Genomic DNA, 144179 nt, shown 5'->3' with positions numbered 1-144179 from the left:
ATTCAAAATGTCATTTGGATTGTGCGTCATGTTGAATAACTACTTTTTAAAGCCTCAAAGTGACCAAAAGAGCCATTTTTACTGACTTTTTCTCCTATTCAGAAGCTTCTATTTCGACCAATTTCAGGCATTAAAGTGACTCTAAACACACTTATTTTTGTTCCAAAAGTGATAATTCACATGCAATAGTCATTTACAGTAAAAAAATTAAACATTAAAAAATTTCCATTTCTGACCATCTGGAGAAATTTCGACAGGTCACGGGTCATCATTTTTCATCAGAAAATTGATTTTTTGGACTGTAGAAAAATTGATTCCAAATGTCATTTGGATTGTGCCTCATGTTGAATAACTACTTTTAAAGCCTCTATGTGACCAAAATTGCCATTTTTATAGACTTTTTCTCCTATTCATAAGCTTCTATTTCGACCAATTTCAGGCATTAAAGTGACTCTAAACACACTTATTTTTGTTCCAAAAGTGATAATTCACATGCAATAGTCATTTACAGTCAAAAAATTAAACATTAAAAAATTTCAATTTCTGGCCATCTGGAGAAAGATCGACAGGTCACGGGGTCATCGTTTTTCATCAGAAAATTGATTTTTTGGACTGAAGAAAAATTGATTCAAAATGTCATTTGGATTGTGTTTGATGTTGAATAACTACTTTTTAAAGCCTCAATGTAACCAAAATTGCCATTTTTACAGACTATTTCTCCTATTCAGAAGCTTCTATTTCGACCAATTTCAGGCATTAAAGTGGCTCTAAAGACACTTATTTTTGTTCCAAAAGTGATAATTCACATGCAATAGTCATTTACAGTAAAAAAATTAAACATTAAAAAATTTCCATTTCTGACCATCTGGAGAAATTTCGACAGGTCACGCACGGGTCATCGTTTTTCATCAGAAAATTGATTTTTTGGACTGTAGAAAAATAGATTCAAAATGTCATTTGGATTGTGTTTAATGTTGAATAACTACTTTTTAAAGCCACAATGTAACCCAAATTGCCATTTTTACAGACCTTTTCTCCTATTCAGAAGCTTCTATTACGACCAATTTCAGACATTAAAGTGACTCTAAACACACTTATTTTTGTTCCAAAAGTGATAATTCACATGGAATAGTCATTTACAGTAAAAAAATTAAACATTAAAAAATTTCCATTTCAGACCATCTGGAGAAATTTCGGAAGGTCACAGGTCATCGTTTTTCATCTGAAAATTTATTTTTTGGACTGTAGAAAAATGTATTCAAAATGTCTTTTGGACTGTACCTCATGTTGAATAACTACTTTTTAAAGCCTCAATGTGACCAAAATTGCTATTTTTACCGACTTTTTCTCCTATTCAGAAGCTTCTATTTCGACCAATTTCAGGCATTAAAGTGACTCTAAACACACTTATTTTTGTTCCAAAAGTGATAATTAACATGGAATAGTCATTTACAGTAAAAAAATTAAACATTAAAAAATTTCCATTTCAGACCATATGGAGAAATTTCGGAAGGTCACAGGTCATCGTTTTTCATCTGAAAATTTATTTTTTGGACTGTAGAAAAATGTATTCAAAATGTCTTTTGGACTGTACCTTATGTTGAATAACTACTTTTTAAAGCCTCAATGTGACCAAAATTGCTATTTTTACCGACTTTTTCTCCTATTTAGAAGCTTCTTTTTCGACCAATTTCAGGCATTAAAGTGACTCTAAACACACTTATTTTTGTTCCAAAAGTGATAATTCACATGGAATAGTCATTTACAGTAAAAAAAGTAAACATTAAAAAATTTCCATTTCAGACCATATGGAGAAATTTCGGAAGGTCACGGGTCATCGTTTTTCATCTGAAAATTTATTTTTGGGACTGTAGAAAAATGTATTCAAAATGTCTTTTGGACTGTACCTCATGTTGAATAACTACTTTTTAAAGCCTCAATGTGACCAAAATTGCTATTTTTACCGACTTTTTCTCCTATTCAGAAGCTTCTATTTTGACCAATTTCAGGCATTAAAGTGACTCTAAACACACTTATTTTTGTTCCAAAAGTGATAATTCACATGGACTAGTCATTTACAGTCAAAAAATTAAACATTAAGAAATTTCCATTTCTGACCATCTGGAGAAATTTCGACAGGTCACGGGTCATCGTTTTTCATCAGAAAATTGATTTTTTAGTCTGTAGAAAAATTGATTCAAAATGTCATTTGGATTGTGCGTCATGTTGAATAACTACTTTTTAAAGCCTCAATGTGACCAAAATTGCTATTTTTACTGACTTTTTCTCCTATTCAGAAGCTTCTATTTCGACCAATTTCAGGCATTAAAGTGACTCTAAACACACTTATTTTTGTTCCAAAAGTGATAATTCACATGCAATAGTCATTTACAGTAAAATAATTAAACATTAAAACATTTCCATTTCAGACCATCTGGAGAAATTTCGGAAGGTCACGGGTCATCGTTTTTCATCTGAAAATTTATTTTTGGGACTGTAGAAAAATGTATTCAAAATGTCTTTTGGACTGTACCTCATGTTGAATAACTACTTTTTAAAGCCTCAATGTGACCAAAATTGCTATTTTTACTGACTTTTTCTCCTATTCAGAAGCTTCTATTTCGACCAATTTCAGGCATTAAAGTGACTCTAAACACACTTATTTTTGTTCCAAAAGTGATAATTCACATGCAATAGTCATTTACAGTAAAAAAATTAAACATTAAAAAATTTCCATTTCTGACCATCTGGAGAAATTTCGACAGGTCACGGGTCATCGTTTTTCATCACAAAATTTATTTTTTGGACTGTAGAAAAATTGATTCAAAATGTCATTTGGATTGTTCCTCATGTTGAAAACTACTTTTAAAGCCTCAATGTGACCAAAATTGCCATTTTTATAGACTTTTTCTCCTATTCATAAGCTTCTATTTCGACCAATTTCAGGCATTAAAGTGACTCTAAACACACTTATTTTTGTTCCAAAAGTGATAATTCACATGGACTAGTCATTTACAGTCAAAAAATTAAACATTAAGAAATTTCCATTTCTGACCATCTGGAGAAATTTCGACAGCTCACGGGTCATCGTTTTTCATCAGAAAATTGATTTTTTAGTCTGTAGAAAAATTGATTCAAAATGTCATTTGGATTGTGCGTCATGTTGAATAACTACTTTTTAAAGCCTCAAAGTGACCAAAAGAGCCATTTTTACCGACTTTTTCTCCTATTCAGAAGCTTCTATTTCGACCAATTTCAGGCATTAAAGTGACTCTAAACACACTTATTTTTGTTCCAAAACTGATAATTCACATGCAATAGTCATTTACAGTAAAATAATTAAACATTAAAACATTTCCATTTCAGACCATCTGGAGAAATTTCGGAAGGTCACGGGTCATCGTTTTTCATCTGAAAATTTATTTTTGGGACTGTAGAAAAATGTATTCAAAATGTCTTTTGGACTGTACCTCATGTTGAATAACTACTTTTTAAAGCCTCAATGTGACATAAATTGCTATTTTTACCGACTTTTTCTCCTATTCAGAAGCTTCTATTTCGACCAATTTCAGGCATTAAAGTGACTCTAAACACACTTATTTTTGTTCCAAAAGTGATAATTCACATGCAATAGTCATTTACAGTCAAAAAATTAAACATTAAAAAATTTCAATTTCTGGCCATCTGGAGAAATTTCGACAGGTCACGGGTCATCGTTTTTCATCACAAAATTTATTTTTTGGACTGTAGAAAAATTGATTCAAAATGTCATTTGGATTGTTCCTCATGTTGAATAACTACTTTTAAAGCCTCAATGTGACCAAAATTGCCATTTTTATAGACTTTTTCTCCTATTCATAAGCTTCTATTTCGACCAATTTCAGGCATTAAAGTGACTCTAAACACACTTATTTTTGTTCCAAAAGTGATAATTCACATGCAATAGTCATTTACAGTCAAAAAATTAAACATTAACAAATTTCCATTTCAGACCATATGGAGAAATTTCGGAAGGTCACGGGTCATCGTTTTTCATCTGAAAATTTATTTTTGGGACTGTAGAAAAATGTATTCAAAATGTCTTTTGGACTGTACCTCATGTTGAATAACTACTTTTTAAAGCCTCAATGTGACCAAAATTGCTATTTTTACCGACTTTTTCTCCTATTCAGAAGCTTCTATTTTGACCAATTTCAGGCATTAAAGTGACTCTAAACACACTTATTTTTGTTCCAAAAGTGATAATTCACATGGACTAGTCATTTACAGTCAAAAAATTAAACATTAAGAAATTTCCATTTCTGACCATCTGGAGAAATTTCGACAGGTCACGGGTCATCGTTTTTCATCAGAAAATTGATTTTTTAGTCTGTAGAAAAATTGATTCAAAATGTCATTTGGATTGTGCGTCATGTTGAATAACTACTTTTTAAAGCCTCAATGTGACCAAAATTGCTATTTTTACTGACTTTTTCTCCTATTCAGAAGCTTCTATTTCGACCAATTTCAGGCATTAAAGTGACTCTAAACACACTTATTTTTGTTCCAAAAGTGATAATTCACATGCAATAGTCATTTACAGTAAAATAATTAAACATTAAAACATTTCCATTTCAGACCATCTGGAGAAATTTCGGAAGGTCACGGGTCATCGTTTTTCATCTGAAAATTTATTTTTGGGACTGTAGAAAAATGTATTCAAAATGTCTTTTGGACTGTACCTCATGTTGAATAACTACTTTTTAAAGCCTCAATGTGACATAAATTGCTATTTTTACCGACTTTTTCTCCTATTCAGAAGCTTCTATTTCGACCAATTTCAGGCATTAAAGTGACTCTAAACACACTTATTTTTGTTCCAAAAGTGATAATTCACATGCAATAGTCATTTACAGTCAAAAAATTAAACATTAAAAAATTTCAATTTCTGGCCATCTGGAGAAATTTCGACAGGTCACGGGTCATCGTTTTTCATCACAAAATTTATTTTTTGGACTGTAGAAAAATTGATTCAAAATGTCATTTGGATTGTTCCTCATGTTGAATAACTACTTTTAAAGCCTCAATGTGACCAAAATTGCCATTTTTATAGACTTTTTCTCCTATTCATAAGCTTCTATTTCGACCAATTTCAGGCATTAAAGTGACTCTAAACACACTTATTTTTGTTCCAAAAGTGATAATTCACATGCAATAGTCATTTACAGTCAAAAAATTAAACATTAACAAATTTCCATTTCAGACCATATGGAGAAATTTCGGAAGGTCACGGGTCATCGTTTTTCATCTGAAAATTTATTTTTGGGACTGTAGAAAAATGTATTCAAAATGTCTTTTGGACTGTACCTCATGTTGAATAACTACTTTTTAAAGCCTCAATGTGACCAAAATTGCTATTTTTACCGACTTTTTCTCCTATTCAGAAGCTTCTATTTTGACCAATTTCAGGCATTAAAGTGACTCTAAACACACTTATTTTTGTTCCAAAAGTGATAATTCACATGGACTAGTCATTTACAGTCAAAAAATTAAACATTAAGAAATTTCCATTTCTGACCATCTGGAGAAATTTCGACAGGTCACGGGTCATCGTTTTTCATCAGAAAATTGATTTTTTAGTCTGTAGAAAAATTGATTCAAAATGTCATTTGGATTGTGCGTCATGTTGAATAACTACTTTTTAAAGCCTCAATGTGACCAAAATTGCTATTTTTACTGACTTTTTCTCCTATTCAGAAGCTTCTATTTCGACCAATTTCAGGCATTAAAGTGACTCTAAACACACTTATTTTTGTTCCAAAAGTGATAATTCACATGCAATAGTCATTTACAGTAAAATAATTAAACATTAAAACATTTCCATTTCAGACCATCTGGAGAAATTTCGGAAGGTCACGGGTCATCGTTTTTCATCTGAAAATTTATTTTTGGGACTGTAGAAAAATGTATTCAAAATGTCTTTTGGACTGTACCTCATGTTGAATAACTACTTTTTAAAGCCTCAATGTGACCAAAATTGCTATTTTTACTGACTTTTTCTCCTATTCAGAAGCTTCTATTTCGACCAATTTCAGGCATTAAAGTGACTCTAAACACACTTATTTTTGTTCCAAAAGTGATAATTCACATGCAATAGTCATTTACAGTAAAAAAATTAAACATTAAAAAATTTCCATTTCTGACCATCTGGAGAAATTTCGACAGGTCACGGGTCATCGTTTTTCATCACAAAATTTATTTTTTGGACTGTAGAAAAATTGATTCAAAATGTCATTTGGATTGTTCCTCATGTTGAATAACTACTTTTAAAGCCTCAATTTGACCAAAATTGCCATTTTTATAGACTTTTTCTCCTATTCATAAGCTTCTATTTCGACCAATTTCAGGCATTAAAGTGACTCTAAACACACTTATTTTTGTTCCAAAAGTGATAATTCACATGGACTAGTCATTTACAGTCAAAAAATTAAACATTAAGAAATTTCCATTTCTGACCATCTGGAGAAATTTCGACAGCTCACGGGTCATCGTTTTTCATCAGAAAATTGATTTTTTAGTCTGTAGAAAAATTGATTCAAAATGTCATTTGGATTGTGCGTCATGTTGAATAACTACTTTTTAAAGCCTCAAAGTGACCAAAATTGCTATTTTTACCGACTTTTTCTCCTATTCAGAAGCTTCTATTTCGACCAATTTCAGGCATTAAAGTGACTCCAAACACACTTATTTTTGTTCCAAAAGTGATAATTCACATGGACTAGTCATTTACAGTCAAAAAATTAAACATTAAGAAATTTCCATTTCTGACCATCTGGAGAAATTTCGACAGCTCACGGGTCATCGTTTTTCATCAGAAAATTGATTTTTTAGTCTGTAGAAAAATTGATTCAAAATGTCATTTGGATTGTGCGTCATGTTGAATAACTACTTTTTAAAGCCTCAAAGTGACCAAAAGAGCCATTTTTACTGACTTTTTCTCCTATTCAGAAGCTTCTATTTCGACCAATTTCAGGCATTAAAGTGACTCTAAACACACTTATTTTTGTTCCAAAAGTGATAATTCACATGCAATAGTCATTTACAGTAAAAAAATTAAACATTAAAAAATTTCCATTTCTGACCATCTGGAGAAATTTCGACAGGTCACGGGTCATCATTTTTCATCAGAAAATTGATTTTTTGGACTGTAGAAAAATTGATTCCAAATGTCATTTGGATTGTGCCTCATGTTGAATAACTACTTTTAAAGCCTCTATGTGACCAAAATTGCCATTTTTATAGACTTTTTCTCCTATTCATAAGCTTCTATTTCGACCAATTTCAGGCATTAAAGTGACTCTAAACACTCTTATTTTTGTTCCAAAAGTGATAATTCACATGCAATAGTCATTTACAGTCAAAAAATTAAACATTAAAAAATTTCAATTTCTGGCCATCTGGAGAAAGATCGACAGGTCACGGGGTCATCGTTTTTCATCAGAAAATTGATTTTTTGGACTGAAGAAAAATTGATTCAAAATGTCATTTGGATTGTGTTTGATGTTGAATAACTACTTTTTAAAGCCTCAATGTAACCAAAATTGCCATTTTTACAGACTATTTCTCCTATTCAGAAGCTTCTATTTCGACCAATTTCAGGCATTAAAGTGGCTCTACAGACACTTATTTTTGTTCCAAAAGTGATAATTCACATGCAATAGTCATCTACAGTAAAAAAATTAAACATTAAAAAATTTCCATTTCTGACCATCTGGAGAAATTTCGACAGGTCACGGGTCATCGTTTTTCATCACAAAATTTATTTTTTGGACTGTAGAAAAATTGATTCAAAATGTCATTTGGATTGTTCCTCATGTTGAATAACTACTTTTAAAGCCTCAATGTGACCAAAATTGCCATTTTTATAGACTTTTTCTCCTATTCATAAGCTTCTATTTCGACCAATTTCAGGCATTAAAGTGACTCTAAACACACTTATTTTTGTTCCAAAAGTGATAATTCACATGCAATAGTCATTTACAGTCAAAAAATTAAACATTAACAAATTTCCATTTCTGACCATCTGGAGAAATTTCGGAAGGTCACATGTCATCGTTTTTCATCTGAAAATTTATTTTTTGGACTGTAGAAAAATGTATTCAAAATGTCTTTTGGACTGTATCTCATGTTGAATAACTACTTTTTAAAGCCTCAATGTGACCAAAATTGCTATTTTTACCGACTTTTTCTCCTATTTAGAAGCTTCTTTTTCGACCAATTTCAGGCATTAAAGTGACTCTAAACACACTTATTTTTGTTCCAAAAGTGATAATTCACATGGACTAGTCATTTACAGTCAAAAAATTAAACATTAAAAAATTTCCATTTCTGACCATCTGGAGAAATTTCGACAGGTCACGGGTCATCGTTTTTCATCAGAAAATTGATTTTTTAGTCTGTAGAAAAATTGATTCAAAATGTCATTTGGATTGTGCGTCATGTTGAATAACTACTTTTTAAAGCCTCAATGTGACCAAAATTGCTATTTTTACTGACTTTTTCTCCTATTCAGAAGCTTCTATTTCGACCAATTTCAGGCATTAAAGTGACTCTAAACACACTTATTTTTGTTCCAAAAGTGATAATTCACATGCAATAGTCATTTACAGTAAAATAATTAAACATTAAAACATTTCCATTTCAGACCATCTGGAGAAATTTCGGAAGGTCACGGGTCATCGTTTTTCATCTGAAAATTTATTTTTGGGACTGTAGAAAAATGTATTCAAAATGTCTTTTGGACTGTACCTCATGTTGAATAACTACTTTTTAAAGCCTCAATGTGACCAAAATTGCTATTTTTACCGACTTTTTCTCCTATTCAGAAGCTTCTATTTCGACCAATTTCAGGCATTAAAGTGACTCTAAACACACTTATTTTTGTTCCAAAAGTGATAATTCACATGCAATAGTCATTTACAGTAAAAAAATTAAACATTAAAAAATTTCCATTTCTGACCATCTGGAGAAATTTCGACAGGTCACGGGTCATCGTTTTTCATCACAAAATTTATTTTTTGGACTGTAGAAAAATTGATTCAAAATGTCATTTGGATTGTTCCTCATGTTGAAAACTACTTTTAAAGCCTCAATGTGACCAAAATTGCCATTTTTATAGACTTTTTCTCCTATTCATAAGCTTCTATTTCGACCAATTTCAGGCATTAAAGTGACTCTAAACACACTTATTTTTGTTCCAAAAGTGATAATTCACATGGACTAGTCATTTACAGTCAAAAAATTAAACATTAAGAAATTTCCATTTCTGACCATCTGGAGAAATTTCGACAGCTCACGGGTCATCGTTTTTCATCAGAAAATTGATTTTTTAGTCTGTAGAAAAATTGATTCAAAATGTCATTTGGATTGTGCGTCATGTTGAATAACTACTTTTTAAAGCCTCAAAGTGACCAAAAGAGCCATTTTTACCGACTTTTTCTCCTATTCAGAAGCTTCTATTTCGACCAATTTCAGGCATTAAAGTGACTCTAAACACACTTATTTTTGTTCCAAAACTGATAATTCACATGCAATAGTCATTTACAGTAAAATAATTAAACATTAAAACATTTCCATTTCAGACCATCTGGAGAAATTTCGGAAGGTCACGGGTCATCGTTTTTCATCTGAAAATTTATTTTTGGGACTGTAGAAAAATGTATTCAAAATGTCTTTTGGACTGTACCTCATGTTGAATAACTACTTTTTAAAGCCTCAATGTGACATAAATTGCTATTTTTACCGACTTTTTCTCCTATTCAGAAGCTTCTATTTCGACCAATTTCAGGCATTAAAGTGACTCTAAACACACTTATTTTTGTTCCAAAAGTGATAATTCACATGCAATAGTCATTTACAGTAAAAAAATTAAACATTAAAAAATTTCCATTTCTGACCATCTGGAGAAATTTCGACAGGTCACGGGTCATCGTTTTTCATCACAAAATTTATTTTTTGGACTGTAGAAAAATTGATTCAAAATGTCATTTGGATTGTTCCTCATGTTGAATAACTACTTTTAAAGCCTCAATGTGACCAAAATTGCCATTTTTATAGACTTTTTCTCCTATTCATAAGCTTCTATTTCGACCAATTTCAGGCATTAAAGTGACTCTAAACACACTTATTTTTGTTCCAAAAGTGATAATTCACATGGAATAGTCATTTACAGTAAAAAAATTAAACATTAAAAAATTTCCATTTCAGACCATCTGGAGAAATTTCGGAAGGTCACAGGTCATCGTTTTTCATCTGAAAATTTATTTTTTGGACTGTAGAAAAATGTATTCAAAATGTCTTTTGGACTGTACCTCATGTTGAATAACTACTTTTTAAAGCCTCAATGTGACCAAAATTGCTATTTTTACTGACTTTTTCTCCTATTCAGAAGCTTCTATTTCGACCAATTTCAGGCATTAAAGTGACTCTAAACACACTTATTTTTGTTCCAAAAGTGATAATTCACATGGACTAGTCATTTACAGTCAAAAAATTAAACATTAAAAAATTTCCATTTCTGACCATCTGGAGAAATTTCGACAGCTCACGGGTCATCGTTTTTCATCAGAAAATTGATTTTTTAGTCTGTAGAAAAATTGATTCAAAATGTCATTTGGATTGTGCGTCATGTTGAATAACATATTTTTTAAAGCCTCCAAGTGACCAAACGAGCCATTTTTACCGACTTTTTCTCCTATTCAGAAGCTTCTATTTCGACCAATTTCAGGCATTAAAGTGACTCTAAACACACTTATTTTTGTTCCAAAACTGATAATTCACATGCAATAGTCATTTACAGTAAAATAATTAAACATTAAAACATTTCCATTTCAGACCATCTGGAGAAATTTCGGAAGGTCACGGGTCATCGTTTTTCATCTGAAAATTTATTTTTGGGACTGTAGAAAAATGTATTCAAAATGTCTTTTGGACTGTACCTCATGTTGAATAACTACTTTTTAAAGCCTCAATGTGACATAAATTGCTATTTTTACCGACTTTTTCTCCTATTCAGAAGCTTCTATTTCGACCAATTTCAGGCATTAAAGTGACTCTAAACACACTTATTTTTGTTCCAAAAGTGATAATTCACATGCAATAGTCATTTACAGTAAAAAAATTAAACATTAAAAAATTTCCATTTCTGACCATCTGGAGAAATTTCGACAGGTCACGGGTCATCGTTTTTCATCACAAAATTTATTTTTTGGACTGTAGAAAAATTGATTCAAAATGTCATTTGGATTGTTCCTCATGTTGAATAACTACTTTTAAAGCCTCAATGTGACCAAAATTGCCATTTTTATAGACTTTTTCTCCTATTCATAAGCTTCTATTTCGACCAATTTCAGGCATTAAAGTGACTCTAAACACACTTATTTTTGTTCCAAAAGTGATAATTCACATGCAATAGTCATTTACAGTAAAAAAATTAAACATTAAAAAATTTCCATTTCTGACCATCTGGAGAAATTTCGACAGGTCACGGGTCATCGTTTTTCATCACAAAATTTATTTTTTGGACTGTAGAAAAATTGATTCAAAATGTCATTTGGATTGTTCCTCATGTTGAATAACTACTTTTAAAGCCTCAATGTGACCAAAATTGCCATTTTTATAGACTTTTTCTCCTATTCATAAGCTTCTATTTCGACCAATTTCAGGCATTAAAGTGACTCTAAACACACTTATTTTTGTTCCAAAAGTGATAATTCACATGGACTAGTCATTTACAGTCAAAAAATTAAACATTAAGAAATTTCCATTTCTGACCATCTGGAGAAATTTCGACAGCTCACGGGTCATCGTTTTTCATCAGAAAATTGATTTTTTAGTCTGTAGAAAAATTGATTCAAAATGTCATTTGGATTGTGCGTCATGTTGAATAACTACTTTTTAAAGCCTCAAAGTGACCAAAATTGCTATTTTTACCGACTTTTTCTCCTATTCAGAAGCTTCTATTTCGACCAATTTCAGGCATTAAAGTGACTCCAAACACACTTATTTTTGTTCCAAAAGTGATAATTCACATGGACTAGTCATTTACAGTCAAAAAATTAAACATTAAGAAATTTCCATTTCTGACCATCTGGAGAAATTTCGACAGCTCACGGGTCATCGTTTTTCATCAGAAAATTGATTTTTTAGTCTGTAGAAAAATTGATTCAAAATGTCATTTGGATTGTGCGTCATGTTGAATAACTACTTTTTAAAGCCTCAAAGTGACCAAAAGAGCCATTTTTACTGACTTTTTCTCCTATTCAGAAGCTTCTATTTCGACCAATTTCAGGCATTAAAGTGACTCTAAACACACTTATTTTTGTTCCAAAAGTGATAATTCACATGCAATAGTCATTTACAGTAAAAAAAATTAAACATTAAAAAATTTCCATTTCTGACCATCTGGAGAAATTTCGACAGGTCACGGGTCATCATTTTTCATCAGAAAATTGATTTTTTGGACTGTAGAAAAATTGATTCCAAATGTCATTTGGATTGTGCCTCATGTTGAATAACTACTTTTAAAGCCTCTATGTGACCAAAATTGCCATTTTTATAGACTTTTTCTCCTATTCATAAGCTTCTATTTCGACCAATTTCAGGCATTAAAGTGACTCTAAACACACTTATTTTTGTTCCAAAAGTGATAATTCACATGCAATAGTCATTTACAGTCAAAAAATTAAACATTAAAAAATTTCAATTTCTGGCCATCTGGAGAAAGATCGACAGGTCACGGGGTCATCGTTTTTCATCAGAAAATTGATTTTTTGGACTGAAGAAAAATTGATTCAAAATGTCATTTGGATTGTGTTTGATGTTGAATAACTACTTTTTAAAGCCTCAATGTAACCAAAATTGCCATTTTTACAGACTATTTCTCCTATTCAGAAGCTTCTATTTCGACCAATTTCAGGCATTAAAGTGGCTCTACAGACACTTATTTTTGTTCCAAAAGTGATAATTCACATGCAATAGTCATTTACAGTAAAAAAATTAAACATTAAAAAATTTCCATTTCTGACCATCTGGAGAAATTTCGACAGGTCACGGGTCATCGTTTTTCATCACAAAATTTATTTTTTGGACTGTAGAAAAATTGATTCAAAATGTCATTTGGATTGTTCCTCATGTTGAATAACTACTTTTAAAGCCTCAATGTGACCAAAATTGCCATTTTTATAGATTTTTTCTCCTATTCATAAGCTTCTATTTCGACCAATTTCAGGCATTAAAGTGACTCTAAACACACTTATTTTTGTTCCAAAAGTGATAATTCACATGCAATAGTCATTTACAGTCAAAAAATTCAACATTAACAAATTTCCATTTCTGACCATCTGGAGAAATTTCGGAAGGTCACATGTCATCGTTTTTCATCTGAAAATTTATTTTTTGGACTGTAGAAAAATGTATTCAAAATGTCTTTTGGACTGTACCTCATGTTGAATAACTACTTTTTAAAGCCTCAATGTGACCAAAATTGCTATTTTTACCGACTTTTTCTCCTATTTAGAAGCTTCTTTTTCGACCAATTTCAGGCATTAAAGTGACTCTAAACACACTTATTTTTGTTCCAAAAGTGATAATTCACATGGACTAGTCATTTACAGTCAAAAAATTAAACATTAAAAAATTTCCATTTCTGACCATCTGGAGAAATTTCGACAGGTCACGGGTCATCGTTTTTCATCAGAAAATTGATTTTTTAGTCTGTAGAAAAATTGATTCAAAATGTCATTTGGATTGTGCGTCATGTTGAATAACTACTTTTTAAAGCCTCAATGTGACCAAAATTGCTATTTTTACTGACTTTTTCTCCTATTCAGAAGCTTCTATTTCGACCAATTTCAGGCATTAAAGTGACTCTAAACACACTTATTTTTGTTCCAAAAGTGATAATTCACATGCAATAGTCATTTACAGTAAAATAATTAAACATTAAAACATTTCCATTTCAGACCATCTGGAGAAATTTCGGAAGGTCACGGGTCATCGTTTTTCATCTGAAAAATTATTTTTGGGACTGTAGAAAAATGTATTCAAAATGTCTTTTGGACTGTACCTCATGTTGAATAACTACTTTTTAAAGCCTCAATGTGACCAAAATTGCTATTTTTACCGACTTTTTCTCCTATTCAGAAGCTTCTATTTCGACCAATTTCAGGCATTAAAGTGACTCTAAACACACTTATTTTTGTTCCAAAAGTGATAATTCACATGCAATAGTCATTTACAGTAAAAAAATTAAACATTAAAAAATTTCCATTTCTGACCATCTGTAGAAATTTCGACAGGTCACGGGTCATCGTTTTTCATCACAAAATTTATTTTTTGGACTGTAGAAAAATTGATTCAAAATGTCATTTGGATTGTTCCTCATGTTGAAAACTACTTTTAAAGCCTCAATGTGACCAAAATTGCCATTTTTATAGACTTTTTCTCCTATTCATAAGCTTCTATTTCGACCAATTTCAGGCATTAAAGTGACTCTAAACACACTTATTTTTGTTCCAAAAGTGATAATTCACATGGACTAGTCATTTACAGTCAAAAAATTAAACATTAAGAAATTTCCATTTCTGACCATCTGGAGAAATTTCGACAGCTCACGGGTCATCGTTTTTCATCAGAAAATTGATTTTTTAGTCTGTAGAAAAATTGATTCAAAATGTCATTTGGATTGTGCGTCATGTTGAATAACTACTTTTTAAAGCCTCAAAGTGACCAAAAGAGCCATTTTTACCGACTTTTTCTCCTATTCAGAAGCTTCTATTTCGACCAATTTCAGGCATTAAAGTGACTCTAAACACACTTATTTTTGTTCCAAAAGTGATAATTCACATGCAATAGTCATTTACAGTAAAAAAATTAAACATTAAAAAATTTCCATTTCTGACCATCTGGAGAAATTTCGACAGGTCACGGGTCATCGTTTTTCATCACAAAATTTATTTTTTGGACTGTAGAAAAATTGATTCAAAATGTCATTTGGATTGTTCCTCATGTTGAATAACTACTTTTAAAGCCTCAATGTGACCAAAATTGCCATTTTTATAGACTTTTTCTCCTATTCATAAGCTTCTATTTCGACCAATTTCAGGCATTAAAGTGACTCTAAACACACTTATTTTTGTTCCAAAAGTGATAATTCACATGCAATAGTCATTTACAGTCAAAAAATTAAACATTAACAAATTTCCATTTCTGACCATCTGGAGAAATTTCGGAAGGTCACATGTCATCGTTTTTCATCTGAAAATTTATTTTTTGGACTGTAGAAAAATGTATTCAAAATGTCTTTTGGACTGTACCTCATGTTGAATAACTACTTTTTAAAGCCTCAATGTGACCAAAATTTCTATTTTTACCGACTTTTTCTCCTATTTAGAAGCTTCTTTTTCGACCAATTTCAGGCATTAAAGTGACTCTAAACACACTTATTTTTGTTCCAAAAGTGATAATTCACATGGACTAGTCATTTACAGTCAAAAAATTAAACATTAAAAAATTTCCATTTCTGACCATCTGGAGAAATTTCGACAGGTCACGGGTCATCGTTTTTCATCAGAAAATTGATTTTTTAGTCTGTAGAAAAATTGATTCAAAATGTCATTTGGATTGTGCGTCATGTTGAATAACTACTTTTTAAAGCCTCAATGTGACCAAAATTGCTATTTTTACTGACTTTTTCTCCTATTCAGAAGCTTCTATTTCGACCAATTTCAGGCATTAAAGTGACTCTAAACACACTTATTTTTGTTCCAAAAGTGATAATTCACATGCAATAGTCATTTACAGTAAAATAATTAAACATTAAAACATTTCCATTTCAGACCATCTGGAGAAATTTCGGAAGGTCACGGGTCATCGTTTTTCATCTGAAAATTTATTTTTGGGACTGTAGAAAAATGTATTCAAAATGTCTTTTGGACTGTACCTCATGTTGAATAACTACTTTTTAAAGCCTCAATGTGACCAAAATTGCTATTTTTACCGACTTTTTCTCCTATTCAGAAGCTTCTATTTCGACCAATTTCAGGCATTAAAGTGACTCTAAACACACTTATTTTTGTTCCAAAAGTGATAATTCACATGCAATAGTCATTTACAGTAAAAAAATTAAACATTAAAAAATTTCCATTTCTGACCATCTGGAGAAATTTCGACAGGTCACGGGTCATCGTTTTTCATCACAAAATTTATTTTTTGGACTGTAGAAAAATTGATTCAAAATGTCATTTGGATTGTTCCTCATGTTGAAAAGTACTTTTAAAGCCTCAATGTGACCAAAATTGCCATTTTTATAGACTTTTTCTCCTATTCATAAGCTTCTATTTCGACCAATTTCAGGCATTAAAGTGACTCTAAACACACTTATTTTTGTTCCAAAAGTGATAATTCACATGGACTAGTCATTTACAGTCAAAAAATTAAACATTAAGAAATTTCCATTTCTGACCATCTGGAGAAATTTCGACAGCTCACGGGTCATCGTTTTTCATCAGAAAATTGATTTTTTAGTCTGTAGAAAAATTGATTCAAAATGTCATTTGGATTGTGCGTCATGTTGAATAACTACTTTTTAAAGCCTCAAAGTGACCAAAAGAGCCATTTTTACCGACTTTTTCTCCTATTCAGAAGCTTCTATTTCGACCAATTTCAGGCATTAAAGTGACTCTAAACACACTTATTTTTGTTCCAAAACTGATAATTCACATGCAATAGTCATTTACAGTAAAATAATTAAACATTAAAACATTTCCATTTCAGACCATCTGGAGAAATTTCGGAAGGTCACGGGTCATCGTTTTTCATCTGAAAATTTATTTTTGGGACTGTAGAAAAATGTATTCAAAATGTCTTTTGGACTGTACCTCATGTTGAATAACTACTTTTTAAAGCCTCAATGTGACATAAATTGCTATTTTTACCGACTTTTTCTCCTATTCAGAAGCTTCTATTTCGACCAATTTCAGGCATTAAAGTGACTCTAAACACACTTATTTTTGTTCCAAAAGTGATAATTCACATGCAATAGTCATTTACAGTAAAAAAATTAAACATTAAAAAATTTCCATTTCTGACCATCTGGAGAAATTTCGACAGGTCACGGGTCATCGTTTTTCATCACAAAATTTATTTTTTGGACTGTAGAAAAATTGATTCAAAATGTCATTTGGATTGTTCCTCATGTTGAATAACTACTTTTAAAGCCTCAATGTGACCAAAATTGCCATTTTTATAGACTTTTTCTCCTATTCATAAGCTTCTATTTCGACCAATTTCAGGCATTAAAGTGACTCTAAACACACTTATTTTTGTTCCAAAAGTGATAATTCACATGCAATAGTCATTTACAGTCAAAAAATTAAACATTAACAAATTTCCATTTCTGACCATCTGGAGAAATTTCGGAAGGTCACATGTCATCGTTTTTCATCTGAAAATTTATTTTTTGGACTGTAGAAAAATGTATTCAAAATGTCTTTTGGACTGTACCTCATGTTGAATAACTACTTTTTAAAGCCTCAATGTGACCAAAATTTCTATTTTTACCGACTTTTTCTCCTATTTAGAAGCTTCTTTTTCGACCAATTTCAGGCATTAAAGTGACTCTAAACACACTTATTTTTGTTCCAAAAGTGATAATTCACATGGACTAGTCATTTACAGTCAAAAAATTAAACATTAAAAAATTTCCATTTCTGACCATCTGGAGAAATTTCGACAGGTCACGGGTCATCGTTTTTCATCAGAAAATTGATTTTTTAGTCTGTAGAAAAATTGATTCAAAATGTCATTTGGATTGTGCGTCATGTTGAATAACTACTTTTTAAAGCCTCAATGTGACCAAAATTGCTATTTTACTGACTTTTTCTCCTATTCAGAAGCTTCTATTTCGACCAATTTCAGGCATTAAAGTGACTCTAAACACACTTATTTTTGTTCCAAAAGTGATAATTCACATGCAATAGTCATTTACAGTAAAATAATTAAACATTAAAACATTTCCATTTCAGACCATCTGGAGAAATTTCGGAAGGTCACGGGTCATCGTTTTTCATCTGAAAATTTATTTTTGGGACTGTAGAAAAATGTATTCAAAATGTCTTTTGGACTGTACCTCATGTTGAATAACTACTTTTTAAAGCCTCAATGTGACCAAAATTGCTATTTTTACCGACTTTTTCTCCTATTCAGAAGCTTCTATTTCGACCAATTTCAGGCATTAAAGTGACTCTAAACACACTTATTTTTGTTCCAAAAGTGATAATTCACATGCAATAGTCATTTACAGTAAAAAAATTAAACATTAAAAAATTTCCATTTCTGACCATCTGGAGAAATTTCGACAGGTCACGGGTCATCGTTTTTCATCACAAAATTTATTTTTTGGACTGTAGAAAAATTGATTCAAAATGTCATTTGGATTGTTCCTCATGTTGAATAACTACTTTTAAAGCCTCAATGTGACCAAAATTGCCATTTTTATAGACTTTTTCTCCTATTCATAAGCTTCTATTTCGACCAATTTCAGGCATTAAAGTGACTCTAAACACACTTATTTTTGTTCCAAAAGTGATAATTAACATGCAATAGTCATTTACAGTAAAAAAATTAAACATAAAAAAATGTCCATTTCTGACCATCTGGAGAAATTTCGACAGCTCACGGGTCATCGTTTTTCATCAGAAAATTGATTTTTTAGTCTGTAGAAAAATTGATTCAAAATGTCATTTGGATTGTGCGTCATGTTGAATAACTACTTTTTAAAGCCTCAAAGTGACCAAAAGAGCCATTTTTACCGACTTTTTCTCCTATTCAGAAGCTTCTATTTCGACCAATTTCAGGCATTAAAGTGACTCTAAACACACTTATTTTTGTTCCAAAAGTGATAATTAACATGCAATAGTCATTTACAGTAAAAAAATTAAACATAAAAAAATGTCCATTTCTGACCAACTGGAGAAATTTCGACAGGTCACGGGTTATCGTTTTTCATCAGAAAATTGATTTTTTGGACTGTAGAAAAAGGTATTCAAAATGTCATTTGGACTGTACCTCATGTTGAAAAACTACTTTTTAAAGCCTCAATGTGACCAAAATTGCTATTTTTACCGACTTTTTCTCCTATTCAGAAGCTTATATTTCGACCAATTTCAGGCATTAAAGTGACTCTAAACACACTTATTTTTGTTCCAAAAGTGATAATTAACATGCAATAGTCATTTACAGTAAAAAAATTAAACATAAAAAAATGTCCATTTCTGACCATCTGGAGAAATTTCGACAGGTCACGGGTTATCGTTTTTCATCAGAAAATTGATTTTTTGGACTGTAGAAAAAGGTATTCAAAATGTCATTTGGACTGTACCTCATGTTGAAAAACTACTTTTTAAAGCCTCAATGTGACCAAAATTGCTATTTTTACCGACTTTTTCTCCTATTCAGAAGCTTCTATTTCGACCAATTTCAGGCATTTAAGTGACTCTAAACACACTTATTTTTGTTCCAAAAGTGATAATTCACATGGAATAGTCATTTACAGTAAAAAAATTAAACATTAAAAAATTTCCATTTCAGACCATCTGGAGAAATTTTGGAAGGTCACGGGTCATCGTTTTTCATCTGAAAATTTATTTTTGGGACTGTAGAAAAATATATTCAAAATGTCTTTTGGACTGTACCTCATGTTGAATAACTACTTTTTAAAGCCTCAATGTGACCAAAATTGCTATTTTACCGACTTTTTCTCCTATTCAGAAGCTTCTTTTTCGACCAATTTCAGGCATTAAAGTGACTCTAAACACACTTATTTTTGTTCCAAAAGTGATAATTCACATGGACTAGTCATTTACAGTCAAAAAATTAAAATTAAAAAATTTCCATTTCTGACCATCTGGAGAAATTTCGACAGGTCACGGGTCATCGTTTTTCATCAGAAAATTGATTTTTTAGTCTGTAGAAAAATTGATTCAAAATGTCATTTGGATTGTGCGTCATGTTGAATAACTACTTTTTAAAGCCTCAAAGTGACTAAAATTGCTATTTTTACCGACTTTTTCTCCTATTCAGAAGCTTCTATTTCGACCAATTTCAGGCATTAAAGTGACTCTAAACACACTTATTTTTGTTCCAAAAGTGATAATTCACATGGACTAGTCATTTACAGTCAAAAAATTAAACATTAAAAAAATTCCATTTCTGACCATCTGGAGAAATTTTGACAGGTCACGGGTCATCGTTTTTCATCAGAAAATGGATTTTTTAGTCTGTAGAAAAATTGATTCAAAATGTCATTTGGATTGTGCGTCATGTTGAAAAACTACTTTTTAAAGCCTCAATGTGACCAAAATTGCTATTTTTACCGACTTTTTCTCCTATTCAGAAGCTTCTATTTCAACCAATTTCAGGCATTAAAGTGACTCTAAACACACTTATTTGTGTTCCAAAAGTGATAATTCACATGCAATAGTCATTTACAGTCAAAAAATTAAACATTAAAAAATTTCAATATCTGGCCATCTGGAGAAAGATCGACAGGTCACGGGGTCATCGTTTTTCATCAGAAAATTGATTTTTTGGACTGTAGAAAAATTGATTCAAAATGTCATTTGGATTGTGTTTAATGTTGAATAACTACTTTTTAAAGCCTCAATGTAGCCTAAATTGCCATTTTTACAGACTATTTCTCCTATTCAGAAGCTTCTATTTCGACCAATTTCAGGCATTAAAGTGGCTCTAAAGACAATTATTTTTGTTCCAAAAGTGATAATTCACATGCAATAGTCATTTACAGTAAAAAAATTAAACATTAAAAAATTTCCATTTCTGACCATCTGGAGAAATTTCGACAGGTCACGGGTCATCGTTTTTCATCAGAAAATTGATTTTTTGGACTGTAGAAAAATTGATTCAAAATGTCATTTGGATTGTGTTTAATGTTGAATAACTACTTTTTAAAGCCACAATGTAACCAAAATTGCCATTTTTACAGACCTTTTCTCCTATTCAGAAGCTTCTATTTCGACCAATTTCACGCATTAAAGTGACTCTAAACACACTTATTTTTGTTCCAAAAGTGATAATTCACATGGAATAGTCATTTACAGTAAAAAAATTAAACATTAAAAAATTTCCATTTCAGACCATCTGGAGAAATTTCGGAAGGTCACGGGTCATCGTTTTTCATCTGAAAATTTATTTTTGGGACTGTAGAAAAATGTATTCAAAATGTCTTTTGGACTGTACCTCATGTTGAATAACTACTTTTTAAAGCCTCAATGTGACCAAAATTGCTATTTTTACAGACCTTTTCTCCTATTCAGAAGCTTCTATTTCGACCAATTTCAGGCATTAAAGTGACTCTAAACACACTTATTTTTGTTCCAAAAGTGATAATTCACATGGAATAGTCATTTACAGTAAAAAAATTAAACATTAAAAAATTTCCATTTCTGACCATCTGGAGAAATTTCGACAGGTCACGGGTCATCGTTTTTCATCAGAAAATTGATTTTTTAGTCTGTAGAAAAATTGATTCAAAATGTCATTTGGATTGTGTGTCATGTTGAATAACTACTTTTTAAAGCCTCAAAGTGACCAAAATAGCCATTTTTACCGACTTTTTCTCCTATTCAGAAGCTTCTATTTCGACCAATTTCACGCATTAAAGTGACTCTAAACACACTTATTTTTGTTCCAAAAGTGATAATTCACATGGAATAGTCATTTACAGTAAAAAAATTAAACATTAAAAAATTTCCATTTCAGACCATCTGGAGAAATTTCGGAAGGTCACGGGTCATCGTTTTTCATCTGAAAATTTATTTTTGGGACTGTAGAAAAATGTATTCAAAATGTCTTTTGGACTGTACCTCATGTTGAATAACTACTTTTTAAAGCCTCAATGTGACCAAAATTGCTATTTTTACAGACTTTTTCTCCTATTCATAAGCTTCTATTTCGACCAATTTCAGGCATTAAAGTGACTCTAAACACACTTATTTTTGTTCCAAAAGTGATAATTCACATGCAATAGTCATTTACAGTCAAAAAATTAAACATTAAAAAATTTCAATTTCTGGCCATCTGGAGAAAGATCGACAGGTCACGGGGTCATCGTTTTTCATCAGAAAATTGATTTTTTGGACTGAAGAAAAATTGATTCAAAATGTCATTAGGATTGTGTTTGATGTTGAATAACTACTTTTTAAAGCCTCAATGTAACCAAAATTGCCATTTTTAGAGACTATTTCTCCTATTCAGAAGCTTCTATTTCGACCAATTTCAGGCATTAAAGTGGCTCTAAAGACACTTATTTTTGTTCCAAAAGTGATAATTCACATGCAATAGTCATTTACAGTAAAAAAATCAAACATTAAAAAATTTCCATTTCTGACCATCTGGAGAAATTTTGACAGGTCACGCACGGGTCATCGTTTTTCATCAGAAAATTGATTTTTTGGTCGGTAGAAAAATTGATTCAAAATGTCATTTGGATTGTGCCTCATGTTGAATAACTACTTTTAAAGCCTCAATGTGACCAAAATTGCCATTTTTATAGACTTTTTCTCCTATTCATAAGCTTCTATTTCGACCAATTTCAGGCATTAAAGTGACTCTAAACACACTTATTTTTGTTCCAAAACTGATAATTCACATGCAATAGTCATTTACAGTAAAAAAATTAAACATAAAAAAATGTCCATTTCTGACTATCTGGAGAAATTTCGACAGGTCACGGGTTATCGTTTTTCATCAGAAAATTGATTTTTTGGACTGTAGAAAAATGTATTCAAAATGTCATTTGGACTGTACCTCATGTTGAAAAACTACTTTTTAAAGCCTCAATGTGAACAAAATTGCTATTTTTACCGACTTTTTCTCCTATTCAGAAGCTTCTATTTCGACCAATTTCAGGCATTAAAGTGACTCTAAACACACTTATTTTTGTTCCAAAAGTGATAATTCACATGGAATAGTCATTTACAGTAAAAAAATGAAACATTAAAAAATTTCCATTTCTGACCATCTGGAGAAATTTCGACAGGTCACGGGTCATCGTTTTTCATCAGAAAATTGATTTTTTGGACTGTAGAAAAATTGATTCAAAATGTCATTTGGATTGTGTTTAATGTTGAATAACTACTTTTTAAAGCCACAATGTAACCAAAATTGCCATTTTTACAGACATTTTCTCCTATTCAGAAGCTTCTATTTCGACCAATTTCACGCATTAAAGTGACTCTAAACACACTTATTTTTGTTCCAAAAGTGATAATTCACTTGGAATAGTCATTTACAGTAAAAAAATTAAACATTAAAAAATTTCCATTTCAGACCATCTGGAGAAATTTCGGAAGGTCACGGGTCATCGTTTTTCATCTGAAAATTTATTTTTGGGACTGTAGAAAAATGTATTCAAAATGTCTTTTGGACTGTACCTCATGTTGAATAACTACTTTTTAAAGCCTCAATGTGACCAAAATTGCTATTTTTACAGACCTTTTCTCCTATTCAGAAGCTTCTATTTCGACCAATTTCAGGCATTAAAGTGACTCTAAACACACTTATTTTTGTTCCAAAAGTGATAATTCACATGCAATAGTCATTTACAGTCAAAAAATTAAACATTAAAAAATTTCAATTTCTGGCCATCTGGAGAAAGATCGACAGGTCACGGGGTCATCGTTTTTCATCAGAAAATTGATTTTTTGGACTGAAGAAAAATTGATTCAAAATGTCATTAGGATTGTGTTTGATGTTGAATAACTACTTTTTAAAGCCTCAATGTAACCAAAATTGCCATTTTTAGAGACTATTTCTCCTATTCAGAAGCTTCTATTTCGACCAATTTCAGGCATTAAAGTGACTCTAAACACACCTATTTTTGTTCCAAAAGTGATAATTCACATGCAATAGTCATTTACAGTAAAAAAACTTAAACATTAAAAAATTTCCATTTCTGACCATCTGGAGAAATTTCGACAGGTCACGGGTCATCGTTTTTCATCAGAAAATTGATTTTTTGGACTGTAGAAAAATTGATTCAAAATGTCATTTGGATTGTGCCTCATGTTGAATAACTACTTTTAAAGCCTCAATGTGACCAAAATTGCCATTTTTATAGACTTTTTCTCCTATTCATAAGCTTCTATTTCGACCAATTTCAGGCATTAAAGTGACTCTAAACACACTTATTTTTGTTCCAAAAGTGATAATTCACATGCAATAGTCATTTACAGTCAAAAAATTAAACATTAAAAAATTTCAATTTCTGGCCATCTGGAGAAAGATCGACAGGTCACGGGGTCATCGTTTTTCATCAGAAAATTGATTTTTTGGACTGAAGAAAAATTGATTCAAAATGTCATTAGGATTGTGTTTGATGTTGAATAACTACTTTTTAAAGCCTCAATGTAACCAAAATTGCCATTTTTAGAGACTATTTCTCCTATTCAGAAGCTTCTATTTTGACCAATTTCAGGCATTAAAGTGGCTCTAAAGACACTTATTTTTGTTCCAAAAGTGATAATTCACATGCAATAGTCATTTACAGTAAAAAAATTAAACATTAAAAAATTTCCATTTCTGACCATCTGGAGAAATTTCGACAGGTCACGCACGGGTCATCGTTTTTCATCAGAAAATTGATTTTTTGGTCGGTAGAAAAATTGATTCAAAATGTCATTTGGATTGTGCCTCATGTTGAATAACTACTTTTAAAGCCTCAATGTGACCAAAATTGCCATTTTTATAGACTTTTTCTCCTATTCATAAGCTTCTATTTCGACCAATTTCAGGCATTAAAGTGACTCTAAACACACTTATTTTTGTTCCAAAACTGATAATTCACATGCAATAGTCATTTACAGTAAAAAAATTAAACATAAAAAAATGTCCATTTCTGACTATCTGGAGAAATTTCGACAGGTCACGGGTTATCGTTTTTCATCAGAAAATTGATTTTTTGGACTGTAGAAAAATGTATTCAAAATGTCATTTGGACTGTACCTCATGTTGAAAAACTACTTTTTAAAGCCTCAATGTGAACAAAATTGCTATTTTTACCGACTTTTTCTCCTATTCAGAAGCTTCTATTTCGACAAATTTCAGGCATTAAAGTGACTCTAAACACACTTATTTTTGTTCCAAAAGTGATAATTCACATGGAATAGTCATTTACAGTAAAAAAATGAAACATTAAAAAATTTCCATTTCTGACCATCTGGAGAAATTTCGACAGGTCACGGGTCATCGTTTTTCATCAGAAAATTGATTTTTTGGACTGTATAAAAATGTATTCAAAATGTCATTTGGACTGTACCTCATGTTGAAAAACTACTTTTTAAAGCCTCAATGTGACCAAAATTGCTATTTTTACCGACTTTTTCTCCTATTCAGAAGCTTCTATTTCAACCAATTTCCGGCATTAAAGTGACTCTAAACACACTTATTTGTGTTCCAAAAGTGATAATTCACATGCAATAGTCATTTACAGTCAAAAAATTAAACATTAAAAAATTTCAATTTCTGGCCATCTGGAGAAAGATCGACAGGTCACGGGGTCATCGTTTTTCATCAGAAAATTGATTTTTTTGACTGTAGAAAAATTGATTCAAAATGTCATTTGGATTGTGTTTAATGTTGAATAACTACTTTTTAAAGCCTCAATGTAACCAAAATTGCCATTTTTACAGACTATTTCTCCTATTCAGAAGCTTCTATTTCGACCAATTTCAGGCATTAAAGTGACTCTAAACACACTTATTTTTGTTCCAAAAGTGATAATTCACATGGAATAGTCATTTACAGTAAAAAAATTAAACATTAAAAAATTTCCATTTCAGACCATCTGGAGAAATTTCGGAAGGTCACGGGTCATCGTTTTTCATCTGAAAATTTATTTTTGGGACTGTAGAAAAATGTATTCAAAATGTCTTTTGGACTGTACCTCATGTTGAATAACTACTTTTTAAAGCCTCAATGTGACCAAAATTGCTATTTTTACCGACTTTTTCTCCTATTCAGAAGCTTCTATTTCGACCAATTTCAGGCATTAAAGTGACTCTAAACACACTTATTTTTGTTCCAAAAGTGATAATTCACATGGACTAGTCATTTACAGTCAAAAAATTAAACATTAAAAAATTTCCATTTCTGACCATCTGGAGAAATTTCGACAGGTCACGGGTCATCGTTTTTCATCAGAAAATAGATTTTTTGGACTGTAGAAAAATTGATTCAAAATGTCATTTGGATTGTGCCTCATGTTGAATAACTACTTTTAAAGCCTCTATGTGACCAAAATTGCCATTTTTATAGACTTTTTCTCCTATTCATAAGCTTCTATTTTGACAAATTTCAGGCATTAAAGTGACTCTAAACACACTTATTTTTGTTCCAAAAGTGATAATTCACATGCAATAGTCATTTACAGTCAAAAAATTAAACATTAAAAAATTTCAATTTCTGGCCATCTGGAGAAAGATCGACAGGTCACGGGGTCATCGTTTTTCATCAGAAAATTGATTTTTTGGACTGAAGAAAAATTGATTCGAAATGTCATTTGGATTGTGTTTGATGTTGAATAACTACTTTTTAAAGCCTCAATGTAACCAAAATTGCCATTTTTACAGACTATTTCTCCTATTCAGAAGCTTCTATTTCGACCAATTTCAGGCATTAAAGTGGCTCTAAAGACACTTATTTTTGTTCCAAAAGTGATAATTCACATGCAATAGTCATTTACAGTAAAAAAATTCAACATTAAAAAATTTCCATTTCTGACCATCTGGAGAAATTTCGACAGGTCACGCACGGGTCATCGTTTTTCATCAGAAAATTGATTTTTTGGACTGTAGAAAAATAGATTCAAAATGTCATTTGGATTGTGTTTAATGTTGAATAACTACTTTTTAAAGCCACAATGTAACCAAAATTGCCATTTTTACAGACCTTTTCTCCTATTCAGAAGCTTCTATTACGACCAATTTCAGACATATTAAAGTGACTCTAAACACACTTATTTTTGTTCCAAAAGTGATAATTCACATGCAATAGTCATTTACAGTAAAAAAATTAAACATTAAAAAATTTCCATTTCTGACCATCTGGAGAAATTTCGACAGGTCACGGTTCATCGTTTTTCATCAGAAAATTGATTTTTTGGACTGTAGAAAAATTGATTCAAAATGTCATTTGGATTGTGCCTCATGTTGAATAACTACTTTGAAAGCCTCAATGTGACCAAAATTGCCATTTTTATAGACTTTTTCTCCTATTCATAAGCTTCTATTTCGACCAATTTCAGACATTAAAGTGACTCTAAACACACTTATTTTTGTTCCAAAAGTGATAATTCACATGCAATAGTCATTTACAGTAAAAAAATTAAACATAAAAAAATGTCCATTTCTGACCATCTGGAGAAATTTCGACAGGTCACGGGTTATCGTTTTTCATCAGAAAATTGATTTTTTGGACTGTAGAAAAATGTATTCAAAATGTCATTTGGACTGTACCTCATGTTGAAAAACTACTTTTTAAAGCCTCAATGTGAACAAAATTGCTATTTTTACCGACTTTTTCTCCTATTCAGAAGCTTCTATTTCGACCAATTTCAGGCATTAAAGTGACTCTAAACACACTTATTTTTGTTCCAAAAGTGATAATTCACATGGAATAGTCATTTACAGTAAAAAAATTAAACATTAAAAAATTTCCATTTCAGACCATCTGGAGAAATTTTGGAAGGTCACGGGTCATCGTTTTTCATCTGAAAATTTATTTTTGGGACTGTAGAAAAATATATTCAAAATGTCTTTTGGACTGTACCTCATGTTGAATAACTACTTTTTAAAGCCTCAATGTGACCAAAATTGCTATTTTACCGACTTTTTCTCCTATTCAGAAGCTTCTTTTTCGACCAATTTCAGGCATTAAAGTGACTCTAAACACACTTATTTTTGTTCCAAAAGTGATAATTCACATGGACTAGTCATTTACAGTCAAAAAATTAAAATTAAAAAATTTCCATTTCTGACCATCTGGAGAAATTTCGACAGGTCACGGGTCATCGTTTTTCATCAGAAAATTGATTTTTTAGTCTGTAGAAAAATTGATTCAAAATGTCATTTGGATTGTGCGTCATGTTGAATAACTACTTTTTAAAGCCTCAAAGTGACCAAAATAGCCATTTTTACCGACTTTTTCTCCTATTCTGAAGCTTCTATTTCGACCAATTTCAGGCATTAAAGTGACTCTAAACACACTTATTTTTGTTCCAAAAGTGATAATTCACATGGACTAGTCATTTACAGTCAAAAAATTAAACATTAAAAAATTTCCATTTCTGACCATCTGGAGAAATTTCGACAGGTCACGGGTCATCGTTTTTCATCACAAAATTGATTTTTTGGACTGTAGAAAAATTGATTCAAAATGTCATTTGGATTGTGCCTCATGTTGAATAACTACTTTTAAAGCCTCAATGTGACCAAAATTGCCATTTTTATAGACTTTTTCTCCTATTCATAAGCTTCTATTTCGACCAATTTCAGGCATTAAAGTGACTCTAAACACACTTATTTTTGTTCCAAAAGTGATAATTAACATGCAATAGTCATTTACAGTAAAAAAATTAAACATAAAAAAATGTCCATTTCTGACCATCTGGAGAAATTTCGACAGGTCACGGGTTATCGTTTTTCATCAGAAAATTGATTTTTTGGACTGTAGAAAAATGTATTCAAAATGTCATTTGGACTGTACCTCATGTTGAAAAACTACTTTTTAAAGCCTCAATGTGACCAAAATTGCTATTTTTACCGACTTTTTCTCCTATTCAGAAGCTTCTATTTTGACCAATTTCAGGCATTAAAGTGACTCTAAACACACTTATTTTTGTTCCAAAAGTGATAATTCACATGGAATAGTCATTTAAAGTAAAAAAATTAAACATTAAAAAATTTCCATTTCAGACCATATGGAGAAATTTTGGAAGGTCACGGGTCATCGTTTTTCATCTGAAAATTTATTTTTGGGACTGCAGAAAAATGTATTCAAAATGTCTTTTGGACTGTACCTCATGTTGAATAACTACTTTTTAAAGCCTCAATGTGACCAAAATTGCTATTTTTACCGACTTTTTCTCCTATTCAGAAGCTTCTATTTCGACCAATTTCAGGCATTAAAGTGACTCCAAACACACTTATTTTTGTTCCAAAAGTGATAATTCACATGGACTAGTCATTTACAGTCAAAAAATTAAACATTAAGAAATTTCCATTTCTGACCATCTGGAGAAATTTCGACAGCTCACGGGTCATCGTTTTTCATCAGAAAATTGATTTTTTAGTCTGTAGAAAAATTGATTCAAAATGTCATTTGGATTGTGCGTCATGTTGAATAACTACTTTTTAAAGCCTCAAAGTGACCAAAAGAGCCATTTTTACTGACTTTTTCTCCTATTCAGAAGCTTCTATTTCGACCAATTTCAGGCATTAAAGTGACTCTAAACACACTTATTTTTGTTCCAAAAGTGATAATTCACATGCAATAGTCATTTACAGTAAAAAAATTAAACATTAAAAAATTTCCATTTCTGACCATCTGGAGAAATTTCGACAGGTCACGGGTCATCGTTTTTCATCAGAAAATTGATTTTTTGGACTGTAGAAAAATTGATTCCAAATGTCATTTGGATTGTGCCTCATGTTGAATAACTACTTTTAAAGCCTCTATGTGACCAAAATTGCCATTTTTATAGACTTTTTCTCCTATTCATAAGCTTCTATTTCGACCAATTTCAGGCATTAAAGTGACTCTAAACACACTTATTTTTGTTCCAAAAGTGATAATTCACATGCAATAGTCATTTACAGTCAAAAAATTAAACATTAAAAAATTTCAATTTCTGGCCATCTGGAGAAAGATCGACAGGTCACGGGGTCATCGTTTTTCATCAGAAAATTGATTTTTTGGACTGAAGAAAAATTGATTCAAAATGTCATTTGGATTGTGTTTGATGTTGAATAACTACTTTTTAAAGCCTCAATGTAACCAAAATTGCCATTTTTACAGACTATTTCTCCTATTCAGAAGCTTCTATTTCGACCAATTTCAGGCATTAAAGTGGCTCTAAAGACACTTATTTTTGTTCCAAAAGTGATAATTCACATGCAATAGTCATTTACAGTAAAAAAAATTAAACATTAAAAAATTTCCATTTCTGACCATCTGGAGAAATTTCGACAGGTCACGCACGGGTCATCGTTTTTCATCAGAAAATTGATTTTTTGGACTGTAGAAAAATAGATTCAAAATGTCATTTGGATTGTGTTTAATGTTGAATAACTACTTTTTAAAGCCACAATGTAACCAAAATTGCCATTTTTACAGACCTTTTCTCCTATTCAGAAGCTTCTATTACGACCAATTTCAGACATTAAAGTGACTCTAAACACACTTATTTTTGTTCCAAAAGTGATAATTCACATGGAATAGTCATTTACAGTAAGAAAATTAAACATTAAAAAATTTCCATTTCAGACCATCTGGAGAAATTTCGGAAGGTCACAGGTCATCGTTTTTCATCTGAAAATTTATTTTTTGGACTGTAGAAAAATGTATTCAAAATGTCTTTTGGACTGTACCTCATGTTGAATAACTACTTTTTAAAGCCTCAATGTGACCAAAATTGCTATTTTTACCGACTTTTTCTCCTATTCAGAAGCTTCTATTTCGACCAATTTCAGGCATTAAAGTGACTCTAAACACACTTATTTTTGTTCCAAAAGTGATAATTAACATGCAATAGTCATTTACAGTAAAAAAATTAAACATAAAAAAATGTCCATTTCTGACCATCTGGAGAAATTTCGACAGGTCACGGGTTATCGTTTTTCATCAGAAAATTGATTTTTTGGACTGTAGAAAAATGTATTCAAAATGTCATTTGGACTGTACCTCATGTTGAAAAACTACTTTTTAAAGCCTCAATGTGACAAAATTGCTATTTTTACCGACTTTTTCTCCTATTTAGAAGCTTCTTTTTCGACCAATTTCAGGCATTACAGTGACTCTAAACACACTTATTTTTGTTCCAAAAGTGATAATTCACATGGAATAGTCATTTACAGTAAAAAAATTAAACATTAAAAAATTTCCATTTCAGACCATATGGAGAAATTTCGGAAGGTCACGGGTCATCGTTTTTCATCTGAAAATTTATTTTTGGGACTGTAGAAAAATGTATTCAAAATGTCTTTTGGACTGTACCTCATGTTGAATAACTACTTTTTAAAGCCTCAATGTGACCAAAATTGCTATTTTTACCGACTTTTTCTCCTATTCAGAAGCTTCTATTTTGACCAATTTCAGGCATTAAAGTGACTCTAAACACACTTATTTTTGTTCCAAAAGTGATAATTCACATGGACTAGTCATTTACAGTCAAAAAATTAACCATTAAGAAATTTCCATTTCTGACCATCTGGAGAAATTTCGACAGCTCACGGGTCATCGTTTTTCATCAGAAAATAGATTTTTTAGTCTGTAGAAAAATTGATTCAAAATGTCATTTGGATTGTGCGTCATGTTGAATAACTACTTTTTAAAGCCTCAAAGTGACCAAAAGAGCCATTTTTACCGACTTTTTCTCCTATTCAGAAGCTTCTATTTCGACCAATTTCAGGCATTAAAGTGACTCTAAACACACTTATTTTTGTTCCAAAAGTGATAATTAACATGCAATAGTCATTTACAGTAAAAAAATTAAACATAAAAAAATGTCCATTTCTGACCATCTGGAGAAATTTCGACAGGTCATGGGTTATCGTTTTTCATCAGAAAATTGATTTTTTGGACTGTAGAAAAATGTATTCAAAATGTCATTTGGATTGTGCGTCATGTTGAAAAACTACTTTTTAAAGCCTCAATGTTACCAAAATTGCTATTTTTACCGACTTTTTCTCCTATTCAGAAGCTTCTATTTTGACCAATTTCAGGCATTAAAGTGACTCTAAACACACTTATTTTTGTTCCAAAAGTGATAATTCACATGGAATAGTCATTTAAAGTAAAAAAATTAAACATTAAAAAATTTCCATTTCAGACCATATGGAGAAATTTTGGAAGGTCACGGGTCATCGTTTTTCATCTGAAAATTTATTTTTGGGACTGTAGAAAAATGTATTCAAAATGTCTTTTGGACTGTACCTCATGTTGAATAACTACTTTTTAAAGCCTCAATGTGACCAAAATTGCTATATTTACCGACTTTTTCTCCTATTCAGAAGCTTCTATTTCGACCAATTTCAGGCATTAAAGTGACTCTAAACACACTTATTTTTGTTCCAAAAGTGATAATTCACATGGAATAGTCATTTACAGTAAAAAAATTAAACATTAAAAAATTTCCATTTCAGACCATATGGAGAAATTTCGGAAGGTAACGGGTCATCGTTTTTCATCTGAAAATTTATTTTTGGGACTGTAGAAAATGTATTCAAAATGTCTTTTGGACTGTACCTCATGTTGAATAACTACTTTTTAAAGCCTCAATGTGACCAAAATTGCTATTTTTACCGACTTTTTCTCCTATTCAGAAGCTTCTATTTTGACCAATTTCAGGCATTAAAGTGACTCTAAACACACTTATTTTTGTTCCAAAAGTGATAATTCACATGGACTAGTCATTTACAGTCAAAAAATTAAACATTAAGAAATTTCCATTTCTGACCATCTGGAGAAATTTCGACAGCTCACGGGTCATCGTTTTTCATCAGAAAATTGATTTTTTAGTCTGTAGAAAAATTGATTCAAAATGTCATTTGGATTGTGCGTCATGTTGAAAAACTACTTTTTAAAGCCTCAATGTTACCAAAATTGCTATTTTTACCGACTTTTTCTCCTATTCAGAAGCTTCTATTTTGACCAATTTCAGGCATTAAAGTGACTCTAAACACACTTATTTTTGTTCCAAAAGTGATAATTCACATGGAATAGTCATTTAAAGTAAAAAAATTAAACATTAAAAAATTTCCATTTCAGACCATATGGAGAAATTTTGGAAGGTCACGGGTCATCGTTTTTCATCTGAAAATTTATTTTTGGGACTGTAGAAAAATGTATTCAAAATGTCTTTTGGACTGTACCTCATGTTGAATAACTACTTTTTAAAGCCTCAATGTGACCAAAATTGCTATTTTTACCGACTTTTTCTCCTATTCAGAAGCTTCTATTTCGACCAATTTCAGGCATTAAAGTGACTCTAAACACACTTATTTTTGTTCCAAAAGTGATAATTCACATGCAATAGTCATTTACAGTAAAAAAACGTAAACATTAAAAAATTTCCATTTCTGACCATCTGGAGAAATTTCGACAGGTCACGGGTCATCGTTTTTCATCAGAAAATTGATTTTTTGGACTGTAGAATAATTGATTCAAAATGTCATTTGGTTTGTGCCTCATGTTGAATAACTACTTTTAAAGCCTCAATGTGAACAAAATTGCCATTTTTATAGACTTTTTCTCCTATTCATAAGCTTCTATTTCGACCAATTTCAGGCATTAAAGTGACTCTAAACACACTTATTTTTGTTCCAAAAGTGATAATTCACATGCAATAGTAATTTACAGTCAAAAAATTAAACATTAAAAAATTTCAATTTCTGACCATCTGGAGAAATTTCGGAAGGTCACAGGTCATCGTTTTTCATCTGAAAATTTATTTTTTTGGACTGTAGAAAAATGTATTCAAAATGTCTTTTGGACTGGACCTCATGTTGAATAACTACTTTTTAAAGCCTCAATGTGACCAAAATTGCTATTTTTACCGACTTTTTCTCCTATTTAGAAGCTTCTTTTTCGACCAATTTCAGGCATTAAAGTGACTCTAAACACACTTATTTGTGTTCCAAAAGTGATAATTCACATGCAATAGTCATTTACAGTCAAAAAATTAAACATTAAAAAATTTCAATTTCTGACCATCTGGAGAAATTTCGACAGGTCACGGGTCATCGTTTTTCATCAGAAAATTGATTTTTTAGTCTGTAGAAAAATTGATTCAAAATGTCATTTGGATTGTGTGTCATGTTGAATAACTACTTTTTAAAGCCTCAATGTGACCAAAATTGCTATTTTTACCGACTTTTTCTCCTATTCAGAAGCTTCTATTTTGACCAATTTCAGGCATTAAAGTGACTCTAAACACACTTATTTTTGTTCCAAAAGTGATAATTCACATGGAATAGTCATTTACAGTAAAAAAATTAAACATTAAAAAATTTCCATTTCAGACCATATGGAGAAATTTCGGAAGGTCACGGGTCATCGTTTTTCATCTGAAAATTTATTTTTGGGACTGTAGAAAAATGTATTCAAAATGTCTTTTGGACTGTACCTCATGTTGAATAACTACTTTTTAAAGCCTCAATGTGACCAAAATTGCTATTTGTACCGACTTTTTCTCCTATTCAGAAGCTTCTATTTTGACCAATTTCAGGCATTAAAGTGACTCTAAACACACTTATTTGTGTTCCAAAAGTGATAATTCACATGGACTAGTCATTTACAGTCAAAAAATTAAACATTTTAAAAATTTCCATTTCTGACCATCTGGAGAAATTTCGACAGGTCACGGGTCATCGTTTTTCATCAGAAAATTGATTTTTTAGTCTGTAGAAAAATTGATTCAAAATGTCATTTGGATTGTGTGTCATGTTGAATAACTACTTTTAAAGCCTCAATGTGACCAAAATTGCTATTTTTACCGACTTTTTCTCCTATTCAGAAGCTTCTATTTTGACCAATTTCAGGCATTAAAGTGACTCTAAACACACTTATTTTTGTTCCAAAAGTGATAATTCACATGCAATAGTCATTTACAGTAAAAAAATTAAACATTACAAAATTTCCATTTCAGACCATCTGGAGAAATTTCGGAAGGTCACGGGTCATCGTTTTTCATCTGAAAATTTATTTTTGGGACTGTAGAAAAATTGATTCAAAATGTCTTTTGGACTGTACCTCATGTTGAATAACTACTTTTTAAAGCCTCAAAGTGACCAAAATAGCCATTTTTACCGACTTTTTCTCCTATTCAGAAGCTTCTATTTCGACCAATTTCAGGCATTAAAGTGACTCTAAACACACTTATTTTTGTTCCAAAAGTGATAATTCACATGCAATAGTCATTTACAGTAAAAAAATTAAACATTAAAAAATTTCCATTTCTGACCATCTGGAGAAATTTCGACAGGTCACGGGTCATCGTTTTTCATCAGAAAATTGATTTTTTAGTCTGTAGAAAAATTGATTCAAAATGTCATTTGGAGTGTGCCTCATGTTGAATAACTACTTTTAAAACCTCAATGTGACCAAAATTGCCATTTTTACCGACTTTTTCTCCTATTCAGAAGCTTCTATTTCGACCAATTTCAGGCATTAAAGTGACTCTAAACACACTTATTTTTGTTCCAAAAGTGATAATTCACATGCAATAGTCATTTACAGTAAAAAAAATTAAACATTAAAAAATTTCCATTTCTGACCATCTGGAGAAATTTCGACAGGTCACGGGTCATCGTTTTTCATCAGAAAATTGATTTTTTGGACTGTAGAAAAATTGATTCAAAATGTCATTTGGATTGTGCCTCATGTTGAATAACTACTTTTAAAGCCTCTATGTGACCAAAATTGCCATTTTTATAGCTCCTATTCATAAGCTTCTATTTCGACCAATTTCAGGCATTAAAGTGACTCTAAACACACTTATTTTTGTTCCAAAAGTGATAATTCACATGCAATAGTCATTTACAGTCAAAAAATTAAACATTAAAAAATTTCAATTTCTGGCCATCTGGAGAAAGATCGACAGGTCACGGGGTCATCGTTTTTCATCAGAAAATTGATTTTTTGGACTGAAGAAAAATTGATTCAAAATGTCATTTGGATTGTGTTTGATGTTGAATAACTACTTTTTAAAGCCTCAATGTAACCAAAATTCCCATTTTTACAGACTATTTCTCCAATTCAGAAGCTTCTATTTCGACCAATTTCAGGCATTAAAGTGGCTCTAAAGACACTTATTTTTGTTCCAAAAGTGATAATTCACATGCAATAGTCATTTACAGTAAAAAAATTAAACATTAAAAAATTTCCATTTCTGACCATCTGGAGATATTTCGACAGGTCACGCACGGGTCATCGTTTTTCATCAGAAAATTGATTTTTTGGACTGTGGAAAAATAGATTCAAAATGTCATTTGGATTGTGTTTAATGTTGAATAACTACTTTTTAAAGCCACAATGTAACCAAAATTGCCATTTTTACAGACCTTTTCTCCTATTCAGAAGCTTCTATTACGACCAATTTCAGACATTAAAGTGACTCTAAACACACTTATTTTTGTTCCAAAAGTGATAATTCACATGGAATAGTCATTTACAGTAAAAAAATTAAACATTAAAAAATTTCCATTTCAGACCATCTGGAGAAATTTCGGAAGGTCACAGGTCATCGTTTTTCATCAGAAAATTGATTTTTTAGTCTGTAGAAAAATTGATTCAAAATGTCATTTGGATTGTGTGTCATGTTGAATAACTACTTTTTAAAGCCTCAAAGTGACCAAAATAGCCATTTGTACCGACTTTTTCTCCTATTCAGAAGCTTCTATTTCAACCAATTTCAGGCATTAAAGTGACTCTAAACACACTTATTTTTGTTCCAATAGTGATAATTCACATGCAATAGTCATTTACAGTAAAAAATTAAACATTACAAAATTTCCATTTTAGACCATCTGGAGAAATTTCGGAAGGTCACGGGTCATCGTTTTTCATCTGAAAATTTATTTTTGGGACTGTAGAAAAATTGATTCAAAATGTCTTTTGGACTGTACCTCATGTTGAATAACTACTTTTTAAAGCCTCAAAGTGGCCAAAATAGCCATTTTTACCGACTTTTTCTCCTATTCAGAAGCTTCTATTTCGACCAATTTCAGGCATTAAAGTGACTCTAAACACACTTATTTTTGTTCCAAAAGTGATAATTCACATGCAATAGTCATTTACAGTAAAAAAATTAAACATTAAAAAATTTCCATTTCTGACCATCTGGAGAAATTTCAACAGGTCACGGGTCATCGTTTTACATCAGAAAATTGATTTTTTGGACTGAAGAAAAATTGATTCAAAATGTCATTTGGATTGTGCCTCATGTTGAATAACTACTTTTTAAAGCCACAATGTAACCAAAATTGCCATTTTTACAGACCTTTTCTCCTATTCAGAAGCTTCTATTACGACCAATTTCAGACATTAAAGTGACTCTAAACACACTTATTTTTGTTCCAAAAGTGATAATTCACATGGAATAGTCATTTACAGTAAAAAAATTAAACATTAAAAAATTTCCATTTCAGACCATCTGGAGAAATTTCGGAAGGTCACAGGTCATCGTTTTTCATCTGAAAATTTATTTTTTGGACTGTAGAAAAATGTATTCAAAATGTCTTTTGGACTGTACCTCATGTTGAATAACTACTTTTTAAAGCCTCAATGTGACCAAAATTGCTATTTTTACCGATTTTTTCTCCTATTCAGAAGCTTCTATTTCGACCAATTTCAGGCATTAAAGTGACTCTAAACACACTTATTTTTGTTCCAAAAGTGATAATTCACATGGACTAGTCATTTACAGTCACAAAATTAAACCATAAAAAATTTCCATTTCTGACCATCTGGAGAAATTTCGACAGGTCACGGGTCATCGTTTTTTATCAGAAAATGGATTTCTTAGTCTGTTGAAAAATTGATTCAAAATGTCATTTGGATTGTGCGTCATGTTGAATAACTACTTTTTAAAGCCTCAAAGTGACCAAAATAGCCATTTTTACCGACTTTTTCTCCTATTCAGAAGCTTCTATTTCGACCAATTTCAGGCATTAAAGTGACTCTAAACACACTTATTTTTGTTCCAAAAGTGATAATTCACATGCAATAGTCATTTACAGTCAAAAAATTAAACATTAAAAAATTTCCATTTCTGACCATCTGGAGAAATTTCGGAAGGTCACAGGTCATCGTTTTTCATCTGAAAATTTATTTTTTGGACTGTAGAAAAATGTATTCAAAATGTCTTTTGGACTGTACCTCATGTTGAATAACTACTTTTTAAAGCCTCAATGTGACCAAAATTGCTATTTTTACCGACTTTTTCTTCTACTCAGAAGCTTCTTTTTCGACCAATTTCAGGCATTAAAGTGACTCTAAACACACTTATTTTTGTTCCAAAAGTGATAATTCACATGGACTAGTCATTTACAGTCAAAAAATTAAACATTAAAAAATTTCCATTTCTGACCATCTGGAGAAATTTTGACAGGTCACGGGTCATCGTTTTTCATCAGAAAATTGATTTTTTAGTCTGTAGAAAAATTGATTCAAAATGTCATTTGGATTGTGCGTCATGTTGAATAACTACTTTTTAAAGCCTCAATGTGACCAAAATTGCTATTTTTACTGACTTTTTCTCCTATTCAGAAGCTTCTATTTCGACCAATTTCAGGCATTAAAGTGACTCTAAACACACTTATTTTTGTTCCAAAAGTGATAATTCACATGGACTAGTCATTTACAGTCAAAAAATTAAACATTAAAAAATTTCCATTTCTGACCATCTGGAAAAATTTCGACAGGTCACGGGTCATCCTTTTTCATCAGAAAATTGATTTTTTAGTCTGTAGAAAAATTGATTCAAAATGTCATTTGGATTGTGTGTCATGTTGAATAACTACTTTTTAAAGCCTCAAAGTGACCAAAATAGCCATTTGTACCGACTTTTTCTCCTATTCAGAAGCTTCTATTTCGACCAATTTCAGGCATTAAAGTGACTCTAAACACACTTATTTTTGTTCCAAAAGTGATAATTCACATGGACTAGTCATTTACAGTCAAAAAATTAAACATTAAAAAATTTCCATTTCTGACCATCTGGAGAAATTTCGACAGGTCACGGGTCATCGTTTTTCATCAGAAAATTGATTTTTTGGACTGTAGAAAAATTGATTCAAAATGTCATTTGGATTGTGCCTCATGTTGAATAACTACTTTTAAAGCCTCAATGTGACCAAAATTGCCATTTTTATAGACTTTTTCTCCTATTCATAAGCTTCTATTTCGACCAATTTCAGGCATTAAAGTGACTCTAAACACACTTATTTTTGTTCCAAAAGTGATAATTCACATGCAATAGTCATTTACAGTAAAAAAAATTAAACATAAAAAAATGTCCATTTCTGACCATCTGGAGAAATTTCGACAGGTCACGGGTTATCGTTTTTCATCAGAAAATTGATTTTTTGGACTGTAGAAAAATGTATTCAAAATGTCATTTGGACTGTACCTCATGTTGAAAAACTACTTTTTAAAGCCTCAATGTGACCAAAATTGCTATTTTTACCGACTTTTTCTCCTATTCAGAAGCTTCTATTTTGACCAATTTCAGGCATTAAAGTGACTCTAAACACACTTATTTTTGTTCCAAAAGTGATAATTCACATGCAATAGTCATTTACAGTAAAAAAAAGTTAAACATAAAAAAATGTCCATTTCTGACCATCTGGAGAAATTTCGACAGGTCACGGGTTATCGTTTTTCATCAGAAAATTGATTTTTTGGACTGTAGAAAAATGTATTCAAAATGTCATTTGGACTGTACCTCATGTTGAAAAACTACTTTTTAAAGCCTCAATGTGAACAAAATTGCTCTTTTTACCGACTTTTTCTCCTATTTAGAAGCTTCTATTTCGACCAATTTCAGGCATTAAAGTGACTCTAAACACACTTATTTTTGTTCCAAAAGTGATAATTCACATGCAATAGTCATTTACAGTAAAAAAACGTAAACATTAAAAAATTTCCATTTCTGACCATCTGGAGAAATTTCGACAGGTCACGGGTCATCGTTTTTCATCAGAAAATTGATTTTTTGGACTGTAGAAAAATTGATTCAAAATGTCATTTGGTTTGTGCCTCATGTTGAATAACTACTTTTAAAGCCTCAATGTGACCAAAATTGCCATTTTTATAGACTTTTTCTCCTATTCATAAGCTTCTATTTCGACCAATTTCAGGCATTAAAGTGACTCTAAACACACTTATTTTTGTTCCAAAAGTGATAATTCACATGCAATAGTCATTTACAGTCAAAAAATTAAACATTAAAAAATTTCAATTTCTGACCATCTGGAGAAATTTCGGAAGGTCACAGGTCATCGTTTTTCATCTGAAAATTTATTTTTTGGACTGTAGAAAAATGTATTCAAAATGTCTTTTGGACTGGACCTCATGTTGAATAACTACTTTTTAAAGCCTCAATGTGACCAAAATTGCTATTTTTACCGACTTTTTCTCCTATTTAGAAGCTTCTTTTTCGACCAATTTCAGGCATTAAAGTGACTCTAAACACACTTATTTTTGTTCCAAAAGTGATAATTCACATGGACTAGTCATTTACAGTCAAAAAATTAAACATTAAAAAATTTCCATTTCTGACCATCTGGAGAAATTTCGACAGGCACGGGTCATCGTTTTTCATCAGAAAATTGATTTTTTGGACTGTAGAAAAATTGATTCAAAATGTCATTTGGATTGTGCCTCATGTTGAATAACTACTTTTAAAGCCTCAATGTGACCAAAATTGCCATTTTTATAGACTTTTTCTCCTATTCATAAGCTTCTATTTCGACCAATTTCAGGCATTAAAGTGACTCTAAACACACTTATTTTTGTTCCAAAAGTGATAATTCACATGCAATAGTCATTTACAGTAAAAAAAATTAAACATAAAAAAATGTCCATTTCTGACCATCTGTAGAAATTTCGACAGGTCACGGGTTATCGTTTTTCATCAGAAAATTGATTTTTTGGACTGTAGAAAAATGTATTCAAAATGTCATTTGGACTGTACCTCATGTTGAAAAACTACTTTTTAAAGCCTCAATGTGACCAAAATTGCTATTTTTACCGACTTTTTCTCCTATTCAGAAGCTTCTATTTTGACCAATTTCAGGCATTAAAGTGACTCTAAACACACTTATTTTTGTTCCAAAAGTGATAATTCACATGGAATAGTCATTTACAGTAAAATAATTAAACATTAAAAAATTTCCATTTCAGACCATCTGGAGAAATTTCGGAAGGTCACGGGTCATCGTTTTTCATCTGAAAATTTATTTTTGGGACTGTAGAAAAATGTATTCAAAATGTCTTTTGGACTGTACCTCATGTTGAATAACTACTTTTTAAAGCCTCAATGTGACCAAAATTGCTATTTTTACCGACTTTTTCTCCTATTCAGAAGCTTCTATTTCGAACAATTTCAGGCATTAAAGTGACTTTAAACACACTTATTTTTGTTCCAAAAGTGTTAATTCACATGCAATAGTCATTTACAGTAAAAAAACTAAACATTAAAAAATTTCCATTTCTGACCATCTGGAGAAATTTCGACAGGTCACGGGTCATCGTTTTTCATCAGAAAATTGATTTTTTGGACTGTAGAAAAATTGATTCAAAATGTCATTTGGATTGTGCCTCATGTTGAATAACTACTTTGAAAGCCTCAATGTGACCAAAATTGCCATTTTTATAGACTTTTTCTCCTATTCATAAGCTTCTATTTCGACCAATTTCAGACATTAAAGTGACTCTAACACACTTATTTTTGTTCCAAAAGTGATAATTCACATGCAATAGTCATTTACAGTAAAAAAAGTTAAACATAAAAAAATGTCCATTTCTGACCATCTGGAGAAATTTCGACAGGTCACGGGTTATCGTTTTTCATCAGAAAATTGATTTTTTGGACTGTAGAAAAATGTATTCAAAATGTCATTTGGACTGTACCTCATGTTGAAAAACTACTTTTTAAAGCCTCAATGTGAACAAAATTGCTATTTTTACCGACTTTTTCTCCTATTTAGAAGCTTCTATTTCGACCAATTTCAGGCATTAAAGTGACTCTAAACACACTTATTTTTGTTCCAAAAGTGATAATTTACATGCAATAGTCATTTACAGTAAAAAAACGTAAACATTAAAAAATTTCCATTTCTGACCATCTGGAGAAATTTCGACAGGTCACGGGTCATCGTTTTTCATCAGAAAATTGATTTTTTGGACTGTAGAAAAATTGATTCAAAATGTCATTTGGTTTGTGCCTCATGTTGAATAACTACTTTTTAAAGCCTCACAGTGACCAAAATAGCCATTTGTACCGACTTTTTCTCCTATTCAGAAGCTTCTATTTCGACCAATTTCAGGCATTAAAGTGACTCTAAACACACTTATTTTTGTTCCAAAAGTGATAATTCACATGCAATAGTCATTTACAGTAAAAAAATTAAACATTAAAAAATTTCCATTTCAGACCATCTGGAGAAATTTCGGAAGGTCACGGGTCATCGTTTTTCATCTGAAAATTTATTTTTGGGACTGTGTGAAAAATGTATTCAAAATGTCTTTTGGACTGTACCTCATGTTGAATAACTACTTTTTAAAGCCTCAATGTGACCAAAATGGCTATTTTTACCGACTTTTTCTCCTATTCAGAAGCTTCTATTTCGACCAATTTCAGGCATTAAAGTGACTTTAAACACACTTATTTTTGTTCCAAAAGTGTTAATTCACATGCAATAGTCATTTACACTAAAAAAACTTAAACATTAAAAAATTTCCATTTCTGACCATCTGGAGAAATTTCGACAGGTCACGGGTCATCGTTTTTCATCAGAAAATTGATTTTTTGGACTGTAGAAAAATTGATTCAAAATATCATTTGGATTGTGCCTCATGTTGAATAACTCCTTTGAAAGCCTCAATGTGACCAAAATTGCCATTTTTATAGACTTTTTCTCCTATTCATAAGCTTCTATTTCGACCAATTTCAGACATTAAAGTGACTCTAAACACACTTATTTTTGTTCCAAAAGTGATAATTCACATGCAATAGTCATTTACAGTAAAAAAACGTAAACATTAAAAAATTTCCATTTCTGACCATCTGGAGAAATTTCGACAGGTCACGGGTCATCGTTTTTCATCAGAAAATTGATTTTTTGGACTGTAGAAAAATTGATTCAAAATGTCATTTGGTTTGTGCCTCATGTTGAATAACTACTTTTAAAGCCTCAATGTGAACAAAATTGCCATTTTTATAGACTTTTTCTCCTATTCATAAGCTTCTATTTCGACCAATTTCAGGCATTAAAGTGACTCTAAACACACTTATTTTTGTTCCAAAAGTGATAATTCACATGGACTAGTCATTTACAGTCAAAAAATTAAACATTAAAAAATTTCCATTTCTGACCATCTGGAGAAATTTCGACAGGTCACGGGTCATCGTTTTTCATCAGAAAATTGATTTTTTAGTCTGTAGAAAAATTGATTCAAAATGTCATTTGGATTGTGTGTCATGTTGAATAACTACTTTTTAAAGCCTCAAAGTGACCAAAATAGCCATTTGTACCGACTTTTTCTCCTATTCAGAAGCTTCTATTTCAACCAATTTCAGGCATTAAAGTGACTCTAAACACACTTATTTTTGTTCCAAAAGTGATAATTCACATGCAATAGTCATTTACAGTAAATAAATTAAACATTACAAAATTTCCATTTCAGACCATCTGGAGAAATTTCGGAAGGTCACGGGTCATCGTTTTTCATCTGAAAATTTATTTTTGGGACTGTAGAAAAATTGATTCAAAATGTCTTTTGGACTGTACCTCATGTTGAATAACTACTTTTTAAAGCCTCAAAGTGACCAAAATAGCCATTTTTATCGACTTTTTCTCCTATTCAGAAGCTTCTATTTCGACCAATTTCAGGCATTAAAGTGACTCTAAACACACTTATTTTTGTTCCAAAAGTGATAATTCACATGCAATAGTCATTTACAGTAAAAAAATTAAACATTAAAAAATTTCCATTTCTGACCATCTGGAGAAATTTCGACAGGTCACGGGTCATCGTTTTTCATCAGAAAATTGATTTTTTAGTCTGTAGAAAAATTGATTCAAAATGTCATTTGGAGTGTGCCTCATGTTGAATAACTACTTTTAAAACCTCAATGTGACCAAAATTGCCATTTTTACCGACTTTTTCTCCTATTCAGAAGCTTCTATTTCGACCAATTTCAGGCATTAAAGTGACTCTAAACACACTTATTTTTGTTCCAAAAGTGATAATTCACATGCAATAGTCATTTACAGTAAAAAAATTAAACATTAAAAAATTTCAATTCCTGACCATCTGGAGAAATTTCGACAGGTCACGGGTCATCGTTTTTCATCAGAAAATTGATTTTTTGGACTGTAGAAAAATTGATTCAAAATGTCATTTGGATTGTGCCTCATGTTGAATAACTACTTTTAAAGCCTCTATGTGACCAAAATTGCCATTTTTATAGACTTTTTCTCCTATTCATAAGCTTCTATTTCGACCAATTTCAGGCATTAAAGTGACTCTAAACACACTTATTTTTGTTCCAAAAGTGATAATTCACATGCAATAGTCATTTACAGTCAAAAAATTAAACATTAAAAAATTTCAATTTCTGGCCATCTGGAGAAAGATCGACAGGTCACGGGGTCATCGTTTTTCATCAGAAAATTGATTTTTTGGACTGAAGAAAAATTGATTCAAAATGTCATTTGGATTGTGTTTGATGTTGAATAACTACTTTTTAAAGCCTCAATGTAACCAAAATTCCCATTTTTACAGACTATTTCTCCAATTCAGAAGCTTCTATTTCGACCAATTTCAGGCATTAAAGTGGCTCTAAAGACACTTATTTTTGTTCCAAAAGTGATAATTCACATGCAATAGTCATTTACAGTAAAAAAATTAAACATTAAAAAATTTCCATTTCTGACCATCTGGAGAAATTTCGACAGGTCACGCACGGGTCATCGTTTTTCATCAGAAAATTGATTTTTTGGACTGAAGAAAAATAGATTCAAAATGTCATTTGGATTGTGTTTAATGTTGAATAACTACTTTTTAAAGCCACAATGTAACCAAAATTGCCATTTTTACAGACCTTTTCTCCTATTCAGAAGCTTCTATTACGACCAATTTCAGACATTAAAGTGACTCTAAACACACTTATTTTTGTTCCAAAAGTGATAATTCACATGGAATAGTCATTTACAGTAAAAAAATTAAACATTAAAAAATTTCCATTTCAGACCATCTGGAGAAATTTCGGAAGGTCACAGGTCATCGTTTTTCATCAGAAAATTTATTTTTTAGTCTGTAGAAAAATTGATTCAAAATGTCATTTGGATTGTGTGTCATGTTGAATAACTACTTTTTAAAGCCTCAAAGTGACCAAAATAGCCATTTGTACCGACTTTTTCTCCTATTCAGAAGCTTCTATTTCAACCAATTTCAGGCATTAAAGTGACTCTAAACACACTTATTTTTGTTCCAAAAGTGATAATTCACATGCAATAGTCATTTACAGTCAAAAAATTAAACATTAAAAAATTTCCATTTCTGACCATCTGGAGAAATTTCGGAAGGTCACAGGTCATCGTTTTTCATCTGAAAATTTATTTTTTGGACTGTAGAAAAATGTATTCAAAATGTCTTTTGGACTGTACCTCATGTTGAATAACTACTTTTTAAAGCCTCAATGTGACCAAAATTGCTATTTTTACCGACTTTTTCTCCTACTCAGAAGCTTCTTTTTCGACCAATTTCAGGCATTAAAGTGACTCTAAACACACTTATTTTTGTTCCAAAAGTGATAATTCACATGGACTAGTCATTTACAGTCAAAAAATTAAACATTAAAAAATTTCCATTTCTGACCATCTGGAAAAATTTCGACAGGTCACGGGTCATCCTTTTTCATCAGAAAATTGATTTTTTAGTCTGTAGAAAAATTGATTCAAAATGTCATTTGGATTGTGTGTCATGTTGAATAACTACTTTTTAAAGCCTCAAAGTGACCAAAATAGCCATTTGTACCGACTTTTTCTCCTATTCAGAAGCTTCTATTTCGACCAATTTCAGGCATTAAAGTGACTCTAAACACACTTATTTTTGTTCCAAAAGTGATAATTCACATGGACTAGTCATTTACAGTCAAAAAATTAAACATTAAAAAATTTCCATTTCTGACCATCTGGAGAAATTTCGACAGGTCACGGGTCATCGTTTTTCATCAGAAAATTGATTTTTTGGACTGTAGAAAAATTGATTCAAAATGTCATTTGGATTGTGCCTCATGTTGAATAACTACTTTTAAAGCCTCAATGTGACCAAAATTGCCATTTTTATAGACTTTTTCTCCTATTCATAAGCTTCTATTTCGACCAATTTCAGGCATTAAAGTGACTCTAAACACACTTATTTTTGTTCCAAAAGTGATAATTCACATGCAATAGTCATTTACAGTAAAAAAAATTAAACATAAAAAAATGTCCATTTCTGACCATCTGGAGAAATTTCGACAGGTCACGGGTTATCGTTTTTCATCAGAAAATTGATTTTTTGGACTGTAGAAAAATGTATTCAAAATGTCATTTGGACTGTACCTCATGTTGAAAAACTACTTTTTAAAGCCTCAATGTGACCAAAATTGCTATTTTTACCAACTTTTTCTCCTATTCAGAAGCTTCTATTTTGACCAATTTCAGGCATTAAAGTGACTCTAAACACACTTATTTTTGTTCCAAAAGTGATAATTCACATGGAATAGTCATTTACAGTAAAATAATTAAACATTAAAAAATTTCCATTTCAGACCATCTGGAGAAATTTCGGAAGGTCACGGGTCATCGTTTTTCATCTGAAAATTTATTTTTGGGACTGTAGAAAAATGTATTCAAAATGTCTTTTGAACTGTACCTCATGTTGAATAACTACTTTTTAAAGCCTCAATGTGACCAAAATTGCTATTTTTACCGACTTTTTCTCCTATTCAGAAGCTTCTATTTCGACCAATTTCAGGCATTAAAGTGACTTTAAACACACTTATTTTTGTTCCAAAAGTGTTAATTCACATGCAATAGTCATTTACAGTAAAAAAACTAAACATTAAAAAATTTCCATTTCTGACCATCTGGAGAAATTTCGACAGGTCACGGGTCATCGTTTTTCATCAGAAAATTGATTTTTTGGACTGTAGAAAAATTGATTCAAAATGTCATTTGGATTGTGCCTCATGTTGAATAACTACTTTGAAAGCCTCAATGTGACCAAAATTGCCATTTTTATAGACTTTTTCTCCTATTCATAAGCTTCTATTTCGACCAATTTCAGACATTAAAGTGACTCTAAACACACTTATTTTTGTTCCAAAAGTGATAATTCACATGCAATAGTCATTTACAGTAAAAAAAAGTTAAACATAAAAAAATGTCCATTTCTGACCATCTGGAGAAATTTCGACAGGTCACGGGTTATCGTTTTTCATCAGAAAATTGATTTTTTGGACTGTAGAAAAATGTATTCAAAATGTCATTTGGAATGTACCTCATGTTGAAAAACTACTTTTTAAAGCCTCAATGTGAACAAAATTGCTCTTTTTACCGACTTTTTCTCCTATTTAGAAGCTTCTATTTCGACCAATTTCAGGCATTAAAGTGACTCTAAACACACTTATTTTTGTTCCAAAAGTGATAATTCACATGCAATAGTCATTTACAGTAAAAAAACGTAAACATTAAAAAATTTCCATTTCTGACCATCTGGAGAAATTTCGACAGGTCACGGGTCATCATTTTTCATCAGAAAATTGATTTTTTGGACTGTAGAAAAATTGATTCAAAATGTCATTTGGTTTGTGCCTCATGTTGAATAACTACTTTTAAAGCCTCAATGTGACCAAAATTGCCATTTTTATAGACTTTTTCTCCTATTCATAAGCTTCTATTTCGACCAATTTCAGGCATTAAAGTGACTCTAAACACACTTATTTTTGTTCCAAAAGTGATAATTCACATGCAATAGTCATTTACAGTCAAAAAATTAAACATTAAAAAATTCCAATTTCTGACCATCTGGAGAAATTTCGGAAGGTCACAGGTCATCGTTTTTCATCTGAAAATTTATTTTTTGGACTGTAGAAAAATGTATTCAAAATGTCTTTTGGACTGGACCTCATGTTGAATAACTACTTTTTAAAGCCTCAATGTGACCAAAATTGCTATTTTTACCGACTTTTTCTCCTATTTAGAAGCTTCTTTTTCGACCAATTTCAGGCATTAAAGTGACTCTAAACACACTTATTTTTGTTCCAAAAGTGATAATTCACATGGACTAGTCATTTACAGTCAAAAAATTAAACATTAAAAAATTTCCATTTCTGACCATCTGGAGAAATTTCGACAGGCACGGGTCATCGTTTTTCATCAGAAAATTGATTTTTTGGACTGTAGAAAAATTGATTCAAAATGTCATTTGGATTGTGCCTCATGTTGAATAACTACTTTTAAAGCCTCAATGTGACCAAAATTGCCATTTTTATAGACTTTTTCTCCTATTCATAAGCTTCTATTTCGACCAATTTCAGGCAAGTGACTCTAAACACACTTATTTTTGTTCCAAAAGTGATAATTCACATGCAATAGTCATTTACAGTAAAAAAAATTAAACATAAAAAAATGTCCATTTCTGACTATCTGGAGAAATTTCGACAGGTCACGGGTTATCGTTTTTCATCAGAAAATTGATTTTTTGGACTGTAGAAAAATGTATTCAAAATGTCATTTGGACTGTACCTCATGTTGAAAAACTACTTTTTAAAGCCTCAATGTGACCAAAATTGCTATTTTTACCGACTTTTTCTCCTATTCAGAAGCTTCTATTTCAACCAATTTCAGGCATTAAAGTGACTCTAAACACACTTATTTTTGTTCCAAAAGTGATAATTCACATGGAATAGTCATTTACAGTAAAATAATTAAACATTAAAAAATTTCCATTTCAGACCATCTGGAGAAATTTCGGAAGGTCACGGGTCATCGTTTTTCATCTGAAAATTTATTTTTGGGACTGTAGAAAAATGTATTCAAAATGTCTTTTGGACTGTACCTCATGTTGAATAACTACTTTTTAAAGCCTCAATGTGACCAAAATTGCTATTTTTACCGACTTTTTCTCCTATTCAGAAGCTTCTATTTCGAACAATTTCAGGCATTAAAGTGACTTTAAACACACTTATTTTTGTTCCAAAAGTGTTAATTCACATGCAATAGTCATTTACAGTAAAAAAACTAAACATTAAAAAATTTCCATTTCTGACCATCTGGAGAAATTTCGACAGGTCACGGGTCATCGTTTTTCATCAGAAAATTGATTTTTTGGACTGTAGAAAAATTGATTCAAAATGTCATTTGGATTGTGCCTCATGTTGAATAACTACTTTGAAAGCCTCAATGTGACCAAAATTGCCATTTTTATAGACTTTTTCTCCTATTCATAAGCTTCTATTTCGACCAATTTCAGACATTAAAGTGACTCTAACACACTTATTTTTGTTCCAAAAGTGATAATTCACATGCAATAGTCATTTACAGTAAAAAAAGTTAAACATAAAAAAATGTCCATTTCTGACCATCTGGAGAAATTTCGACAGGTCACGGGTCATCGTTTTTCATCAGAAAATTGATTTTTTGGACTGTAGAAAAATTGATTCAAAATGTCATTTGGTTTGTGCCTCATGTTGAATAACTACTTTTAAAGCCTCAATGTGACCAAAATTACCATTTTTATAGACTTTTTCTCCTATTCATAAGCTTCTATTTCGACCAATTTCAGGCATTAAAGTGACTCTAAACACACTTATTTTTGTTCCAAAAGTGATAATTCACATGCAATAGTCATTTACAGTCAAAAAATTAAACATTAAAAAATTTCAATTTCTGACCATCTGGAGAAATTTCGACAGGTCACGGGTTATCGTTTTTCATCAGAAAATTGATTTTTTGGACTGTAGAAAAATGTATTCAAAATGTCATTTGGAATGTACCTCATGTTGAAAAACTACTTTTTAAAGCCTCAATGTGAACAAAATTGCTCTTTTTACCGACTTTTTCTCCTATTTAGAAGCTTCTATTTCGACCAATTTCAGGCATTAAAGTGACTCTAAACACACTTATTTTTGTTCCAAAAGTGATAATTCACATGCAATAGTCATTTACAGTCAAAAAATTAAACATTAAAAAATTTCAATTTCTGACCATCTGGAGAAATTTCGGAAGGTCACAGGTCATCGTTTTTCATCTGAAAATTTATTTTTTGGACTGTAGAAAAATGTATTCAAAATGTCTTTTGGACTGGACCTCATGTTGAATAACTACTTTTTAAAGCCTCAATGTGACCAAAATTGCTATTTTTACCGACTTTTTCTCCTATTTAGAAGCTTCTTTTTCGACCAATTTCAGGCATTAAAGTGACTCTAAACACACTTATTTTTGTTCCAAAAGTGATAATTCACATGGACTAGTCATTTACAGTCAAAAAATTAAACATTAAAAAATTTCCATTTCTGACCATCTGGAGAAATTTCGACAGGCACGGGTCATCGTTTTTCATCAGAAAATTGATTTTTTGGACTGTAGAAAAATTGATTCAAAATGTCATTTGGATTGTGCCTCATGTTGAATAACTACTTTTAAAGCCTCAATGTGACCAAAATTGCCATTTTTATAGACTTTTTCTCCTATTCATAAGCTTCTATTTCGACCAATTTCAGGCATTAAAGTGACTCTAAACACACTTATTTTTGTTCCAAAAGTGATAATTCACATGCAATAGTAATTTACAGTAAAAAAAATTAAACATAAAAAAATGTCCATTCCTGACCATCTGGAGAAATTTCGACAGGTCACGGGTTATCGTTTTTCATCAGAAAATTGATTTTTTGGACTGTAGAAAAATGTATTCAAAATGTCATTTGGACTGTACCTCATGTTGAAAAACTACTTTTTAAAGCCTCAATGTGACCAAAATTGCTATTTTTACCGACTTTTTCTCCTATTCAGAAGCTTCTATTTCAACCAATTTCAGGCATTAAAGTGACTCTAAACACACTTATTTTTGTTCCAAAAGTGATAATTCACATGGAATAGTCATTTACAGTAAAATAATTAAACATTAAAAAATTTCCATTTCAGACCATCTGGAGAAATTTCGGAAGGTCACGGGTCATCGTTTTTCATCTGAAAATTTATTTTTGGGACTGTAGAAAAATGTATTCAAAATGTCTTTTGGACTGTACCTCATGTTGAATAACTACTTTTTAAAGCCTCAATGTGACCAAAATTGCTATTTTTACCGACTTTTTCTCCTATTCAGAAGCTTCTATTTCGAACAATTTCAGGCATTAAAGTGACTTTAAACACACTTATTTTTGTTCCAAAAGTGTTAATTCACATGCAATAGTCATTTACAGTAAAAAAACTAAACATTAAAAAATTTCCATTTCTGACCATCTGGAGAAATTTCGACAGGTCACGGGTCATCGTTTTTCATCAGAAAATTGATTTTTTGGACTGTAGAAAAATTGATTCAAAATGTCATTTGGATTGTGCCTCATGTTGAATAACTACTTTGAAAGCCTCAATGTGACCAAAATTGCCATTTTTATAGACTTTTTCTCCTATTCATAAGCTTCTATTTCGACCAATTTCAGACATTAAAGTGACTCTAACACACTTATTTTTGTTCCAAAAGTGATAATTCACATGCAATAGTCATTTACAGTAAAAAAAGTTAAACATAAAAAAATGTCCATTTCTGACCATCTGGAGAAATTTCGACAGGTCACGGGTCATCGTTTTTCATCAGAAAATTGATTTTTTGGACTGTAGAAAAATAGATTCAAAATGTCATTTGGTTTGTGCCTCATGTTGAATAACTACTTTTAAAGCCTCAATGTGACCAAAATTACCATTTTTATAGACTTTTTCTCCTATTCATAAGCTTCTATTTCGACCAATTTCAGGCATTAAAGTGACTCTAAACACACTTATTTTTGTTCCAAAAGTGATAATTCACATGCAATAGTCATTTACAGTCAAAAAATTAAACATTAAAAAATTTCAATTTCTGACCATCTGGAGAAATTTCGACAGGTCACGGGTTATCGTTTTTCATCAGAAAATTGATTTTTTGGACTGTAGAAAAATGTATTCAAAATGTCATTTGGAATGTACCTCATGTTGAAAAACTACTTTTTAAAGCCTCAATGTGAACAAAATTGCTCTTTTTACCGACTTTTTCTCCTATTTAGAAGCTTCTATTTCGACCAATTTCAGGCATTAAAGTGACTCTAAACACACTTATTTTTGTTCCAAAAGTGATAATTCACATGCAATAGTCATTTACAGTCAAAAAATTAAACATTAAAAAATTTCAATTTCTGACCATCTGGAGAAATTTCGGAAGGTCACAGGTCATCGTTTTTCATCTGAAAATTTATTTTTTGGACTGTAGAAAAATGTATTCAAAATGTCTTTTGGACTGGACCTCATGTTGAATAACTACTTTTTAAAGCCTCAATGTGACCAAAATTGCTATTTTTACCGACTTTTTCTCCTATTTAGAAGCTTCTTTTTCGACCAATTTCAGGCATTAAAGTGACTCTAAACACACTTATTTTTGTTCCAAAAGTGATAATTCACATGGACTAGTCATTTACAGTCAAAAAATTAAACATTAAAAAATTTCCATTTCTGACCATCTGGAGAAATTTCGACAGGCACGGGTCATCGTTTTTCATCAGAAAATTGATTTTTTGGACTGTAGAAAAATTGATTCAAAATGTCATTTGGATTGTGCCTCATGTTGAATAACTACTTTTAAAGCCTCAATGTGACCAAAATTGCCATTTTTATAGACTTTTTCTCCTATTCATAAGCTTCTATTTCGACCAATTTCAGGCATTAAAGTGACTCTAAACACACTTATTTTTGTTCCAAAAGTGATAATTCACATGCAATAGTAATTTACAGTAAAAAAAATTAAACATAAAAAAATGTCCATTTCTGACCATCTGGAGAAATTTCGACAGGTCACGGGTTATCGTTTTTCATCAGAAAATTGATTTTTTGGACTGTAGAAAAATGTATTCAAAATGTCATTTGGACTGTACCTCATGTTGAAAAACTACTTTTTAAAGCCTCAATGTGACCAAAATTGCTATTTTTACCGACTTTTTCTCCTATTCAGAAGCTTCTATTTCAACCAATTTCAGGCATTAAAGTGACTCTAAACACACTTATTTTTGTTCCAAAAGTGATAATTCACATGGAATAGTCATTTACAGTAAAATAATTAAACATTAAAAAATTTCCATTTCAGACCATCTGGAGAAATTTCGGAAGGTCACGGGTCATCGTTTTTCATCTGAAAATTTATTTTTGGGACTGTAGAAAAATGTATTCAAAATGTCTTTTGGACTGTACCTCATGTTGAATAACTACTTTTTAAAGCCTCAATGTGACCAAAATTGCTATTTTTACCGACTTTTTCTCCTATTCAGAAGCTTCTATTTCGAACAATTTCAGGCATTAAAGTGACTTTAAACACACTTATTTTTGTTCCAAAAGTGTTAATTCACATGCAATAGTCATTTACAGTAAAAAAACTAAACATTAAAAAATTTCCATTTCTGACCATCTGGAGAAATTTCGACAGGTCACGGGTCATCGTTTTTCATCAGAAAATTGATTTTTTGGACTGTAGAAAAATTGATTCAAAATGTCATTTGGATTGTGCCTCATGTTGAATAACTACTTTGAAAGCCTCAATGTGACCAAAATTGCCATTTTTATAGACTTTTTCTCCTATTCATAAGCTTCTATTTCGACCAATTTCAGACATTAAAGTGACTCTAACACACTTATTTTTGTTCCAAAAGTGATAATTCACATGCAATAGTCATTTACAGTAAAAAAAGTTAAACATAAAAAAATGTCCATTTCTGACCATCTGGAGAAATTTCGACAGGTCACGGGTCATCGTTTTTCATCAGAAAATTGATTTTTTGGACTGTAGAAAAATTGATTCAAAATGTCATTTGGTTTGTGCCTCATGTTGAATAACTACTTTTAAAGCCTCAATGTGAACAAAATTGCCATTTTTATAGACTTTTTCTCCTATTCATAAGCTTCTATTTCGACCAATTTCAGGCATTAAAGTGACTCTAAACACACTTATTTTTGTTCCAAAAGTGATAATTCACATGCAATAGTCATTTACAGTCAAAAAATTAAACATTAAAAAATTTCAATTTCTGACCATCTGGAGAAATTTCGATAGGTCACGGGTTATCGTTTTTCATCAGAAAATTGATTTTTTGGACTGTAGAAAAATGTATTCAAAATGTCATTTGGAATGTACCTCATGTTGAAAAACTACTTTTTAAAGCCTCAATGTGAACAAAATTGCTCTTTTTACCGACTTTTTCTCCTATTTAGAAGCTTCTATTTCGACCAATTTCAGGCATTAAAGTGACTCTAAACACACTTATTTTTGTTCCAAAAGTGATAATTCACATGCAATAGTCATTTACAGTAAAAAAACGTAAACATTAAAAAATTTCCATTTCTGACCATCTGGAGAAATTTCGACAGGTCACGGGTCATCATTTTTCATCAGAAAATTGATTTTTTGGACTGTAGAAAAATTGATTCAAAATGTCATTTGGTTTGTGCCTCATGTTGAATAACTACTTTTAAAGCCTCAATGTGACCAAAATTGCCATTTTTATAGACTTTTTCTCCTATTCATAAGCTTCTATTTCGACCAATTTCAGGCATTAAAGTGACTCTAAACACACTTATTTTTGTTCCAAAAGTGATAATTCACATGCAATAGTCATTTACAGTCAAAAAATTAAACATTAAAAAATTTCAATTTCTGACCATCTGGAGAAATTTCGGAAGGTCACAGGTCATCGTTTTTCATCTGAAAATTTATTTTTTGGACTGTAGAAAAATGTATTCAAAATGTCTTTTGGACTGGACCTCATGTTGAATAACTACTTTTTAAAGCCTCAATGTGACCAAAATTGCTATTTTTACCGACTTTTTCTCCTATTTAGAAGCTTCTTTTTCGACCAATTTCAGGCATTAAAGTGACTCTAAACACACTTATTTTTGTTCCAAAAGTGATAATTCACATGGACTAGTCATTTACAGTCAAAAAATTAAACATTAAAAAATTTCCATTTCTGACCATCTGGAGAAATTTCGACAGGCACGGGTCATCGTTTTTCATCAGAAAATTGATTTTTTGGACTGTAGAAAAATTGATTCAAAATGTCATTTGGATTGTGCCTCATGTTGAATAACTACTTTTAAAGCCTCAATGTGACCAAAATTGCCATTTTTATAGACTTTTTCTCCTATTCATAAGCTTCTATTTCGACCAATTTCAGGCATTAAAGTGACTCTAAACACACTTATTTTTGTTCCAAAAGTGATAATTCACATGCAATAGTCATTTACAGTAAAAAAAATTAAACATAAAAAAATGTCCATTTCTGACCATCTGGAGAAATTTCGACAGGTCACGGGTTATCGTTTTTCATCAGAAAATTGATTTTTTGGACTGTAGAAAAATGTATTCAAAATGTCATTTGGACTGTACCTCATGTTGAAAAACTACTTTTTAAAGCCTCAATGTGACCAAAATTGCTATTTTTACCGACTTTTTCTCCTATTCAGAAGCTTCTATTTCAACCAATTTCAGTCATTAAAGTGACTCTAAACACACTTATTTTTGTTCCAAAAGTGATAATTCACATGGAATAGTCATTTACAGTAAAATAATTAAACATTAAAAAATTTCCATTTCAGACCATCTGGAGAAATTTCGGAAGGTCACGGGTCATCGTTTTTCATCTGAAAATTTATTTTTGGGACTGTAGAAAAATGTATTCAAAATGTCTTTTGGACTGTACCTCATGTTGAATAACTACTTTTTAAAGCCTCAATGTGACCAAAATTGCTATTTTTACCGACTTTTTCTCCTATTCAGAAGCTTCTATTTCGAACAATTTCAGGCATTAAAGTGACTTTAAACACACTTATTTTTGTTCCAAAAGTGTTAATTCACATGCAATAGTCATTTACAGTAAAAAAACTAAACATTAAAAAATTTCCATTTCTGACCATCTGGAGAAATTTCGACAGGTCACGGGTCATCGTTTTTCATCAGAAAATTGATTTTTTGGACTGTAGAAAAATTGATTCAAAATGTCATTTGGATTGTGCCTCATGCTGAATAACTACTTTGAAAGCCTCAATGTGACCAAAATTGCCATTTTTATAGACTTTTTCTCCTATTCATAAGCTTCTATTTCGACCAATTTCAGACATTAAAGTGACTCTAACACACTTATTTTTGTTCCAAAAGTGATAATTCACATGCAATAGTCATTTACAGTAAAAAAAGTTAAACATAAAAAAATGTCCATTTCTGACCATCTGGAGAAATTTCGACAGGTCACGGGTCATCGTTTTTCATCAGAAAATTGATTTTTTGGACTGTAGAAAAATTGATTCAAAATGTCATTTGGTTTGTGCCTCATGTTGAATAACTACTTTTAAAGCCTCAATGTGACCAAAATTACCATTTTTATAGACTTTTTCTCCTATTCATAAGCTTCTATTTCGACCAATTTCAGGCATTAAAGTGACTCTAAACACACTTATTTTTGTTCCAAAAGTGATAATTCACATGCAATAGTCATTTACAGTCAAAAAATTAAACATTAAAAAATTTCAATTTCTGACCATCTGGAGAAATTTCGGAAGGTCACAGGTCATCGTTTTTCATCTGAAAATTTATTTTTTGGACTGTAGAAAAATGTATTCAAAATGTCTTTTGGACTGGACCTCATGTTGAATAACTACTTTTTAAAGCCTCAATGTGACCAAAATTGCTATTTTTACCGACTTTTTCTCCTATTTAGAAGCTTCTTTTTCGACCAATTTCAGGCATTAAAGTGACTCTAAACACACTTATTTTTGTTCCAAAAGTGATAATTCACATGGACTAGTCATTTACAGTCAAAAAATTAAACATTGAAAAATTTCCATTTCTGACCATCTGGAGAAATTTCGACAGGTCACGGGTCATCGTTTTTCATCAGAAAATTGATTTTTTAGTCTGTAGAAAAATTGATTCAAAATGTCATTTGGATTGTGTGTCATGTTGAATAACTACTTTTTAAAGCCTCACAGTGACCAAAATAGCCATTTGTACCGACTTTTTCTCCTATTCAGAAGCTTCTATTTCGACCAATTTCAGGCATTAAAGTGACTCTAAACACACTTATTTTTGTTCCAAAAGTGATAATTCACATGCAATAGTCATTTACAGTAAAAAAATTAAACATTAAAAAATTTCCATTTCAGACCATCTGGAGAAATTTCGGAAGGTCACGGGTCATCGTTTTTCATCTGAAAATTTATTTTTGGGACTGTAGAAAAATGTATTCAAAATGTCTTTTGGACTGTACCTCATGTTGAATAACTACTTTTTAAAGCCTCAATGTGACCAAAATGGCTATTTTTACCGACTTTTTCTCCTATTCAGAAGCTTCTATTTCGACCAATTTCAGGCATTAAAGTGACTTTAAACACACTTATTTTTGTTCCAAAAGTGTTAATTCACATGCAATAGTCATTTACATTAAAAAAACTTAAACATTAAAAAATTTCCATTTCTGACCATCTGGAGAAATTTCGACAGGTCACGGGTCATCGTTTTTCATCAGAAAATTGATTTTTTGGACTGTAGAAAAATTGATTCAAAATGTCATTTGGATTGTGCCTCATGTTGAATAACTCCTTTGAAAGCCTCAATGTGACCAAAATTGCCATTTTTATAGACTTTTTCTCCTATTCATAAGCTTCTATTTCGACCAATTTCAGACATTAAAGTGACTCTAAACACACTTATTTTTGTTCCAAAAGTGATAATTCACATGCAATAGTCATTTACAGTAAAAAAACGTAAACATTAAAAAATTTCCATTTCTGACCATCTGGAGAAATTTCGACAGGTCACGGGTCATCGTTTTTCATCAGAAAATTGATTTTTTGGACTGTAGAAAAATTGATTCAAAATGTCATTTGGTTTGTGCCTCATGTTGAATAACTACTTTTAAAGCCTCAATGTGAACAAAATTGCCATTTTTATAGACTTTTTCTCCTATTCATAAGCTTCTATTTCGAAAAATTTCAGGCATTAAAGTGACTCTAAACACACTTATTTTTGTTCCAAAAGTGATAATTCACATGGAATAGTCATTTACAGTCAAAAAATTAAACATTAAAAAATTTCCATTTCAGACCATATGGAGAAATTTCGGAAGGTCACGGGTCATCGTTTTTCATCTGAAAATTTATTTTTGGGACTGTAGAAAAATGTATTCAAAATGTCTTTTGGACTGTACCTCATGTTGAATAACTACTTTTTAAAGCCTCAATGTGACCAAAATTGCTATTTTTACCGACTTTTTCTCCTATTCAGAAGCTTCTATTTTGACCAATTTCAGGCATTAAAGTGACTCTAAACACACTTATTTTTGTTCCAAAAGTGATAATTCACATGGACTAGTCATTTACAGTCAAAAAATTAAACATTAAAAAATTTCCATTTCTGACCATCTGGAGAAATTTCGACAGGTCACGGGTCATCGTTTTTCATCAGAAAATTGATTTTTTAGTCTGTAGAAAAATTGATTCAAAATGTCATTTGGATTGTGTGTCATGTTGAATAACTACTTTTTAAAGCCTCAAAGTGACCAAAATAGCCATTTGTACCGACTTTTTCTCCTATTCAGAAGCTTCTATTTCAACCAATTTCAGGCATTAAAGTGACTCTAAACACACTTATTTTTGTTCCAAAAGTGATAATTCACATGCAATAGTCATTTACAGTAAAAAAATTAAACATTACAAAATTTCCATTTCAGACCATCTGGAGAAATTTCGGAAGGTCACGGGTCATCGTTTTTCATCTGAAAATTTATTTTTGGGACTGTAGAAAAATTGATTCAAAATGTCTTTTGGACTGTACCTCATGTTGAATAACTACTTTTTAAAGCCTCAAAGTGACCAAAATAGCCATTTTTATCGACTTTTTCTCCTATTCAGAAGCTTCTATTTCGACCAATTTCAGGCATTAAAGTGACTCTAAACACACTTATTTTTGTTCCAAAAGTGATAATTCACATGCAATAGTCATTTACAGTAAAAAAATTAAACATTAAAAAATTTCCATTTCTGACCATCTGGAGAAATTTCGACAGGTCACGGGTCATCGTTTTTCATCAGAAAATTGATTTTTTAGTCTGTAGAAAAATTGATTCAAAATGTCATTTGGAGTGTGCCTCATGTTGAATAACTACTTTTAAAACCTCAATGTGACCAAAATTGCCATTTTTACCGACTTTTTCTCCTATTCAGAAGCTTCTATTTCGACCAATTTCAGGCATTAAAGTGACTCTAAACACACTTATTTTTGTTCCAAAAGTGATAATTCACATGCAATAGTCATTTACAGTAAAAAAATTAAACATTAAAAAATTTCAATTCCTGACCATCTGGAGAAATTTCGACAGGTCACGGGTCATCCTTTTTCATCAGAAAATTGATTTTTTGGACTGTAGAAAAATTGATTCAAAATGTCATTTGGATTGTGCCTCATGTTGAATAACTACTTTTAAAGCCTCTATGTGACCAAAATTGCCATTTTTATAGACTTTTTCTCCTATTCATAAGCTTCTATTTCGACCAATTTCAGGCATTAAAGTGACTCTAAACACACTTATTTTTGTTCCAAAAGTGATAATTCACATGCAATAGTCATTTACAGTCAAAAAATTAAACATTAAAAAATTTCAATTTCTGGCCATCTGGAGAAAGATCGACAGGTCACGGGGTCATCGTTTTTCATCAGAAAATTGATTTTTTGGACTGAAGAAAAATTGATTCAAAATGTCATTTGGATTGTGTTTGATGTTGAATAACTACTTTTTAAAGCCTCAATGTAACCAAAATTCCCATTTTTACAGACTATTTCTCCAATTCAGAAGCTTCTATTTCGACCAATTTCAGGCATTAAAGTGGCTCTAAAGACACTTATTTTTGTTCCAAAAGTGATAATTCACATGCAATAGTCATTTACAGTAAAAAAATTAAACATTAAAAAATTTCCATTTCTGACCATCTGGAGAAATTTCGACAGGTCACGCACGGGTCATCGTTTTTCATCAGAAAATTGATTTTTTGGACTGAAGAAAAATAGATTCAAAATGTCATTTGGATTGTGTTTAATGTTGAATAACTACTTTTTAAAGCCACAATGTAACCAAAATTGCCATTTTTACAGACCTTTTCTCCTATTCAGAAGCTTCTATTACGACCAATTTCAGACATTAAAGTGACTCTAAACACACTTATTTTTGTTCCAAAAGTGATAATTCACATGGAATAGTCATTTACAGTAAAAAAATTAAACATTAAAAAATTTCCATTTCAGACCATCTGGAGAAATTTCGGAAGGTCACAGGTCATCGTTTTTCATCAGAAAATTGATTTTTTAGTCTGTAGAAAAATTGATTCAAAATGTCATTTGGATTGTGTGTCATGTTGAATAACTACTTTTTAAAGCCTCAAAGTGACCAAAATAGCCATTTGTACCGACTTTTTCTCCTATTCAGAAGCTTCTATTTCAACCAATTTCAGGCATTAAAGTGACTCTAAACACACTTATTTTTGTTCCAAAAGTGATAATTCACATGCAATAGTCATTTACAGTAAAAAATTAAACATTACAAAATTTCCATTTCAGACCATCTGGAGAAATTTCGGAAGGTCACGGGTCATCGTTTTTCATCTGAAAATTTATTTTTGGGACTGTAGAAAAATTGATTCAAAATGTCTTTTGGACTGTACCTCATGTTGAATAACTACTTTTTAAAGCCTCAAAGTGACCAAAATAGCCATTTTTACCGACTTTTTCTCCTATTCAGAAGCTTCTATTTCGACCAATTTCAGGCATTAAAGTGACTCTAAACACACTTATTTTTGTTCCAAAAGTGATAATTCACATGCAATAGTCATTTACAGTAAAAAAATTAAACATTAAAAAATTTCCATTTCTGACCATCTGGAGAAATTTCGACAGGTCACGGGTCATCGTTTTACATCAGAAAATTGATTTTTTGGACTGTAGAAAAATAGATTCAAAATGTCATTTGGATTGTGTTTAATGTTGAATAACTACTTTTTAAAGCCACAATGTAACCAAAATTGCCATTTTTACAGACCTTTTCTCCTATTCAGAAGCTTCTATTACGACCAATTTCAGACATTAAAGTGACTCTAAACACACTTATTTTTGTTCCAAAAGTGATAATTCACATGGAATAGTCATTTACAGTAAAAAAATTAAACATTAAAAAATTTCCATTTCAGACCATCTGGAGAAATTTCGGAAGGTCACAGGTCATCATTTTTCATCTGAAAATTTATTTTTTGGACTGTAGAAAAATGTATTCAAAATGTCTTTTGGACTGTACCTCATGTTGAATAACTACTTTTTAAAGCCTCAATGTGACCAAAATTGCTATTTTTACCGATTTTTTCTCCTATTCAGAAGCTTCTATTTTGACCAATTTCAGGCATTAAAGTGACTCTAAACACACTTATTTTTGTTCCAAAAGTGATAATTCACATGGACTAGTCATTTACAGTCACAAAATTAAACCATAAAAAATTTCCATTTCTGACCATCTGGAGAAATTTCGACAGGTCACAGGTCATCGTTTTTCATCAGAAAATTGATTTTTTGGACTGTAGAAAAATTGATTCAAAATGTCATTTGGATTGTGCCTCATGTTGAATAACTACTTTGAAAGCCTCAATGTGACCAAAATTGCCATTTTTATAGACTTTTTCTCCTATTCATCAGCTTCTATTTTGACCAATTTCAGACATTAAAGTGACTCTAAACACACTTATTTTTGTTCCAAAAGTGATAATTCACATGCAATAGTCATTTACAGTAAAAAAATTAAACATAAAAAAATTTCCATTTCTGACCATCTGGAGAAATTTCGACAGGTCACGGGTTATCGTTTTTCATCAGAAAATTGATTTTTTGGACTGTAGAAAAATGTATTCAAAATGTCATTTGGACGTACCTCATGTTGAAAAACTACTTTTTAAAGCCTCAATGTGAACAAAATTGCTATTTTTACCGACTTTTTCTCCTATTCAGAAGCTTCTATTTCGACCAATTTCAGGCATTAAAGTGACTCTAAACACACTTATTTTTGTTCCAAAAGTGATAATTCACATGCAATAGTCATTTACAGTAAAAAAACTTAAACATTAAAAAATTTCCATTTCTGACCATCTGGAGAAATTTCGACAGGTCACGGGTCATCGTTTTTCATCAGAAAATTGATTTTTTGGACTGTAGAAAAATTGATTCAAAATGTCATTTGGTTTGTGCCTCATGTTGAATAACTACTTTTAAAGCCTCAATGTGACCAAAATTGCCATTTTTATAGACTTTTTCTCCTATTCATAAGCTTCTATTTCGACCAATTTCAGGCATTAAAGTGACTCTAAACACACTTATTTGTGTTCCAAAAGTGATAATTCACATGCAATAGTCATTTACAGTCAAAAAATTAAACATTAAAAAATTTCAATTTCTGACCATCTGGAGAAATTTCGGAAGGTCACAGGTCATCGTTTTTCATCTGAAAATTTATTTTTTGGACTGTAGAAAAATGTATTCAAAATGTCTTTTGGACTGTACCTCATGTTGAATAACTACTTTTTAAAGCCTCAATGTGACCAAAATTGCTATTTTTACCGACTTTTTCTCCTATTTAGAAGCTTCTTTTTCGACCAATTTCAGGCATTAAAGTGACTCTAAACACACTTATTTTTGTTCCAAAAGTGATAATTCACATGGACTAGTCATTTACAGTCAAAAAATTAAACATTAAAAAATTTCCATTTCTGACCATCTGGAGAAATTTCGACAGGTCACGGGTCATCGTTTTTCATCAGAGAATTGATTTTTTAGTCTGTAGAAAAATTGATTCAAAATGTCATTTGGATTGTGTGTCATGTTGAATAACTACTTTTTAAAGCCTCAAAGTGACCAAAATAGCCATTTGTACCGACTTTTTCTCCTATTCAGAAGCTTCTATTTCAACCAATTTCAGGCATTAAAGTGACTCTAAACACACTTATTTTTGTTCCAAAAGTGATAATTCACATGCAATAGTCATTTACAGTAAAAAAATTTAACATTAAAAAATTTCCATTTCAGACCATCTGGAGAAATTTCGGAAGGTCACGGGTCATCGTTTTTCATCAGAAAATTTATTTTTTAGTCTGTAGAAAAATTGATTCAAAATGTCATTTGGATTGTGCGTCATGTTGAATAACTACTTTTTAAAGCCTCAAAGTGACCAAAATAGCCATTTTTACCGACTTTTTCTCCTATTCAGAAGCTTCTATTTCGACCAATTTCAGGCATTAAAGTGACTCTAAACACACTTATTTTTGTTCCAAAAGTGATAATTCACATGCAATAGTCATTTACAGTAAAAAAATTAAACATTAAAAAATTTCCATTTCTGACCATCTGGAGAAATTTCGGAAGGTCACAGGTCATCGTTTTTCATCTGAAAATTTATTTTTTGGACTGTAGAAAAATGTATTCAAAATGTCTTTTGGACTGTACCTCATGTTGAATAACTACTTTTTAAAGCCTCAATGTGACCAAAATTGCTATTTTTACCGATTTTTTCTCCTATTCAGAAGCTTCTATTTCGACCAATTTCAGGCATTAAAGTGACTCTAAACACACTTATTTTTGTTCCAAAAGTGATAATTCACATGGACTAGTCATTTACAGTCACAAAATTAAACCATAAAAAATTTCCATTTCTGACCATCTGGAGAAATTTCGACAGGTCACGGGTCATCGTTTTTTATCAGAAAATGGATTTCTTAGTCTGTTGAAAAATTGATTCAAAATGTCATTTGGATTGTGCGTCATGTTGAATAACTACTTTTTAAAGCCTCAAAGTGACCAAAATAGCCATTTTTACCGACTTTTTCTCCTATTCATAAGCTTCTATTTCGACCAATTTCAGGCATTAAAGTGACTCTAAACACACTTATTTGTGTTCCAAAAGTGATAATTCACATGCAATAGTCATTTACAGTCAAAAAATTAAACATTAAAAAATTTCAATTTCTGACCATCTGGAGAAATTTCGGAAGGTCACAGGTCATCGTTTTTCATCTGAAAATTTATTTTTTGGACTGTAGAAAAATGTATTCAAAATGTCTTTTGGACTGTACCTCATGTTGAATAACTACTTTTTAAAGCCTCAATGTGACCAAAATTGCTATTTTTACCGACTTTTTCTCCTATTTAGAAGCTTCTTTTTCGACCAATTTCAGGCATTAAAGTGACTCTAAACACACTTATTTTTGTTCCAAAAGTGATAATTCACATGGACTAGTCATTTACAGTCAAAAAATTAAACATTAAAAAATTTCCATTTCTGACCATCTGGAGAAATTTAGACAGGTCACGGGTCATCGTTTTTCATCAGAAAATTGATTTTTTAGTCTGTAGAAAAATTGATTCAAAATGTCATTTGGATTGTGTGTCATGTTGAATAACTACTTTTTAAAGCCTCAAAGTGACCAAAATAGCCATTTTTACCGACTTTTTCTCCTATTCAGAAGCTTCTATTTCGACTAATTTCAGGCATTAAGGTGACTCTAAACACACTTATTTTTGTTCCAAAAGTGTTAATTCACATGCAATAGTCATTTACAGTAAAAAAATTAAACATTAAAAAATTTCCATTTCTGACCATCTGGAGAAATTTCGACCGGTCACGGGTCATCGTTTTTCATCAGAAAATTGATTTTTTAGTCTGTAGAAAAATTGATTCAAAATGTCATTTGGATTGTGTGTCATGTTGAATAACTACTTTTTAAAGCCTCAAAGTGACCAAAATAGCCATTTGTACCGACTTTTTCTCCTATTCAGAAGCTTCTATTTCGACCAATTTCAGGCATTAAAGTGACTCTAAACACACTTATTGTTGTTCCAAAAGTGATAATTCACATGCAATAGTCATTTACAGTAAAAAAATTAAACATTAAAAAATTTCCATTTCAGACCATCTGGAGAAATTTCGGAAGGTCACGGGTCATCGTTTTTCATCTGAAAATTGATTTTTTAGTCTGTAGAAAAATTGATTCAAAATGTCATTTGGAGTGTGCCTCATGTTGAATAACTACTTTTAAAACCTCAATGTGACCAAAATTGCCATTTTTACCGACTTTTTCTCCTATTCAGAAGCTTCTATTTCGACCAATTTCAGGCATTAAAGTGACTCTAAACACACTTATTTTTGTTCCAAAAGTGATAATTCACATGGACTAGTCATTTACAGTCAAAAAATTAAAATTAAAAAATTTCCATTTCTGACCATCTGGAGAAATTTCGACAGGTCACGGGTCATCGTTTTTCATCAGAAAATTTTTAGTCTGTAGAAAAATTGATTCAAAATGTCATTTGGATTGTGCGTCATGTTGAATAACTACTTTTTAAAGCCTCAAAGTGACAAAAATAGCCATTTTTACCGACTTTTTCTCCTATTCAGAAGCTTCTATTTCGACCAATTTCAGGCATTAAAGTGACTCTAAACACACTTATTTTTGTTCCAAAAGTGATAATTCACATGCAATAGTCATTTACAGTAAAAAAATTAAACATTAAAAAATTTCCATTTCTGACCATCTGGAGAAATTTCGACAGGTCACGGGTCATCGTTTTTCATCAGAAAATTGATTTTTTAGTCTGTAGAAAAATTGATTCAAAATGTCATTTGGAGTGTGCCTCATGTTGAATAACTACTTTTAAAACCTCAATGTGACCAAAATTGCCATTTTTACCGACTTTTTCTCCTATTCAGAAGCTTCTATTTCGACCAATTTCAGGCATTAAAGTGACTCTAAACACACTTATTTTTGTTCCAAAAGTGATAATTCACATGCAATAGTCATTTACAGTAAAAAAATTAAACATTAAAAAATTTCCATTTCTGACCATCTGGAGAAATTTCGACAGGTCACGGGTCATCGTTTTACATCAGAAAATTGATTTTTTGGACTGTAGAAAAATTGATTCAAAATGTCATTTGGATTGTGCCTCATGTTGAATAACTACTTTTAAAGCCTCTATGTGACCAAAATTGCCATTTTTATAGACTTTTTCTCCTATTCATAAGCTTCTATTTCGACCAATTTCAGGCATTAAAGTGACTCTAAACACACTTATTTTTGTTCCAAAAGTGATAATTCACATGCAATAGTCATTTACAGTCAAAAAATTAAACATTAAAAAATTTCAATTTCTGGCCATCTGGAGAAAGATCGACAGGTCACGGGGTCATCGTTTTTCATCAGAAAATTGATTTTTTGGACTGAAGAAAAATTGATTCAAAATGTCATTTGGATTGTGCCTCATGTTGAATAACTACTTTTAAAGCCTCAATGTGACCAAAATTGCCATTTTTACCGACTTTTTCTCCTATTCAGAAGCTTTTATTTCGACCAATTTCAGGCATTAAAGTGACTCTAAACACACTTATTTTTTGTTCCAAAAGTGATAATTCACATGCAATAGTCATTTACAGTAAAAAATTAAACATTAAAAAATTTCCATTTCTGACCATCTGGAGAAATTTCGACAGGTCAAGGGTCATCGTTTTTCATCAGAAAATTGATTTTTTAGTCTGTAGAAAAATTGATTCAAAATGTCATTTGGATTGTGCGTCATGTTGAATAACTACTTTTTAAAGCCTCAAAGTGACCAAAATAGCCATTTTTACCGACTTTTTCTCCTATTCAGAAGCTTCTATTTCGACCAATTTCGAGCATTAAAGTGACTCTAAACACACTTATTGTTGTTCCAAAAGTGTTAATTCACATGCAATAGTCATTTACAGTAAAACAATTAAACATAAAAAAATGTCCTTTTCTGACCATCTGGAGAAATTTCGACAGGTCACGGGTTATCGTTTTTCATCAGAAAATTGATTTTTTGGACTGTAGAAAAATGTATTCAAAATGTCATTTGGACTGTACCTCATGTTGAAAAACTACTTTTTAAAGCCACAATGTGACCAAAATTGCTATTTTTACCGACTTTTTCTCCTATTCAGAAGCTTCTATTTTGACCAATTTCAGGCATTAAAGTGACTCTAAACACACTTATTTTTGTTCCAAAAGTGATAATTCACATGGAATAGTCATTTACAGTAAAAAAATTAAACATTAAAAAATTTCCATTTCAGACCATATGGAGAAATTTCGGAAGGTCACAGGTCATCGTTTTTCATCTGAAAATTTATTTTTTGGACTGTAGAAAAATGTATTCAAAATGTCTTTTGGACTGTACCTCATGTTGAATAACTACTTTTTAAAGCCTCAATGTGACCAAAATTGCTATTTTTACCGACTTTTTCTCCTATTCAGAAGCTTCTATTTTGACCAATTTCAGGCATTAAAGTGACTCTAAACACACTTATTTTTGTTCCAAAAGTGATAATTCACATGGAATAGTCATTTACAGTCAAAAAATTAAACATTAAAAAATTTCAATTTCTGGCCATCTGGAGAAAGATCGACAGGTCACGGGGTCATCGTTTTTCATCAGAAAATTGATTTTTTGGACTGAAGAAAAATTGATTCAAAATGTCATTTGGATTGTGTTTGATGTTGAATAACTACTTTTTAAAGCCTCAATGTAACCAAAATTGCCATTTTTACAGACTATTTCTCCTATTATGAAGCTTCTATTTCGACCAATTTCAGGCATTAAAGTGGCTCTAAAGACACTTATTTTTGTTCAAAAAGTGATAATTCACATGCAATAGTCATTTACAGTAAAAAAATTAAACATTAAAAAGTTCCATTTCTGACCATCTGGAGAAATTTCGACAGGTCACGCACGGGTCATCGTTTTTCATCAGAAAATTGATTTTTTGGACTGTAGAAAAATTGATTCAAAATGTCATTTGGATTGTGTTTAATGTTGAATAACTACTTTTTAAAGCCACAATGTAACCAAAATTGCCATTTTTACAGACCTTTTCTCCTATTCAGAAGCTTCTATTACGACCAATTTCAGACATTAAAGTGACTCTAAACACACTTATTTTTGTTCCAAAAGTGATAATTCACATGGAATAGTCATTTACAGTAAAAAAATTAAACATTAAAAAATTTCCATTTCAGACCATCTGGAGAAATTTCGGAAGGTCACAGGTCATCGTTTTTCATCTGAAAATTTATTTTTTGGACTGTAGAAAAATGTATTCAAAATGTCTTTTGGACTGTACCTCATGTTGAATAACTACTTTTTAAAGCCTCAATGTGACCAAAATTGCTATTTTTACCGATTTTTTCTCCTATTCAGAAGCTTCTATTTCGACCAATTTCAGGCATTAAAGTGACTCTAAACACACTTATTTTTGTTCCAAAAGTGATAATTCACATGGACTAGTCATTTACAGTCACAAAATTAAACCATAAAAAATTTCCATTTCTGACCATCTGGAGAAATTTCGACAGGTCACGGGTCATCGTTTTTTATCAGAAAATGGATTTCTTAGTCTGTTGAAAAATTGATTCAAAATGTCATTTGGATTGTGCGTCATGTTGAATAACTACTTTTTAAAGCCTCAAAGTGACCAAAATAGCCATTTTTACCGACTTTTTCTCCTATTCAGAAGCTTCTATTTCGACCAATTTCAGGCATTAAAGTGACTCTAAACACACTTATTTTTGTTCCAAAAGTGATAATTCACATGCAATAGTCATTTACAGTAAAAAAATTAAACATTAAAAAATTTCCATTTCTGACCATCTGGAGAAATTTCGACAGGTCACGGGTCATCGTTTTTCATCAGAAAATTGATTTTTTAGTCTGTAGAAAAATTGATTCAAAATGTCATTTGGAGTGTGCCTCATGTTGAATAACTACTTTTAAAACCTCAATGTGACCAAAATTGCCATTTTTACCGACTTTTTCTCCTATTCAGAAGCTTCTATTTCGACCAATTTCAGGCATTAAAGTGACTCTAAACACACTTATTTTTGTTCCAAAAGTGATAATTCACATGCAATAGTCATTTACAGTAAAAAAATTAAACATTAAAAAATTTCAATTCCTGACCATCTGGAGAAATTTCGACAGGTCACGGGTCATCCTTTTTCATCAGAAAATTGATTTTTTGGACTGTAGAAAAATTGATTCAAAATGTCATTTGGATTGTGCCTCATGTTGAATAACTACTTTTAAAGCCTCTATGTGACCAAAATTGCCATTTTTATAGACTTTTTCTCCTATTCATAAGCTTCTATTTCGACCAATTTCAGGCATTAAAGTGACTCTAAACACACTTATTTTTGTTCCAAAAGTGATAATTCACATGCAATAGTCATTTACAGTCAAAAAATTAAACATTAAAAAATTTCAATTTCTGGCCATCTGGAGAAAGATCGACAGGTCACGGGGTCATCGTTTTTCATCAGAAAATTGATTTTTTAGTCTGTAGAAAAATTGATTCAAAATGTCATTTGGATTGTGCGTCATGTTGAATAACTACTTTTTAAAGCCTCAAAGTGACCAAAATAGCCATTTTTACCGACTTTTTCTCCTATTCAGAAGCTTCTATTTCGACCAATTTCAGGCATTAAAGTGACTCTAAACACACTTATTTTTGTTCCAAAAGTGATAATTCACATGCAATAGTCATTTACAGTAAAAAAATTAAACATTAAAAAATTTCCATTTCTGACCATCTGGAGAAATTTCGGAAGGTCACAGGTCATCGTTTTTCATCTGAAAATTTATTTTTTGGACTGTAGAAAAATGTATTCAAAATGTCTTTTGGACTGTACCTCATGTTGAATAACTACTTTTTAAAGCCTCAATGTGACCAAAATTGCTATTTTTACCGATTTTTTCTCCTATTCAGAAGCTTCTATTTCGACCAATTTCAGGCATTAAAGTGACTCTAAACACACTTATTTTTGTTCCAAAAGTGATAATTCACATGGACTAGTCATTTACAGTCACAAAATTAAACCATAAAAAATTTCCATTTCTGACCATCTGGAGAAATTTCGACAGGTCACGGGTCATCGTTTTTTATCAGAAAATGGATTTCTTAGTCTGTTGAAAAATTGATTCAAAATGTCATTTGGATTGTGCGTCATGTTGAATAACTACTTTTTAAAGCCTCAAAGTGACCAAAATAGCCATTTTTACCGACTTTTTCTCCTATTCATAAGCTTCTATTTCGACCAATTTCAGGCATTAAAGTGACTCTAAACACACTTATTTGTGTTCCAAAAGTGATAATTCACATGCAATAGTCATTTACAGTCAAAAAATTAAACATTAAAAAATTTCAATTTCTGACCATCTGGAGAAATTTCGGAAGGTCACAGGTCATCGTTTTTCATCTGAAAATTTATTTTTTGGACTGTAGAAAAATGTATTCAAAATGTCTTTTGGACTGTACCTCATGTTGAATAACTACTTTTTAAAGCCTCAATGTGACCAAAATTGCTATTTTTACCGACTTTTTCTCCTATTTAGAAGCTTCTTTTTCGACCAATTTCAGGCATTAAAGTGACTCTAAACACACTTATTTTTGTTCCAAAAGTGATAATTCACATGGACTAGTCATTTACAGTCAAAAAATTAAACATTAAAAAATTTCCATTTCTGACCATCTGGAGAAATTTAGACAGGTCACGGGTCATCGTTTTTCATCAGAAAATTGATTTTTTAGTCTGTAGAAAAATTGATTCAAAATGTCATTTGGATTGTGTGTCATGTTGAATAACTACTTTTTAAAGCCTCAAAGTGACCAAAATAGCCATTTTTACCGACTTTTTCTCCTATTCAGAAGCTTCTATTTCGACTAATTTCAGGCATTAAGGTGACTCTAAACACACTTATTTTTGTTCCAAAAGTGTTAATTCACATGCAATAGTCATTTACAGTAAAAAAATTAAACATTAAAAAATTTCCATTTCTGACCATCTGGAGAAATTTCGACCGGTCACGGGTCATCGTTTTTCATCAGAAAATTGATTTTTTAGTCTGTAGAAAAATTGATTCAAAATGTCATTTGGATTGTGTGTCATGTTGAATAACTACTTTTTAAAGCCTCAAAGTGACCAAAATAGCCATTTGTACCGACTTTTTCTCCTATTCAGAAGCTTCTATTTCGACCAATTTCAGGCATTAAAGTGACTCTAAACACACTTATTGTTGTTCCAAAAGTGATAATTCACATGCAATAGTCATTTACAGTAAAAAAATTAAACATTAAAAAATTTCCATTTCAGACCATCTGGAGAAATTTCGGAAGGTCACGGGTCATCGTTTTTCATCTGAAAATTGATTTTTTAGTCTGTAGAAAAATTGATTCAAAATGTCATTTGGAGTGTGCCTCATGTTGAATAACTACTTTTAAAACCTCAATGTGACCAAAATTGCCATTTTTACCGACTTTTTCTCCTATTCAGAAGCTTCTATTTCGACCAATTTCAGGCATTAAAGTGACTCTAAACACACTTATTTTTGTTCCAAAAGTGATAATTCACATGGACTAGTCATTTACAGTCAAAAAATTAAAATTAAAAAATTTCCATTTCTGACCATCTGGAGAAATTTCGACAGGTCACGGGTCATCGTTTTTCATCAGAAAATTTTTAGTCTGTAGAAAAATTGATTCAAAATGTCATTTGGATTGTGCGTCATGTTGAATAACTACTTTTTAAAGCCTCAAAGTGACAAAAATAGCCATTTTTACCGACTTTTTCTCCTATTCAGAAGCTTCTATTTCGACCAATTTCAGGCATTAAAGTGACTCTAAACACACTTATTTTTGTTCCAAAAGTGATAATTCACATGCAATAGTCATTTACAGTAAAAAAATTAAACATTAAAAAATTTCCATTTCTGACCATCTGGAGAAATTTCGACAGGTCACGGGTCATCGTTTTTCATCAGAAAATTGATTTTTTAGTCTGTAGAAAAATTGATTCAAAATGTCATTTGGAGTGTGCCTCATGTTGAATAACTACTTTTAAAACCTCAATGTGACCAAAATTGCCATTTTTACCGACTTTTTCTCCTATTCAGAAGCTTCTATTTCGACCAATTTCAGGCATTAAAGTGACTCTAAACACACTTATTTTTGTTCCAAAAGTGATAATTCACATGCAATAGTCATTTACAGTAAAAAAATTAAACATTAAAAAATTTCCATTTCTGACCATCTGGAGAAATTTCGACAGGTCACGGGTCATCGTTTTACATCAGAAAATTGATTTTTTGGACTGTAGAAAAATTGATTCAAAATGTCATTTGGATTGTGCCTCATGTTGAATAACTACTTTTAAAGCCTCTATGTGACCAAAATTGCCATTTTTATAGACTTTTTCTCCTATTCATAAGCTTCTATTTCGACCAATTTCAGGCATTAAAGTGACTCTAAACACACTTATTTTTGTTCCAAAAGTGATAATTCACATGCAATAGTCATTTACAGTCAAAAAATTAAACATTAAAAAATTTCAATTTCTGGCCATCTGGAGAAAGATCGACAGGTCACGGGGTCATCGTTTTTCATCAGAAAATTGATTTTTTGGACTGAAGAAAAATTGATTCAAAATGTCATTTGGATTGTGCCTCATGTTGAATAACTACTTTTAAAGCCTCAATGTGACCAAAATTGCCATTTTTACCGACTTTTTCTCCTATTCAGAAGCTTTTATTTCGACCAATTTCAGGCATTAAAGTGACTCTAAACACACTTATTTTTTGTTCCAAAAGTGATAATTCACATGCAATAGTCATTTACAGTAAAAAATTAAACATTAAAAAATTTCCATTTCTGACCATCTGGAGAAATTTCGACAGGTCAAGGGTCATCGTTTTTCATCAGAAAATTGATTTTTTAGTCTGTAGAAAAATTGATTCAAAATGTCATTTGGATTGTGCGTCATGTTGAATAACTACTTTTTAAAGCCTCAAAGTGACCAAAATAGCCATTTTTACCGACTTTTTCTCCTATTCAGAAGCTTCTATTTCGACCAATTTCGAGCATTAAAGTGACTCTAAACACACTTATTGTTGTTCCAAAAGTGTTAATTCACATGCAATAGTCATTTACAGTAAAACAATTAAACATAAAAAAATGTCCTTTTCTGACCATCTGGAGAAATTTCGACAGGTCACGGGTTATCGTTTTTCATCAGAAAATTGATTTTTTGGACTGTAGAAAAATGTATTCAAAATGTCATTTGGACTGTACCTCATGTTGAAAAACTACTTTTTAAAGCCACAATGTGACCAAAATTGCTATTTTTACCGACTTTTTCTCCTATTCAGAAGCTTCTATTTTGACCAATTTCAGGCATTAAAGTGACTCTAAACACACTTATTTTTGTTCCAAAAGTGATAATTCACATGGAATAGTCATTTACAGTAAAAAAATTAAACATTAAAAAATTTCCATTTCAGACCATATGGAGAAATTTCGGAAGGTCACAGGTCATCGTTTTTCATCTGAAAATTTATTTTTTGGACTGTAGAAAAATGTATTCAAAATGTCTTTTGGACTGTACCTCATGTTGAATAACTACTTTTTAAAGCCTCAATGTGACCAAAATTGCTATTTTTACCGACTTTTTCTCCTATTCAGAAGCTTCTATTTTGACCAATTTCAGGCATTAAAGTGACTCTAAACACACTTATTTTTGTTCCAAAAGTGATAATTCACATGGAATAGTCATTTACAGTCAAAAAATTAAACATTAAAAAATTTCAATTTCTGGCCATCTGGAGAAAGATCGACAGGTCACGGGGTCATCGTTTTTCATCAGAAAATTGATTTTTTGGACTGAAGAAAAATTGATTCAAAATGTCATTTGGATTGTGTTTGATGTTGAATAACTACTTTTTAAAGCCTCAATGTAACCAAAATTGCCATTTTTACAGACTATTTCTCCTATTATGAAGCTTCTATTTCGACCAATTTCAGGCATTAAAGTGGCTCTAAAGACACTTATTTTTGTTCAAAAAGTGATAATTCACATGCAATAGTCATTTACAGTAAAAAAATTAAACATTAAAAAGTTCCATTTCTGACCATCTGGAGAAATTTCGACAGGTCACGCACGGGTCATCGTTTTTCATCAGAAAATTGATTTTTTGGACTGTAGAAAAATTGATTCAAAATGTCATTTGGATTGTGTTTAATGTTGAATAACTACTTTTTAAAGCCACAATGTAACCAAAATTGCCATTTTTACAGACCTTTTCTCCTATTCAGAAGCTTCTATTACGACCAATTTCAGACATTAAAGTGACTCTAAACACACTTATTTTTGTTCCAAAAGTGATAATTCACATGGAATAGTCATTTACAGTAAAAAAATTAAACATTAAAAAATTTCCATTTCAGACCATCTGGAGAAATTTCGGAAGGTCACAGGTCATCGTTTTTCATCTGAAAATTTATTTTTTGGACTGTAGAAAAATGTATTCAAAATGTCTTTTGGACTGTACCTCATGTTGAATAACTACTTTTTAAAGCCTCAATGTGACCAAAATTGCTATTTTTACCGATTTTTTCTCCTATTCAGAAGCTTCTATTTCGACCAATTTCAGGCATTAAAGTGACTCTAAACACACTTATTTTTGTTCCAAAAGTGATAATTCACATGGACTAGTCATTTACAGTCACAAAATTAAACCATAAAAAATTTCCATTTCTGACCATCTGGAGAAATTTCGACAGGTCACGGGTCATCGTTTTTTATCAGAAAATGGATTTCTTAGTCTGTTGAAAAATTGATTCAAAATGTCATTTGGATTGTGCGTCATGTTGAATAACTACTTTTTAAAGCCTCAAAGTGACCAAAATAGCCATTTTTACCGACTTTTTCTCCTATTCAGAAGCTTCTATTTCGACCAATTTCAGGCATTAAAGTGACTCTAAACACACTTATTTTTGTTCCAAAAGTGATAATTCACATGCAATAGTCATTTACAGTAAAAAAACTAAACATTAAAAAATTTCCATTTCTGACCATCTGGAGAAATTTTGACAGGTCACGGGTCATCGTTTTTCATCAGAAAATTGATTTTTTGGACTGTAGAAAAATTGATTCAAAATGTCATTTGGATTGTGCCTCATGTTGAATAACTACTTTGAAAGCCTCAATGTGACCAAAATTGCCATTTTTATAGACTTTTTCTCCTATTCATCAGCTTCTATTTCGACCCATTTCAGACATTAAAGTGACTCTAAACACACTTATTTGTGTTCCAAAAGTGATAATTCACATGCAATAGTCATTTACAGTAAAAAAATTAAACATAAAAAAAAATTCCATTTCTGACCATCTGGAGAAATTTCGACAGGTCACGGGTTATCGTTTTTCATCAGAAAATTGATTTTTTGGACTGTAGAAAAATGTATTCAAAATGTCATTTGGACTGTACCTCATGTTGAAAAACTACTTTTTAAAGCCTCAATGTGAACAAAATTGCTATTTTTACCGACTTTTTCTCCTATTCAGAAGCTTCTATTTCGACCAATTTCAGGCATTAAAGTGACTCTAAACACACTTATTTTTGTTCCAAAAGTGATAATTCACATGCAATAGTCATTTACAGTAAAAAAACTTAAACATTAAAAAATTTCCATTTCTGACCATCTGGAGAAATTTCGGAAGGTCACAGGTCATCGTTTTTCATCTGAAAATTTATTTTTTGGACTGTAGAAAAATGTATTCAAAATGTCTTTTGGACTGTACCTCATGTTGAAAAACTACTTTTTAAAGCCTCAATGTGAACAAAATTGCTATTTTTACCGACTTTTTCTCCTATTCAGAAGCTTCTATTTCGACCAATTTCAGGCATTAAAGTGACTCTAAACACACTTATTTTTGTTCCAAAAGTGATAATTCACATGGAATAGTCATTTACAGTAAAAAAATTAAACATTAAAAAATTTCCATTTCAGACCATCTGGAGAAATTTCGGAAGGTCACGGGTCATCGTTTTTCATCTGAAAATTTATTTTTGGGACTGTAGAAAAATGTATTCAAAATGTCTTTTGGACTGTACCTCATGTTGAATAACTACTTTTTAAAGCCTCAATGTGACCAAAATTGCTATTTTACCGACTTTTTCTCCTATTCAGAAGCTTCTTTTTCGACCAATTTCAGGCATTAAAGTGACTCTAAACACACTTATTTTTGTTCCAAAAGTGATAATTCACATGGACTAGTCATTTACAGTCAAAAAATTAAAATTAAAAAATTTCAATTTCTGACCATCTGGAGAAATTTCGACAGGTCACGGGTCATCGTTTTTCATCAGAAAATTGATTTTTTAGTCTGTAGAAAAATTGATTCAAAATGTCATTTGGATTGTGCCTCATGTTGAATAACTACTTTTAAAGCCTCAATGTGACCAAAATTGCCATTTTTATAGACTTTTTCTCCTATTCATAAGCTTCTATTTCGACCAATTTCAGACATTAAAGTGACTCTAAACACACTTATTTGTGTTCCAAAAGTGATAATTCACATGCAATAGTCATTTACAGTAAAAAAATTAAACATAAAAAAATGTCCATTTCTGACCATCTGGAGAAATTTCGACAGGTCACGGGTTATCGTTTTTCATCAGAAAATTGATTTTTTGGACTGTAGAAAAATGTATTCAAAATGTCATTTGGACTGTACCTCATGTTGAAAAACTACTTTTTAAAGCCTCAATGTGAACAAAATTGCTATTTTACCGACTTTTTCTCCTATTCAGAAGCTTCTTTTTCGACCAATTTCAGGCATTAAAGTGACTCTAAACACACTTATTTTTGTTCCAAAAGTGATAATTCACATGGACTAGTCATTTACAGTCAAAAAATTAAAATTAAAAAATTTCAATTTCTGACCATCTGGAGAAATTTCGACAGGTCACGGGTCATCGTTTTTCATCAGAAAATTGATTTTTTAGTCTGTAGAAAAATTGATTCAAAATGTCATTTGGATTGTGCGTCATGTTGAATAACTACTTTTTAAAGCCTCAAAGTGACCAAAATAGCCATTTTTACCGACTTTTTCTCCTATTCAGAAGCTTCTATTTCGACCAATTTCAGGCATTAAAGTGACTCTAAACACACTTATTTTTGTTCCAAAAGTGATAATTCACATGGACTAGTCATTTACAGTCAAAAAATTAAACATAAAAAAATGTCCATTTCTGACCATCTGGAGAAATTTCGACAGGTATCGGGTTATCGTTTTTCATCAGAAAATAGATTTTTTGGACTATAGAAAAATGTATTCAAAATGTCATTTGGACAGTACCTCATGTTGAAAAACTACTTTTTAAAGCCTCAATGTGACCAAAATTGCTATTTTTACCGACTTTTTCTCCTATTCAGAAGCTTCTATTTTGACCAATTTCAGGCATTAAAGTGACTCTAAACACACTTATTTTTGTTCCAAAAGTGATAATTCACATGGACTAGTCATTTACAGTCAAAAAATTAAACATTAAGAAATTTCCATTTCTGACCATCTGGAGAAATTTCGACAGCTCACGGGTCATCGTTTTTCATCAGAAAATTGATTTTTTAGTCTGTAGAAAAATTGATTCAAAATGTCATTTGGATTGTGCGTCATGTTGAATAACTACTTTTTAAAGCCTCAAAGTGACCAAAAGAGCCATTTTTACTGACTTTTTCTCCTATTCAGAAGCTTCTATTTCGACCAATTTCAGGCATTAAAGTGACTCTAAACACACTTATTTTTGTTCCAAAAGTGATAATTCACATGCAATAGTCATTTACAGTAAAAAAATTAAACATTAAAAAATTTCAATTTCTGGCCATCTGGAGAAAGATCGACAGGTCACGGGGTCATCGTTTTTCATCAGAAAATTGATTTTTTGGACTGTAGAAAAATTGATTCAAAATGTCATTTGGATTGTGTTTGATGTTGAATAACTACTTTTTAAAGCCTCAATGTAACCAAAATTGCCATTTTTACAGACTATTTCTCCTATTCAGAAGCTTCTATTTCGACCAATTTCAGGCATTAAAGTGGCTCTAAAGACACGTATTTTTGTTCCAAAAGTGATAATTCACATGGACTAGTCATTTACAGTCAAAAAATTAAACATAAAAAAATGTCCATTTCTGACCATCTGGAGAAATTTCGACAGGTATCGGGTTATCGTTTTTCATCAGAAAATTGATTTTTTGGACTATAGAAAAATGTATTCAAAATGTCATTTGGACTGTACCTCATGTTGAAAAACTACTTTTTAAAGCCTCAATGTGACCAAAATTGCTATTTTTACCGACTTTTTCTCCTATTCAGAAGCTTCTATTTTGACCAATTTCAGGCATTAAAGTGACTCTAAACACACTTATTTTTGTTCCAAAAGTGATAATTCACATGGACTAGTCATTTACAGTCAAAAAATTAAACATTAAGAAATTTCCATTTCTGACCATCTGGAGAAATTTCGACAGCTCACGGGTCATCGTTTTTCATCAGAAAATTGATTTTTTAGTCTGTAGAAAAATTGATTCAAAATGTCATTTGGATTGTGCGTCATGTTGAATAACTACTTTTTAAAGCCTCAAAGTGACCAAAAGAGCCATTTTTACTGACTTTTTCTCCTATTCAGAAGCTTCTATTTCGACCAATTTCAGGCATTAAAGTGACTCTAAACACACTTATTTTTGTTCCAAAAGTGATAATTCACATGCAATAGTCATTTACAGTAAAAATATTAAACATTAAAAAATTTCAATTTCTGGCCATCTGGAGAAAGATCGACAGGTCACGGGGTCATCGTTTTTCATCAGAAAATTGATTTTTTGGACTGTAGAAAAATTGATTCAAAATGTCATTTGGATTGTGTTTGATGTTGAATAACTACTTTTTAAAGCCTCAATGTAACCAAAATTGCCATTTTTACAGACTATTTCTCCTATTCAGAAGCTTCTATTTCGACCAATTTCAGGCATTAAAGTGGCTCTAAAGACACGTATTTTTGTTCCAAAAGTGATAATTCACATGCAATAGTCATTTACAGTAAAAAAATTAAACATTAAAAAATTTCCATTTCTGACCATCTGGAGAAATTTCGACAGGTCACGCACGGGTCATCGTTTTTTATCAGAAAATTGATTTTTTAGTCTGTTGAAAAATTGATTCAAAATGTCATTTGGATTGTGTGTCATGTTGAATAACTACTTTTTAAAGCCTCAAAGTGACCAAAATAGCCATTTGTACCGACTTTTTCTCCTATTCAGAAGCTTCTATTTCGATCAATTTCAGGCATTAAAGTGACTCTAAACACACTTATTTTTGTTCCAAAAGTGATAATTCACATGCAATAGTCATTTACAGTAAAAAAATTAAACATTAAAAAATTTCCATTTCAGACCATCTGGAGAAATTTCGGAAGGTCACGGGTCATCGTTTTTCATCTGAAAATTTATTTTTTAGTCTGTAGAAAAATTGATTCAAAATGTCATTTGGATTGTGCGTCATGTTGAATAACTACTTTTTAAAGCCTCAATGTGACCAAAATTGCTATTTTTACCGACTTTTTCTCCTATTCAGAAGCTTCTATTTCGACCAATTTCAGGCATTAAAGTGACTCTAAACACACTTATTTGTGTTCCAAAAGTGATAATTCACATGCAATAGTCATTTACAGTCAAAAAATTAAACATTAAAAAATTTCAATTTCTGGCCATCTGGAGAAAGATCGACAGGTCACGGGGTCATCGTTTTTCATCAGAAAATTGATTTTTTGGACTGTAGAAAAATTGATTCAAAATGTCATTTGGATTGTGTTTAATGTTGAATAACTACTTTTAAAGCCTCAATGTGACCAAAATTGCCATTTTTATAGACTTTTTCTCCTATTCATAAGCTTCTATTTTGACCAATTTCAGGCATTAAAGTGACTCTAAACACACTTATTTTTGTTCCAAAAGTTATAATTCACATGCAATAGTCATTTACAGTAAAAAAATTAAACATTAAAAAATTTCCATTTCTGACCATCTGGAGAAATTTCGACAGGTCACGGGTCATCGTTTTTCATCAGAAAATTGATTTTTTAGTCTGTAGAAAAATTGATTCAAAATGTCATTTGGAGTGTGCCTCATGTTGAATAACTACTTTTAAAACCTCAATGTGACCAAAATTGCCATTTTTACCGACTTTTTCTCCTATTCAGAAGCTTCTATTTCGACCAATTTCAGGCATTAAAGTGACTCTAAACACACTTATTTTTGTTCCAAAAGTGATAATTCACATGCAATAGTCATTTACAGTAAAAAAATTAAACATTAAAAAATTTCCATTTCTGACCATCTGGAGAAATTTCGACAGGTCACGGGTCATCGTTTTACATCAGAAAATTGATTTTTTGGACTGTAGAAAAATTGATTCAAAATGTCATTTGGATTGTGCCTCATGTTGAATAACTACTTTTAAAGCCTCTATGTGACCAAAATTGCCATTTTTATAGACTTTTTCTCCTATTCATAAGCTTCTATTTCGACCAATTTCAGGCATTAAAGTGACTCTAAACACACTTATTTTTGTTCCAAAAGTGATAATTCACATGCAATAGTCATTTACAGTCAAAAAATTAAACATTAAAAAATTTCAATTTCTGGCCATCTGGAGAAAGATCGACAGGTCACGGGGTCATCGTTTTTCATCAGAAAATTGATTTTTTGGACTGAAGAAAAATTGATTCAAAATGTCATTTGGATTGTGCCTCATGTTGAATAACTACTTTTAAAGCCTCAATGTGACCAAAATTGCCATTTTTACCGACTTTTTCTCCTATTCAGAAGCTTCTATTTCGACCAATTTCAGGCATTAAAGTGACTCTAAACACACTTATTTTTTGTTCCAAAAGTGATAATTCACATGCAATAGTCATTTACAGTAAAAAATTAAACATTAAAAAATTTCCATTTCTGACCATCTGGAGAAATTTCGACAGGTCAAGGGTCATCGTTTTTCATCAGAAAATTGATTTTTTAGTCTGTAGAAAAATTGATTCAAAATGTCATTTGGATTGTGCGTCATGTTGAATAACTACTTTTTAAAGCCTCAAAGTGACCAAAATAGCCATTTTTACCGACTTTTTCTCCTATTCAGAAGCTTCTATTTCGACCAATTTCGAGCATTAAAGTGACTCTAAACACACTTATTGTTGTTCCAAAAGTGTTAATTCACATGCAATAGTCATTTACAGTAAAACAATTAAACATAAAAAAATGTCCTTTTCTGACCATCTGGAGAAATTTCGACAGGTCACGGGTCATCGTTTTTCATCTGAAAATTTATTTTTGGGACTGTAGAAAAATGTATTCAAAATGTCTTTTGGACTGTACCTCATGTTGAATAACTACTTTTTAAAGCCTCAATGTGACCAAAATTGCTATTTTACCGACTTTTTCTCCTATTCAGAAGCTTCTTTTTCGACCAATTTCAGGCATTAAAGTGACTCTAAACACACTTATTTTTGTTCCAAAAGTGATAATTCACATGGACTAGTCATTTACAGTCAAAAAATTAAAATTAAAAAATTTCAATTTCTGACCATCTGGAGAAATTTCGACAGGTCACGGGTCATCGTTTTTCATCAGAAAATTGATTTTTTAGTCTGTAGAAAAATTGATTCAAAATGTCATTTGGATTGTGCCTCATGTTGAATAACTACTTTTAAAGCCTCAATGTGACCAAAATTGCCATTTTTATAGACTTTTTCTCCTATTCATAAGCTTCTATTTCGACCAATTTCAGACATTAAAGTGACTCTAAACACACTTATTTGTGTTCCAAAAGTGATAATTCACATGCAATAGTCATTTACAGTAAAAAAATTAAACATAAAAAAATGTCCATTTCTGACCATCTGGAGAAATTTCGACAGGTCACGGGTTATCGTTTTTCATCAGAAAATTGATTTTTTGGACTGTAGAAAAATGTATTCAAAATGTCATTTGGACTGTACCTCATGTTGAAAAACTACTTTTTAAAGCCTCAATGTGAACAAAATTGCTATTTTTACCGACTTTTTCTCCTATTCAGAAGCTTCTATTTTGACCAATTTCAGGCATTAAAGTGACTCTAAACACACTTATATTTGTTCCAAAAGTGATAATTCACATGGAATAGTCATTTACAGTAAAAAAAATTAAACATTAAAAAATTTCCATTTCAGACCATCTGGAGAAATTTCGGAAGGTCACGGGTCATCGTTTTTCATCTGAAAATTTATTTTTGGGACTGTAGAAAAATGTATTCAAAATGTCTTTTGGACTGTACCTCATGTTGAATAACTACTTTTTAAAGCCTCAATGTGACCAAAATTGCTATTTTACCGACTTTTTCTCCTATTCAGAAGCTTCTTTTTCGACCAATTTCAGGCATTAAAGTGACTCTAAACACACTTATTTTTGTTCCAAAAGTGATAATTCACATGGACTAGTCATTTATAGTCAAAAAATTAAAATTAAAAAATTTCAATTTCTGACCATCTGGAGAAATTTCGACAGGTCACGGGTCATCGTTTTTCATCAGAAAATTGATTTTTTAGTCTGTAGAAAAATTGATTCAAAATGTCATTTGGATTGTGCGTCATGTTGAATAACTACTTTTTAAAGCCTCAAAGTGACCAAAATAGCCATTTTTACCGACTTTTTCTCCTATTCAGAAGCTTCTATTTCGACCAATTTCAGGCATTAAAGTGACTCTAAACACACTTATTTTTGTTCCAAAAGTGATAATTCACATGGACTAGTCATTTACAGTCAAAAAATTAAACATAAAAAAATGTCCATTTCTGACCATCTGGAGAAATTTCGACAGGTATCGGGTTATCGTTTTTCATCAGAAAATTGATTTTTTGGACTATAGAAAAATGTATTCAAAATGTCATTTGGACTGTACCTCATGTTGAAAAACTACTTTTTAAAGCCTCAATGTGACCAAAATTGCTATTTTTACCGACTTTTTCTCCTATTCAGAAGCTTCTATTTTGACCAATTTCAGGCATTAAAGTGACTCTAAACACACTTATTTTTGTTCCAAAAGTGATAATTCACATGGAATAGTCATTTACAGTAAAAAAATTAAACATTAAAAAAATTCCCATTTCAGACCATATGGAGAAATTTCGGAAGGTCACGGGTCATCGTTTTTCATCTGAAAATTTATTTTTGGGACTGTAGAAAAATGTATTCAAAATGTCTTTTGGACTGTACCTCATGTTGAATAACTACTTTTTAAAGCCTCAATGTGACCAAAATTGCTATTTTTACCGACTTTTTCTCCTATTCAGAAGCTTCTATTTCGACCAATTTCAGGCATTAAAGTGACTCTAAACATACTTATTTTTGTTCCAAAAGTGATAATTTACATGCAATAGTCATTTACAGTAAAAAAACTTAAACATTAAAAAATTTCCATTTCTGACCATCTGGACAAATTTCGACAGGTCACGGGTCATCGTTTTTCATCAGAAAATTGATTTCTTAGTCTGTTGAAAAATTGATTCAAAATGTCATTTGGATGTTGAATTACTACTTTTTAAAGCCTCAAAGTGACCAAAATAGCCATTTTTACCGAATTTTTCTCCTATTCAGAAGCTTCTATTTCAACCAATTTCAGGCATTAAAGTGACTCTAAACATACTTATTTTTGTTCCAAAAGTGATAATTTACATGCAATAGTCATTTACAGTAAAAAAACTTAAACATTAAAAAATTTCCATTTCTGACCATCTGGAGAAATTTCGACAGGTCACGGGTCATCGTTTTTCATCAGAAAATTGATTTTTTAGTCTGTAGAAAAATTGATTCAAAATGTCATTTGGATTGTGTGTCATGTTGAATAACTACTTTTTAAAGCCTCAAAGTGACCAAAATAGCCATTTGTACCGACTTTTTCTCCTATTCAGAAGCTTCTATTTCGATCAATTTCAGGCATTAAAGTGACTCTAAACACACTTATTTTTGTTCCAAAAGTGATAATTCACATGCAATAGTCATTTACAGTAAAAAAATTAAACATTAAAAAATTTCCATTTCAGACCATCTGGAGAAATTTCGGAAGGTCACGGGTCATCGTTTTTCATCTGAAAATTTATTTTTTAGTCTGTAGAAAAATTGATTCAAAATGTCATTTGGATTGTGCGTCATGTTGAATAACTACTTTTTAAAGCCTCAATGTGACCAAAATTGCTATTTTTACCGACTTTTTCTCCTATTCAGAAGCTTCTATTTCGACCAATTTCAGGCATTAAAGTGACTCTAAACACACTTATTTGTGTTCCAAAAGTGATAATTCACATGCAATAGTCATTTACAGTCAAAAAATTAAACATTAAAAAATTTCAATTTCTGGCCATCTGGAGAAAGATCGACAGGTCACGGGGTCATCGTTTTTCATCAGAAAATTGATTTTTTGGACTGTAGAAAAATTGATTCAAAATGTCATTTGGATTGTGTTTAATGTTGAATAACTACTTTTAAAGCCTCAATGTGACCAAAATTGCCATTTTTATAGACTTTTTCTCCTATTCATAAGCTTCTATTTTGACCAATTTCAGGCATTAAAGTGACTCTAAACACACTTATTTTTGTTCCAAAAGTGATAATTCACATGCAATAGTCATTTACAGTAAAAAAATTAAACATAAAAAAATGTCCATTTCTGACCATCTGGAGAAATTTCGACAGGTCACGGGTTATCGTTTTTCATCAGAAAATTGATTTTTTTGGACTGTAGAAAAATGTATTCAAAATGTCATTTGGACTGTACCTCATGTTGAATAACTACTTTTTAAAGCCTCAAAGTGACCAAAATAGCCATTTGTACCGACTTTTTCTCCTATTCAGAAGCTTCTATTTCGATCAATTTCAGGCATTAAAGTGACTCTAAACACACTTATTTTTGTTCCAAAAGTGATAATTCACATGCAATAGTCATTTACAGTAAAAAAATTAAACATTAAAAAATTTCCATTTCAGACCATCTGGAGAAATTTCGGAAGGTCACGGGTCATCGTTTTTCATCTGAAAATTTATTTTTTAGTCTGTAGAAAAATTGATTCAAAATGTCATTTGGATTGTGCGTCATGTTGAATAACTACTTTTTAAAGCCTCAATGTGACCAAAATTGCTATTTTTACCGACTTTTTCTCCTATTCAGAAGCTTCTATTTCGACCAATTTCAGGCATTAAAGTGACTCTAAACACACTTATTTTTTGTTCCAAAAGTGATAATTCACATGCAATAGTCATTTACAGTAAAAAATTAAACATTAAAAAATTTCCATTTCTGACCATCTGGAGAAATTTCGACAGGTCAAGGGTCATCGTTTTTCATCAGAAAATTGATTTTTTAGTCTGTAGAAAAATTGATTCAAAATGTCATTTGGATTGTGTTTAATGTTGAATAACTACTTTTAAAGCCTCAATGTGACCAAAATTGCCATTTTTATAGACTTTTTCTCCTATTCATAAGCTTCTATTTTGACCAATTTCAGGCATTAAAGTGACTCTAAACACACTTATTTTTGTTCCAAAAGTGATAATTCACATGCAATAGTCATTTACAGTAAAAAAATTAAACATTAAAAAATTTCCATTTCTGACCATCTGGAGAAATTTCGACAGGTCACGGGTCATCGTTTTTCATCAGAAAATTGATTTTTTAGTCTGTAGAAAAATTGATTCAAAATGTCATTTGGAGTGTGCCTCATGTTGAATAACTACTTTTAAAACCTCAATGTGACCAAAATTGCCATTTTTACCGACTTTTTCTCCTATTCAGAAGCTTCTATTTCGACCAATTTCAGGCATTAAAGTGACTCTAAACACACTTATTTTTGTTCCAAAAGTGATAATTCACATGCAATAGTCATTTACAGTAAAAAAATTAAACATTAAAAAATTTCCATTTCTGGCCATCTGGAGAAAGATCGACAGGTCACGGGGTCATCGTTTTTCATCAGAAAATTGATTTTTTGGACTGAAGAAAAATTGATTCAAAATGTCATTTGGATTGTGCCTCATGTTGAATAACTACTTTTAAAGCCTCAATGTGACCAAAATTGCCATTTTTACCGACTTTTTCTCCTATTCAGAAGCTTCTATTTCGACCAATTTCAGGCATTAAAGTGACTCTAAACACACTTATTTTTTGTTCCAAAAGTGATAATTCACATGCAATAGTCATTTACAGTAAAAAATTAAACATTAAAAAATTTCCATTTCTGACCATCTGGAGAAATTTCGACAGGTCAAGGGTCATCGTTTTTCATCAGAAAATTGATTTTTTAGTCTGTAGAAAAATTGATTCAAAATGTCATTTGGATTGTGCGTCATGTTGAATAACTACTTTTTAAAGCCTCAAAGTGACCAAAATAGCCATTTTTACCGACTTTTTCTCCTATTCAGAAGCTTCTATTTCGACCAATTTCAGGCATTAAAGTGACTCTAAACACACTTATTTTTGTTCCAAAAGTGATAATTCACATGGACTAGTCATTTACAGTCAAAAAATTAAACATAAAAAAATGTCCATTTCTGACCATCTGGAGAAATTTCGACAGGTATCGGGTTATCGTTTTTCATCAGAAAATAGATTTTTTGGACTATAGAAAAATGTATTCAAAATGTCATTTGGACAGTACCTCATGTTGAAAAACTACTTTTTAAAGCCTCAATGTGACCAAAATTGCTATTTTTACCGACTTTTTCTCCTATTCAGAAGCTTCTATTTTGACCAATTTCAGGCATTAAAGTGACTCTAAACACACTTATTTTTGTTCCAAAAGTGATAATTCACATGGACTAGTCATTTACAGTCAAAAAATTAAACATTAAGAAATTTCCATTTCTGACCATCTGGAGAAATTTCGACAGCTCACGGGTCATCGTTTTTCATCAGAAAATTGATTTTTTAGTCTGTAGAAAAATTGATTCAAAATGTCATTTGGATTGTGCGTCATGTTGAATAACTACTTTTTAAAGCCTCAAAGTGACCAAAAGAGCCATTTTTACTGACTTTTTCTCCTATTCAGAAGCTTCTATTTCGACCAATTTCAGGCATTAAAGTGACTCTAAACACACTTATTTTTGTTCCAAAAGTGATAATTCACATGCAATAGTCATTTACAGTAAAAAAATTAAACATTAAAAAATTTCAATTTCTGGCCATCTGGAGAAAGATCGACAGGTCACGGGGTCATCGTTTTTCATCAGAAAATTGATTTTTTGGACTGTAGAAAAATTGATTCAAAATGTCATTTGGATTGTGTTTGATGTTGAATAACTACTTTTTAAAGCCTCAATGTAACCAAAATTGCCATTTTTACAGACTATTTCTCCTATTCAGAAGCTTCTATTTCGACCAATTTCAGGCATTAAAGTGGCTCTAAAGACACGTATTTTTGTTCCAAAAGTGATAGTTCACATGGACTAGTCATTTACAGTCAAAAAATTAAACATAAAAAAATGTCCATTTCTGACCATCTGGAGAAATTTCGACAGGTATCGGGTTATCGTTTTTCATCAGAAAATTGATTTTTTGGACTATAGAAAAATGTATTCAAAATGTCATTTGGACTGTACCTCATGTTGAAAAACTACTTTTTAAAGCCTCAATGTGACCAAAATTGCTATTTTTACCGACTTTTTCTCCTATTCAGAAGCTTCTATTTTGACCAATTTCAGGCATTAAAGTGACTCTAAACACACTTATTTTTGTTCCAAAAGTGATAATTCACATGGACTAGTCATTTACAGTCAAAAAATTAAACATTAAGAAATTTCCATTTCTGACCATCTGGAGAAATTTCGACAGCTCACGGGTCATCGTTTTTCATCAGAAAATTGATTTTTTAGTCTGTAGAAAAATTGATTCAAAATGTCATTTGGATTGTGCGTCATGTTGAATAACTACTTTTTAAAGCCTCAAAGTGACCAAAAGAGCCATTTTTACTGACTTTTTCTCCTATTCAGAAGCTTCTATTTCGACCAATTTCAGGCATTAAAGTGACTCTAAACACACTTATTTTTGTTCCAAAAGTGATAATTCACATGCAATAGTCATTTACAGTAAAAAAATTAAACATTAAAAAATTTCAATTTCTGGCCATCTGGAGAAAGATCGACAGGTCACGGGGTCATCGTTTTTCATCAGAAAATTGATTTTTTGGACTGTAGAAAAATTGATTCAAAATGTCATTTGGATTGTGTTTGATGTTGAATAACTACTTTTTAAAGCCTCAATGTAACCAAAATTGCCATTTTTACAGACTATTTCTCCTATTCAGAAGCTTCTATTTCGACCAATTTCAGGCATTAAAGTGGCTCTAAAGACACGTATTTTTGTTCCAAAAGTGATAATTCACATGGACTAGTCATTTACAGTCAAAAAATTAAACATAAAAAAATGTCCATTTCTGACCATCTGGAGAAATTTCGACAGGTATCGGGTTATCGTTTTTCATCAGAAAATTGATTTTTTGGACTATAGAAAAATGTATTCAAAATGTCATTTGGACTGTACCTCATGTTGAAAAACTACTTTTTAAAGCCTCAATGTGACCAAAATTGCTATTTTTACCGACTTTTTCTCCTATTCAGAAGCTTCTATTTTGACCAATTTCAGGCATTAAAGTGACTCTAAACACACTTATTTTTGTTCCAAAAGTGATAATTCACATGGACTAGTCATTTACAGTCAAAAAATTAAACATTAAAAAATTTCCATTTCTGACCATCTGGAGAAATTTCGACAGGTCACGGGTCATCGTTTTTCATCAGAGAATTGATTTTTTAGTCTGTAGAAAAATTGATTCAAAATGTCATTTGGATTGTGTGTCATGTTGAATAACTACTTTTTAAAGCCTCAAAGTGACCAAAATAGCCATTTGTACCGACTTTTTCTCCTATTCAGAAGCTTCTATTTCGACCAATTTCAGGCATTAAAGTGACTCTAAACACACTTATTTTTGTTCCAAAAGTGATAATTCACATGGACTAGTCATTTACAGTCAAAAAATTAAACATTAAGAAATTTCCATTTCTGACCATCTGGAGAAATTTCGACAGCTCACGGGTCATCGTTTTTCATCAGAAAATTGATTTTTTAGTCTGTAGAAAAATTGATTCAAAATGTCATTTGGATTGTGCGTCATGTTGAATAACTACTTTTTAAAGCCTCAAAGTGACCAAAAGAGCCATTTTTACTGACTTTTTCTCCTATTCAGAAGCTTCTATTTCGACCAATTTCAGGCATTAAAGTGACTCTAAACACACTTATTTTTGTTCCAAAAGTGATAATTCACATGCAATAGTCATTTACAGTAAAAAAATTAAACATTAAAAAATTTCCATTTCTGACCATCTGGAGAAATTTCGACAGGTCACGGGTCATCGTTTTACATCAGAAAATTGATTTTTTGGACTGTAGAAAAATTGATTCAAAATGTCATTTGGATTGTGCCTCATGTTGAATAACTACTTTTAAAGCCTCTATGTGACCAAAATTGCCATTTTTATCGACTTTTTCTCCTATTCATAAGCTTCTATTTCGACCAATTTCAGGCATTAAAGTGACTCTAAACACACTTATTTTTGTTCCAAAAGTGATAATTCACATGCAATAGTCATTTACAGTCAAAAAATTAAACATTAAAAAATTTCAATTTCTGGCCATCTGGAGAAAGATCGACAGGTCACGGGGTCATCGTTTTTCATCAGAAAATTGATTTTTTGGACTGAAGAAAAATTGATTCAAAATGTCATTTGGATTGTGCCTCATGTTGAATAACTACTTTTAAAGCCTCAATGTGACCAAAATTGCCATTTTTACCGACTTTTTCTCCTATTCAGAAGCTTCTATTTCGGCCAATTTCAGGCATTAAAGTGACTCTAAACACACTTATTTTTTGTTCCAAAAGTGATAATTCACATGCAATAGTCATTTACAGTAAAAAATTAAACATTAAAAAATTTCCATTTCTGACCATCTGGAGAAATTTCGACAGGTCAAGGGTCATCGTTTTTCATCAGAAAATTGATTTTTTAGTCTGTAGAAAAATTGATTCAAAATGTCATTTGGATTGTGCGTCATGTTGAATAACTACTTTTTAAAGCCTCAAAGTGACCAAAATAGCCATTTTTACCGACTTTTTCTCCTATTCAGAAGCTTCTATTTCGACCAATTTCGAGCATTAAAGTGACTCTAAACACACTTATTGTTGTTCCAAAAGTGTTAATTCACATGCAATAGTCATTTACAGTAAAACAATTAAACATAAAAAAATGTCCTTTTCTGACCATCTGGAGAAATTTCGACAGGTCACGGGTCATCGTTTTTCATCTGAAAATTTATTTTTGGGACTGTAGAAAAATGTATTCAAAATGTCTTTTGGACTGTACCTCATGTTGAATAACTACTTTTTAAAGCCTCAATGTGACCAAAATTGCTATTTTACCGACTTTTTCTCCTATTCAGAAGCTTCTTTTTCGACCAATTTCAGGCATTAAAGTGACTCTAAACACACTTATTTTTGTTCCAAAAGTGATAATTCACATGGACTAGTCATTTACAGTCAAAAAATTAAAATTAAAAAATTTCAATTTCTGACCATCTGGAGAAATTTCGACAGGTCACGGGTCATCGTTTTTCATCAGAAAATTGATTTTTTAGTCTGTAGAAAAATTGATTCAAAATGTCATTTGGATTGTGCCTCATGTTGAATAACTACTTTTAAAGCCTCAATGTGACCAAAATTGCCATTTTTATAGACTTTTTCTCCTATTCATAAGCTTCTATTTCGACCAATTTCAGACATTAAAGTGACTCTAAACACACTTATTTGTGTTCCAAAAGTGATAATTCACATGCAATAGTCATTTACAGTAAAAAAATTAAACATAAAAAAATGTCCATTTCTGACCATCTGGAGAAATTTCGACAGGTCACGGGTTATCGTTTTTCATCAGAAAATTGATTTTTTGGACTGTAGAAAAATGTATTCAAAATGTCATTTGGACTGTACCTCATGTTGAAAAACTACTTTTTAAAGCCTCAATGTGAACAAAATTGCTATTTTTACCGACTTTTTCTCCTATTCAGAAGCTTCTATTTTGACCAATTTCAGGCATTAAAGTGACTCTAAACACACTTATATTTGTTCCAAAAGTGATAATTCACATGGAATAGTCATTTACAGTAAAAAAATTAAACATTAAAAAATTTCCATTTCAGACCATCTGGAGAAATTTCGGAAGGTCACGGGTCATCGTTTTTCATCTGAAAATTTATTTTTGGGACTGTAGAAAAATTGATTCAAAATGTCATTTGGATTGTGCGTCATGTTGAATAACTACTTTTTAAAGCCTCAAAGTGACCAAAAGAGCCATTTTTACTGACTTTTTCTCCTATTCAGAAGCTTCTATTTCGACCAATTTCAGGCATTAAAGTGACTCTAAACACACTTATTTTTGTTCCAAAAGTGATAATTCACATGCAATAGTCATTTACAGTAAAAAAATTAAACATTAAAAAATTTCCATTTCTGACCATCTGGAGAAATTTCGACAGGTCACGGGTCATCGTTTTACATCAGAAAATTGATTTTTTGGACTGTAGAAAAATTGATTCAAAATGTCATTTGGATTGTGCCTCATGTTGAATAACTACTTTTAAAGCCTCTATGTGACCAAAATTGCCATTTTTATCGACTTTTTCTCCTATTCATAAGCTTCTATTTCGACCAATTTCAGGCATTAAAGTGACTCTAAACACACTTATTTTTGTTCCAAAAGTGATAATTCACATGCAATAGTCATTTACAGTCAAAAAATTAAACATTAAAAAATTTCAATTTCTGGCCATCTGGAGAAAGATCGACAGGTCACGGGGTCATCGTTTTTCATCAGAAAATTGATTTTTTGGACTGAAGAAAAATTGATTCAAAATGTCATTTGGATTGTGCCTCATGTTGAATAACTACTTTTAAAGCCTCAATGTGACCAAAATTGCCATTTTTACCGACTTTTTCTCCTATTCAGAAGCTTCTATTTCGGCCAATTTCAGGCATTAAAGTGACTCTAAACACACTTATTTTTTGTTCCAAAAGTGATAATTCACATGCAATAGTCATTTACAGTAAAAAATTAAACATTAAAAAATTTCCATTTCTGACCATCTGGAGAAATTTCGACAGGTCAAGGGTCATCGTTTTTCATCAGAAAATTGATTTTTTAGTCTGTAGAAAAATTGATTCAAAATGTCATTTGGATTGTGCGTCATGTTGAATAACTACTTTTTAAAGCCTCAAAGTGACCAAAATAGCCATTTTTACCGACTTTTTCTCCTATTCAGAAGCTTCTATTTCGACCAATTTCGAGCATTAAAGTGACTCTAAACACACTTATTGTTGTTCCAAAAGTGTTAATTCACATGCAATAGTCATTTACAGTAAAACAATTAAACATAAAAAAATGTCCTTTTCTGACCATCTGGAGAAATTTCGACAGGTCACGGGTCATCGTTTTTCATCTGAAAATTTATTTTTGGGACTGTAGAAAAATGTATTCAAAATGTCTTTTGGACTGTACCTCATGTTGAATAACTACTTTTTAAAGCCTCAATGTGACCAAAATTGCTATTTTACCGACTTTTTCTCCTATTCAGAAGCTTCTTTTTCGACCAATTTCAGGCATTAAAGTGACTCTAAACACACTTATTTTTGTTCCAAAAGTGATAATTCACATGGACTAGTCATTTACAGTCAAAAAATTAAAATTAAAAAATTTCAATTTCTGACCATCTGGAGAAATTTCGACAGGTCACGGGTCATCGTTTTTCATCAGAAAATTGATTTTTTAGTCTGTAGAAAAATTGATTCAAAATGTCATTTGGATTGTGCCTCATGTTGAATAACTACTTTTAAAGCCTCAATGTGACCAAAATTGCCATTTTTATAGACTTTTTCTCCTATTCATAAGCTTCTATTTCGACCAATTTCAGACATTAAAGTGACTCTAAACACACTTATTTGTGTTCCAAAAGTGATAATTCACATGCAATAGTCATTTACAGTAAAAAAATTAAACATAAAAAAATGTCCATTTCTGACCATCTGGAGAAATTTCGACAGGTCACGGGTTATCGTTTTTCATCAGAAAATTGATTTTTTGGACTGTAGAAAAATGTATTCAAAATGTCATTTGGACTGTACCTCATGTTGAAAAACTACTTTTTAAAGCCTCAATGTGAACAAAATTGCTATTTTTACCGACTTTTTCTCCTATTCAGAAGCTTCTATTTTGACCAATTTCAGGCATTAAAGTGACTCTAAACACACTTATATTTGTTCCAAAAGTGATAATTCACATGGAATAGTCATTTACAGTAAAAAAATTAAACATTAAAAAATTTCCATTTCAGACCATCTGGAGAAATTTCGGAAGGTCACGGGTCATCGTTTTTCATCTGAAAATTTATTTTTGGGACTGTAGAAAAATGTATTCAAAATGTCTTTTGGACTGTACCTCATGTTGAATAACTACTTTTTAAAGCCTCAATGTGACCAAAATTGCTATTTTACCGACTTTTTCTCCTATTCAGAAGCTTCTTTTTCGACCAATTTCAGGCATTAAAGTGACTCTAAACACACTTATTTTTGTTCCAAAAGTGATAATTCACATGGACTAGTCATTTATAGTCAAAAAATTAAAATTAAAAAATTTCAATTTCTGACCATCTGGAGAAATTTCGACAGGTCACGGGTCATCGTTTTTCATCAGAAAATTGATTTTTTAGTCTGTAGAAAAATTGATTCAAAATGTCATTTGGATTGTGCGTCATGTTGAATAACTACTTTTTAAAGCCTCAAAGTGACCAAAATAGCCATTTTTACCGACTTTTTCTCCTATTCAGAAGCTTCTATTTCGACCAATTTCAGGCATTAAAGTGACTCTAAACACACTTATTTTTGTTCCAAAAGTGATAATTCACATGGACTAGTCATTTACAGTCAAAAAATTAAACATAAAAAAATGTCCATTTCTGACCATCTGGAGAAATTTCGACAGGTATCGGGTTATCGTTTTTCATCAGAAAATTGATTTTTTGGACTATAGAAAAATGTATTCAAAATGTCATTTGGACTGTACCTCATGTTGAAAAACTACTTTTTAAAGCCTCAATGTGACCAAAATTGCTATTTTTACCGACTTTTTCTCCTATTCAGAAGCTTCTATTTTGACCAATTTCAGGCATTAAAGTGACTCTAAACACACTTATTTTTGTTCCAAAAGTGATAATTCACATGGAATAGTCATTTACAGTAAAAAAATTAAACATTAAAAAAATTCCCATTTCAGACCATATGGAGAAATTTCGGAAGGTCACGGGTCATCGTTTTTCATCTGAAAATTTATTTTTGGGACTGTAGAAAAATGTATTCAAAATGTCTTTTGGACTGTACCTCATGTTGAATAACTACTTTTTAAAGCCTCAATGTGACCAAAATTGCTATTTTTACCGACTTTTTCTCCTATTCAGAAGCTTCTATTTCGACCAATTTCAGGCATTAAAGTGACTCTAAACATACTTATTTTTGTTCCAAAAGTGATAATTTACATGCAATAGTCATTTACAGTAAAAAAACTTAAACATTAAAAAATTTCCATTTCTGACCATCTGGACAAATTTCGACAGGTCACGGGTCATCGTTTTTCATCAGAAAATTGATTTCTTAGTCTGTTGAAAAATTGATTCAAAATGTCATTTGGATGTTGAATTACTACTTTTTAAAGCCTCAAAGTGACCAAAATAGCCATTTTTACCGAATTTTTCTCCTATTCAGAAGCTTCTATTTCAACCAATTTCAGGCATTAAAGTGACTCTAAACATACTTATTTTTGTTCCAAAAGTGATAATTTACATGCAATAGTCATTTACAGTAAAAAAACTTAAACATTAAAAAATTTCCATTTCTGACCATCTGGAGAAATTTCGACAGGTCACGGGTCATCGTTTTTCATCAGAAAATTGATTTTTTAGTCTGTAGAAAAATTGATTCAAAATGTCATTTGGATTGTGTGTCATGTTGAATAACTACTTTTTAAAGCCTCAAAGTGACCAAAATAGCCATTTGTACCGACTTTTTCTCCTATTCAGAAGCTTCTATTTCGATCAATTTCAGGCATTAAAGTGACTCTAAACACACTTATTTTTGTTCCAAAAGTGATAATTCACATGCAATAGTCATTTACAGTAAAAAAATTAAACATTAAAAAATTTCCATTTCAGACCATCTGGAGAAATTTCGGAAGGTCACGGGTCATCGTTTTTCATCTGAAAATTTATTTTTTAGTCTGTAGAAAAATTGATTCAAAATGTCATTTGGATTGTGCGTCATGTTGAATAACTACTTTTTAAAGCCTCAATGTGACCAAAATTGCTATTTTTACCGACTTTTTCTCCTATTCAGAAGCTTCTATTTCGACCAATTTCAGGCATTAAAGTGACTCTAAACACACTTATTTGTGTTCCAAAAGTGATAATTCACATGCAATAGTCATTTACAGTCAAAAAATTAAACATTAAAAAATTTCAATTTCTGGCCATCTGGAGAAAGATCGACAGGTCACGGGGTCATCGTTTTTCATCAGAAAATTGATTTTTTGGACTGTAGAAAAATTGATTCAAAATGTCATTTGGATTGTGTTTAATGTTGAATAACTACTTTTAAAGCCTCAATGTGACCAAAATTGCCATTTTTATAGACTTTTTCTCCTATTCATAAGCTTCTATTTTGACCAATTTCAGGCATTAAAGTGACTCTAAACACACTTATTTTTGTTCCAAAAGTGATAATTCACATGCAATAGTCATTTACAGTAAAAAAATTAAACATAAAAAAATGTCCATTTCTGACCATCTGGAGAAATTTCGACAGGTCACGGGTTATCGTTTTTCATCAGAAAATTGATTTTTTTGGACTGTAGAAAAATGTATTCAAAATGTCATTTGGACTGTACCTCATGTTGAATAACTACTTTTTAAAGCCTCAAAGTGACCAAAATAGCCATTTGTACCGACTTTTTCTCCTATTCAGAAGCTTCTATTTCGATCAATTTCAGGCATTAAAGTGACTCTAAACACACTTATTTTTGTTCCAAAAGTGATAATTCACATGCAATAGTCATTTACAGTAAAAAAATTAAACATTAAAAAATTTCCATTTCAGACCATCTGGAGAAATTTCGGAAGGTCACGGGTCATCGTTTTTCATCTGAAAATTTATTTTTTAGTCTGTAGAAAAATTGATTCAAAATGTCATTTGGATTGTGCGTCATGTTGAATAACTACTTTTTAAAGCCTCAATGTGACCAAAATTGCTATTTTTACCGACTTTTTCTCCTATTCAGAAGCTTCTATTTCGACCAATTTCAGGCATTAAAGTGACTCTAAACACACTTATTTTTTGTTCCAAAAGTGATAATTCACATGCAATAGTCATTTACAGTAAAAAATTAAACATTAAAAAATTTCCATTTCTGACCATCTGGAGAAATTTCGACAGGTCAAGGGTCATCGTTTTTCATCAGAAAATTGATTTTTTAGTCTGTAGAAAAATTGATTCAAAATGTCATTTGGATTGTGTTTAATGTTGAATAACTACTTTTAAAGCCTCAATGTGACCAAAATTGCCATTTTTATAGACTTTTTCTCCTATTCATAAGCTTCTATTTTGACCAATTTCAGGCATTAAAGTGACTCTAAACACACTTATTTTTGTTCCAAAAGTGATAATTCACATGCAATAGTCATTTACAGTAAAAAAATTAAACATTAAAAAATTTCCATTTCTGACCATCTGGAGAAATTTCGACAGGTCACGGGTCATCGTTTTTCATCAGAAAATTGATTTTTTAGTCTGTAGAAAAATTGATTCAAAATGTCATTTGGAGTGTGCCTCATGTTGAATAACTACTTTTAAAACCTCAATGTGACCAAAATTGCCATTTTTACCGACTTTTTCTCCTATTCAGAAGCTTCTATTTCGACCAATTTCAGGCATTAAAGTGACTCTAAACACACTTATTTTTGTTCCAAAAGTGATAATTCACATGCAATAGTCATTTACAGTAAAAAAATTAAACATTAAAAAATTTCCATTTCTGGCCATCTGGAGAAAGATCGACAGGTCACGGGGTCATCGTTTTTCATCAGAAAATTGATTTTTTGGACTGAAGAAAAATTGATTCAAAATGTCATTTGGATTGTGCCTCATGTTGAATAACTACTTTTAAAGCCTCAATGTGACCAAAATTGCCATTTTTACCGACTTTTTCTCCTATTCAGAAGCTTCTATTTCGACCAATTTCAGGCATTAAAGTGACTCTAAACACACTTATTTTTTGTTCCAAAAGTGATAATTCACATGCAATAGTCATTTACAGTAAAAAATTAAACATTAAAAAATTTCCATTTCTGACCATCTGGAGAAATTTCGACAGGTCAAGGGTCATCGTTTTTCATCAGAAAATTGATTTTTTAGTCTGTAGAAAAATTGATTCAAAATGTCATTTGGATTGTGCGTCATGTTGAATAACTACTTTTTAAAGCCTCAAAGTGACCAAAATAGCCATTTTTACCGACTTTTTCTCCTATTCAGAAGCTTCTATTTCGACCAATTTCAGGCATTAAAGTGACTCTAAACACACTTATTTTTGTTCCAAAAGTGATAATTCACATGGACTAGTCATTTACAGTCAAAAAATTAAACATAAAAAAATGTCCATTTCTGACCATCTGGAGAAATTTCGACAGGTATCGGGTTATCGTTTTTCATCAGAAAATAGATTTTTTGGACTATAGAAAAATGTATTCAAAATGTCATTTGGACAGTACCTCATGTTGAAAAACTACTTTTTAAAGCCTCAATGTGACCAAAATTGCTATTTTTACCGACTTTTTCTCCTATTCAGAAGCTTCTATTTTGACCAATTTCAGGCATTAAAGTGACTCTAAACACACTTATTTTTGTTCCAAAAGTGATAATTCACATGGACTAGTCATTTACAGTCAAAAAATTAAACATTAAGAAATTTCCATTTCTGACCATCTGGAGAAATTTCGACAGCTCACGGGTCATCGTTTTTCATCAGAAAATTGATTTTTTAGTCTGTAGAAAAATTGATTCAAAATGTCATTTGGATTGTGCGTCATGTTGAATAACTACTTTTTAAAGCCTCAAAGTGACCAAAAGAGCCATTTTTACTGACTTTTTCTCCTATTCAGAAGCTTCTATTTCGACCAATTTCAGGCATTAAAGTGACTCTAAACACACTTATTTTTGTTCCAAAAGTGATAATTCACATGCAATAGTCATTTACAGTAAAAAAATTAAACATTAAAAAATTTCAATTTCTGGCCATCTGGAGAAAGATCGACAGGTCACGGGGTCATCGTTTTTCATCAGAAAATTGATTTTTTGGACTGTAGAAAAATTGATTCAAAATGTCATTTGGATTGTGTTTGATGTTGAATAACTACTTTTTAAAGCCTCAATGTAACCAAAATTGCCATTTTTACAGACTATTTCTCCTATTCAGAAGCTTCTATTTCGACCAATTTCAGGCATTAAAGTGGCTCTAAAGACACGTATTTTTGTTCCAAAAGTGATAATTCACATGGACTAGTCATTTACAGTCAAAAAATTAAACATAAAAAAATGTCCATTTCTGACCATCTGGAGAAATTTCGACAGGTATCGGGTTATCGTTTTTCATCAGAAAATTGATTTTTTGGACTATAGAAAAATGTATTCAAAATGTCATTTGGACTGTACCTCATGTTGAAAAACTACTTTTTAAAGCCTCAATGTGACCAAAATTGCTATTTTTACCGACTTTTTCTCCTATTCAGAAGCTTCTATTTTGACCAATTTCAGGCATTAAAGTGACTCTAAACACACTTATTTTTGTTCCAAAAGTGATAATTCACATGGACTAGTCATTTACAGTCAAAAAATTAAACATTAAGAAATTTCCATTTCTGACCATCTGGAGAAATTTCGACAGCTCACGGGTCATCGTTTTTCATCAGAAAATTGATTTTTTAGTCTGTAGAAAAATTGATTCAAAATGTCATTTGGATTGTGCGTCATGTTGAATAACTACTTTTTAAAGCCTCAAAGTGACCAAAAGAGCCATTTTTACTGACTTTTTCTCCTATTCAGAAGCTTCTATTTCGACCAATTTCAGGCATTAAAGTGACTCTAAACACACTTATTTTTGTTCCAAAAGTGATAATTCACATGCAATAGTCATTTACAGTAAAAAAATTAAACATTAAAAAATTTCAATTTCTGGCCATCTGGAGAAAGATCGACAGGTCACGGGGTCATCGTTTTTCATCAGAAAATTGATTTTTTGGACTGTAGAAAAATTGATTCAAAATGTCATTTGGATTGTGTTTGATGTTGAATAACTACTTTTTAAAGCCTCAATGTAACCAAAATTGCCATTTTTACAGACTATTTCTCCTATTCAGAAGCTTCTATTTCGACCAATTTCAGGCATTAAAGTGGCTCTAAAGACACGTATTTTTGTTCCAAAAGTGATAATTCACATGGACTAGTCATTTACAGTCAAAAAATTAAACATAAAAAAATGTCCATTTCTGACCATCTGGAGAAATTTCGACAGGTATCGGGTTATCGTTTTTCATCAGAAAATTGATTTTTTGGACTATAGAAAAATGTATTCAAAATGTCATTTGGACTGTACCTCATGTTGAAAAACTACTTTTTAAAGCCTCAATGTGACCAAAATTGCTATTTTTACCGACTTTTTCTCCTAATCAGAAGCTTCTATTTTGACCAATTTCAGGCATTAAAGTGACTCTAAACACACTTATTTTTGTTCCAAAAGTGATAATTCACATGGACTAGTCATTTACAGTCAAAAAATTAAACATTAAAAAATTTCCATTTCTGACCATCTGGAGAAATTTCGACAGGTCACGGGTCATCGTTTTTCATCAGAGAATTGATTTTTTAGTCTGTAGAAAAATTGATTCAAAATGTCATTTGGATTGTGTGTCATGTTGAATAACTACTTTTTAAAGCCTCAAAGTGACCAAAATAGCCATTTGTACCGACTTTTTCTCCTATTCAGAAGCTTCTATTTCGACCAATTTCAGGCATTAAAGTGACTCTAAACACACTTATTTTTGTTCCAAAAGTGATAATTCACATGGACTAGTCATTTACAGTCAAAAAATTAAACATTAAGAAATTTCCATTTCTGACCATCTGGAGAAATTTCGACAGCTCACGGGTCATCGTTTTTCATCAGAAAATTGATTTTTTAGTCTGTAGAAAAATTGATTCAAAATGTCATTTGGATTGTGCGTCATGTTGAATAACTACTTTTTAAAGCCTCAAAGTGACCAAAAGAGCCATTTTTACTGACTTTTTCTCCTATTCAGAAGCTTCTATTTCGACCAATTTCAGGCATTAAAGTGACTCTAAACACACTTATTTTTGTTCCAAAAGTGATAATTCACATGCAATAGTCATTTACAGTAAAAAAATTAAACATAAAAAAATGTCCATTTCTGACCATCTGGAGAAATTTCGACAGGTCACGGGTTATCGTTTTTCATCAGAAAATTGATTTTTTTGGACTGTAGAAAAATGTATTCAAAATGTCATTTGGACTGTACCTCATGTTGAATAACTACTTTTTAAAGCCTCAAAGTGACCAAAATAGCCATTTGTACCGACTTTTTCTCCTATTCAGAAGCTTCTATTTCGATCAATTTCAGGCATTAAAGTGACTCTAAACACACTTATTTTTGTTCCAAAAGTGATAATTCACATGCAATAGTCATTTACAGTAAAAAAATTAAACATTAAAAAATTTCCATTTCAGACCATCTGGAGAAATTTCGGAAGGTCACGGGTCATCGTTTTTCATCTGAAAATTTATTTTTTAGTCTGTAGAAAAATTGATTCAAAATGTCATTTGGATTGTGCGTCATGTTGAATAACTACTTTTTAAAGCCTCAATGTGACCAAAATTGCTATTTTTACCGACTTTTTCTCCTATTCAGAAGCTTCTATTTCGACCAATTTCAGGCATTAAAGTGACTCTAAACACACTTATTTTTTGTTCCAAAAGTGATAATTCACATGCAATAGTCATTTACAGTAAAAAATTAAACATTAAAAAATTTCCATTTCTGACCATCTGGAGAAATTTCGACAGGTCAAGGGTCATCGTTTTTCATCAGAAAATTGATTTTTTAGTCTGTAGAAAAATTGATTCAAAATGTCATTTGGATTGTGTTTAATGTTGAATAACTACTTTTAAAGCCTCAATGTGACCAAAATTGCCATTTTTATAGACTTTTTCTCCTATTCATAAGCTTCTATTTTGACCAATTTCAGGCATTAAAGTGACTCTAAACACACTTATTTTTGTTCCAAAAGTGATAATTCACATGCAATAGTCATTTACAGTAAAAAAATTAAACATTAAAAAATTTCCATTTCTGACCATCTGGAGAAATTTCGACAGGTCACGGGTCATCGTTTTTCATCAGAAAATTGATTTTTTAGTCTGTAGAAAAATTGATTCAAAATGTCATTTGGAGTGTGCCTCATGTTGAATAACTACTTTTAAAACCTCAATGTGACCAAAATTGCCATTTTTACCGACTTTTTCTCCTATTCAGAAGCTTCTATTTCGACCAATTTCAGGCATTAAAGTGACTCTAAACACACTTATTTTTGTTCCAAAAGTGATAATTCACATGCAATAGTCATTTACAGTAAAAAAATTAAACATTAAAAAATTTCCATTTCTGGCCATCTGGAGAAAGATCGACAGGTCACGGGGTCATCGTTTTTCATCAGAAAATTGATTTTTTGGACTGAAGAAAAATTGATTCAAAATGTCATTTGGATTGTGCCTCATGTTGAATAACTACTTTTAAAGCCTCAATGTGACCAAAATTGCCATTTTTACCGACTTTTTCTCCTATTCAGAAGCTTCTATTTCGACCAATTTCAGGCATTAAAGTGACTCTAAACACACTTATTTTTTGTTCCAAAAGTGATAATTCACATGCAATAGTCATTTACAGTAAAAAATTAAACATTAAAAAATTTCCATTTCTGACCATCTGGAGAAATTTCGACAGGTCAAGGGTCATCGTTTTTCATCAGAAAATTGATTTTTTAGTCTGTAGAAAAATTGATTCAAAATGTCATTTGGATTGTGCGTCATGTTGAATAACTACTTTTTAAAGCCTCAAAGTGACCAAAATAGCCATTTTTACCGACTTTTTCTCCTATTCAGAAGCTTCTATTTCGACCAATTTCAGGCATTAAAGTGACTCTAAACACACTTATTTTTGTTCCAAAAGTGATAATTCACATGGACTAGTCATTTACAGTCAAAAAATTAAACATAAAAAAATGTCCATTTCTGACCTTCTGGAGAAATTTCGACAGGTATCGGGTTATCGTTTTTCATCAGAAAATAGATTTTTTGGACTATAGAAAAATGTATTCAAAATGTCATTTGGACAGTACCTCATGTTGAAAAACTACTTTTTAAAGCCTCAATGTGACCAAAATTGCTATTTTTACCGACTTTTTCTCCTATTCAGAAGCTTCTATTTTGACCAATTTCAGGCATTAAAGTGACTCTAAACACACTTATTTTTGTTCCAAAAGTGATAATTCACATGGACTAGTCATTTACAGTCAAAAAATTAAACATTAAGAAATTTCCATTTCTGACCATCTGGAGAAATTTCGACAGCTCACGGGTCATCGTTTTTCATCAGAAAATTGATTTTTTAGTCTGTAGAAAAATTGATTCAAAATGTCATTTGGATTGTGCGTCATGTTGAATAACTACTTTTTAAAGCCTCAAAGTGACCAAAAGAGCCATTTTTACTGACTTTTTCTCCTATTCAGAAGCTTCTATTTCGACCAATTTCAGGCATTAAAGTGACTCTAAACACACTTATTTTTGTTCCAAAAGTGATAATTCACATGCAATAGTCATTTACAGTAAAAAAATTAAACATTAAAAAATTTCAATTTCTGGCCATCTGGAGAAAGATCGACAGGTCACGGGGTCATCGTTTTTCATCAGAAAATTGATTTTTTGGACTGTAGAAAAATTGATTCAAAATGTCATTTGGATTGTGTTTGATGTTGAATAACTACTTTTTAAAGCCTCAATGTAACCAAAATTGCCATTTTTACAGACTATTTCTCCTATTCAGAAGCTTCTATTTCGACCAATTTCAGGCATTAAAGTGGCTCTAAAGACACGTATTTTTGTTCCAAAAGTGATAATTCACATGGACTAGTCATTTACAGTCAAAAAATTAAACATAAAAAAATGTCCATTTCTGACCATCTGGAGAAATTTCGACAGGTATCGGGTTATCGTTTTTCATCAGAAAATTGATTTTTTGGACTATAGAAAAATGTATTCAAAATGTCATTTGGACTGTACCTCATGTTGAAAAACTACTTTTTAAAGCCTCAATGTGACCAAAATTGCTATTTTTACCGACTTTTTCTCCTATTCAGAAGCTTCTATTTTGACCAATTTCAGGCATTAAAGTGACTCTAAACACACTTATTTTTGTTCCAAAAGTGATAATTCACATGGACTAGTCATTTACAGTCAAAAAATTAAACATTAAGAAATTTCCATTTCTGACCATCTGGAGAAATTTCGACAGCTCACGGGTCATCGTTTTTCATCAGAAAATTGATTTTTTAGTCTGTAGAAAAATTGATTCAAAATGTCATTTGGATTGTGCGTCATGTTGAATAACTACTTTTTAAAGCCTCAAAGTGACCAAAAGAGCCATTTTTACTGACTTTTTCTCCTATTCAGAAGCTTCTATTTCGACCAATTTCAGGCATTAAAGTGACTCTAAACACACTTATTTTTGTTCCAAAAGTGATAATTCACATGCAATAGTCATTTACAGTAAAAAAATTAAACATTAAAAAATTTCAATTTCTGGCCATCTGGAGAAAGATCGACAGGTCACGGGGTCATCGTTTTTCATCAGAAAATTGATTTTTTGGACTGTAGAAAAATTGATTCAAAATGTCATTTGGATTGTGTTTGATGTTGAATAACTACTTTTTAAAGCCTCAATGTAACCAAAATTGCCATTTTTACAGACTATTTCTCCTATTCAGAAGCTTCTATTTCGACCAATTTCAGGCATTAAAGTGGCTCTAAAGACACGTATTTTTGTTCCAAAAGTGATAATTCACATGGACTAGTCATTTACAGTCAAAAAATTAAACATAAAAAAATGTCCATTTCTGACCATCTGGAGAAATTTCGACAGGTATCGGGTTATCGTTTTTCATCAGAAAATTGATTTTTTGGACTATAGAAAAATGTATTCAAAATGTCATTTGGACTGTACCTCATGTTGAAAAACTACTTTTTAAAGCCTCAATGTGACCAAAATTGCTATTTTTACCGACTTTTTCTCCTAATCAGAAGCTTCTATTTTGACCAATTTCAGGCATTAAAGTGACTCTAAACACACTTATTTTTGTTCCAAAAGTGATAATTCACATGGACTAGTCATTTACAGTCAAAAAATTAAACATTAAAAAATTTCCATTTCTGACCATCTGGAGAAATTTCGACAGGTCACGGGTCATCGTTTTTCATCAGAGAATTGATTTTTTAGTCTGTAGAAAAATTGATTCAAAATGTCATTTGGATTGTGTGTCATGTTGAATAACTACTTTTTAAAGCCTCAAAGTGACCAAAATAGCCATTTGTACCGACTTTTTCTCCTATTCAGAAGCTTCTATTTCGACCAATTTCAGGCATTAAAGTGACTCTAAACACACTTATTTTTGTTCCAAAAGTGATAATTCACATGGACTAGTCATTTACAGTCAAAAAATTAAACATTAAGAAATTTCCATTTCTGACCATCTGGAGAAATTTCGACAGCTCACGGGTCATCGTTTTTCATCAGAAAATTGATTTTTTAGTCTGTAGAAAAATTGATTCAAAATGTCATTTGGATTGTGCGTCATGTTGAATAACTACTTTTTAAAGCCTCAAAGTGACCAAAAGAGCCATTTTTACTGACTTTTTCTCCTATTCAGAAGCTTCTATTTCGACCAATTTCAGGCATTAAAGTGACTCTAAACACACTTATTTTTGTTCCAAAAGTGATAATTCACATGCAATAGTCATTTACAGTAAAAATATTAAACATTAAAAAATTTCAATTTCTGGCCATCTGGAGAAAGATCGACAGGTCACGGGGTCATCGTTTTTCATCAGAAAATTGATTTTTTGGACTGTAGAAAAATTGATTCAAAATGTCATTTGGATTGTGTTTGATGTTGAATAACTACTTTTTAAAGCCTCAATGTAACCAAAATTGCCATTTTTACAGACTATTTCTCCTATTCAGAAGCTTCTATTTCGACCAATTTCAGGCATTAAAGTGGCTCTAAAGACACGTATTTTTGTTCCAAAAGTGATAATTCACATGCAATAGTCATTTACAGTAAAAAAATTAAACATTAAAAAATTTCCATTTCTGACCATCTGGAGAAATTTCGACAGGTCACGCACGGGTCATCGTTTTTTATCAGAAAATTGATTTTTTAGTCTGTTGAAAAATTGATTCAAAATGTCATTTGGATTGTGTGTCATGTTGAATAACTACTTTTTAAAGCCTCAAAGTGACCAAAATAGCCATTTGTACCGACTTTTTCTCCTATTCAGAAGCTTCTATTTCGATCAATTTCAGGCATTAAAGTGACTCTAAACACACTTATTTTTGTTCCAAAAGTGATAATTCACATGCAATAGTCATTTACAGTAAAAAAATTAAACATTAAAAAATTTCCATTTCAGACCATCTGGAGAAATTTCGGAAGGTCACGGGTCATCGTTTTTCATCTGAAAATTTATTTTTTAGTCTGTAGAAAAATTGATTCAAAATGTCATTTGGATTGTGCGTCATGTTGAATAACTACTTTTTAAAGCCTCAATGTGACCAAAATTGCTATTTTTACCGACTTTTTCTCCTATTCAGAAGCTTCTATTTCGACCAATTTCAGGCATTAAAGTGACTCTAAACACACTTATTTGTGTTCCAAAAGTGATAATTCACATGCAATAGTCATTTACAGTCAAAAAATTAAACATTAAAAAATTTCAATTTCTGGCCATCTGGAGAAAGATCGACAGGTCACGGGGTCATCGTTTTTCATCAGAAAATTGATTTTTTGGACTGTAGAAAAATTGATTCAAAATGTCATTTGGATTGTGTTTAATGTTGAATAACTACTTTTAAAGCCTCAATGTGACCAAAATTGCCATTTTTATAGACTTTTTCTCCTATTCATAAGCTTCTATTTTGACCAATTTCAGGCATTAAAGTGACTCTAAACACACTTATTTTTGTTCCAAAAGTGATAATTCACATGCAATAGTCATTTACAGTAAAAAAATTAAACATTAAAAAATTTCCATTTCTGACCATCTGGAGAAATTTCGACAGGTCACGGGTCATCGTTTTTCATCAGAAAATTGATTTTTTAGTCTGTAGAAAAATTGATTCAAAATGTCATTTGGAGTGTGCCTCATGTTGAATAACTACTTTTAAAACCTCAATGTGACCAAAATTGCCATTTTTACCGACTTTTTCTCCTATTCAGAAGCTTCTATTTCGACCAATTTCAGGCATTAAAGTGACTCTAAACACACTTATTTTTGTTCCAAAAGTGATAATTCACATGCAATAGTCATTTACAGTAAAAAAATTAAACATTAAAAAATTTCCATTTCTGACCATCTGGAGAAATTTCGACAGGTCACGGGTCATCGTTTTACATCAGAAAATTGATTTTTTGGACTGTAGAAAAATTGATTCAAAATGTCATTTGGATTGTGCCTCATGTTGAATAACTACTTTTAAAGCCTCTATGTGACCAAAATTGCCATTTTTATAGACTTTTTCTCCTATTCATAAGCTTCTATTTCGACCAATTTCAGGCATTAAAGTGACTCTAAACACACTTATTTTTGTTCCAAAAGTGATAATTCACATGCAATAGTCATTTACAGTCAAAAAATTAAACATTAAAAAATTTCAATTTCTGGCCATCTGGAGAAAGATCGACAGGTCACGGGGTCATCGTTTTTCATCAGAAAATTGATTTTTTGGACTGAAGAAAAATTGATTCAAAATGTCATTTGGATTGTGCCTCATGTTGAATAACTACTTTTAAAGCCTCAATGTGACCAAAATTGCCATTTTTACCGACTTTTTCTCCTATTCAGAAGCTTCTATTTCGACCAATTTCAGGCATTAAAGTGACTCTAAACACACTTATTTTTTGTTCCAAAAGTGATAATTCACATGCAATAGTCATTTACAGTAAAAAATTAAACATTAAAAAATTTCCATTTCTGACCATCTGGAGAAATTTCGACAGGTCAAGGGTCATCGTTTTTCATCAGAAAATTGATTTTTTAGTCTGTAGAAAAATTGATTCAAAATGTCATTTGGATTGTGCGTCATGTTGAATAACTACTTTTTAAAGCCTCAAAGTGACCAAAATAGCCATTTTTACCGACTTTTTCTCCTATTCAGAAGCTTCTATTTCGACCAATTTCGAGCATTAAAGTGACTCTAAACACACTTATTGTTGTTCCAAAAGTGTTAATTCACATGCAATAGTCATTTACAGTAAAACAATTAAACATAAAAAAATGTCCTTTTCTGACCATCTGGAGAAATTTCGACAGGTCACGGGTCATCGTTTTTCATCTGAAAATTTATTTTTGGGACTGTAGAAAAATGTATTCAAAATGTCTTTTGGACTGTACCTCATGTTGAATAACTACTTTTTAAAGCCTCAATGTGACCAAAATTGCTATTTTACCGACTTTTTCTCCTATTCAGAAGCTTCTTTTTCGACCAATTTCAGGCATTAAAGTGACTCTAAACACACTTATTTTTGTTCCAAAAGTGATAATTCACATGGACTAGTCATTTACAGTCAAAAAATTAAAATTAAAAAATTTCAATTTCTGACCATCTGGAGAAATTTCGACAGGTCACGGGTCATCGTTTTTCATCAGAAAATTGATTTTTTAGTCTGTAGAAAAATTGATTCAAAATGTCATTTGGATTGTGCCTCATGTTGAATAACTACTTTTAAAGCCTCAATGTGACCAAAATTGCCATTTTTATAGACTTTTTCTCCTATTCATAAGCTTCTATTTCGACCAATTTCAGACATTAAAGTGACTCTAAACACACTTATTTGTGTTCCAAAAGTGATAATTCACATGCAATAGTCATTTACAGTAAAAAAATTAAACATAAAAAAATGTCCATTTCTGACCATCTGGAGAAATTTCGACAGGTCACGGGTTATCGTTTTTCATCAGAAAATTGATTTTTTGGACTGTAGAAAAATGTATTCAAAATGTCATTTGGACTGTACCTCATGTTGAAAAACTACTTTTTAAAGCCTCAATGTGAACAAAATTGCTATTTTTACCGACTTTTTCTCCTATTCAGAAGCTTCTATTTTGACCAATTTCAGGCATTAAAGTGACTCTAAACACACTTATATTTGTTCCAAAAGTGATAATTCACATGGAATAGTCATTTACAGTAAAAAAATTAAACATTAAAAAATTTCCATTTCAGACCATCTGGAGAAATTTCGGAAGGTCACGGGTCATCGTTTTTCATCTGAAAATTTATTTTTGGGACTGTAGAAAAATGTATTCAAAATGTCTTTTGGACTGTACCTCATGTTGAATAACTACTTTTTAAAGCCTCAATGTGACCAAAATTGCTATTTTACCGACTTTTTCTCCTATTCAGAAGCTTCTTTTTCGACCAATTTCAGGCATTAAAGTGACTCTAAACACACTTATTTTTGTTCCAAAAGTGATAATTCACATGGACTAGTCATTTATAGTCAAAAAATTAAAATTAAAAAATTTCAATTTCTGACCATCTGGAGAAATTTCGACAGGTCACGGGTCATCGTTTTTCATCAGAAAATTGATTTTTTAGTCTGTAGAAAAATTGATTCAAAATGTCATTTGGATTGTGCGTCATGTTGAATAACTACTTTTTAAAGCCTCAAAGTGACCAAAATAGCCATTTTTACCGACTTTTTCTCCTATTCAGAAGCTTCTATTTCGACCAATTTCAGGCATTAAAGTGACTCTAAACACACTTATTTTTGTTCCAAAAGTGATAATTCACATGGACTAGTCATTTACAGTCAAAAAATTAAACATAAAAAAATGTCCATTTCTGACCATCTGGAGAAATTTCGACAGGTATCGGGTTATCGTTTTTCATCAGAAAATTGATTTTTTGGACTATAGAAAAATGTATTCAAAATGTCATTTGGACTGTACCTCATGTTGAAAAACTACTTTTTAAAGCCTCAATGTGACCAAAATTGCTATTTTTACCGACTTTTTCTCCTATTCAGAAGCTTCTATTTTGACCAATTTCAGGCATTAAAGTGACTCTAAACACACTTATTTTTGTTCCAAAAGTGATAATTTACATGCAATAGTCATTTACAGTAAAAAAACTTAAACATTAAAAAATTTCCATTTCTGACCATCTGGACAAATTTCGACAGGTCACGGGTCATCGTTTTTCATCAGAAAATTGATTTCTTAGTCTGTTGAAAAATTGATTCAAAATGTCATTTGGATGTTGAATTACTACTTTTTAAAGCCTCAAAGTGACCAAAATAGCCATTTTTACCGAATTTTTCTCCTATTCAGAAGCTTCTATTTCAACCAATTTCAGGCATTAAAGTGACTCTAAACATACTTATTTTTGTTCCAAAAGTGATAATTTACATGCAATAGTCATTTACAGTAAAAAAACTTAAACATTAAAAAATTTCCATTTCTGACCATCTGGAGAAATTTCGACAGGTCACGGGTCATCGTTTTTCATCAGAAAATTGATTTTTTAGTCTGTAGAAAAATTGATTCAAAATGTCATTTGGATTGTGTGTCATGTTGAATAACTACTTTTTAAAGCCTCAAAGTGACCAAAATAGCCATTTGTACCGACTTTTTCTCCTATTCAGAAGCTTCTATTTCGATCAATTTCAGGCATTAAAGTGACTCTAAACACACTTATTTTTGTTCCAAAAGTGATAATTCACATGCAATAGTCATTTACAGTAAAAAAATTAAACATTAAAAAATTTCCATTTCAGACCATCTGGAGAAATTTCGGAAGGTCACGGGTCATCGTTTTTCATCTGAAAATTTATTTTTTAGTCTGTAGAAAAATTGATTCAAAATGTCATTTGGATTGTGCGTCATGTTGAATAACTACTTTTTAAAGCCTCAATGTGACCAAAATTGCTATTTTTACCGACTTTTTCTCCTATTCAGAAGCTTCTATTTCGACCAATTTCAGGCATTAAAGTGACTCTAAACACACTTATTTGTGTTCCAAAAGTGATAATTCACATGCAATAGTCATTTACAGTCAAAAAATTAAACATTAAAAAATTTCAATTTCTGGCCATCTGGAGAAAGATCGACAGGTCACGGGGTCATCGTTTTTCATCAGAAAATTGATTTTTTGGACTGTAGAAAAATTGATTCAAAATGTCATTTGGATTGTGTTTAATGTTGAATAACTACTTTTAAAGCCTCAATGTGACCAAAATTGCCATTTTTATAGACTTTTTCTCCTATTCATAAGCTTCTATTTTGACCAATTTCAGGCATTAAAGTGACTCTAAACACACTTATTTTTGTTCCAAAAGTGATAATTCACATGCAATAGTCATTTACAGTAAAAAAATTAAACATAAAAAAATGTCCATTTCTGACCATCTGGAGAAATTTCGACAGGTCACGGGTTATCGTTTTTCATCAGAAAATTGATTTTTTTGGACTGTAGAAAAATGTATTCAAAATGTCATTTGGACTGTACCTCATGTTGAATAACTACTTTTTAAAGCCTCAAAGTGACCAAAATAGCCATTTGTACCGACTTTTTCTCCTATTCAGAAGCTTCTATTTCGATCAATTTCAGGCATTAAAGTGACTCTAAACACACTTATTTTTGTTCCAAAAGTGATAATTCACATGCAATAGTCATTTACAGTAAAAAAATTAAACATTAAAAAATTTCCATTTCAGACCATCTGGAGAAATTTCGGAAGGTCACGGGTCATCGTTTTTCATCTGAAAATTTATTTTTTTAGTCTGTAGAAAAATTGATTCAAAATGTCATTTGGATTGTGCGTCATGTTGAATAACTACTTTTTAAAGCCTCAATGTGACCAAAATTGCTATTTTTACCGACTTTTTCTCCTATTCAGAAGCTTCTATTTCGACCAATTTCAGGCATTAAAGTGACTCTAAACACACTTATTTGTGTTCCAAAAGTGATAATTCACATGCAATAGTCATTTACAGTCAAAAAATTAAACATTAAAAAATTTCAATTTCTGGCCATCTGGAGAAAGATCGACAGGTCACGGGGTCATCGTTTTTCATCAGAAAATTGATTTTTTGGACTGTAGAAAAATTGATTCAAAATGTCATTTGGATTGTGTTTAATGTTGAATAACTACTTTTAAAGCCTCAATGTGACCAAAATTGCCATTTTTATAGACTTTTTCTCCTATTCATAAGCTTCTATTTTGACCAATTTCAGGCATTAAAGTGACTCTAAACACACTTATTTTTGTTCCAAAAGTGATAATTCACATGCAATAGTCATTTACAGTAAAAAAATTAAACATTAAAAAATTTCCATTTCTGACCATCTGGAGAAATTTCGACAGGTCACGGGTCATCGTTTTTCATCAGAAAATTGATTTTTTAGTCTGTAGAAAAATTGATTCAAAATGTCATTTGGAGTGTGCCTCATGTTGAATAACTACTTTTAAAACCTCAATGTGACCAAAATTGCCATTTTTACCGACTTTTTCTCCTATTCAGAAGCTTCTATTTCGACCAATTTCAGGCATTAAAGTGACTCTAAACACACTTATTTTTGTTCCAAAAGTGATAATTCACATGCAATAGTCATTTACAGTAAAAAAATTAAACATTAAAAAATTTCCATTTCTGGCCATCTGGAGAAAGATCGACAGGTCACGGGGTCATCGTTTTTCATCAGAAAATTGATTTTTTGGACTGAAGAAAAATTGATTCAAAATGTCATTTGGATTGTGCCTCATGTTGAATAACTACTTTTAAAGCCTCAATGTGACCAAAATTGCCATTTTTACCGACTTTTTCTCCTATTCAGAAGCTTCTATTTCGACCAATTTCAGGCATTAAAGTGACTCTAAACACACTTATTTTTTGTTCCAAAAGTGATAATTCACATGCAATAGTCATTTACAGTAAAAAATTAAACATTAAAAAATTTCCATTTCTGACCATCTGGAGAAATTTCGACAGGTCAAGGGTCATCGTTTTTCATCAGAAAATTGATTTTTTAGTCTGTAGAAAAATTGATTCAAAATGTCATTTGGATTGTGCGTCATGTTGAATAACTACTTTTTAAAGCCTCAAAGTGACCAAAATAGCCATTTTTACCGACTTTTTCTCCTATTCAGAAGCTTATATTTCGACCAATTTCGAGCATTAAAGTGACTCTAAACACACTTATTGTTGTTCCAAAAGTGTTAATTCACATGCAATAGTCATTTACAGTAAAACAATTAAACATAAAAAAATGTCCTTTTCTGACCATCTGGAGAAATTTCGACAGGTCACGGGTCATCGTTTTTCATCTGAAAATTTATTTTCGGGACTGTAGAAAAATATATTCAAAATGTCTTTTGGACTGTACCTCATGTTGAATAACTACTTTTTAAAGCCTCAATGTGACCAAAATTGCTATTTTACCGACTTTTTCTCCTATTCAGAAGCTTCTTTTTCGACCAATTTCAGGCATTAAAGTGACTCTAAACACACTTATTTTTGTTCCAAAAGTGATAATTCACACGGACTAGTCATTTACAGTCAAAAAATTAAAATTAAAAAATTTCAATTTCTGACCATCTGGAGAAATTTCGACAGGTCACGGGTCATCGTTTTTCATCAGAAAATTGATTTTTTAGTCTGTAGAAAAATTGATTCAAAATGTCATTTGGATTGTGCCTCATGTTGAATAACTACTTTTAAAGCCTCAATGTGACCAAAATTGCCATTTTTATAGACTTTTTCTCCTATTCATAAGCTTCTATTTCGACCAATTTCAGACATTAAAGTGACTCTAAACACACTTATTTGTGTTCCAAAAGTGATAATTCACATGCAATAGTCATTTACAGTAAAAAAATTAAACATAAAAAAATGTCCATTTCTGACCATCTGGAGAAATTTCGACAGGTCACGGGTTATCGTTTTTCATCAGAAAATTGATTTTTTGGACTGTAGAAAAATGTATTCAAAATGTCATTTGGACTGTAACTCATGTTGAAAAACTACTTTTTAAAGCCTCAATGTGAACAAAATTGCTATTTTTACCGACTTTTTCTCCTATTCAGAAGCTTCTATTTTGACCAATTTCAGGCATTAAAGTGACTCTAAACACACTTATATTTGTTCCAAAAGTGATAATTCACATGGAATAGTCATTTACAGTAAAAAAATTAAACATTAAAAAATTTCCATTTCAGACCATCTGGAGAAATTTCGGAAGGTCACGGGTCATCGTTTTTCATCTGAAAATTTATTTTTGGGACTGTAGAAAAATGTATTCAAAATGTCTTTTGGACTGTACCTCATGTTGAATAACTACTTTTTAAAGCCTCAATGTGACCAAAATTGCTATTTTACCGACTTTTTCTCCTATTCAGAAGCTTCTTTTTCGACCAATTTCAGGCATTAAAGTGACTCTAAACACACTTATTTTTGTTCCAAAAGTGATAATTCACATGGACTAGTCATTTATAGTCAAAAAATTAAAATTAAAAAATTTCAATTTCTGACCATCTGGAGAAATTTCGACAGGTCACGGGTCATCGTTTTTTATCAGAAAATTGATTTTTTAGTCTGTAGAAAAATTGATTCAAAATGTCATTTGGATTGTGCGTCATGTTGAATAACTACTTTTTAAAGCCTCAAAGTGACCAAAATAGCCATTTTTACCGACTTTTTCTCCTATTCAGAAGCTTCTATTTCGACCAATTTCAGGCATTAAAGTGACTCTAAACACACTTATTTTTGTTCCAAAAGTGATAATTCACATGGACTAGTCATTTACAGTCAAAAAATTAAACATAAAAAAATGTCCATTTCTGACCATCTGGAGAAATTTCGACAGGTATCGGGTTATCGTTTTTCATCAGAAAATTGATTTTTTGGACTATAGAAAAATGTATTCAAAATGTCATTTGGACTGTACCTCATGTTGAAAAACTACTTTTTAAAGCCTCAATGTGACCAAAATTGCTATTTTTACCGACTTTTTCTCCTATTCAGAAGCTTCTATTTTGACCAATTTCAGGCATTAAAGTGACTCTAAACACACTTATTTTTGTTCCAAAAGTGATAATTCACATGGAATAGTCATTTACAGTAAAAAAATTAAACATTAAAAAAATTCCCATTTCAGACCATATGGAGAAATTTCGGAAGGTCACGGGTCATCGTTTTTCATCTGAAAATTTATTTTTGGGACTGTAGAAAAATGTATTCAAAATGTCTTTTGGACTGTACCTCATGTTGAATAACTACTTTTTAAAGCCTCAATGTGACCAAAATTGCTATTTTTACCGACTTTTTCTCCTATTCAGAAGCTTCTATTTCGACCAATTTCAGGCATTAAAGTGACTCTAAACATACTTATTTTTGTTCCAAAAGTGATAATTTACATGCAATAGTCATTTACAGTAAAAAAACTTAAACATTAAAAAATTTCCATTTCTGACCATCTGGACAAATTTCGACAGGTCACGGGTCATCGTTTTTCATCAGAAAATTGATTTCTTAGTCTGTTGAAAAATTGATTCAAAATGTCATTTGGATGTTGAATTACTACTTTTTAAAGCCTCAAAGTGACCAAAATAGCCATTTTTACCGAATTTTTCTCCTATTCAGAAGCTTCTATTTCAACCAATTTCAGGCATTAAAGTGACTCTAAACATACTTATTTTTGTTCCAAAAGTGATAATTTACATGCAATAGTCATTTACAGTAAAAAAACTTAAACATTAAAAAATTTCCATTTCTGACCATCTGGAGAAATTTCGACAGGTCACGGGTCATCGTTTTTCATCAGAAAATTGATTTTTTAGTCTGTAGAAAAATTGATTCAAAATGTCATTTGGATTGTGTGTCATGTTGAATAACTACTTTTTAAAGCCTCAAAGTGACCAAAATAGCCATTTGTACCGACTTTTTCTCCTATTCAGAAGCTTCTATTTCGATCAATTTCAGGCATTAAAGTGACTCTAAACACACTTATTTTTGTTCCAAAAGTGATAATTCACATGCAATAGTCATTTACAGTAAAAAAATTAAACATTAAAAAATTTCCATTTCAGACCATCTGGAGAAATTTCGGAAGGTCACGGGTCATCGTTTTTCATCTGAAAATTTATTTTTTAGTCTGTAGAAAAATTGATTCAAAATGTCATTTGGATTGTGCGTCATGTTGAATAACTACTTTTTAAAGCCTCAATGTGACCAAAATTGCTATTTTTACCGACTTTTTCTCCTATTCAGAAGCTTCTATTTCGACCAATTTCAGGCATTAAAGTGACTCTAAACACACTTATTTGTGTTCCAAAAGTGATAATTCACATGCAATAGTCATTTACAGTCAAAAAATTAAACATTAAAAAATTTCAATTTCTGGCCATCTGGAGAAAGATCGACAGGTCACGGGGTCATCGTTTTTCATCAGAAAATTGATTTTTTGGACTGTAGAAAAATTGATTCAAAATGTCATTTGGATTGTGTTTAATGTTGAATAACTACTTTTAAAGCCTCAATGTGACCAAAATTGCCATTTTTATAGACTTTTTCTCCTATTCATAAGCTTCTATTTTGACCAATTTCAGGCATTAAAGTGACTCTAAACACACTTATTTTTGTTCCAAAAGTGATAATTCACATGCAATAGTCATTTACAGTAAAAAAATTAAACATAAAAAAATGTCCATTTCTGACCATCTGGAGAAATTTCGACAGGTCACGGGTTATCGTTTTTCATCAGAAAATTGATTTTTTTGGACTGTAGAAAAATGTATTCAAAATGTCATTTGGACTGTACCTCATGTTGAAAAACTACTTTTTAAAGCCTCAATGTGACCAAAATTGCTATTTTTACCGACTTTTTCTCCTATTCAGAAGCTTCTATTTTGACCAATTTCAGGCATTAAAGTGACTCTAAACACACTTATTTTTGTTCCAAAAGTGATAATTCACATGGAATAGTCATTTACAGTAAAAAAATTAAACATTAAAAAAATTCCCATTTCAGACCATATGGAGAAATTTCGGAAGGTCACGGGTCATCGTTTTTCATCTGAAAATTTATTTTTGGGACTGTAGAAAAATGTATTCAAAATGTCTTTTGGACTGTACCTCATGTTGAATAACTACTTTTTAAAGCCTCAATGTGACCAAAATTGCTATTTTTACCGACTTTTTCTCCTATTCAGAAGCTTCTATTTCGACCAATTTCAGGCATTAAAGTGACTCTAAACATACTTATTTTTGTTCCAAAAGTGATAATTTACATGCAATAGTCATTTACAGTAAAAAAACTTAAACATTAAAAAATTTCCATTTCTGACCATCTGGACAAATTTCGACAGGTCACGGGTCATCGTTTTTCATCAGAAAATTGATTTCTTAGTCTGTTGAAAAATTGATTCAAAATGTCATTTGGATGTTGAATTACTACTTTTTAAAGCCTCAAAGTGACCAAAATAGCCATTTTTACCGACTTTTTCTCCTATTCAGAAGCTTCTATTTCAACCAATTTCAGGCATTAAAGTGACTCTAAACATACTTATTTTTGTTCCAAAAGTGATAATTTACATGCAATAGTCATTTGCAGTAAAAAAACTTAAACATTAAAAAATTTCCATTTCTGACCATCTGGAGAAATTTCGACAGGTCACGGGTCATCGTTTTTCATCAGAAAATTGATTTTTTAGTCTGTAGAAAAATTGATTCAAAATGTCATTTGGATTGTGTGTCATGTTGAATAACTACTTTTTAAAGCCTCAAAGTGACCAAAATAGCCATTTGTACCGACTTTTTCTCCTATTCAGAAGCTTCTATTTCGATCAATTTCAGGCATTAAAGTGACTCTAAACACACTTATTTTTGTTCCAAAAGTGATAATTCACATGCAATAGTCATTTACAGTAAAAAAATTAAACATTAAAAAATTTCCATTTCAGACCATCTGGAGAAATTTCGGAAGGTCACGGGTCATGGTTTTTCATCTGAAAATTTATTTTTTAGTCTGTAGAAAAATTGATTCAAAATGTCATTTGGATTGTGCGTCATGTTGAATAACTACTTTTTAAAGCCTCAATGTGACCAAAATTGCTATTTTTACCGACTTTTTCTCCTATTCAGAAGCTTCTATTTCGACCAATTTCAGGCATTAAAGTGACTCTAAACACACTTATTTGTGTTCCAAAAGTGATAATTCACATGCAATAGTCATTTACAGTCAAAAAATTAAACATTAAAAAATTTCAATTTCTGGCCATCTGGAGAAAGATCGACAGGTCACGGGGTCATCGTTTTTCATCAGAAAATTGATTTTTTGGACTGTAGAAAAATTGATTCAAAATGTCATTTGGATTGTGTTTAATGTTGAATAACTACTTTTAAAGCCTCAATGTGACCAAAATTGCCATTTTTATAGACTTTTTCTCCTATTCATAAGCTTCTATTTTGACCAATTTCAGGCATTAAAGTGACTCTAAACACACTTATTTTTGTTCCAAAAGTGATAATTCACATGCAATAGTCATTTACAGTAAAAAAATTAAACATAAAAAAATGTCCATTTCTGACCATCTGGAGAAATTTCGACAGGTCACGGGTTATCGTTTTTCATCAGAAAATTGATTTTTTTGGACTGTAGAAAAATGTATTCAAAATGTCATTTGGACTGTACCTCATGTTGAAAAACTACTTTTTAAAGCCTCAATGTGAACAAAATTGCTATTTTTACCGACTTTTTCTCCTATTCAGAAGCTTCTATTTCGACCAATTTCAGGCATTAAAGTGACTCTAAACACACTTATTTTTGTTCCAAAAGTGATAATTCACATAGAATAGTCATTTACAGTAAAAAAATTAAACATTAAAAAATTTCCATTTCAGACCATCTGGAGAAATTTCGGAAGGTCACGGGTCATCGTTTTTCATCTGAAAATTTATTTTTGGGACTGTAGAAAAATGTATTCAAAATGTCTTTTGGACTGTACCTCATGTTGAATAACTACTTTTTAAAGCCTCAATGTGACCAAAATTGCTATTTTTCCGACTTTTTCTCCTATTCAGAAGCTTCTTTTTCGACCAATTTCAGGCATTAAAGTGACTCTAAACACACTTATTTTTGTTCCAAAAGTGATAATTCACATGGACTAGTCATTTACAGTCAAAAAATTAAACATTAAGAAATTTCCATTTCTGACCATCTGGAGAAATTTCGACAGCTCACGGGTCATCGTTTTTCATCAGAAAATTGATTTTTTAGTCTGTAGAAAAATTGATTCAAAATGTCATTTGGATTGTGCGTCATGTTGAATAACTACTTTTTAAAGCCTCAAAGTGACCAAAAGAGCCATTTTTACTGACTTTTTCTCCTATTCAGAAGCTTCTATTTCGACCAATTTCAGGCATTAAAGTGACTCTAAACACACTTATTTTTGTTCCAAAAGTGATAATTCACATGCAATAGTCATTTACAGTAAAAAAATTAAACATTAAAAAATTTCAATTTCTGGCCATCTGGAGAAAGATCGACAGGTCACGGGGTCATCGTTTTTCATCAGAAAATTGATTTTTTGGACTGTAGAAAAATTGATTCAAAATGTCATTTGGATTGTGTTTGATGTTGAATAACTACTTTTTAAAGCCTCAATGTAACCAAAATTGCCATTTTGACAGACTATTTCTCCTATTCAGAAGCTTCTATTTCGACCAATTTCAGGCATTAAAGTGGCTCTAAAGACACGTATTTTTGTTCCAAAAGTGATAATTCACATGCAATAGTCATTTACAGTAAAAAAATTAAACATTAAAAAATTTCCATTTCTGACCATCTGGAGAAATTTCGACAGGTCACGCACGGGTCATCGTTTTTTATCAGAAAATTGATTTCTTAGTCTGTTGAAAAATTGATTCAAAATGTCATTTGGATTGTGCGTCATGTTGAATTACTACTTTTTAAAGCCTCAAAGTGACCAAAATAGCCATTTTTACCGACTTTTTCTCCTATTCAGAAGCTTCTATTTCAACCAATTTCAGGCATTAAAGTGACTCTAAACATACTTATTTTTGTTCCAAAAGTGATAATTTACATGCAATAGTCATTTACAGTAAAAAAACTTAAACATTACAAAATTTCCATTTCTGACCATCTGGAGAAATTTCGACAGGTCACGGGTCATCGTTTTTCATCAGAAAATTGATTTTTTAGTCTGTAGAAAAATTGATTCAAAATGTCATTTGGATTGTGTGTCATGTTGAATAACTACTTTTTAAAGCCTCAAAGTGACCAAAATAGCCATTTGTACCGACTTTTTCTCCTATTCAGAAGCTTCTATTTCGATCAATTTCAGGCATTAAAGTGACTCTAAACACACTTATTTTTGTTCCAAAAGTGATAATTCACATGCAATAGTCATTTACAGTAAAAAAATTAAACATTAAAAAATTTCCATTTCAGACCATCTGGAGAAATTTCGGAAGGTCACGGGTCATCGTTTTTCATCTGAAAATTTATTTTTTAGTCTGTAGAAAAATTGATTCAAAATGTCATTTGGATCGTGCGTCATGTTGAATAACTACTTTTTAAAGCCTCAATGTGACCAAAATTGCTATTTTTACCGACTTTTTCTCCTATTCAGAAGCTTCTATTTCGACCAATTTCAGGCATTAAAGTGACTCTAAACACACTTATTTGTGTTCCAAAAGTGATAATTCACATGCAATAGTCATTTCCAGTCAAAAAATTAAACATTAAAAAATTTCAATTTCTGGCCATCTGGAGAAAGATCGACAGGTCACGGGGTCATCGTTTTTCATCAGAAAATTGATTTTTTGGACTGTAGAAAAATTGATTCAAAATGTCATTTGGATTGTGTTTAATGTTGAATAACTACTTTTAAAGCCTCAATGTGACCAAAATTGCCATTTTTATAGACTTTTTCTCCTATTCATAAGCTTCTATTTTGACCAATTTCAGGCATTAAAGTGACTCTAAACACACTTATTTTTGTTCCAAAAGTGATAATTCACATGCAATAGTCATTTACAGTAAAAAAATTAAACATAAAAAAATGTCCATTTCTGACCATCTGGAGAAATTTCGACAGGTCACGGGTTATCGTTTTTCATCAGAAAATTGATTTTTTTGGACTGTAGAAAAATGTATTCAAAATGTCATTTGGACTGTACCTCATGTTGAAAAACTACTTTTTAAAGCCTCAATGTGAACAAAATTGCTATTTTTACTGACTTTTTCTCCTATTCAGAAGCTTCTATTTCGACCAATTTCAGGCATTAAAGTGACTCTAAACACACTTATTTTTGTTCCAAAAGTGATAATTCACATGGAATAGTCATTTACAGTAAAAAAATTAAACATTAAAAAATTTCCATTTCAGACCATCTGGAGAAATTTCGGAAGGTCACGGGTCATCGTTTTTCATCTGAAAATTTATTTTTGGGACTGTAGAAAAATGTATTCAAAATGTCATTTGGACTGTACCTCATGTTGAAAAACTACTTTTTGAAGCCTCAATGTGAACAAAATTGCTATTTTTACCAACTTTTTCTCCTATTCAGAAGCTTCTATTTCGACCAATTTCAGGCATTAAAGTGACTCTAAACATACTTATTTTTGTTCCAAAAGTGATAATTTACATGCAATAGTCATTTACAGTAAAAAAACTTAAACATTAAAAAATTTCCATTTCTGACCATCTGGACAAATTTCGACAGGTCACGGGTCATCGTTTTTCATCAGAAAATTGATTTCTTAGTCTGTTGAAAAATTGATTCAAAATGTCATTTGGATGTTGAATTACTACTTTTTAAAGCCTCAAAGTGACCAAAATAGCCATTTTTACCGACTTTTTCTCCTATTCAGAAGCTTCTATTTCAACCAATTTCAGGCATTAAAGTGACTCTAAACATACTTATTTTTGTTCCAAAAGTGATAATTTACATGCAATAGTCATTTGCAGTAAAAAAACTTAAACATTAAAAAATTTCCATTTCTGACCATCTGGAGAAATTTCGACAGGTCACGGGTCATCGTTTTTCATCAGAAAATTGATTTTTTAGTCTGTAGAAAAATTGATTCAAAATGTCATTTGGATTGTGTGTCATGTTGAATAACTACTTTTTAAAGCCTCAAAGTGACCAAAATAGCCATTTGTACCGACTTTTTCTCCTATTCAGAAGCTTCTATTTCGATCAATTTCAGGCATTAAAGTGACTCTAAACACACTTATTTTTGTTCCAAAAGTGATAATTCACATGCAATAGTCATTTACAGTAAAAAAATTAAACATTAAAAAATTTCCATTTCAGACCATCTGGAGAAATTTCGGAAGGTCACGGGTCATGGTTTTTCATCTGAAAATTTATTTTTTAGTCTGTAGAAAAATTGATTCAAAATGTCATTTGGATTGTGCGTCATGTTGAATAACTACTTTTTAAAGCCTCAATGTGACCAAAATTGCCATTTTTACCGACTTTTTCTCCTATTCAGAAGCTTCTATTTCGACCAATTTCAGGCATTAAAGTGACTCTAAACACACTTATTTTTGTTCCAAAAGTGATAATTCACATGCAATAGTCATTTACAGTAAAAAAATTAAACATTAAAAAATTTCCATTTCTGGCCATCTGGAGAAAGATCGACAGGTCACGGGGTCATCGTTTTTCATCAGAAAATTGATTTTTTGGACTGAAGAAAAATTGATTCAAAATGTCATTTGGATTGTGCCTCATGTTGAATAACTACTTTTAAAGCCTCAATGTGACCAAAATTGCCATTTTTACCGACTTTTTCTCCTATTCAGAAGCTTCTATTTCGACCAATTTCAGGCATTAAAGTGACTCTAAACACACTTATTTTTTGTTCCAAAAGTGATAATTCACATGCAATAGTCATTTACAGTAAAAAATTAAACATTAAAAAATTTCCATTTCTGACCATCTGGAGAAATTTCGACAGGTCAAGGGTCATCGTTTTTCATCAGAAAATTGATTTTTTAGTCTGTAGAAAAATTGATTCAAAATGTCATTTGGATTGTGCGTCATGTTGAATAACTACTTTTTAAAGCCTCAAAGTGACCAAAATAGCCATTTTTACCGACTTTTTCTCCTATTCAGAAGCTTATATTTCGACCAATTTCGAGCATTAAAGTGACTCTAAACACACTTATTGTTGTTCCAAAAGTGTTAATTCACATGCAATAGTCATTTACAGTAAAACAATTAAACATAAAAAAATGTCCTTTTCTGACCATCTGGAGAAATTTCGACAGGTCACGGGTCATCGTTTTTCATCTGAAAATTTATTTTCGGGACTGTAGAAAAATATATTCAAAATGTCTTTTGGACTGTACCTCATGTTGAATAACTACTTTTTAAAGCCTCAATGTGACCAAAATTGCTATTTTACCGACTTTTTCTCCTATTCAGAAGCTTCTTTTTCGACCAATTTCAGGCATTAAAGTGACTCTAAACACACTTATTTTTGTTCCAAAAGTGATAATTCACACGGACTAGTCATTTACAGTCAAAAAATTAAAATTAAAAAATTTCAATTTCTGACCATCTGGAGAAATTTCGACAGGTCACGGGTCATCGTTTTTCATCAGAAAATTGATTTTTTAGTCTGTAGAAAAATTGATTCAAAATGTCATTTGGATTGTGCCTCATGTTGAATAACTACTTTTAAAGCCTCAATGTGACCAAAATTGCCATTTTTATAGACTTTTTCTCCTATTCATAAGCTTCTATTTCGACCAATTTCAGACATTAAAGTGACTCTAAACACACTTATTTGTGTTCCAAAAGTGATAATTCACATGCAATAGTCATTTACAGTAAAAAAATTAAACATAAAAAAATGTCCATTTCTGACCATCTGGAGAAATTTCGACAGGTCACGGGTTATCGTTTTTCATCAGAAAATTGATTTTTTGGACTGTAGAAAAATGTATTCAAAATGTCATTTGGACTGTAACTCATGTTGAAAAACTACTTTTTAAAGCCTCAATGTGAACAAAATTGCTATTTTTACCGACTTTTTCTCCTATTCAGAAGCTTCTATTTTGACCAATTTCAGGCATTAAAGTGACTCTAAACACACTTATATTTGTTCCAAAAGTGATAATTCACATGGAATAGTCATTTACAGTAAAAAAATTAAACATTAAAAAATTTCCATTTCAGACCATCTGGAGAAATTTCGGAAGGTCACGGGTCATCGTTTTTCATCTGAAAATTTATTTTTGGGACTGTAGAAAAATGTATTCAAAATGTCTTTTGGACTGTACCTCATGTTGAATAACTACTTTTTAAAGCCTCAATGTGACCAAAATTGCTATTTTACCGACTTTTTCTCCTATTCAGAAGCTTCTTTTTCGACCAATTTCAGGCATTAAAGTGACTCTAAACACACTTATTTTTGTTCCAAAAGTGATAATTCACATGGACTAGTCATTTATAGTCAAAAAATTAAAATTAAAAAATTTCAATTTCTGACCATCTGGAGAAATTTCGACAGGTCACGGGTCATCGTTTTTTATCAGAAAATTGATTTTTTAGTCTGTAGAAAAATTGATTCAAAATGTCATTTGGATTGTGCGTCATGTTGAATAACTACTTTTTAAAGCCTCAAAGTGACCAAAATAGCCATTTTTACCGACTTTTTCTCCTATTCAGAAGCTTCTATTTCGACCAATTTCAGGCATTAAAGTGACTCTAAACACACTTATTTTTGTTCCAAAAGTGATAATTCACATGGACTAGTCATTTACAGTCAAAAAATTAAACATAAAAAAATGTCCATTTCTGACCATCTGGAGAAATTTCGACAGGTATCGGGTTATCGTTTTTCATCAGAAAATTGATTTTTTGGACTATAGAAAAATGTATTCAAAATGTCATTTGGACTGTACCTCATGTTGAAAAACTACTTTTTAAAGCCTCAATGTGACCAAAATTGCTATTTTTACCGACTTTTTCTCCTATTCAGAAGCTTCTATTTTGACCAATTTCAGGCATTAAAGTGACTCTAAACACACTTATTTTTGTTCCAAAAGTGATAATTCACATGGAATAGTCATTTACAGTAAAAAAATTAAACATTAAAAAAATTCCCATTTCAGACCATATGGAGAAATTTCGGAAGGTCACGGGTCATCGTTTTTCATCTGAAAATTTATTTTTGGGACTGTAGAAAAATGTATTCAAAATGTCTTTTGGACTGTACCTCATGTTGAATAACTACTTTTTAAAGCCTCAATGTGACCAAAATTGCTATTTTTACCGACTTTTTCTCCTATTCAGAAGCTTCTATTTCGACCAATTTCAGGCATTAAAGTGACTCTAAACATACTTATTTTTGTTCCAAAAGTGATAATTTACATGCAATAGTCATTTACAGTAAAAAAACTTAAACATTAAAAAATTTCCATTTCTGACCATCTGGACAAATTTCGACAGGTCACGGGTCATCGTTTTTCATCAGAAAATTGATTTCTTAGTCTGTTGAAAAATTGATTCAAAATGTCATTTGGATGTTGAATTACTACTTTTTAAAGCCTCAAAGTGACCAAAATAGCCATTTTTACCGAATTTTTCTCCTATTCAGAAGCTTCTATTTCAACCAATTTCAGGCATTAAAGTGACTCTAAACATACTTATTTTTGTTCCAAAAGTGATAATTTACATGCAATAGTCATTTACAGTAAAAAAACTTAAACATTAAAAAATTTCCATTTCTGACCATCTGGAGAAATTTCGACAGGTCACGGGTCATCGTTTTTCATCAGAAAATTGATTTTTTAGTCTGTAGAAAAATTGATTCAAAATGTCATTTGGATTGTGTGTCATGTTGAATAACTACTTTTTAAAGCCTCAAAGTGACCAAAATAGCCATTTGTACCGACTTTTTCTCCTATTCAGAAGCTTCTATTTCGATCAATTTCAGGCATTAAAGTGACTCTAAACACACTTATTTTTGTTCCAAAAGTGATAATTCACATGCAATAGTCATTTACAGTAAAAAAATTAAACATTAAAAAATTTCCATTTCAGACCATCTGGAGAAATTTCGGAAGGTCACGGGTCATCGTTTTTCATCTGAAAATTTATTTTTTAGTCTGTAGAAAAATTGATTCAAAATGTCATTTGGATTGTGCGTCATGTTGAATAACTACTTTTTAAAGCCTCAATGTGACCAAAATTGCTATTTTTACCGACTTTTTCTCCTATTCAGAAGCTTCTATTTCGACCAATTTCAGGCATTAAAGTGACTCTAAACACACTTATTTGTGTTCCAAAAGTGATAATTCACATGCAATAGTCATTTACAGTCAAAAAATTAAACATTAAAAAATTTCAATTTCTGGCCATCTGGAGAAAGATCGACAGGTCACGGGGTCATCGTTTTTCATCAGAAAATTGATTTTTTGGACTGTAGAAAAATTGATTCAAAATGTCATTTGGATTGTGTTTAATGTTGAATAACTACTTTTAAAGCCTCAATGTGACCAAAATTGCCATTTTTATAGACTTTTTCTCCTATTCATAAGCTTCTATTTTGACCAATTTCAGGCATTAAAGTGACTCTAAACACACTTATTTTTGTTCCAAAAGTGATAATTCACATGCAATAGTCATTTACAGTAAAAAAATTAAACATAAAAAAATGTCCATTTCTGACCATCTGGAGAAATTTCGACAGGTCACGGGTTATCGTTTTTCATCAGAAAATTGATTTTTTTGGACTGTAGAAAAATGTATTCAAAATGTCATTTGGACTGTACCTCATGTTGAAAAACTACTTTTTAAAGCCTCAATGTGACCAAAATTGCTATTTTTACCGACTTTTTCTCCTATTCAGAAGCTTCTATTTTGACCAATTTCAGGCATTAAAGTGACTCTAAACACACTTATTTTTGTTCCAAAAGTGATAATTCACATGGAATAGTCATTTACAGTAAAAAAATTAAACATTAAAAAAATTCCCATTTCAGACCATATGGAGAAATTTCGGAAGGTCACGGGTCATCGTTTTTCATCTGAAAATTTATTTTTGGGACTGTAGAAAAATGTATTCAAAATGTCTTTTGGACTGTACCTCATGTTGAATAACTACTTTTTAAAGCCTCAATGTGACCAAAATTGCTATTTTTACCGACTTTTTCTCCTATTCAGAAGCTTCTATTTCGACCAATTTCAGGCATTAAAGTGACTCTAAACATACTTATTTTTGTTCCAAAAGTGATAATTTACATGCAATAGTCATTTACAGTAAAAAAACTTAAACATTAAAAAATTTCCATTTCTGACCATCTGGACAAATTTCGACAGGTCACGGGTCATCGTTTTTCATCAGAAAATTGATTTCTTAGTCTGTTGAAAAATTGATTCAAAATGTCATTTGGATGTTGAATTACTACTTTTTAAAGCCTCAAAGTGACCAAAATAGCCATTTTTACCGACTTTTTCTCCTATTCAGAAGCTTCTATTTCAACCAATTTCAGGCATTAAAGTGACTCTAAACATACTTATTTTTGTTCCAAAAGTGATAATTTACATGCAATAGTCATTTGCAGTAAAAAAACTTAAACATTAAAAAATTTCCATTTCTGACCATCTGGAGAAATTTCGACAGGTCACGGGTCATCGTTTTTCATCAGAAAATTGATTTTTTAGTCTGTAGAAAAATTGATTCAAAATGTCATTTGGATTGTGTGTCATGTTGAATAACTACTTTTTAAAGCCTCAAAGTGACCAAAATAGCCATTTGTACCGACTTTTTCTCCTATTCAGAAGCTTCTATTTCGATCAATTTCAGGCATTAAAGTGACTCTAAACACACTTATTTTTGTTCCAAAAGTGATAATTCACATGCAATAGTCATTTACAGTAAAAAAATTAAACATTAAAAAATTTCCATTTCAGACCATCTGGAGAAATTTCGGAAGGTCACGGGTCATGGTTTTTCATCTGAAAATTTATTTTTTAGTCTGTAGAAAAATTGATTCAAAATGTCATTTGGATTGTGCGTCATGTTGAATAACTACTTTTTAAAGCCTCAATGTGACCAAAATTGCTATTTTTACCGACTTTTTCTCCTATTCAGAAGCTTCTATTTCGACCAATTTCAGGCATTAAAGTGACTCTAAACACACTTATTTGTGTTCCAAAAGTGATAATTCACATGCAATAGTCATTTACAGTCAAAAAATTAAACATTAAAAAATTTCAATTTCTGGCCATCTGGAGAAAGATCGACAGGTCACGGGGTCATCGTTTTTCATCAGAAAATTGATTTTTTGGACTGTAGAAAAATTGATTCAAAATGTCATTTGGATTGTGTTTAATGTTGAATAACTACTTTTAAAGCCTCAATGTGACCAAAATTGCCATTTTTATAGACTTTTTCTCCTATTCATAAGCTTCTATTTTGACCAATTTCAGGCATTAAAGTGACTCTAAACACACTTATTTTTGTTCCAAAAGTGATAATTCACATGCAATAGTCATTTACAGTAAAAAAATTAAACATAAAAAAATGTCCATTTCTGACCATCTGGAGAAATTTCGACAGGTCACGGGTTATCGTTTTTCATCAGAAAATTGATTTTTTTGGACTGTAGAAAAATGTATTCAAAATGTCATTTGGACTGTACCTCATGTTGAAAAACTACTTTTTAAAGCCTCAATGTGAACAAAATTGCTATTTTTACCGACTTTTTCTCCTATTCAGAAGCTTCTATTTCGACCAATTTCAGGCATTAAAGTGACTCTAAACACACTTATTTTTGTTCCAAAAGTGATAATTCACATGGAATAGTCATTTACAGTAAAAAAATTAAACATTAAAAAATTTCCATTTCAGACCATCTGGAGAAATTTCGGAAGGTCACGGGTCATCGTTTTTCATCTGAAAATTTATTTTTGGGACTGTAGAAAAATGTATTCAAAATGTCTTTTGGACTGTACCTCATGTTGAATAACTACTTTTTAAAGCCTCAATGTGACCAAAATTGCTATTTTTCCGACTTTTTCTCCTATTCAGAAGCTTCTTTTTCGACCAATTTCAGGCATTAAAGTGACTCTAAACACACTTATTTTTGTTCCAAAAGTGATAATTCACATGGACTAGTCATTTACAGTCAAAAAATTAAACATTAAGAAATTTCCATTTCTGACCATCTGGAGAAATTTCGACAGCTCACGGGTCATCGTTTTTCATCAGAAAATTGATTTTTTAGTCTGTAGAAAAATTGATTCAAAATGTCATTTGGATTGTGCGTCATGTTGAATAACTACTTTTTAAAGCCTCAAAGTGACCAAAAGAGCCATTTTTACTGACTTTTTCTCCTATTCAGAAGCTTCTATTTCGACCAATTTCAGGCATTAAAGTGACTCTAAACACACTTATTTTTGTTCCAAAAGTGATAATTCACATGCAATAGTCATTTACAGTAAAAAAATTAAACATTAAAAAATTTCAATTTCTGGCCATCTGGAGAAAGATCGACAGGTCACGGGGTCATCGTTTTTCATCAGAAAATTGATTTTTTGGACTGAAGAAAAATTGATTCAAAATGTCATTTGGATTGTGTTTGATGTTGAATAACTACTTTTTAAAGCCTCAATGTAACCAAAATTGCCATTTTTACAGATTATTTCTCCTATTCAGAAGCTTCTATTTCGACCAATTTCAGGCATTAAAGTGGCTCTAAAGACACTTATTTTTGTTCCAAAAGTGATAATTCACATGCAATAGTCATTTACAGTAAAAAAATTAAACATTAAAAAATTTCCATTTCTGACCATCTGGAGAAATTTCGACAGGTCACGCACGGGTCATCGTTTTTCATCAGAAAATTGATTTTTTGGACTGTAGAAAAATAGATTCAAAATGTCATTTGGATTGTGTTTAATGTTGAATAACTACTTTTTAAAGCCACAATGTAACCAAAATTGCCATTTTTACAGACCTTTTCTCCTATTCAGAAGCTTCTATTACGACCAATTTCAGACATTAAAGTGACTCTAAACATACTTATTTTTGTTCCAAAAGTGATAATTTACATGCAATAGTCATTTACAGTAAAAAAACTTAAACATTACAAAATTTCCATTTCTGACCATCTGGAGAAATTTCGACAGGTCACGGGTCATCGTTTTTCATCAGAAAATTGATTTTTTAGTCTGTAGAAAAATTGATTCAAAATGTCATTTGGATTGTGTGTCATGTTGAATAACTACTTTTTAAAGCCTCAAAGTGACCAAAATAGCCATTTGTACCGACTTTTTCTCCTATTCAGAAGCTTCTATTTCGATCAATTTCAGGCATTAAAGTGACTCTAAACACACTTATTTTTGTTCCAAAAGTGATAATTCACATGCAATAGTCATTTACAGTAAAAAAATTAAACATTAAAAAATTTCCATTTCAGACCATCTGGAGAAATTTCGGAAGGTCACGGGTCATCGTTTTTCATCTGAAAATTTATTTTTTAGTCTGTAGAAAAATTGATTCAAAATGTCATTTGGATCGTGCGTCATGTTGAATAACTACTTTTTAAAGCCTCAATGTGACCAAAATTGCTATTTTTACCGACTTTTTCTCCTATTCAGAAGCTTCTATTTCGACCAATTTCAGGCATTAAAGTGACTCTAAACACACTTATTTGTGTTCCAAAAGTGATAATTCACATGCAATAGTCATTTACAGTCAAAAAATTAAACATTAAAAAATTTCAATTTCTGGCCATCTGGAGAAAGATCGACAGGTCACGGGGTCATCGTTTTTCATCAGAAAATTGATTTTTTGGACTGTAGAAAAATTGATTCAAAATGTCATTTGGATTGTGTTTAATGTTGAATAACTACTTTTAAAGCCTCAATGTGACCAAAATTGCCATTTTTATAGACTTTTTCTCCTATTCATAAGCTTCTATTTTGACCAATTTCAGGCATTAAAGTGACTCTAAACACACTTATTTTTGTTCCAAAAGTGATAATTCACATGCAATAGTCATTTACAGTAAAAAAATTAAACATAAAAAAATGTCCATTTCTGACCATCTGGAGAAATTTCGACAGGTCACGGGTTATCGTTTTTCATCAGAAAATTGATTTTTTTGGACTGTAGAAAAATGTATTCAAAATGTCATTTGGACTGTACCTCATGTTGAAAAACTACTTTTTAAAGCCTCAATGTGAACAAAATTGCTATTTTTACTGACTTTTTCTCCTATTCAGAAGCTTCTATTTCGACCAATTTCAGGCATTAAAGTGACTCTAAACACACTTATTTTTGTTCCAAAAGTGATAATTCACATGGAATAGTCATTTACAGTAAAAAAATTAAACATTAAAAAATTTCCATTTCAGACCATCTGGAGAAATTTCGGAAGGTCACGGGTCATCGTTTTTCATCTGAAAATTTATTTTTGGGACTGTAGAAAAATGTATTCAAAATGTCTTTTGGACTGTACCTCATGTTGAATAACTACTTTTTAAAGCCTCAATGTGACCAAAATTGCTATTTTTCCGACTTTTTCCCCTATTCAGAAGCTTCTTTTTCGACCAATTTCAGGCATTAAAGTGACTCTAAACACACTTATTTTTGTTCCAAAAGTGATAATTCACATGGACTGGTCATTTACAGTCAAAAAATTAAAATTAAAAAATTTCAATTTCTGACCATCTGGAGAAATTTCGACAGGTCACGGGTCATCGTTTTTCATCAGAAAATTGATTTTTTAGTCTGTAGAAAAATTGATTCAAAATGTCATTTGGATTGTGCGTCATGTTGAATAACTACTTTTTAAAGCCTCAAAGTGACCAAAATAGCCATTTTTACCGACTTTTTCTCCTATTCAGAAGCTTCTATTTCGACCAATTTCAGGCATTAAAGTGACTCTAAACACACTTATTTTTGTTCCAAAAGTGATAATTCACATGCAATAGTCATTTACAGTAAAAAAATTAAACATTAAAAAATTTCCATTTCTGACCATCTGGAGAAATTTCGACAGGTCACGGGTCATCGTTTTTCATCAGAAAATTGATTTTTTGGACTGTAGAAAAATTGATTCAAAATGTCATTTGGATTGTGCCTCATGTTGAATAACTACTTTTAAAGCCTCAATGTGACCAAAATTGCCATTTTTATAGACTTTTTCTCCTATGCATAAGCTTCTATTTCGACCAATTTCAGGCATTAAAGTGACTCTAAACACACTTATTTTTGTTCCAAAAGTGATAATTCACATGCAATAGTCACTTACAGTAAAAAAATTAAACATAAAAAAATGTCCATTTCTGACCATCTGGAGAAATTTCGACAGGTCACGGGTTATCGTTTTTCATCAGAAAATTGATTTTTTGGACCGTAGAAAAATGTATTCAAAATGTCATTTGGACTGTACCTCATGTTGAAAAACTACTTTTTAAAGCCTCAATGTGACCAAAATTGCTATTTTTACCGACTTTTTCTCCTATTCAGAAGCTTCTATTTTGACCAATTTCAGGCATTAAAGTGACTCTAAACACACTTATTTTTGTTCCAAAAGTGAGAATTCACATGGAATAGTCATTTACAGTAAAAAAATTAAACATTAAAAAATTTCCATTTCAGACCATGTGGAGAAATTTCGGAAGGTCACGGGTCATCGTTTTTCATCTGAAAATTTATTTTTGGGACTGTAGAAAATGTATTCAAAATGTCTTTTGGACTGTACCTCATGTTGAATAACTACTTTTTAAAGCCTCAATGTGACCAAAATTGCTATTTTTACCGACTTTTTCTCCTATTCAGAAGCTTCTATTTCGACCAATTTCAGGCATTAAAGTGACTCTAAACACACTTATTTTTGTTCCAAAAGTGATAATTCACATGGACTAGTCATTTACAGTCAAAAAATTAAACATTAAGAAATTTCCATTTCTGACCATCTGGAGAAATTTCGACAGCTCACGGGTCATCGTTTTTCATCAGAAAATTGATTTTTTAGTCTGTAGAAAAATTGATTCAAAATGTCATTTGGATTGTGCGTCATGTTGAATAACTACTTTTTAAAGCCTCAAAGTGACCAAAAGAGCCATTTTTACCGACTTTTTCTCCTATTCAGAAGCTTCTATTTCGACCAATTTCAGGCATTAAAGTGACTCTAAACACACTTATTTTTGTTCCAAAAGTGATAATTCACATGCAATAGTCATTTACAGTAAAAAAATTAAACATTAAAAAATTTAAATTTCTGGCCATCTGGAGAAAGATCGACAGGTCACGGGGTCATCGTTTTTCATCAGAAAATTGATTTTTTGGACTGTAGAAAAATTGATTCAAAATGTCATTTGGATTGTGTTTGATGTTGAATAACTACTTTTTAAAGCCTCAATGTAACCAAAATTGCCATTTTTAAAGACTATTTCTCCTATTCAGAAGCTTCTACTTCGACCAATTTCAGGCATTAAAGTGGCTCTAAAGACACTTATTTTTGTTCCAAAAGTGATAATTCACATGCAATAGTCATTTACAGTAAAAAAATTAAACATAAAAAATTTCCATTTCTGACAATCTGGAGAAATTTCGACAGGTCACGCACGGGTCATCGTTTTTATCAGAAAATTGATTTCTTAGTCTGTTGAAAAATTGATTCAAAATGTCATTTGGATTGTGTGTCATGTTGAATAACTACTTTTTAAAGCCTCAAAGTGACCAAAATAGCCATTTGTACCGACTTTTTCTCCTATTCAGAAGCTTCTATTTCGACCAATTTCAGGCATTAAAGTGACTCTAAACACACTTATTTTTGTTCCAAAAGTGATAATTCACATGCAATAGTCATTTACAGTAAAAAAATTAAACATTAAAAAATTTCCATTTCAGACCATCTGGAGAAATTTCGGAAGGTCACGGGTCATCGTTTTTCATCTGAAAATTTATTTTTGGGACTGTAGAAAAATGTATTCAAAATGTCTTTTGGACTGTACCTCATGTTGAATAACTACTTTTTAAAGCCTCAAAGTGACCAAAATAGCCATTTTTACCGACTTTTTCTCCTATTCAGAAGCTTCTATTTCAACCAATTTCAGGCATTAAAGTGACTCTAAACATACTTATTTTTGTTCCAAAAGTGATAATTTACATGCAATAGTCATTTACAGTAAAAAAACTTAAACATTAAAAAATTTCCATTTCTGACCATCTGGAGAAATTTCGACAGGTCACGGGTCATCGTTTTTCATCAGAAAATTGATTTTTTAGTCTGTAGAAAAATTGATTCAAAATGTCATTTGGATTGTGTGTCATGTTGAATAACTACTTTTTAAAGCCTCAAAGTGACCAAAATAGCCATTTGTACCGACTTTTTCTCCTATTCAGAAGCTTCTATTTCGATCAATTTCAGGCATTAAAGTGACTCTAAACACACTTATTTTTGTTCCAAAAGTGATAATTCACATGCAATAGTCATTTACCGTAAAAAAATTAAACATTAAAAAATTTCCATTTCAGACCATCTGGAGAAATTTCGGAAGGTCACGGGTCATCGTTTTTCATCTGAAAATTTATTTTTTAGTCTGTAGAAAAATGGATTCAAAATGTCATTTGGATCGTGCGTCATGTTGAATAACTACTTTTTAAAGCCTCAATGTGACCAAAATTGCTATTTTTACCGACTTTTTCTCCTATTCAGAAGCTTCTATTTCGACCAATTTCAGGCATTAAAGTGACTCTAAACACACTTATTTGTGTTCCAAAAGTGATAATTCACATGCAATAGTCATTTACAGTCAAAAAATTAAACATTAAAAAATTTCAATTTCTGGCCATCTGGAGAAAGATCGACAGGTCACGGGGTCATCGTTTTTCATCAGAAAATTGATTTTTTGGACTGTAGAAAAATTGATTCAAAATGTCATTTGGATTGTGTTTAATGTTGAATAACTACTTTTAAAGCCTCAATGTGACCAAAATTGCCATTTTTATAGACTTTTTCTCCTATTCATAAGCTTCTATTTTGACCAATTTCAGGCATTAAAGTGTCTAAACACACTTATTTTTGTTCCAAAAGTGATAATTCACATGCAATAGTCATTTACAGTAAAAAAATTAAACATAAAAAAATGTCCATTTCTGACCATCTGGAGAAATTTCGACAGGTCACGGGTTATCGTTTTTCATCAGAAAATTGATTTTTTTGGACTGTAGAAAAATGTATTCAAAATGTCATTTGGACTGTACCTCATGTTGAAAAACTACTTTTTAAAGCCTCAATGTGAACAAAATTGCTATTTTTACTGACTTTTTCTCCTATTCAGAAGCTTCTATTTCGACCAATTTCAGGCATTAAAGTGACTCTAAACACACTTATTTTTGTTCCAAAAGTGATAATTCACATGGAATAGTCATTTACAGTAAAAAAATTAAACATTAAAAAATTTCCATTTCAGACCATCTGGAGAAATTTCGGAAGGTCACGGGTCATCGTTTTTCATCTGAAAATTTATTTTTGGGACTGTAGAAAAATGTATTCAAAATGTCTTTTGGACTGTACCTCATGTTGAATAACTACTTTTTAAAGCCTCAATGTGACCAAAATTGCTATTTTTCCGACTTTTTCTCCTATTCAGAAGCTTCTTTTTCGACCAATTTCAGGCATTAAAGTGACTCTAAACACACTTATTTTTGTTCCAAAAGTGATAATTCACATGGACTGGTCATTTACAGTCAAAAAATTAAAATTAAAAAATTTCAATTTCTGACCATCTGGAGAAATTTCGACAGGTCACGGGTCATCGTTTTTCATCAGAAAATTGATTTTTTAGTCTGTAGAAAAATTGATTCAAAATGTCATTTGGATTGTGCGTCATGTTGAATAACTACTTTTTAAAGCCTCAAAGTGACCAAAATAGCCATTTTTACCGACTTTTTCTCCTATTCAGAAGCTTCTATTTCGACCAATTTCAGGCATTAAAGTGACTCTAAACACACTTATTTTTGTTCCAAAAGTGATAATTCACATGCAATAGTCATTTACAGTAAAAAAATTAAACATTAAAAAATTTCCATTTCTGACCATCTGGAGAAATTTCGACAGGTCACGGGTCATCGTTTTTCATCAGAAAATTGATTTTTTGGACTGTAGAAAAATTGATTCAAAATGTCATTTGGATTGTGCCTCATGTTGAATAACTACTTTTAAAGCCTCAATGTGACCAAAATTGCCATTTTTATAGACTTTTTCTCCTATTCATAAGCTTTTATTTCGACCAATTTCAGGCATTAAAGTGACTCTAAACACCTTTATTTTTGTTCCAAAAGTGATAATTCACATGCAATAGTCACTTACAGTAAAAAAATTAAACATAAAAAAATGTCCATTTCTGACCATCTGGAGAAATTTCGACAGGTCACGGGTTATCGTTTTTCATCAGAAAATTGATTTTTTGGACTGTAGAAAAATGTATTCAAAATGTCATTTGGACTGTACCTCATGTTGAAAAACTACTTTTTAAAGCCTCAATGTGACCAAAATTGCTATTTTTACCGACTTTTTCTCCTATTCAGAAGCTTCTATTTTGACCAATTTCAGGCATTAAAGTGACTCTAAACACACTTATTTTTGTTCCAAAAGTGAGAATTCACATGGAATAGTCATTTACAGTAAAAAAATTAAACATTAAAAAATTTCCATTTCAGACCATGTGGAGAAATTTCGGAAGGTCACGGGTCATCGTTTTTCATCTGAAAATTTATTTTTGGGACTGTAGAAAATGTATTCAAAATGTCTTTTGGACTGTACCTCATGTTGAATAACTACTTTTTAAAGCCTCAATGTGACCAAAATTGCTATTTTTACCGACTTTTTCTCCTATTCAGAAGCTTCTATTTCGACCAATTTCAGGCATTAAAGTGACTCTAAACACACTTATTTTTATTCCAAAAGTGATAATTCACATGGACTAGTCATTTACAGTCAAAAAATTAAACATTAAGAAATTTCCATTTCTGACCATCTGGAGAAATTTCGACAGCTCACGGGTCATCGTTTTTCATCAGAAAATTGATTTTTTAGTCTGTAGAAAAATTGATTCAAAATGTCATTTGGATTGTGCGTCATGTTGAATAACTACTTTTTAAAGCCTCAAAGTGACCAAAAGAGCCATTTTTACCGACTTTTTCTCCTATTCAGAAGCTTCTATTTCGACCAATTTCAGGCATTAAAGTGACTCTAAACACACTTATTTTTGTTCCAAAAGTGATAATTCACATGCAATAGTCATTTACAGTAAAAAAATTAAACATTAAAAAATTTAAATTTCTGGCCATCTGGAGAAAGATCGACAGGTCACGGGGTCATCGTTTTTCATCAGAAAATTGATTTTTTGGACTGTAGAAAAATTGATTCAAAATGTCATTTGGATTGTGTTTGATGTTGAATAACTACTTTTTAAAGCCTCAATGTAACCAAAATTGCCATTTTTAAAGACTATTTCTCCTATTCAGAAGCTTCTACTTCGACCAATTTCAGGCATTAAAGTGGCTCTAAAGACACTTATTTTTGTTCCAAAAGTGATAATTCACATGCAATAGTCATTTACAGTAAAAAAATTAAACATTAAAAAATTTCCATTTCTGACAATCTGGAGAAATTTCGACAGGTCACGCACGGGTCATCGTTTTTATCAGAAAATTGATTTCTTAGTCTGTTGAAAAATTGATTCAAAATGTCATTTGGATTGTGTGTCATGTTGAATAACTACTTTTTAAAGCCTCAAAGTGACCAAAATAGCCATTTGTACCGACTTTTTCTCCTATTCAGAAGCTTCTATTTCGACCAATTTCAGGCATTAAAGTGACTCTAAACACACTTATTTTTGTTCCAAAAGTGATAATTCACATGCAATAGTCATTTACAGTAAAAAAATTAAACATTAAAAAATTTCCATTTCAGACCATCTGGAGAAATTTCGGAAGGTCACGGGTCATCGTTTTTCATCTGAAAATTTATTTTTGGGACTGTAGAAAAATGTATTCAAAATGTCTTTTGGACTGTACCTCATGTTGAATAACTACTTTTTAAAGCCTCAATGTGACCAAAATTGCTATTTTTACCGACTTTTTCTCCTATTCAGAAGCTTCTATTTCGACCAATTTCAGGCATTAAAGTGACTCTAAACACACTTATTTTTGTTCCAAAAGTGTTAATTCACATGCAATAGTCATTTACAGTAAAAAAATTAAACATTAAAAAATTTCCATTTCTGACCATCTGGAGAAATTTCGACAGGTCACGGGTCATCGTTTTTCATCAGAAAATTGATTTTTTGGACTGTAGAAAAATTGATTCAAAATGTCATTTGGATTGTGCCTCATGTTGAATAACTACTTTTAAAGCCTCAATGTGACCAAAATTGCCATTTTTATAGACTTTTTCTCCTATTCAGAAGCTTCTTTTTCGACCAATTTCAGGCATTAAAGTGACTCTAAACACACTTATTGTTGTTCCAAAAGTGATAATTCACATGGACTAGTCATTTACAGTCAAAAAATTAAACATTAAAAAATTTCCATTTCTGACCATCTGGAGAAATTTCGACAGGTCACGGGTCATCGTTTTTCATCAGAAAATTGATTTTTTGGACTGTAGAAAAATTGATTCAAAATGTCATTTGGATTGTGCCTCATGTTGAATAACTACTTTTAAAGCCTCAATGTGACCAAAATTGCCATTTTTATAGACTTTTTCTCCTATTCATAAGCTTCTATTTCGACCAATTTCAGACATTAAAGTGACTCTAAACACACTTATTTTTGTTCCAAAAGTGATAATTCACATGCAATAGTCATTTACAGTAAAAAAATTAAACATAAAAAAATGTCCATTTCTGACCATCTGGAGAAATTTCGACAGGTCACGGGTTATCGTTTTTCATCAGAAAATTGATTTTTTGGACTGTAGAAAAATGTATTCAAAATGTCATTTGGACTGTACCTCATGTTGAAAAACTACTTTTTAAAGCCTCAATGTGACCAAAATTGCTATTTTTACCGACTTTTTCTCCTATTCAGAAGCTTCTATTTCGACCAATTTCAGGCATTAAAGTGACTCTAAACACACTTATTTTTGTTCCAAAAGTGATAATTCACATGGAATAGTCATTTACAGTAAAAAAATTAAACATTAAAAAATTTCCATTTCTGACCATCTGGAGAAATTTTGGAAGGTCACGGGTCATCGTTTTTCATCTGAAAATTTATTTTTGGGACTGTAGAAAAATGTATTCAAAATGTCTTTTGGACTGTACCTCATGTTGAATAACTACTTTTTAAAGCCTCAATGTGACCAAAATTGCTATTTTACTGACTTTTTCTCCTATTCAGAAGCTTCTTTTTCGACCAATTTCAGGCATTAAAGTGACTCTAAACACACTTATTTTTGTTCCAAAAGTGATAATTCACATGGACTAGTCATTTACAGTCAAAAAATTAAAATAAAAAAATTTCAATTTCTGACCATCTGGAGAAATTTCGACAGGTCACGGGTCATCGTTTTTCATCAGAAAATTGATTTTTTATTCTGTAGAAAAATTGATTCAAAATGTCATTTGGATTGTGCGTCATGTTGAATAACTACTTTTTAAAGCCTCAAAGTGACCAAAATAGCCATTTTTACCGACTTTTTCTCCTATTCAGAAGCTTCTATTTCGACCAATTTTAGGCATTAAAGTGACTCTAAACACACTTATTTTTGTTCCAAAAGTGATAATTCACATGCAATAGTCATTTACAGTAAAAAAACTTAAACATTAAAAAATTTCCATTTCTGACCATCTGGAGAAATTTCGACAGGTCACGGGTCATCGTTTTTCATCAGAAAATTGATTTTTTAGTCTGTAGAAAAATTGATTCAAAATGTCTTTTGGACTGTACCTCATGTTGAATAACTACTTTTTAAAGCCTCAATGTGACCAAAATTGCTATTTTACCGACTTTTTCTCCTATTCAGAAGCTTCTTTTTCGACCAATTTCAGGCATTAAAGTGACTCTAAACACACTTATTTTTGTTCCAAAAGTGATAATTCACATGCAATAGTCACTTACAGTAAAAAAATTAAACATAAAAAAATGTCCATTTCTGACCATCTGGAGAAATTTCGACAGGTCACGGGTTATCGTTTTTCATCAGAAAATTGATTTTTTGGACTGTAGAAAAATGTATTCAAAATGTCATTTGGACTGTACCTCATGTTGAAAAACTACTTTTTAAAGCCTCAATGTGACCAAAATTGCTATTTTTACCGACTTTTTCTCCTATTCAGAAGCTTCTATTTTGACCAATTTCAGGCATTAAAGTGACTCTAAACACACTTATTTTTGTTCCAAAAGTGAGAATTCACATGGAATAGTCATTTACAGTAAAAAAATTAAACATTAAAAAATTTCCATTTCAGACCATGTGGAGAAATTTCGGAAGGTCACGGGTCATCGTTTTTCATCTGAAAATTTATTTTTGGGACTGTAGAAAATGTATTCAAAATGTCTTTTGGACTGTACCTCATGTTGAATAACTACTTTTTAAAGCCTCAATGTGACCAAAATTGCTATTTTTACCGACTTTTTCTCCTATTCAGAAGCTTCTATTTCGACCAATTTCAGGCATTAAAGTGACTCTAAACACACTTATTTTTGTTCCAAAAGTGATAATTCACATGGACTAGTCATTTACAGTCAAAAAATTAAACATTAAGAAATTTCCATTTCTGACCATCTGGAGAAATTTCGACAGCTCACGGGTCATCGTTTTTCATCAGAAAATTGATTTTTTAGTCTGTAGAAAAATTGATTCAAAATGTCATTTGGATTGTGCGTCATGTTGAATAACTACTTTTTAAAGCCTCAAAGTGACCAAAAGAGCCATTTTTACCGACTTTTTCTCCTATTCAGAAGCTTCTATTTCGACCAATTTCAGGCATTAAAGTGACTCTAAACACACTTATTTTTGTTCCAAAAGTGATAATTCACATGCAATAGTCATTTACAGTAAAAAAATTAAACATTAAAAAATTTAAATTTCTGGCCATCTGGAGAAAGATCGACAGGTCACGGGGTCATCGTTTTTCATCAGAAAATTGATTTTTTGGACTGTAGAAAAATTGATTCAAAATGTCATTTGGATTGTGTTTGATGTTGAATAACTACTTTTTAAAGCCTCAATGTAACCAAAATTGCCATTTTTAAAGACTATTTCTCCTATTCAGAAGCTTCTACTTCGACCAATTTCAGGCATTAAAGTGGCTCTAAAGACACTTATTTTTGTTCCAAAAGTGATAATTCACATGCAATAGTCATTTACAGTAAAAAAATTAAACATTAAAAAATTTCCATTTCTGACAATCTGGAGAAATTTCGACAGGTCACGCACGGGTCATCGTTTTTATCAGAAAATTGATTTCTTAGTCTGTTGAAAAATTGATTCAAAATGTCATTTGGATTGTGTGTCATGTTGAATAACTACTTTTTAAAGCCTCAAAGTGACCAAAATAGCCATTTGTACCGACTTTTTCTCCTATTCAGAAGCTTCTATTTCGACCAATTTCAGGCATTAAAGTGACTCTAAACACACTTATTTTTGTTCCAAAAGTGATAATTCACATGCAATAGTCATTTACAGTAAAAAAATTAAACATTAAAAAATTTCCATTTCAGACCATCTGGAGAAATTTCGGAAGGTCACGGGTCATCGTTTTTCATCTGAAAATTTATTTTTGGGACTGTAGAAAAATGTATTCAAAATGTCTTTTGGACTGTACCTCATGTTGAATAACTACTTTTTAAAGCCTCAAAGTGACCAAAATAGCCATTTTTACCGACTTTTTCTCCTATTCAGAAGCTTCTATTTCAACCAATTTCAGGCATTAAAGTGACTCTAAACATACTTATTTTTGTTCCAAAAGTGATAATTTACATGCAATAGTCATTTACAGTAAAAAACTTAAACATTAAAAAATTTCCATTTCTGACCATCTGGAGAAATTTCGACAGGTCACGGGTCATCGTTTTTCATCAGAAAATTGATTTTTTAGTCTGTAGAAAAATTGATTCAAAATGTCATTTGGATTGTGTGTCATGTTGAATAACTACTTTTTAAAGCCTCAAAGTGACCAAAATAGCCATTTGTACCGACTTTTTCTCCTATTCAGAAGCTTCTATTTCGATCAATTTCAGGCATTAAAGTGACTCTAAACACACTTATTTTTGTTCCAAAAGTGATAATTCACATGCAATAGTCATTTACAGTAAAAAAATTAAACATTAAAAAATTTCCATTTCAGACCATCTGGAGAAATTTCGGAAGGTCACGGGTCATCGTTTTTCATCTGAAAATTTATTTTTTAGTCTGTAGAAAAATGGATTCAAAATGTCATTTGGATCGTGCGTCATGTTGAATAACTACTTTTTAAAGCCTCAATGTGACCAAAATTGCTATTTTTACCGACTTTTTCTCCTATTCAGAAGCTTCTATTTCGACCAATTTCAGGCATTAAAGTGACTCTAAACACACTTATTTGTGTTCCAAAAGTGATAATTCACATGCAATAGTCATTTACAGTCAAAAAATTAAACATTAAAAAATTTCAATTTCTGGCCATCTGGAGAAAGATCGACAGGTCACGGGGTCATCGTTTTTCATCAGAAAATTGATTTTTTGGACTGTAGAAAAATTGATTCAAAATGTCATTTGGATTGTGTTTAATGTTGAATAACTACTTTTAAAGCCTCAATGTGACCAAAATTGCCATTTTTATAGACTTTTTCTCCTATTCATAAGCTTCTATTTTGACCAATTTCAGGCATTAAAGTGTCTAAACACACTTATTTTTGTTCCAAAAGTGATAATTCACATGCAATAGTCATTTACAGTAAAAAAATTAAACATAAAAAAATGTCCATTTCTGACCATCTGGAGAAATTTCGACAGGTCACGGGTTATCGTTTTTCATCAGAAAATTGATTTTTTTGGACTGTAGAAAAATGTATTCAAAATGTCATTTGGACTGTACCTCATGTTGAAAAACTACTTTTTAAAGCCTCAATGTGAACAAAATTGCTATTTTTACTGACTTTTTCTCCTATTCAGAAGCTTCTATTTCGACCAATTTCAGGCATTAAAGTGACTCTAAACACACTTATTTTTGTTCCAAAAGTGATAATTCACATGGAATAGTCATTTACAGTAAAAAAATTAAACATTAAAAAATTTCCATTTCAGACCATCTGGAGAAATTTCGGAAGGTCACGGGTCATCGTTTTTCATCTGAAAATTTATTTTTGGGACTGTAGAAAAATGTATTCAAAATGTCTTTTGGACTGTACCTCATGTTGAATAACTACTTTTTAAAGCCTCAATGTGACCAAAATTGCTATTTTTCCGACTTTTTCTCCTATTCAGAAGCTTCTTTTTCGACCAATTTCAGGCATTAAAGTGACTCTAAACACACTTATTTTTGTTCCAAAAGTGATAATTCACATGGACTGGTCATTTACAGTCAAAAAATTAAAATTAAAAAATTTCAATTTCTGACCATCTGGAGAAATTTCGACAGGTCACGGGTCATCGTTTTTCATCAGAAAATTGATTTTTTAGTCTGTAGAAAAATTGATTCAAAATATCATTTGGATTGTGCGTCATGTTGAATAACTACTTTTTAAAGCCTCAAAGTGACCAAAATAGCCATTTTTACCGACTTTTTCTCCTATTCAGAAGCTTCTATTTCGACCAATTTCAGGCATTAAAGTGACTCTAAACACACTTATTTTTGTTCCAAAAGTGATAATTCACATGCAATAGTCATTTACAGTAAAAAAATTAAACATTAAAAAATTTCCATTTCTGACCATCTGGAGAAATTTCGACAGGTCACGGGTTATCGTTTTTCATCAGAAAATTGATTTTTTGGACTGTAGAAAAATGTATTCAAAATGTCATTTGGACTGTACCTCATGTTGAAAAACTACTTTTTAAAGCCTCAATGTGACCAAAATTGCTATTTTTACCGACTTTTTCTCCTATTCAGAAGCTTCTATTTTGACCAATTTCAGGCATTAAAGTGACTCTAAACACACTTATTTTTGTTCCAAAAGTGAGAATTCACATGGAATAGTCATTTACAGTAAAAAAATTAAACATTAAAAAATTTCCATTTCAGACCATGTGGAGAAATTTCGGAAGGTCACGGGTCATCGTTTTTCATCTGAAAATTTATT

This window comes from Triturus cristatus, chromosome 10, assembly GCF_964204655.1.
Source record: "Triturus cristatus chromosome 10, aTriCri1.1, whole genome shotgun sequence".
Classification (NCBI taxonomy): Eukaryota; Metazoa; Chordata; class Amphibia; order Caudata; family Salamandridae; genus Triturus; species Triturus cristatus.
The sequence above is the reverse complement of the archived record's forward strand: the minus strand, read 5'-3'. Positions refer to the sequence as shown.